The 144179-nt window shown below is 42.0% G+C and overlaps 2 protein-coding genes and 1 long non-coding RNA gene across 3 annotated transcripts; 2 read left to right on the forward strand and 1 right to left on the reverse strand.

Moving 5' to 3' along the window:
- Positions 1 to 2567: 2567 nt before the first annotated feature.
- mosmoa (modulator of smoothened a) lies at positions 2568 to 39805 on the forward strand. The gene is made up of 3 exons (XM_063018983.1): positions 2568 to 3238; positions 29757 to 29969; positions 38515 to 39805. The coding sequence occupies exons 1-3, from the start codon at positions 3133 to 3135 to the stop codon at positions 38697 to 38699; spliced, it is 504 nt and encodes a 167-aa protein (XP_062875053.1). The 5' UTR covers positions 2568 to 3132; the 3' UTR covers positions 38700 to 39805.
- LOC134300331 (beta-1,4 N-acetylgalactosaminyltransferase 2-like) lies at positions 38849 to 115314 on the forward strand. The gene is made up of 12 exons (XM_062985052.1): positions 38849 to 39018; positions 48173 to 48278; positions 55990 to 56267; positions 98128 to 98256; positions 100126 to 100229; positions 100353 to 100390; positions 103084 to 103264; positions 106757 to 106843; positions 111260 to 111441; positions 111524 to 111667; positions 111775 to 112003; positions 115133 to 115314. Exons 1-12 carry the CDS (start codon positions 38849 to 38851, stop codon positions 115312 to 115314), a joined length of 1830 nt encoding a protein of 609 aa, XP_062841122.1.
- Positions 115315 to 132796: 17482 nt separating this feature from the next.
- On the reverse strand, positions 132797 to 134181 carry LOC134300143 (uncharacterized). Its single transcript, XR_010007312.1, has 3 exons — positions 133976 to 134181; positions 133242 to 133375; positions 132797 to 133082 (listed from the first exon to the last, which is right to left on the reverse strand). It is a non-coding gene; the product is annotated as an uncharacterized LOC134300143 (long non-coding RNA).
- Between the last annotated feature and the right edge of the window lie 9998 nt (positions 134182 to 144179).

The following is a 144179-nucleotide window of genomic DNA, read 5'->3' on the forward strand; positions in this document are numbered from 1 at the left end:
CACCTCCTGTTACTGCCTGTGTGGAGTTTAGTATGTTGTCTTCAGGTGTTTTCAGGTGGTAATTACAACACATGCCTGTATGTGAGTTGCCATTAAGGTGTAAGTGTCTTGTGGACCTTGAGTAAACAGTTCCCGTCTTAGCACCTAGTTCTAAGAGTCTAAATCTACTCTGATTCAAACCATAGTACTTCCGTTATAAACAACAGATCTACAGACAAACAAAAGCCATTCAATGTGGCATCATGTGCTGCATTTTGAGAACTTCTAGTCTGCTTCACATTGCTAGACAGGTTCTATCTGAGTGGTGTTTAGATTTAACAGGTCTGGCAGTAATCACGTCTGGGGTGTGGCTAATAAATTCAAACACATTTGAATTTGGTTAAGTGGTTGATTTAGTAGCTAAGCGAGCAATAATCCCTTTTTAAATGATTTTAGGTAGATTGGAGAAGCACTGTACATGTGGTGTGGCTATCAAATAACATAGCATGGCAAATTTCCAGATCTGCAGTGCGGCCTTGCTGAATACGCAGGCTTAAAGTTCCTGCTGTAATATTATCTCTTTTTGTGGTTCTGCTCATGCAGGATTGAAATATTCTACATAAAGCTTGAAGTGGATGGTAGAGCAGTACAACTGAGTAGATGTTTCTAGTTGCCACTGTTGGGCCCCTGAGCAAAGCCCTTAACGCTTAATGGCTTGAATTGTATTTCCTATTGTAAACACTTGTATTGTAAAAACACAGTGTATGTAAAGTGATATATGAAGGAACTTGCCTTGCCTTACATAATTGGAAGTCGCTTTGGATAAATCAAGCTCACCACTTGTGGTGTTTAACAATTGGCCTTTAGTGTCTGTCAGTGACAAATAATACAGTCATGGGAAAAAGATAGTACAGTCTTCCCTTGATATATTGTGGGGATTGGAGGCATGAAAAGCAAATAACTTCAGGCCCCCAACCCTAATAATATACTAATCATAATTTACTTAATAATTCCAATCACGTGCCCAGCCTAGCACACCAGTGCCGAGATTCTGAACTCCTCGGTTCGAAACTCAGCGTTGCCACCAGGCGCCATCTAGTGCGCACGATTGGCAGTGCCTGCAGCAGACACGGTTCTGCTAAGGCGGGATGACCGGACTATATGGGTGGGGTCTTCAAAAACGCTGTGTAAGGACCCGTATTGGCAGATAGAGAGGCGCCTGTGCAGAGTGCATAGGTGAAAAAGGGTTTCGCTAAGGACTGTGTGCAGGTCGGAGGAGGCGTGAGCAGCAATATACCCACCTCGACTGCAATCAGGGATCCCCCAGCAGCAGAAGACAAACTGACTACACTAAATTGGAAGAAAATGCATACATAAAAAATTATAATAATCATATTTAACACACAAAACAATAGTAGTACTTACAGTATTTCCAACTGCACACATATTTTAGGGGTCAGAAATACCAATTATGTGTTTTTTTACCAACTTCTATCAACATAACAAATAAAATTATTTTAATCTGTAGTCAGTTTCTCCCCAAATTAAACCATCATTAATAAATGATTACACTCTTAAAGAGAATAATTAGCAGACAGTGTTCTGGCGGCACGGTGGGTAGCACTGTCGCCTCACAGCAAGAAGGTCCTGGGTTCGATCCCCAGGCAGGGCGGTCTGGGTCCTTTCTGTGTGAAGTTTGCATGTTCTCCCCGTGTCTGTGTGGGTTTCCTCCCACAGTCAACAAAAACATGCAGTCAGGTTAATTGGAGACACTGAATTGCCGCCCCGTCCAGGGTGTTAATGTGTGCCTTGCGCCCATTGAAAAGCTGGGAAGAGCACCACCCCTAATTGGATAAGCGGTTAAGTGAGTGTGAGTGTTGTGCTGGTATGAGTGGATAAGCCACAGCAGCGCTGCTGGAGTTTTGAAACACTGCTGGTCTAGGAATAGTCCACCAACCAAAAACATTCAGCCAACAGCGCCCTGTGGGCAGCGTCCTATGACCACTGACCGACTCAAACAGCAGTAATAGATGAGCGATCGTCTCTGACTTTACATCTACAAGGTGGACCAATTAGGTAGGAGTGGACAGTGAGTGGACACGGTGTTTAAAAACTCCAGCAGCGCTGCTGTGTCTGATCCACTCATACCAGCACAACACACACTAACACACCACCACCATGTCAGTGTCACTGCAGTGCTGAGAATGATCCACCACCTAAATAATACCTGCTCTGTAGTGGTCCTGTGGGGGTCCTGACCATTGAAGAACAGGGTGAAAGCATGCTAACAAAGCATGCAGAAAAACAGATGGACTACAGTCAGTAATTGTAGAACTACAAAGTGCTCCTATATGGTAAGTGGAGCTGATAAAATGGACAGTGAGCGTGAGCGTAGAAACAAGAAGGTGGTTTCGGGACATCTCGCGAGACTACTTCTAAACGAGACGTTACCGAGCCAGCGTGCGTCTGACGTCACAGTGTGCGTGGGGCTGTTTTGCCCCTCGATGTCATCAGAGAACAGGATCGGGAGCGTTTCTCAGCTCTGCGCGTTTTCCCCTTAAAAACGCGTTTGCACCGAATGGAGAGTCGCGACACGAACACTGCGGGTTTCAATGCTACAGGAGCGCGGCTGGTTTTGGTGCAGATGCGCTTCCAGCAGAGGGAGAAGGAGGAGGAGGAGGGTGAATAGAGAGCAGCAGCGGCAGAAGGAGGAGGAGGAGGAGGATGGCGCTCCGCTCACATAACGGAAACAAGCGAGATCAGCAAACCGATTTCGGTCGCCCGTGTTGATTTAAACAGCACGATATATTGTACGGATATACACGGTGAATCGATCGCCTTTTAATCACTGCTTCACATGGCTGATCGGCCTTCGAGCTCCTTTAGGCCCGGCTGGAGGCTGGAGGGGTAGCGTGCTAAGCTAAAGCCGCTGTGCTAGGCGCAGGGTTCGGATGCACCCAGTGCTTTGTGCCGCTTTCTAGCAGGTTCCGAGATGTAAACGTGCCTCCTTATGATCGTGGCGCAAAAAGCAGCCCGTGTTTGACTTTGTTTTTTTTTTGTTGCGGCGATCTGGAGTTGAACCACCGTTCTGAATTACTCAACAGCGGTGCGCACTTTCCGGACTGATCGACCTTATTCTCGACCCGAACTGAGATGGATAAACTGACCATCATATCAGGGTGTCTCTTTCTGGCTGCAGATATATTTGCCATAGCCAGCGTTGCAAATCCGGACTGGATCAACACAGGCGAGTCAGCAGGTAAGAGCTTGAAATTGTGCCTGTACTGTACAAGCCTGTTCTCATTAATCAAGGTACTAAGACAGCAAGACCCTTTAGGAGGTCAGTCTTTAGATTTTTCATTATCCCTTTCACCAAATCTGGTGTGATGTTACATTTGTCAACAAGATCGATCAGTATTAGTTTAATAAACTACCAGGAACTGAAAAAAAAAACATTAAGGATCGAATTTGGATTCAGTTAACATACACTATATTGCCAAAAGTATTCACTCACACATCCAAATCATTGCATTCAGGTGTTCCAATCACTTCCATGGTCACAGGTGTATAAAACCAAGCACCTAGGCATGCAGACTGCTTCTACAAACATTAGTGAAAGAATGGGTCGCTCTCAGGAGCTCAGTGGTACCGTGACAGGATGCCACCTGTGCAACAAGTCCAGTCGTGAAATTTCCTCACTACTAGTCAAGTCAACTTTATTTATATAGCGCTCTTTACAATAGACATTGTCTTAAAGCAACTTTACAAAATCCAGGACCAACAGATACAAAAACCCCTGTTGAGCAAGCCGAGGGCGACTGTGGCAAGGAAAAACTCCCTGAAAATTACAGGAAGAAACCTTGAGAGGAACCAGACTCAGCAGGGCCCATCCTTCTTGGGTGGTCTGGAGGATACTTTAAATAAATACACGATTTACACAAAGCATACAAACACAGAATTAAATGATCTAAAAGTTATAACTGGTAATAAATAGATAAATAAATAATAATAGAGTTGTTATTCGCTCTAGTCTTCAATAAAGTCTGTAGTGAGTTCTTGTCATTCACTACTAAGTATTCCGGGGGTGCTGCTAAATATTCCGGGGGTGCTGGATCCTATGCCAGCTTATCAATGGGCGCAAGGCACACTAACACCCTGGACGGGGCGCCAGTCCATCGCAGGGCAGACCCACACACACACACACACACATTCACTCTCCAGTCTCCGATTAACCTGACCATGTTTTCCCCGAGAGAAGAGAACCCGGACCACCCCGCTTGGGGATCGAACCCAGGACCTTCTTGCTGTGGGGTGACAGCGCTACCCACCGATCCACCGTGCCGCCCCTGCTAAATGCTGTAAATGTAAATGTCTGTCATCTGCGAAGAGAACTGCCACTCACTGGATGTTTTTTTGTATTCCACACCAGTATGAGTAAATTCTAAGCTGTTTGATAGGTCATGCTGTTGCTGCCACATGACTGACTGATGCATAAGCAAGTGTATCTAATAACATGACTGATGTGTGCATATCATTCTGGCTGGGAAAATTGTTTTATTTGATTTGACACAGCCTCCAATCACTTCCATGGTCACAGGTGTTTAAAACCAAGCACCTAGGCATGCAGACTGCTTCTACAAACATTAGTGAAAGAATGGGTCGCTCTCAGGAGCTCGGCGAATTCCACTGAGCGTGGTACCGTGACAGTATGCCACCTGTGCAACAAGTCCAGTCGTGAAATTTCCTCGCTACTAAATATTCCACAGTCAACCGTCAGTGCTATTATAACAAAGTGAAGGTCAGTACTCTATGCAGGCCAGTCAAGTTCTTCCACACCAAACTCGCTCATCCATGTCTTTATGGACCTTGCTTTGTGCACTGGTGCGCAGTCATGTTGGAACAGGAAGGGGCCATCCCCAAACTGTTCCCACAAAGTTGGGAGCATGAAATTGTCCAAAATCTCTTGGTATGCTGAAGCATTAAGAGTTCCTTTCACTGGAACTAGGGGGTCGAGCCCAACTCCTGAAAAACAACCCCACACCATAATCCCCCCTCCACCAAACTTACACTCGGCACAATGCAGTCAGACAAGTACCGTTCTCCTGGCAACCGCCAAACCCAGACTCGTCCGTCGGATTGCCAGACGGAGAAGCGTGATTCGTCACTCCAGAGAACACGTCTCCACTGCTCTAGAGTCCAGTGGCGGCGTGCTTTACACCATTGTGCTCGGTGATGTAAGGCTTGGATGCAGCTGCTCGGCCATGGAAACCCATTCCATGAAGCTCTCTACACACTGTTCTTGAGCTAATCTGAAGGCCACGTGAAGTTTGGAGGTCTGTAGCGATCGACTCTGCAGAAACTTGGCGACCTCTGCGCACTATGCGCCTCAGCATCTGCTGACCCCGTTCTGTCGTTTTACGTGGCCTACAACTTTGTGGCTGAGTTGCTGTCGTTCCCAACTGTGGATTATTTAGTCGCGAGGAAATTTCACGACTGGACTTGTTGCACAGGTGGCATCTTATCACGGTACCACGCTGGAATTCACTGAGCTCCTGAGTGCGACCCATTCTTTCACTAATGTTTGTAGAAGCAGTCTGCATGCCTAGGTGCTTGGTTTTATACACCTGTGGCCATGGAAGTGATTGGAGCGTCTGAATTGAATGATTTGGATGTGTGAGTGAATACTTTTGGCAATATAGTGTATGTCAAGACTAGTGCACTAAAATAAAACAATTTTCCCAGCCAGAATGATATGCACACATCAGTCATGTTATTAGATACACTTGCTTATGCATCAGTCAGTCATGTGGCAGCAACAGCATGACCTATCAAACAGCTTAGAATTTACTCATACTGGTGTGGAATACAAAAAACATCCAGTGAGTGGCAGTTCTGTTCACAGAAATGCCTTGTTGATGACAGACATTTACAGCATTTAGCAGGGGCGGCACGGTGGATCGATCCCCAAGCGGGGTGGTCCGGGTTCTCTTCTCTCAGGAAAACATGCAGTCAGGTTAATCGGAGACTGGAGAGTGAATGTGTGTGTATGTGTGTCTGCCCTGCGATGGACTGGCGCCCCGTCCAGGGTGTTACTGTGTGCCTTGCGCCCATAGATAAGCTGGCATAGGATCCATCGCGTGGAGGCCGGGTGCGTGTGCGTCGCTTACCCGGGGAACACATGGCACCAGGATGCACTATGGGAAGAAGGCAAGCCGGTGGAGGCAGTGTGATGCTTTGGGCAATGTTCTACTGGAAAACCTTGTGTCCTGCTATCCATGTGGATGTTACTTTGACACGTACCACCTACCTAAGCGTTGTTGCAGACCATGTACGCTTTCATGGAAACGGTATTCCCTGATGGCTGTGGCCTCTCTCAGCAGGATAAAGCGCCCTGCCACAAAGCAAAAATGCTTCAGGAATGGTTTGAGGAGCACAACGACGAGTTTGAGGTGCCTCCAAATTCCCCAGATCTCAATCCAATCAAGCATCTGTGGGATGTGCTGGACAAGCAAGTCTTATCCATGGAGGCCCCACCTCGCAACTTAAAGAAGTTAAAGGATCTGCTGGTAACATCTTGGTGCCAGATACCACAGCACACCTTCAGGGGTCTGGCGGAGTCCATGCCTCGACGGGTCAGGGCTGTTTTGGCAGCAAAACAAACAAACAAACATGGATTTGCATCTTTTAAAGTTCTCAAGTAGATGGTTTGTATAAAGAGGACTTGGTGTATACAGAAGCCATCATCTTTGTACCTCATGTAGTGCCCAAAGATAGGTTAGGAAACCATTTGGGATTCGGTTTACTTCCCCTGACTGAAACGATTAGTGACTAGTGAGTCATGGCTTAGACACCTCCACATGCCCATGCTGTTTCATTTTAAATAGGATGCTTTGAGGGAAAAATGGTCTAAAAGTTTAGTCTGATGCATCTATGCTAATGTGTACTAGGCCTCAGAATGCTAATATTAGCATTATTATACTGCTGGGATCTTGAAACTGTGACACGCTGTGAAACGGCTGGGAAAGGATTTAACACGTATATAACAAACATCAAACGGCACCTCAAAGGTCCATTGTTCTTTGTGTTATTGTGGTTCTTTTCGCCCTAAGGTAGTGCATATCTGCAAGGGAAGACATTCCTTAGTGGTTTTATTAGTCATTGTACTATGTAAATGTGAAGTCGGTGTCAGGAAACCATTGACGTCTTACAGCAGGGGTGTACTATTTTCTCCCAATTTAGTGTAGTCAATTTGTCTTCCGCTGCTGGGGGATCCCTGATTGCAGTCGGGGTGGGTATATTACCGCTCACGCCTCCTCCGACCCGTGCGCAGCCCTTCGCGGGACCCCTTTTCACCTATGCACTCGGCCAGTCAGGGTCCCCACACACGTAGTCCGGTCATCCCGCCCTAGCAGTACCGTGTCTGCTGCAGCCACTGCCAATTATGCCCGCTAGATGGCAGACTCGACTCTGACTCATTTCAAATGACTCGGACTTGACTCATGATTCGCACATAAATGACTCATGAACAGCAAGAGTCCCTAGCATCAGCATGTGTTAACATCAGTTATGTGTGACAATTATATATATACACACACAGTGGTACCTCGGTATACGTCCGCTTTGGAATAAGTCCAACTTGGTATACGTCCTGTTTGGACGCGAAAAATTTTGCTTGGTATACGACCTTTGTTTGGAATACGACTCGCGTGCTAGAACTTGTATGGGTCAAAATGAGTGTTGCTAGGCAACATGAGGGCGAATATAACATTCGCAAACTATTACACTATTTCTTGGACGAAACACCCGCTTAATGATTAGGATTACTGTTTATATTAATCTGGACATTTCCATGTATAGTACATGACTTAAATAGTGTTCAACCAAGTTTGTACTTTTTCTTTTCAGTGGCGTATTAATATGGAATGATGTGAGGTGGTCACAGGTGTGCGTATATCGGGGATTTAACAACGGCTTTGAACGCAGCTCAGCCAATCAGATTTTAGGACCGGAACTATCCGTTTTATAAATTATCTTATACAACCCCATCAATGTATAATACGCCAATAACAATACGATTTTTTTCATGGGAACGGATTAATCATTTTTCCTTTATTTCTTATGGGAAAAATTCGTTTGGTATACGTCCTGTTTTGTATAAGTCCAAGGATCTGGAACGGATTAAGGACGTATACCGAGGTACTAGGGCTGGGTATCGCCACCAATTTCCTGGATCGATTCGATTCCGATTCACCAGGTCCCGATTCGATTCGATCTTCGATTTTCGATTCGATTTTCGATCCAATTTCGATTCAACACATTTAGGCATATTTGAGTTACATTAACAGGTTTTGTTTAAATATGTACAGATGTTCAGAGAACGAATGTGATAATTGTACAAAGAACACTCATTATTAAAAATATTTGTGTATTTTGTTTACATAAATAATTAATCCAAAACAGAAAACAGTAACATTCAACAGCCAGGTGTATGTTTACATTACATTTACAATGTTGTAGCATGTCAGACAAATGAAATAATAATAAAAAATGAATGTTACTGTTTTCTTCCATTTGTCTGACATGCTACAACATTGTAAATGTAATGTAAACATACACCTGGCTGTTGTACAGCTTATGCCAAGTTTACCCTACACGACACTCAGATTAACACGTGGTCACTGTAATGTTCACACTACACGACTGATCGGCGATGGGGAGTTTTACACTACACCATCCATCACCAGGGGGAATCACAGGCGAGCTTCTCTGGTCTCCAAAACTACGTTTTGTCACGAAAACACACGTGAGAAGTGATGAAAGGTTTAATGATACCACGTCCAAACATGCACATCAACAAGTAGCGAGCAATCAAAGTTTGTGCGCTGATGAAATAAATGAATCTGAGTGGATTTGGCAACACGAGCAGCATGGATCGTTCTGTAGTGAGTTGGAGGTTAATAAATATTTTGTTTTGTAGAGAACGATCTCGCGTGTGCTGATGTATTCTGATAGAAACTATATTGCGCTCCACCACCTGTTTCCAACCTCTCCCCTGTGTTTCCCCTCGCTGTTTCTCACATTGATTGAGAGCCGAGTTTTGATCGCAGAGCGAACACCGAGTTCCTCCCGAATCCAGAGCCGAGCGAAAATCAGTGCAAAAAGTTGTGTAGTGGTCATAACTTGAGCTTCTGCCATGCTAAACTGATGTGCAGGTCAGATCTCGTTGCATGAAAAAACAGTGGCTGGTCACGCGAAATTAAAGGGGGTAACAATAGTAATAGATTTCCGTGTGCACCGTAAAAAGGGGCGTATTTAAAAAATCGATCTCGCATTTATATGAATCGATATCGGATCGTTCAAATAAAGATCGATTAAAATCGAAAAATCGATTTTATAAAACCCACCCCTACGAGGTACCACAGTATATATATATATATGTATATATACTGCTATATATATATACTGTATATATATATATACTGTATATATATATAATAATTATTATTATTATAAATATTCTGCTCTCTAATAACGCTCCGGCCGTCTTAACCCGCAACGCACGCAATGGGTAAATGTTACAGCCAGCTTCCAGTGTAGTGATGAAGCGTCGCTCCCTACTCCCTACACAGTTTGAAGTTCACTCCATTTGAACATTTTCGTTACCTTTGGATTGGAATCCCACTTAAAATGGTGGAATACCCTACATAGTGCACTTCACAGGAACAACTGGGGTGAATGGAACGCTCCTACAGAATTGGCACAAATGGTTGAAAGAACCAATCAGACCTTCTGATTTTAATTTTTAGTAAGAAATGCTGTTATTTGCATGTATTTAGTTTGCAGCGTCACACAGATGATGTCAATGAAACGCTTGATTGGCTTTCTAACGAGTTTCTAAACATTTGGAGGTTTTTAATTATAAGCACATTTACAAAATAAGGGATTCTATTCCTAATGGGACACACGGTTATAAATTTAATAGCATCTGGAAGAACATAAGCTAAGGTAAGCAGTGGTTATGATTTTTTTTGCTGTGTTTGGGATTTTGCCCGCTGTGCTGTGATTTATCATGCACTTTTGTTTTGCAATGAAAACAAAATGTATCAGTTTAAGCTTTTAACTGGAACCTTCATTTTACAGAAATTACATTCATTTAGACAATGACTAGGAAAGTAAAGGCACTAAGTAAAATGGCAAAATACAGTCGCTAATCTGTTGTTGTTTTTTTTTATCTGAACTTAAATATTGTTTGTTTATTTCTACACTACATTTCCAACACATGTTTTGTGTATATTATATTGACTCGTGACTTGACTTGGACTCGTATTTTGTAACTTGGCACCCAGCCGACCGGTGGCATCGCTGAGTTCCGAACCGAGGAGTTCAGAATCTCGGCGCTGGTGCGCTAGTGAAATATCCCACTGCGCCTGGAGTCGGCATGTTTATTCAAAAACTGGGGAACATTATTGTAGGTGTAACGTTAATGTTTTGAGTTTGGGGGGGGGGCATTTTAGATTTGTTTCATACTATAACAGCACCCAGAGTTCAAACAGTCCAGGCAGTCTTTTAATAGCGGGCCAACTTGAGTTTTATTTCTGAAATACCTTGCGAGTGGTAATGGACCACAGTTTGGACATCCCTGTTTTTCAGTGTTCTTGCGCTGTGAGATGTGAGTATGAGAACAGTCTGAAACAAGTGTCAGAAAGCCTAGAGACAGAAGTGATGTAATGGTAGTAACAGTAGTAAAGAACGGAAATGCACCTTATATATTATACATTGTGGTAGCCTAGTGAGTAGAGCTTTGGGCTATCAACTCAAAGGTTAAGAGTTCGAATGCTAGCTCTGCTATGCAGCCACTGTTGGGCCCTTGAACAAGGCCCTCAACCCTGTCTGCTCCAGGGGCACCTTATGATAGCTGACCCTTCGCTCTGACCCCAGCTTCCAAACAAGCTGGGATATGCGAAGAAGGAATTTCGTTGTACTGTACACGTGTATATGTATATGACAAATAAAGGCGTTCTATTCTATTAAATAAAATTAAATAATAAGGTGACTTAATGTGGCAAAACCACAAACTACCCCAGATTTTTCTCAAACCTTTATTGATCGTCCAGTGTTAAAACTCGCGAGATTAAATCTCCACTGACCCGGCGTCCTCACAAACAAAATAGGCCGTGTTTGAGGTAGGGAAGGCTGGACTGGGTCCCTTCTCGCTGTTGCTATTATATGCCATCCACCTGCACAACTGAAGGGGGGGGGGGGGTGTCACATAGAGCTTAGCGTGACTCTCTGAACACGATACAGCTCTGTGTGGGAACCCAACACTGGCAGGAAATAAGAAAGTGCGGCAGATTGGATATGTATCTTAGGGGGCGTGTGGTGATCCAGCTCTCCGTGATCAGATCAGTGGTTGTGCTAACAGCAAAGGATTCACAATAGGGAATTGGAAATGTCTTAAATAGGAGATGAATTTGGAATGAATAGTGATTAATTCCAAATTAACAATGAACAGCTATTTTGTGCGGTAATAAGTCGTCAAAGTGCGAATATGAGACGAATCTGCATTTGTGTAAAATAATCGTCAGATTCACTCTGATAGCGTCCACATGTATCTGTGTTTAGCTGGATTTTCCTCACTGTTTCACTTTTAAACTTGTGTTACAGCTCAAGGTTCTTAGAAATTGTAAGAATCAGCTTTTTATTTTAGTGTTTTTTTATATTGTATTTGCGTTATTATTAGGGATGTCCCGATCGCGTTTTTTTTGTTCCCGATCATTAATTTTGATCCCGATCCGATACCGAGTCTCAAACCGATACCTGTATTTTCTAGATATTGTCTAGATAAGAACTAGATAATAATGCTCACACAGTGCACACTTCAAGTACATTACAGTTATTCAGAATAATCCAGTGTATTTGTTTAACAGCTGAATAGCTCTGCAGTGCTGTAGGAAAAAAATTGCCTGCATCCAAGCTATTGCTTAATGTTCTTTTATTTTTACAAAATAAAAGTAAACAAGCTTAGTGCAGCATTGCAGTAGTAAAACTAGAACACTCAAAATGAAGTGAAGGTTCTTTTTGAGGAAAATCAGCATCTCTGCCGTGTTAGCGGACAGCCGGTTCCTCTTCTCATCATATAATAATAAACTCGCTGTATTCGACTGAGTGTTTATTTTTTAGGTGCCGTATCAAATTGGTAGTAATTGTAGACCGTTTGGTTAAATGATATCTGGTTTGTTTCTTATGAGCCACCGTACTTGTATGCGTGTTGTAACTGTAACAGACTTTTCTGTGGTTGTATTGTGACAATGGTTTGATGGACGTTTCTACGCGAAGTGAGTGTGTTTTGACCCTTTGGGGCTTCCATAGTGCATGGAATAGCGCGCTTGGCTAACGCGATGACTCCAGCTGTCCGCTATTCGGTACCATAACAGAAGAAGTTAATAAAGTGTTATGCTCCTGAGAATTTGTGAATATACCGTGTATTTATTTCTTTATTAAGCGAGTGCATCACTACGACGCTCGGTTACATAACTAAGCCAATCAGAGCGCTTGATACTGAGATGTCGTTCAGTCTTGTAACACGTGAACTCGTAAAAGCTGTATGTTATGGTCCTGAAGTTTTCATACTCTGATTAAAAGTTATCGTTTTGTAAACCGGTGTGATCCTTGACTCACACACCATATAAACAGTAAAATTCTACAGTAATGAACGCAGCTCTGCTCCTACCGCCTCGTGAAACGCTCGCATTGCAGACATTACACTTCACTGTTGGACTTGTTTCACTTTCCAGTTTAAAGTATTTCCACACAGCGGGCATGCTGACGTAAAACGAAGGATCGGGCTTTAGGATCGGCCTTAGTGAAGCCGATACCGATCAGTTAAAAAATGCCTTGATCGGTGTATACGTGTCAAAAACAACCCCATTATTTTACATAAGCCGAAAGTCCACGGGACCATGGCACACATTAACAGCAAGGGATTCACAATAGGGAATTGGAAATGACTAAAATAGATTAAGTGGGGGAAATAATAATAGTAATAATAAACAACTTACTTTGTTTTAAGGCTGTGTTTTCATGTTTTCTTTATATCGAGTTGAAAATGGACCTCCTGCCGCCATATAAAAGGCAGTTGTAGCCTAGTGGTTAAGGTACTGGACTAGTAATCGATAGGTCGCTGTCAGGTTGCCACTGTTGGGCCCTTGAGCAAGGCCCTTAACCCTCAATTGCTTAGACAGTATACAGTCACAGTTCTGTTAGTCACTTTGGATAAAAGCATCTTCTAAATGCCGAAAATGTAAATGTAAATATAAAAAAAAAACTGTCCCCCTGACTTATGGACATTTTGTCCCTTTGGGGGTTCACAATTGATGGTACAGTTACGTTCCCCATAACTTACTCTCAGTACACTTTATTTCTTACTTTCAGTTCAGCAAACCTTAAATGCGCTCCGATAGCAGTAGTCAAAGCAATGCACCATGCTGGGCTTAAAGCACTTATCGGGGTTGTGTATATCTGCTGGTATTATTACCACCTGGAAACACAGCAGGAGGTGGTAAAATGCATAAAGGAGTCAAAACAGCACCAGAAATTCCTCCTCTGCTGTGCATTTACCTTTGTTAGGGTGGCTCGGTGGCTCAGTGGTTAGCACTGTCACCTCACAGCAAGAAGGTCATGGGTTCGATTCCCAGGTGGTGTGGTCCAGGTCCTTTCTGTGTGGAGTTTGCATGTTCTCCCCGTGTCTGTGTGGGTTTCCTCCAGGAGCTCTGGTTTCCTCCCACAGTCCAATGGCGTTGCAAGTGAGGTGAATTGGAGAAACAAAATTGTCCATGACTGTTTATACATGAAACGAATTGCACCATTATTTGTTTAGAAACGAACTGAGACCCACCTGCTTTTTTAAAATGTTCTTTTCTTTATGCATTTTATCCCCCTTTTCTCCCTTTTTAGCGCATCCAATTGCCCCATTGCGTCATGCTTCCTCTCCATCAGTGCGGATCCCTGCTCAGATTGAGGAGAACGAAGCTAACCCGCGACCCCTCCGACACTTGGGCAGCAGCCGTATGCATCTCATCACCTACACTTTGACGAGTGCGGTGCAGCCTAGCTGTGTGTATGGAGGGACACGCCCTAAGAGCGCTCTTTTCTCATCTCTGTGCAGGCGCCATCAATCAGCCAGCAGAGGTCGTAATTGCACCAGTCATGAAAGAGAGACCCCCATCCGGCTTAGTCCCGCCCATATAAACAACAGGCCGATCGTTGTCCATGTGGCCGCTCAGCCTCAGCCGGCAAGGCAGAGCTGAGATTCGATACGATGTATGCGAGATCCAAGCGCTGGTTCCAGCGTGTGTTTTTACCGCTGCGCCACCTGAGCGGCCGAGACCCACCTGCTTAAGTGCTCTCGGTTTGCTTATTTGGTGCGCACCAGTAATGAGCAGAGCAGACGCACCAGGGTTCGTTTTAATTGAACCAAACCTGATGAGTAAACACAACACTATAATGAATTTTGTACAGGTAAATTCAGCAAAGCTACACCTATACGGTGGTAGGGTAGCTTGTAACTCAACGTCCCCTAAACTCAAAATCTTTGAAACTCAACGCCCTTTGTCGAGAAATTTGTACCCTTAAACTCAACGTTTCCCTGTGCGGTAAAACATCGTCAAAGTGCGCATATGAGACGAATCTGCATTTGTGTGGAATAACTGTCAGATTCACTCTGAAAGCTCCACATGCATCTGCGTTTAGCTGGATTTTCCTCACTGTTTCACTTTTAAACTTGTGTTACAGCTCGAGGTTCTGAAAAATTGTAAGAATCAGCTTTTTATTTCAGCGTTTTTATATTATATTTGTGTTATTTTCAGTGTATACGTGTCAAAAACAACCTCATTATTTTACATTTGCCGGGACCATGGAACACATTAACAGGTTTCCCATACATCCTTATGGGAAACAATACCTTGGGGGGGGGGTCTTCAATGCTGTGTATGAGCCCTGGTTAGTAACCCAGGGTGTCTGTACAGAAGTGGAGGAACATGTAGATCAGTGTGTGACCGAAGTATGGCCAAATAGGAGGGTGTAGTGGACTGGACATGCTTTTGGGGGGGGCATGTATCTGCTCTCAATCAATGTGTGAAACAGCGAGGGGAAACACAGGGGAGAGGTTGTAAACAGGTGGTTCAGGGGCGTAATATAGTTTCTATCAGAATACATCAGCACACACACAAGTTTTGCAGTATTTCTGACCTGATCGTTCTCTACAAAACAAAATATTTATTAACCTTCAACTTACTACAGAATGATCCATGCTGCTCGTGTTGCCAAATCCACTCAGATTCATTTATTTTTTCTCCTTGATTTTACGCTACACATCAGCGCACAAACTTTGATCTCTCGCTACTTGTTGATGTGTATTTTGGACGTGGTATCATTAAACCTTTCATCACTTCTCACGTTTGTTTTCGTGACAAAACGTAGTTTTGGAGACCAGAGGAGCTCGCCTGTGATTCCAGTTGGTGATAGATGGTGTAGTGTAAAACCCCCCATCGCCTATGAGTCGTGTGGTGTGAACATTACAGCGACCCGGCAAATCAGAAAGTCGTGTAGTGTAAACTTGGCATAAGCTGTGCAACAGCCAGGTGTATGTTTACATTACATTTACAATGTTGTAGTGGGTCAGACATATAAAATAATAATAAAAAAATGAATGTTACTGTTTTCTATTTTGTTTTTTATTTTTTAAATTTTTACCCCTTTTTTCTCCCCTTTTTAGCGCATCCAATTGTTCAATTAGCATCGTGCTTCCTCTCTGTCTATGCCGAACCCTGCCCTGACGGAGGTGATTGAAGCTAACCCGTATCCCCTCCGAAACACGAGCAGCAGCCAGATGCATCTTTGCCACCCACACATTGACGAGTCTGGCGCCACCTAGCGTTGCATGCGGAGAGACACACCCTAAGGGCACCCTCTCCCATCTCTGTGTAAGCGCCTCCAATCAGCCGGCAGAGAACGCAATCGCATTCTGACAGAGAGAGACCCACATCCGGTTCTTTGTCCCACCCCCCCACATGAGCAACCGGCCAATCGTTGCCCATATAGCCACTCAGCTTCGAACCGGTAAAGCAAGGCTGGATTCGATACCACGTTCTCAGAATCCAGCCCTGGTTGCAGCGCGTTTCTTTTTACCGCTGCGCCACCTGAGCGGCCTGTTTTCTATTTTGGATTAGATATTTATGTAAACAAAATACACAAATATTTTTAATAATGAGTGTTCTTTGTACAATTATCACATTCGTTCTCTGAACATCTTTACATATTTAAACAAAACCTGTTAATGTAACTCAAATATGCCTAACTGTGTTGAATCGAAATCGAATTGAATCGAATCGGGACCTTGTGAATCGAATCGAATCGATCCAGGAAATTAATGGCGCTACCCAGCCCTAGTATCTGGTCAGTTTTTTCTTCAGAGAAGCACTCGAATCAGCTCGACAGATCACACAACAGAGACGTTCACGCTCACTCCCCGACTAAGAGTTCTCTCTCTCAACCTAAGGGACAAAAGACGTGTTGGTGGTCGTGACATTTTCAAAACAACGGCCCCTCCCAGTCTTTCATGAGCAGTGGCACTCGTAGTGAGTAGGGTGATTAATACGCTCCCCCCAGCCTGCTGTATGCCACTTATTCACATTACAAGGGGGTTGATTGTGTACGGTACAGTAAGAGAGAGTTCGTTCTGTAAGGGTTTTAAAGAAGCAATAAGCGCTGTACTTTAGCTGTACTGGGTAAGCTATAGGTTGTATATATACAGTATGTATGTATCATATATATATATACTATATAGCCAATACAAAATGATAAATTGCTCCTCAAGCTACATACTACTGACACTTAACACCTTCAGGTTTACTACCATCGAACTACACCATGATAGTCCCGTGGGTAGCATACACTGATCAGCCAGAACCTTAAAACCACCTCCTTGTTTCTACACTCACTGTCCATTTTATCAGCCCCATTTACCATATAGAAGCACTTTGTAGTTCTACAATTACTGACTGTAGTCCATCTGTTTCTCTGCATGCTTTGTTAGCCCCCTTTCATGCTGTTCTTCCACTACAGAGCAGGTATTATTTAGGTTGTGGATCATTCTCAGCACTGCAGTGACACTGACACTGACACAGAAATGCTGATGGAGTTTTTAAACACCTCACTGTCACTGCCTGACTGAAAATAGTCCACCAATCAAAAATATCCAGCCAACAGCACCCCGTGGGCAGCGTCCTGTGACCACTGATGAAGGTCTAGAAGATGACCAACTCGAACAGCAGCAATAGATGAGCGATCGTCTCTGACTTTACATCTACAAGGTGGACCAACTAGGTAGGAGTGTCTAATAAAGTGGACAGTGAGTGGACACGGTATTTTAAAAACTCCAGCAGCGCTGCTGTGTCTGATCCACTCATATCAGCACAACACACACTAACACACCACCACCATGTCAGTGTCACTGCAGTGCTGAGAATCATCCACCACCTAAATAATACCTGCTCTGTAGTGGTCCTGTGGGGGTCCTGACCATTGAAGAACAGCATAGAAGCAGGCTAAAAAAGTATGTAGAGAAATAGATGGACTACAGTCAGTAATTGTAGAACTACAAAGTGCTTCTATATGGTAAGTGGAGCTGATGGACAGTATGTGTAGAAACAAGGAGGTGGTTTTAATGTTATGGCTGATCAGGCGGATACTGTGGGTATTAGCTGGTGGTCATAATGATGTGACTCGACTGTGTATCTCAAATGCTGGCTGTACATTAAATGACCAAACATTATGTAGATGTTTGACCATGAGTATGTGGACATCTTATTCCACAACCATAGGCATAGGCATAATATTGCAGCACCACTCTAACAGTTGTGTCTCTAGCGGTTAAGGTACTGGACTAGTAAGCAGAACGTTGCTGGTTCAAACCTCACCACTGCCAGATTGCCACTGTTGGGCCCTTGAGCAAGGCCCTTAACCCTCAATTGCTTAGACTACATGTTGTAAACAACAGTGGGACCAGATTGCCAACATTTTTATTAATTAAGCATATTTCATTTTGCAAATTTAGCAGTAAATAAAGTACATCAAACAATTATTTTTTTTACCCACAGGAGACATATTTCATTAGTCTAACTGACCACACACACACGCAGGTTTAATGTTATCCATTTCAGTCTGAAAAAACCTTAAAAAGAGCCTTACAGTGAAGATAAACCGGAGCAGAACGCGCACGTGTGTTTGTTTGTGTGTGTGTGTGTGTTTGTGTGTGTGTTTGTGTGTGTTTGTGTGTGTGTTTGTGTGTGTGTTTGTGTGTGTGTTGGTGTGTGTGGTGTGTGTGTGTGGTGTGTGTGTTTGTGCCTTTAAGAGAAATGATCTGTTCACTGTATCGCTTAAAGTGATTAAGGAGTCGATTCATTTTTCGTGAAGCGTAAGTTTCTCTTCTCAGTTATCTCTCCGTGTTTACTGTTATTAATTAATGTCGTGGTTTTAAATAAACACCAACTAATACAGAACATTTTGTTTGACTCTCTTACATTAAAAAGCTTCATTAAACTGCTATTACCACAGATCTGTAACCGAGTCAGACTCGTTCCGTCTAAGCAGCTAAAAGTTTTCTGATCCTAAAAGTTCAGCAGATGATCCTGAACTAACGAATTTGGTAATGAATAAACTTTTGCCTCTGATTGGCTCTGTAACGTTTTCTGTTCTCATCTACATCACAAGTAAGAACCGCTCACGATTTACCAAAGTGAACCAGGAGTTTATATAACGTGCTGATAGAATCGACTCAGATGTGACCGGGTTGAATTATCTTTTTAAAGTAAATATTACAATCAGCAAAATTACATCGTATGTATGATGCACAACGTTAATCATGTTATTTTAGGTCATGAAGAGCTTTCACGATGGTTTCTGTACGATTGTTGACGAATTTTGATGCGATGGTTTGTGCTATGTAGCTCAAAGTCTGGATCAATCCACTGAGCTGTTAACTTAACGTGATCTTTTATATATCACACGATCGAATCGGCTACATTTAGGAAATATCGGCCGATCGCCGATAGCATATTTTGATAAAAAATCGGCCGATACCGATTCATAGCCGATCTATCGTTCCATCTCTAGTGTCCACATACTTTTGGCCATAGAGCGTTCCCCGGCTCTGCTTTCCCGTCACTGGAAAAATCCTCCGTCCGTCCCTCGATTATGTGTGCTTTTAACACCTAGGCTAATTCACCGTCCGATGTGTTTCTCAATTAAATAAAAATGTATTGCAGCGGCAAGCACTCAGCCTCCAATTTCCGCCCACCAGGGTGCACATAGGTTCCCTGACTCATCCCTCTGCTGCTTCCTCTCTCCGACTCTGCTCACCCAGCACTAATGAGGGAATAGCACTGCACAGGAAGTGCTTCCAGACATCTAACAGGCAGTGTGTGTGTGCACAGAGTTTTTATCTGTCATGGAGCTTATTTCGTCTCATGTCTGGGGTGCTGGCTTGCTTTTATGATGGTCGCCTACCGCACACACTTTTATGTACGTTGACGGCATTATCTAGAGCAGCGGTCCCTCTTTTTTGCACCACGGATCGGTTTCATATAAGATATAATTTCACGGACCGACGGGGCAGGAGGAATTAAATGAGAAGAATTATAGAATGGAAAAGACGTTGCTCCCACCTAGTGGTGATTGGAGGCAATAACACCTGCAGAGTATTGGGGATTGTCATAAATGACCCGCGGCCTGCTGCCAGTCTGCGGCCCGGTGGTTGGAGACCGCTGATCTAGAGTGACTTACAGTTGTACTTTATGATTTCCTCTGCAAACATTTCCTTTTTGTTTTATTTTAATTGGTGCATCTTTACTAGCTGTTCAAACAAAACTGTGGAAGTTTATTTGACCGTCTGGATGCTAGTTCAGGGAAGACCTTTGATGCTTGTCTTCCTTGAGTCCTGGACTTGTGGCTCTAGAGTTATGTTGATAAATGCTTTATGCTGGGTCTGGTTTTTGAATGTGTACAGCTACAAGAAGCCAGTGAGGAGAGCGCAGCAGACGTGTAGCTCTGTTTTAAATCATCTAGGAGGAATTTAAACTAGTCAGTGACACTGACATGGTGGTGGTGGTGGTGGTTAGTGTGTGTTGTGCTAGTATGAGTGGATAAGACAGAGTTTTTAAACACCTCACTGTCACTGCTGGACTGAGAATAGTCCACCAACCAAAAATATCCAGCCAACAGCGCCCTGTGTGCAGCGTCCTGGGACCACTGATGAAGGTCTTAAAGATGACCGACTCAAACAGCAGCAATAGATGAGCGATCGTCCCTGACATTCTGAGTTCACGATTCGATTTTCTCACGATTTTTTCTAAAGTGTAAACAGTGCAAAACAATGCACATTTTCTTGTACATTTTTAAGCAAAAAAAAAAACTTCAGTCCCCTGCAATTTAAAGGTAATTACCAAGAACAGAGTACTTTACTGCAGGGGTCTCAAACTCGCGGCCCGCGGGCCAATTGCGGCCCGCAGGCCGATATTTTGTGGCCCCCGACTTAACGTCAAAGTTCATTGTTAGTGCGGCCCGCGCGGTTTTCTCACACGCACCTATTTTGCCGAGTCGTTGCGCAACTCATTATTTTTTCACTTAGCAACGTATTAGCAACGTCACTTGGCTGAAACGTGATTCAGAGCGACACCAAGTGGAAGGAAAATATATCCTGTCAGCCAGTGCAAGAGATAGAGGACAGAAAGGTGTGATCGCAAAAGAAAACAAATTTACCAAGAACAATTTAATCAAAAAGAGCAAGAATTTAAAATGTATAAAACAGACAATGCACTTGATATTAAGAATTAAGAGAGGTGAAGTAACATGGACACCAGAGTTAGCTCAGTGGCAGAGAGATTTGGTAGAGCAGAAGGATGTGTAGGATGTAAACAAAAAGAATAAAATCTAGATCACTTTATTTATGAATGTGAAATGTATAAACACCTGAGAGATAAATTTAATAATGATAAGAAAAACGAATTGCTCAAAAAAGCTATGAACAATGATAAAATTTTCTAATTCCTCTCAGAATATATAGAAAGTTCTTTCTGAATAATATCCCAAACACTCAGGTATTGGGCAGAGGTGGAAAGAGTACTAAAATATTGTACTCAAGTAAAAGTACTACTACTTTAAATAATTTTTACTGAAATACGAGTAAAATTACTAGTCTAAAAACCTACTCAAGTAAAAAAGTAACTAATTTAAAATGTACTCAGAGTAAACGTTACTTCGTTACTTGTGTTAGTAAAAAAAAATTCTTAACAGCAAGGGGGGTCTCTCCTGTGTAATGCAAACAGGACAAGTGGATATAAATCTCACAATAGTTGTTTTTAATTGAAATATAATAGAAAAAACATGTTGATAGAACATTTAAAGCATTTAGGAATGTAATGTGTTATTTTAGTACAGACCATCCCATAAAACATTTTCAAACTGTATGACCACAGAAGTTGGCATTAATTGTGGATTCTATAGAGCAGCCTTCTTTTCATCACCAACAAATACCAAACAACATCCTACTGCAGATCTCATAACTCAAAACAAGTCACGGTTACAGGTGTTGTGACTTTCACTAAATGACCCAAAGAAAACCTTCAAGATGTAAGACAATTCTGGGAATAATGGATCTTTGAAGGTAGCTGGATCTTTAGGTTTCTGGCAGCAAAGAGTAGGTAAAAGAAGCCTATGTTCTGAAGAATTGTTCATGTTCTGAACTGTTATTAATAAAGATTGAGAAGTTTGGATCAATTGTACTTTTGTTTGGAATACCTGAAACCCTTTTTTTGTGGAATACTTGATGCGGCCCAGCCGCTCCTGGACTCTACCTCCAGCGGCCCCCAGATAAATTGAGTTTGAGACCCCTGCTTTACTGTAACCTAACAGGTTTACCAACTTTAAACTTAAATTAAAAATCAAAGTAATCAAACATGCTCATTGAGCTGAGCTGAGTCTTTAAACAGATTTTTTGTTGTTGTTTATACTAATTTATTACCAAATTACATGTATAATCATAGTACGGAAACGGCACTGACAAGGGTCATGAACGACTTACTTCTGGCAGTCGACTCTGGTCTAGTGAACATACTCATTCTCCTTGATCTTACTGCTGCTTTCGACACAGTCTGCCATGATACTCTGCTGCATAGGTTGGAGACCTGGACTGGTATAACTGATATGGCAATAGCATGGCTTCGATCCTATCTCACCTGTAGGCAACAGTTTGTCTCGATAGGCGGTTTTAGGTCTGATGTCCTCTCTCTCTCTTCTGGTGTCCCCCAGGGCTCGGTTCTTGGCCCTCTTCTTTTTATCATTTATCTACTCCCACTTGGTGACATCATTCGACAGCATGGACTACAGTTTCACTGCTATGCAGATGACACTCAGATTTACATCTGCACTAAGCCCTCTGACTCTCTGCCCCCTGACTTGTTGGTCAGTTGTCTGGCCGATATCAACAGCTGGATGACCAAAAATGTTCTTAAACTAAACAGCAGTAAATCTGAAGCCATTCTCATTGCTTCTCCTTCCATTCTGAAGAAAATTGCTCACCCCACGCTATCTATCCCAGGTTTTATCACATCCTCAGTGACTCAGGTTCGCAACCTTGGTGTGATTCTGGACTCTACACTTTCCCTGGAGGCTCACATCAATAACATCACAAAAATAGCTTTTTTTCACCTAAAGAACATTGCCAGGTTGCGTCCTTCTCTCACTGACCCTGTGGCTGAAACCCTTATTCATGCATTTATTACCTCTCGACTGGATTACTGCAACTCTGTGCTGGTTGGGCTTCCTTCCAGCAGCTTAAAAAAACTCCAGTATGTCCAGAATTCAGCAGCTAGACTTCTTACTCACACTAAACCCTGGGAACACATAACCCCTATACTGCAAAACCTTCACTGGCTCCCTGTTCATTACCGAGTACAATACAAAATTCTACTCTTGGTTTATGAATCTCTGCACGGTCTGGCCCCCAGTTATCTTTCTGCCCTGCTCACTCCATACTGTCCTGCACGTTCACTCCGGTCTGCTAATGCCCATTTACTGTCTGTTCCATCAACCAGACTTCGCTCATTTGGTGAAAGAGCGTTTAGTGCGGCAGGTCCTAAATTATGGAACTCTTTGCCACTTTCCCTCCGCACGAGCTCATCACTATCTGTTTTTAAGAAGCACTTAAAAACTCATCTTTATAGGACTGCGTTCCATAGTTTATAGTTTTTATCTTCACCTCTGTACTCTTTTTATTCCTGGTCTCTTAATCTTTTTATTTTCTTATCTTTAAAGTTATTATTTTATTTTTTTCCTTTTATACTTGATTCTCTGGCTTGTTGTGCTGTTCTGTGTTCCCTGTATTAATCTGTTATAATGTACCTTATTGGTTGTCATTTGTTTTGTTTTTGCTCATATTTGAATTGTGTCCTTGGGTGACCTGAAAGGCGCTTATAAATAAAATTCTATTATTATTATAATTATTATTATAATGAAATACTAATGTAAAAAACATTTTATTAAATGTTTATTATTTAAATGGCTTTATTTATATACTTAACGTGGAACAGAGTGCCACAACAATAAATTATAAAATACAAAAAAAGACCCATCTCAATTAGACAAAAAGGTCTGATTGTGTAATTTATTTGTAAATTTGCATCTACAGTGGAACAACACATCAACAAAGCATCACTCAACAAAATATAAATGAAAATGTGCAAAACAAAAAGCAGCATCCAGGTGACAGTATTTGTAAGTATTTAGTGAAGATTGGCATTCAGAAAAACCAAGGAGCTCATCTTTAAGGGCTTGATCTTGTTTCTCCTTTCTGTTATGATCTGCCCTGTTTTAGAAAAGATTCTCTCTGAGGGGACAGATGTTGCTACAGTACACAGTGACATGTATAAGATGTGGGTAGACTGAACACTTGGTCTCCCACCAGCTCAGTGGGTCTGAACTGTTTCCTGTCACTCATTTTCCTCACCTTTCCAGCGTGTAATGTCTGGCTATGTAAAGCGCTCTGTAAAACTTTTTTCTGTAAAACTACGCTCTGTAAATCCTGCTCAAAAACCCGGAAAAAACACGAATCGGCTCCCAATGAGGAGCCGGATCCCGTCGTTTACTCTAAGAGCCAGATTGTTCGCGACTGACCCATCACTAATAAATTACAGAACGCACATGCAATCGCGAAGATGTCCACGATGCACATCGCTACATTTTTGCGAATGCATCGTTACACCCCTATCTATTAGACATCCACTCATACCAGCACAACACACACGAACACACCACCACCATGTCAGTGTCACTGCAGTGCTACGAATGATCCACCACAGGGTGAAAGCAGGCTAAAAAAGCATGTAGAGAAACAGATGGACTACAGTCAGCAATTGTAGAACTACAAAGTGCTTCTATATGGTAAGTGGAGCTGATAAAATGGACAGTGTGTGTAGAAACAAGGAGGTGGTTTTAATATTATGGCTGATCGGTGTATGTTTTGTGTAGATTATATTGACTCGTGACTTTAAAGGGTAAATAAAAAGTACAGTAATGTTAACAGTTGTAGTTTAAATGTAATATTATTATTATTAAACCCCCAGCCTCAGTACTTGGCGGACCATTCTTTAGCTTTGATAAACGCTAATAAGCAATTTTGCTCAGTGCTAACAAGCTTCTGACACCTCTTTGGTGGAATCGTCACCCATTCAAGTTCAATGAGGTTTGCTCGTTGAGGCTTTCATGCTGCTAACGACCCTTAATTTGCCTCAGCTGTGATGTCTTATATAAACACACACATGCAGACACACACACAATATTGTGTTGGTCCCTCTTTTGCTGCCAAAACAACCCTGACCCGTCGCGGCATGGACTCCACTCGACCCCTGAAGGTGTGCTGTGGTATCTGGTACCAAGATGTCAGCAGCAGATCCTTTAACTCCTGTAAGTTGTGACGTGGGGCCTCCATGAATCAGACTTGTTTGTCCGGCACATCCCAGGCCACCTTCTTCCATTGCTCCGTGCTCCTGTGCCCATTGTTGGTTCTTTCGGCAGTGGACAGGGGTCAGCACGGGCACCCTGACTGGTCTGCGGCAATGCAGCACCATACGCAACAAACTGTGATGCACTGTGTATTCTGACACCTTTCTATCAGAACCAGCATTAACTTCTTCAGCAATCTGAGCTACAGTAGCTCGTCTGTTGGATCATGCGTGGGCGCCCATGACCCTGTCGCCGGTTTATCACTGTTCCTTCCTTGGACCACTTTCGATAGATACTGACCACTGCAGACTGGGAACACCCCACAAGAGCTGCAGTTATGGAGATGCTCTGACCCAGTCGTCTAGCCATCACAATTTCAAACACATCAATTTTGAGGATAAAATGTTCACTTGCTGCCTAATATATGCCACCCACTAACGGGTGCCGTGATGAGGAGATAATCAGTGTTTTTCTATTCACCTGTCAGTGGCCAGAATGCTGACTTTGCCTGGTAGGGGGTGCCAACCGGTAGCAGAGCTGTGATTCGAACTTAAACAGTTCAGAATCCCAGGCCTGGTGTGCTAGTGAAATTGACCGCTGTGCCACAGGGGCACCGATTTTTATGTTATTATTAGGGCTGTCGAAGTTAACGCGATAATAACGCATTAACGCGATTTCAATTTAACGCGATTAAAAAAAATAGTGCCGTTAACGCAAATTCTAGTTCATGTTGAGACTTGACTGGTAGAACAAACGTTTTAATGTCGGACTTGCCACCGTTTTTCATTTGCGGTTTGTTATCATAATGTAACCGAGCGTTGTAGGGATGCACTTTCTTAATAAAGAAATAAATACATAATAAATAAATATATATATTCACAAGTTGTCGGGAGCAGAACACTTTTTTTTTACTTATTCTGTTAAGGTACCAAATACCGGAAAGCTGAGTCAAGCACGTTAGTCCATGAACTATGGAAGCCCAAAAGGGTCAAAACACACTCACTTCGTGTAGAAACGTCCATCAAACCATTGTTACAATACAACCACAGAAAAGTCTGTTACAATAACTACGCCTTATCCCACCTAAAGCAACGCTGATCTACAATGTTTGCTGATGGAGAAATTTTAACCTACAATCTGACATTTACTGCCTAGTATGTGAGTAAATAAATCTCCCTTACAGTTTTCTCTTGTCCCAGCAGTTTTTAACATAAGTACATATAGCATAAAATGTGTTCACCATTTTAATTGTAACATTTCACTTAAAAATCCTTGTTTTCTATAACATTTACACAGATTTTTTTTTTATGCGATTAATCGCGATTAACTATATGAAATTCTGAGATTAATCGCGATTAAAATTTTTAATCGTTTGACAGCCCTAGTTATTATTTATGTTTTAACGTATTTATGTTCAAACTGCAAACTCTCAGTTTAAAAACCAAACCATATTCATAGCCAGTGCTTGTAGTGTTCCATCCAAATCAAACACTTCTCTGTGTACATTTTATCTAAACGAATACTTGAATAAGAACTAATAGCCTGTTTGTAAACATAGCCAACGTGTGGGAAGCTCTGACCGGTGCAGATAACCCTACGACCTCTCTCTCATCTCTTAATGTGTCTCACAGCACATTTCTACCCTCTCTGTTGTCGAGCACTGCTGGGAAATAAGATGCAACGTTCCGGCTTTATTTATCCAGATGTGAAGCCGCAACAGACCGAACTGAGTTTCGTGTGCGTGTTGGCGGTTAGAGCTTGCTCGTCTGGAAGTGCACCGTGGCATGCCAGCTGTGTGGAAGGCAGGAATTCGAGTGTAGTTGTGAAGCAGCGGGGGCAGGAACGGAGGGAGCCGAGGGGCAGTGTTTACAGGATGCAGACGCATGTCTTTATCGAGCTCGTTAAATCCATTCCTCTCGGTGAAACGAGGCACCGTTTGCCGTCATCAAACTCATGAACCTACAGGAACCTCTGTAGGGCTGGCATGGGAACCGCCATGTCGAAACTGTAGGTGCCCGCCCTATCGTCCTGAGATAATGAGGCAAGCTGTCATTTGCAGGGATCTGATCTTTTGTTGGGAAGGATGGCATCCATCTATTGAACACCAGACGCCAACCCATTAAGGGTGTCTGCATGTCCTAGGCATTGTTTTGCCCACTTACATTGCACAAGCCGAGTAGGTACACATAGCTGGTTTTATCTCTCTGAAGCTGAGGAAGCACATGCTAGCCTCGCCTCCTGGAATGGCAACTTCGACAGACACTTTTGTTATATCCTTAGTCGTATCCAATTACCTAGTTGCATCTCCTCTACTATTGCAGACCTCTGCCCTGACCGTACCCAAAACGCCCCCTCCGACACGTGTGCAGTAGCCTACCGCTCCTTTCCTACCTGCACAAGGCAGGTTCACACAGGAATCGGTATCGCGGCCGGAGTCACGCACTGCTCTTTGTTATTCCCCATCTCTGTGCAGGTGCCGCTGACCTACACCTGCCCACCATCAGACATAGCGAATAATGTCTGCATAGGCGTCCACTCGGTTGATAGTACCATACTTCGCTCGATTCACACATGAGGCCAGTCTCGCTCATGGAGAGTCACGCACTGATCACGGTGTTCCTCCACTAACTACTAACCAGGGTCCTTATACAGTCATAGACCCCACCCCCCTTTTTTTTTTTTTGTCTGGTCTTTTACCCCACCCTGCAGACTAGCATCAAGTAATCACTCTACTAGGGCTGCAACTAACGATTATTTTAGTAGTCGACTAATCTGACGATTATTTTTTTCGACTAGTCGGCGATTATTTATGTCATACCCTCCATCTCTGCCTTAACGTAACAAAACTCTTGTTATTTTATTTAAGTTCCAATATCAAATTAAAATAATGACCCATGAAACATGAATATGAAACTTAAGCTTGATAGTTTAATTAAATATATTTGAAACATTAATACACAATTCAATGAAATAAGAAAGCTTTGGACAGCATTAGAAACTGTTATGTTTCAGAAGTTATCACTCTGGAAGTCAAAAACATTTATAACGTGAATGCTTTCTGTGAGGACCTCAGCCATCTGAGGGGTGCATGAATCTCTTCTCATCCACACTCCATTGCTTAGTGCTATTAATAGAAAGAGCAAAAGAGAAAGCTGTATTCATTATCACAAACTGAAGGCTATGTATCATAGTTTATTACAAATAGTGTACTGGCTATGCCAACTAAACCATAACAGGTTAAATATCTTAACTGAATTATCTGCTGAGCTAACTAGCTATCATTAAGTGAAGGAGGCTTATTATTTAGAATGAATGCTCTCATTAACGAGAGCAAAAAATATGGAAGACGAGATAGGGTAACGTTAGGCTATAATGTTAAGTTATATAACGTTACTTATATAAATTACTGATTAACTATTGCACTTAATGCGTTAGCTAGCTGACAAAACTGAAAAATAGCGATCTCTTAGGAAGATTGAGGGCAGTGATAGCTCAGTGGTTAAGGTACTGGACTAGTAAACAGAAGGTTGCCGGTTCAAGCCCCGCCACCACCAAGTTGCCACTGTTGGGTCCCTGAGCAAGGCCCTTAACCCTCAATTGCTCATTGTGTAAGTCGCTTTGGATAAAAGCGTCTGCTAAATGCTGAAAATGTAAAAATTTCCGACAAGTACTCTAGCAAACATTTAACAAACATTAACTACGTTGGTTAAAGCACAAAGCGGTGTAAAAACTTACCGGAATAACGCTGGTCGTCACGGCTGCAGGGTGCTCGCGTTTCACCGTAGTGCTGGCGTGAAACCATAACTCTGCTCTGCAGTGTCTGCGTTCAGCTCGTTTCTTTGAGTTATTTTGGCTGAAATGCTCCTGAAATACTTCAGAAAGTTTCGGTCTCTCTATCTTTGCCTCTCTGTCTTCATAAACTCCCCGCCGCGCCACGGAAGCGATGCTGCGCCCCCTGCAGTCCCTTTAGTGCGTTGCAATACTAACGACGCGCCGACAATGAAATTCCACGTCGACAAATTTTTATAGTCGACGTTATCGAATATGTCGACTGATCGTTGCAGCCCTACACTCTACTCGGCTTTGATTTTGTCCTCTTGTGACTGGGGGGGGGTGGATGGAGGTCTTAAGATCTGCTTCTAACAATATAGACTACAATTCCCATGCTCCCACGGACTGTCACGTGACTAGCACATGTCCCCGGTCGGCCAATCCTGATCGCGCTCATCGGCTCCGGAGTTTTGATTCAGCTCGGCTGTGTTTGATTCAGTGACTCTTATTTGAACTCTGTTCGTGTGTCTCATTTTGTCGATCGTGTTTGCGCTCCTTATTTACCGTGTATAATCCTTGTTGTCTTCCGTTTACTGTTTTAGTTTTCGCTGGTTTTGTACACTGTTTTTGCCCTTTTGATATTAAACTTTCCTTGATATATATTCCGCGAGCGTCTGGTCAGTTTCTGCCTCGTGATATGTTGGTATTTTAATTAAAATATAAAGTATGTAAACAATCACGGTTGTCACATTTCTAACCGGGCGAAAACGTTCATGCGAATGGAAAATCTGTCAGACTGTTTTGTCTCGAAGGTGTCTTTTCTGAGGCTGTGTTTCAAATCACATAATCAGTGCCTAAGTGCCCTATACAAACATAGTTTGTTTGTATTTAAAAACACAGATGACTCTGTAAATTGGCAGTGCTTGATGGTCCTTGTGCTGTGTTCCTTGCAGGTGCGCTGACTGTGGGTTTGGTAAGGCAGTGTCAGACCATTCACGGAAGAGACAGGACCTGCATCCCGCCTCGGTTGCCGCCCGAGTGGGTCACTACGCTCTTCTTCATCATCATGGGCATCATCTCCCTCACGGTCACCTGCGGCCTGCTGGTGGCGTCGCACTGGCGCAGGGAAGCCACGAAGTACGCGCGGTGGATCGCCTTTACGGGAAGTAAGTGTGTCGGCTGAGATTGTGTGTTTTTATTCGTGTACAATTGTGTTAGCTATAATTGAGGACTAAATTACAAACTACAGACATTTGGGCTCTGTTGTGTAGCGGCAGCATGCAAATGTCATGTCGGACAGGCGTCTCTTCCACCAGTCAGATGGGTTACAAGGCGTATGAAGATACCCCCCACACATAGTCCGGTCGACCCCCGTGCAGATACGGTGGCCAATTAGTATCTGCTGCATGCACTGGCAATTATGCCCGCCAGATGGCGCCCAGCCGACCGGTGTCAGCGGCGAGTTTCGGAATCTCGGCCCTGGTGTGCTAGCGGAATATCCCGCTGCACCACCTGGGTGACTGTCATGTGCTTTCCTAACCTACATACCTTTTGACAGTGGGCAGAAGTTACCGTGGGCACTTTGACTGGCCTGGGCGAGCCAAAAAAATGGGTCGCGGAGAAAAATTATAGTAAATAAATACACTTGTACAGGAACAGCTGTGCTATCGCTTGTGGAGGCTTTATGTTACATTTTGTAAACCACAGTGGGACCAGATTGTACAGAGCATAATGAGTAAGAGGCATTGTTTGTGTTGCCTGGGTCACATAAATCATGGACTGGCAGCTCCATAAACAAGGGTTCGATGCAGTGTGTTGTGACACATTCACCTCATTACTCGTATTAAAATGATCCGCAGTTTAGGCCCTTCTGTTGGTCCCTACTAGACGCCTTCATGTCCCTTGCATCGATGAGTCTTGGCTGCCCAGTAGCCTGTCGGCGGTTCTTGGTTAGTCCCTCACCATGGCTGACTGAACATGTTTAAGCCCTTCTGTTGGTCCCTACTAGACGCCTTCATGTCCCTGGCATCGATGAGTCTTGGCTGCCCAGTAGCCTGTCGGCGGTTCTTGGTTAGTCCCTCACCATGGCTGACTGAACATGTTTCAGAGATACTTTAACCCAGTCATTTAGCCCAGCGGTTCTCAACCCTTATTTCTCTTAGACCCCCCCCTGCTTCCTCACCTGGGTTTGCTTCATTGGGATCTACTTCTTCAACTGAATCAGAAACATTTGTAGTCACCAATCGTTGACCGTTGCACTTTTAAGGTGGACGTATCACCTCACAGACCCAAACTAGAGCTGCGCCTGGAATCGCATACTTACAGAGTATGTACTCGATTGGCAATAGTATGCACTACTCGGCCGGTAAAAAAGTACATACTTCCAGTACAGAAGTGTGCAGTATGCACACAACACCGCTACGTACTACATCCGCCATCTTACCAACGTCAAGTGATGACGTGGGACGTGATGACGTAATATCACCACAGTTACAGACTCATTACAAACTCCACTCGCCAAAATTTTGGACATTTATCGTTTTTTTGTTATTTATTCGTCTTTAAACATTTTTATTTTATTTATCTTACTTACACTTGTAAACAGAGGACTCCGTTTCCCGCTATCTTTCTTGTTTTTTATTCCTCTTCGAACGCCTACGCAGCTCCAGTTGCATTATGGGATACATTAGCGGACCGCTTGCATACTCAAACTTGGCTTAACAAGAAGTAGGTCATCCGGGTATTTCTCACGTACCTCTTTGTGTATATTATGTATTCGGACATACTAACCGCTCTCGCGTACTCATTTCGCGTACTATTGTGTATGGAAGTATGCGATTCCGGACGCAGCTTAGGCTTTAGGTAGTTTACTCTAATCCTGCCAATTACACATCACAATTACTAAATGAGTGTTCTAAATACCAAAGGGAAAGACAAATATTCTCCATAACCGGAACAATGAAGGACATTTTTAACCTTGGAAAAACAGAAAAACTTTTAAACTTCATTACAAACACTAAATTAGGAATACACATATAATATCAGAGATTATACAACAGTTAGTTCCGACCTTACAATCTGATTGGTTGAGAAGCGTTCTTACCGTGCTGATATTGGTGATAACAGCACGGCCTTTTCACACCACAACTGTATTACTCCGCTGACGCGTTGCCATTAACGACAAGCTTCATGCACACAAACGCGCACGCAGGCGACAGACTTTTTTCCCGATCACGTTTTAAATCCGTTATCCGATATACAATCTGGCGCACCGTGTAGGGAACATAACCAATTGTCTAATTCACTATCTAGTGCACTATGTAGGGAACATAGTGAGCTGATACACAATCTAGTGCACTATGTAGGGAACATTAATGTGTTTGTAATGCGAACAGTTAGCTTAATAGCCCAGTTAGCAGCTCCTAAAAGTTCTGTTATCACCCGTATCCTTTGGTGTGTGCGAGAGGTTTTTTATTTCTTTTTTTTCCCTTCGGAGGTTCTTGCCTTTTTCTTCTTCTTCTTGTTGTTCTTACCTCCCTGAAATGAGTTTTTGCAACTTGGGATGTCTGCTTTGTAGTGTTAAACTTTATATTCGTTGTGGAACTACTTTTTGGCAGAAGGTATTGTCAATATTAAAGCATATTTATAATGAAATTCAGGGCTTCTTTTATTTATTTTCTTTCTTTATTTTGTAAAAACTGTTAAATAAAAGCAATAGAACATTTGAGGTCGTGTGTTATCGCGAATAACATCATGTTATGGCGATAACACACGACCTCTCGTGTTCTATTGCTTAATTACGTAACATACAAAGCACCCACATACAGTGTATCACAAAAGTGAGTACACCCCTCACATTTCTGCAAATATTTCATTATATCTTTTCATGGGACAACACTATAGACATGAAACTTGGATATAACTTAGAGTAGTCAGTGTACAGCTTGTATAGCAGTGTAGATTTACTGTCTTCTGAAAATAACTCAACACACAGCCATTAATGTCTAAATAGCTGGCAACATAAGTGAGTACACCCCACAGTGAACATGTCCAAATTGTGCCCAAATGTGTCGTTGTCCCTCCCTGGTGTCATGTGTCAAGGTCCCAGGTGTAAATGGGGAGCAGGGCTGTTAAATTTGGTGTTTTGGGTACAATTCTCTCATACTGGCCACTGGATATTCAACATGGCACCTCATGGCAAAGAACTCTTTGAGGATGTGAGAAATAGAATTGTTGCTCTCCACAAAGATGGCCTGGGCTATAAGAAGATTGCTAACACCCTGAAACTGAGCTACAGCATGGTGGCCAAGGTCATACAGCGGTTTTCCAGGACAGGTTCCACTCGGAACAGGCTTCGCCAGGGTCGACCAAAGAAGTTGAGTCCACGTGTTCAGCGTCATATCCAGAGGTTGGCTTTAAAAAATAGACACATGAGTGCTGCCAGCATTGCTGCAGAGGTTGAAGACGTGGGAGGTCAGCCTGTCAGTGCTCAGACCATACGCCGCACACTGCATCAACTCGGTCTGCATGGTCGTCATCCCAGAAGGAAGCTGACGCACAAGAAAGCCCGCAAACAGTTTGCTGAAGACAAGCAGTCCAAGAACATGGATTACTGGAATGCCCTGTGCTCTGACGAGACCAAGATAAACTTGTTTGGCTCAGATGGTGTCCAGCATGTGTGGCGGCGCCCTGGTGAGAAGTACCAAGACAACTGTATCTTGCCTACAGTCAAGCATGGTGGTGGTAGCATCATGGTCTTGGGCTGCATGAGTGTTGCTGGCACTGGGGAGCTGCAGTTCATTGAGGGAAACATGAATTCCAACATGTACTGTGACATTCTGAAACAGAGCATGATCCCCTCCCTTCGAAAACTGGGCCTCATGGCAGTTTTCCAACAGGATAACGACCCCAAACACAACCTCCAAGATGACAACTGCCTTGCTGAGGAAGCTGAAGGTAAAGGTGATGGACTAAACCCAATTGAGCACCTGTGGCGCATCCTCAAGTGGAAGGTGGAGGAGTTCAAGGTGTCTAACATCCACCAGCTCCGTGATGTCATCATGGAGGAGTGGAAGAGGATTCCAGTAGCAACCTGTGCAGCTCTGGTGAATTCCATGCCCAGGAGGGTTAAGGCAGTGCTGGATAATAATGGTGGTCACACAAAATATTGACACTTTGGGCACAATTTGGACATGTTCACTGTGGGGTGTACTCACTTATGTTGCCAGCCATTTAGACATTAATGGCTGTGTGTTGAGTTATTTTCAGAAGACAGTAAATCTACACTGCTATACAAGCTGTACACTGACTACTCTAAGTTATATCCAAGTTTCATGTCTATAGTGTTGTCCCATGAAAAGATATAATGAAATATTTGCAGAAATGTGAGGGGTGTACTCACTTTTGTGTTACACTGTAAACCTTTCCTGCCGTGAATATAACTCACAAGAGTAAACACGGTGTTAAAAGATAGATAGATAGATAGATAGATAGATAGATAGATAGATAGATAGATAGATAGATAGATAGATAGATAGATAGATAGATAGATAGTTTACTCTTCTTAATCAAGAGGAGCAACAGGATCTCCCCTCTAGGCTCACTGAGGCCCCCTAGTGGGCCCCGACCCCTGGTTAAAAACCACTGATTTAGCCCTTTTGGGCAAGGCAGGAAACACCCTGGACAGGTCGCCAGTCCATCACAGGGCAAACACCCACACCTAGGGCAATGTATTATCTCCAATAACCTGACTGCATGTCTTTGGACTGTTGGAGGAAACCGGAGCACCCGGAGGAAACCCATGTGGACACGAGGAGAACACAGAAAGGAATCAACCCAGGACCTTTCTTGCTGTGAGGCGACAGTGCTACGCACTGCCCACGTTCACAACACAGCCACAGAAACGGATCTGCTTTTCACCAGGCCACCGTGCCACTTGGCAATCATTCCATGCTGCTGAGCTACGGTCTGCTCTCTGCAGGAGGAAAATCTGCTTAGTAAAAACACGTTTACCTGCTCTAGTTATATAACCACAAATAACACTATGTGTAAACTAATCAGGACAGGGTGCTTTTTCAATGCATTACGCACTGATCAGCCATAACATTAAAACCATCTCCCAGCTCCACTTACCATACAGGAGCACTTTGTAGTTCTACAATTACTTACTGTAGTCCATCTGTTTCTCTACATACCTTTTTAACCTGCTTTCACCCTGTTCTTCAATGGTCAGGACCCCCACAGGACCAGCACAGAGTAGGTATTATTTAGGTGTTGGATCATTCTCAGCACTGCAGTGACACTGACATGGTGGTGGTGTGTTAGTTTGTGTTGTGCTGATATGAGTGAATAAGACAGCAATGCTGCTGGAGTTTTTAAATACCATGTCCACTCACTGTCCACTCTATTAGACACTCCTACCTAGTTGGTCCACCTTGTAGATGTAAAGTCGGAGACGATCGCTCATCTATTGCCGCTGTTTGAGTCGGTCATCTTCTAGACCTTCATCAGTGGGCACAGGACGCTGCCCACGGGGTGCTGTTGGCTGGATATTTTTGGTTGGTGGACTATTCTCAGTCCAGCAGTGACAGTGTGGTGTTTAAAAAGAATGCTGAGAATGATCCACCACCCAAATACTACCTGCTCTGTAGTGGTCCTTCGGGGGTCCTGACCATTGAAGAACAGCATGCAACGGGGCTAACAAAGCATGCAGAGAAACAGATGGACAACAGTCAGTAATTGTAGAACCACAAAGTGCTTCTATATGATAAGTGGAGCTGATAAAATGGACAGTGCGTGCAAAAACAAGGAGGTGGTTTTAATGTTATGGCTGATCGGTGTATGTTAGCCCACCGGGCTCATCTAATCTAAAATCATCTCATCTAAAATCAGAACAGCAGCACGACCTTCTCTGCTACAGGAAACTGCTTGTATGCTTTCTGGTAAAAGTGTGACCTCCCTACTTCTCCTCCTCCTCCTCTTTGTTATCCTGTGTCTGAATCGAGCGGATAGGCTGGAATGCGTGATTCAACACTCCTTTGACAGGATGCTGTTCTGATTGCCTTTGAGTTATTTTAAGCAAATCTGTTACTGCTTCTGTGTGTGTGTGTGTGTGTGTGTGTGTGTGTGTGTGTGTGTGTGTGTGTGTGTGTGTGTGTGTGTGTGTGTGTGTGTGTGTGTGTTGTACCTTCGCCAAGGCTGACATGCTTAATTGTGGCTTAACGGTATTTTAAAAAGAAATAATTATACTAGAGATGGGGCGATCGATCGACTTTAAATCGATATCGGCCGATTTTCAATCAAAATATGCTATCGACGATCGGACGATATTTCCCAAATGTAGCCGATCCGATCACTTGATATATAAAGATCATGTTAAGCTTAACAGCTCAGTGAATTGATCCAGACTTTGCGCTACAAAACACCAACCATCACATCACCATTCATCAACCATCATACAGAAACCATCATGAAAGCTCTTCACGACCTAAAATAACAGAATTAACGTTGTGCATCATACATACGATGCAATTTTGCTGACTGAAATATTTACTTTAAAAAGATAATACAACCCGGTCACATCTGAGCCGATTCTATCAGCACATTATTCAAACTCGTGTTCAGTTTGGTAACTCGTAAGTGGTTCTTGCTTTTGATGTAAATGAGAACAGAAACGTTACAGAGCCAATCAGAGGCAAAAGTTTATTCATTACCAAATTCGTTAGTTCAGGATCATCTGCTAAACTTTTAGGGTAATCAGAACTTTTAGCTCCACAGACGGAACGAGTCTGACTCGGTGACCGCTCTGTGGTAATAGCGGTTTAATGAAGCTTTTTAATGTAAGAAAGTCACACACAATGTTCTGTAGTAGCTGGTGTTTATTTAAAACCACAGCATTTATTAATAACAGTAAAAACGGAGAGAGAAACTAACGCGTCACATTCGACTCCTGAATCAGAATCATTTAAAGCGACACTGAACAAAGCGTTTTTTTAAAGAAACACACACACGCTGTTGCTTTCGGTTTATCTTCACTGTGAGGCCCCCCCCCCCCCCCCCATCGAAATCGACTATCGGCCGATTGCCCTGAAAGGAGATCGGAGATCGCAATCGATGCCAAAAAACCCGATCGGTCCATCTCTAAATTATACCCTTAATGAGGATTAGGATTATACACTACAAGCTCCAGTCTCAAAACACAGCCCTAATTCTTAATCCGCACTAAAAGCTTTTAGTCCTGCCTGAGATTAGCTGTCATGTTTATTCACTGCAGTGAGATGGTCAGGTCAGCAACATGCCTACAAAAATCCTAATAATTTACTGATATACAACCCCATATCAGAAAAAGTTGGGACAGCATGGAAAATGCACATAATAAAAAAAAACACAGTTTCTTACATTTACTTTGACTTTCATTTCATTGCAGACAGTCTGAACCTGAGATATTTCATGTTTTATCTGCTCAACTTCATTTCATTTATTAATAAACATCCATTCCTGCATTTCAGTTGGGACAGTAAAGCATTTACCACTTTGTTACCGAGGAGACCAAGTGATTTCGTGTTTCAGGTTTTATTTTGTCTCATTCTTCTTGCGAACACGTCTTAAGATGTGCAACAGTACGGGGTCGTCGTTGTAGCATTTTTCGTTTCGGAATTCTCCACACATTATCTATTGTGCACAGGTCAGGACTGCGGGCAGGCCGGTCCAGTACATGTACCCTCTTCTTCCGCAGCCATGGCTTTGTAATGTGTGCAGCATGTTGAAAAATGCATGGACGTCCCCGGAAAAGATGACGTCTTGAAGGCAGCATGTTGCTCTAAGATCTCAGTGTACTTTTCTGCATTAATGCTGCCATCACAGACGTGTAAATGACCTTTGCCAAGGGCACTGACACGACCTCATATCATGACAGATCCTGGCTTTTGGACTTGTTGCTGATAACAGTCTGGATGGTCCAGAGCACACGATGTCCATTTTTTCCAAAAAGACCAGGAATGCTGATTCATATGACCACAATACACGTTTCCACTGTGTGATGGTCCATCCTAGATGCTTCCGAGCCCAGAGAAGTCGACGCCACTTCTGGACATGGTTAACGTAAGGCTTCTTTTTGCACAGTAAAGTTTGAAGTGGCGTTTGTGCATGTAACTCCGTATTGTAGTGCTTGATAAAGGTTTGCCAAAGTAATTTTTGGTCCATGTGGTTATATCAGCTATTGTTGAGTGGTGGTTCTTGATGCGGTGCTGTCTAAGGGATGGAAGATCACGGGCGTTCAGCTTAAGCTTGCGCCCTTGGCCTTTACGCACTGAAATTCCTCCTGATTTCTTGAATCGTTTAATGATATTATGCACTGTAGAGGGAGAAATATGCAAATCCATTTCAATAATTTTCTCACACATTTGTTGACAAACTGGAGATCCTCTGACCATCTTTGCTCATCAAAGACTCAGCCTTTCCTGGATGCTGCTTTTGTCCCAAACCATGATTACAATCACCTGTTTAGAATCACATCATTATTTAGTCTTTTCACCTCATTACTAGCCCTAAATTGCCCCCGTCCCAACTTTTTTTGGAATGTGTTGCAGGCCTGAAATGCAGGAATGGATGTTTATTAACAAATGAAATGAAGCTGAGCAGACAAAACATGAAATATCATTATTGCATTTTCAATTCTAGCATTCTAACCTATTTTTCCACCTCTTTCTGCAGTGATCCTGTTCTGCATGGCGGCGCTCATCTTCCCAATCGGATTCTACATCAACGAAGTGGGCGGCCAACCCTACAAGCTGCCCAACAACACCGTGGTGGGCTCGTCCTACGTGCTCTTCGTCCTCTCCATCTTCTTCACAATAGTGGGGCTGCTGTTCGCGGGGAAGGTCTGCCTGCCCGGCTGAGGCGCTGCCTCCGAGGTCAGCCGGGGGACTCCGTGACCTCGTGTTATTTTTGTTTTGTTTGTTTGTTTTGATTTCAAAGAGGAACAGGAACGCAGGCGGACCATCGGAATCGGGGTGGAGAGACGCCAGATAACCAAGGGACTCGCGAAATGACGGGTCGGAATCGGCCCGAGCTTATCGTCTTTACGTTGCACTTCGGAAAGTCCGTCCGGATACGAGCTGGAAATGCTCTTCGCTCCTCGAGAACTGCTGGGATGTTTATGGAATCCATGCTTTGTTTCGTCCTGTACGGATTCTTCCGCTCCTTCACTCCAGCCTTGTAAAGCTACGTCGGGAATCTGCACGAGGCGATCGGCGGCACCCAAGTGCCACTTCGAGTCCCCGTTGAACCAATGAGACTGCATACTGCATACTGCATACAAACACACATTTTGATAGAAACACTACAGAAGCACTAGGACTGCCGGTCAGGACCCTGTGAGGCCGTGCCTCACTCGTGCTTACTCGTCGTCCAGGAAACCTGTCGCGCGCGCATCTATGGATCTCGTGATCATTAAGGTGGACTGTCAACCTGCCCTGATGAGCCAATCAGGCTTCATCGGGTCAGTCTCGAAGCCGGAAAGAAAGTGAATGCATCTTTGCGATCTTTACCTTTGTTCTGATTCGTTTGGTGACTTTTCGTTAACGTGCCATGATTCTTTTCGTTGTCTCAGACTCTGTTCCAGGGAGCACTTGCAGTATAGCCACCGCTGATGTACAAAAAAAGAGACCTCCTTACCTCACTGTTTTTGTACTTCGAGTTTCGAGTTTCTTTGCTAACCATGACCTTTTCGTTCCCTGTAAGTTATATCTCGCCCCGGTCAGAGACATTCCCTAAAAAAAATGCTGTGATCGTTCGTGGAGAATTATTTATCTGACACTGAATAACAAGCGAGCGGACGAGCCGGACGACGTGTTCGGTTCTCGTTTCGTCCGAATCCGTTCGGAATTTAAACCGTTGTTTTCGATTTTCATGCCATGTATATTTCCAAACCAAATCTGTATTGTTTGAATTGTTTGATGGTGGATGTCTGAAATGAAGGGTAAAGTTCTTTCCAGAAAACGTTGCTCTTTATTGGTCTTGACGCCTCTGTTTGAAACCACTCGCTCGTTGCTAAGCCTCGATTCCATTCAAATCACTTTAAAGTACCCCTGAACTTAATAGTGCATTCAAAAATGTAGATTTTCCCAATATTTTCTCAATAGTTTGATTAGCTTGGCATTTTTTTTATTATTATTTCTTTTCTTTATGCATTTTCTCCCCCTTTTTTGCGTCACGCTTCCTCTCCACCAATGCCGATCCCTGCTCTGATTGAGGAGGACGAAGCTAACCCACGCCCCCTTTGACACGTGGGCAGCGTGCCGTATGCATCTCATCACCTACACTTTGACGTGTGCGGTGCAGTGCAGCTCAGCGTTGTGTACGGAGAGACGCACCCTGAGAGCACTCTTTTCTCATCTGTGCAGGCGCCATCGATCAGCCAGCAGAGGTCGTAAATGCACCAGTCATGAGAGAGAGACCCGCCCATATCTGAACAAGAGGCCGATCGTTGTTCATGTGGCCGCTTAGCCTTAGGCGGCAGGCAGAGCTGAGATTCGATACATTTACATTTACATTTTCGGCATTTAACAGACGCCTTTATCTAAAGCGACTTACATTACAGTTACATTATACAGTCTGAGCAACTGAGGGTTAAGGGCCTTGCTCAAGGGCCCAACAGCAGCAACCTGGCACTGGTGGGGCTTGAACCAGCAACCTTTGGATTACTAGTCCTGTGCCTTAACCACTAGGCTACGGCTTGCCCTCAGGGTGTATTCGAGATCCCAGCTCTGGTTCCAGCGTGTGTTTTTACCGCTGCGCCACCTGAGCGGCCCTAGCCTGGCATTTTTAATCCCCCTTCACACAGCAGACAGATCCTAGACACGGTGCTCTTGCAAGAGCCTCCCTAGAGGACGCTGCTTACCATACACCTCCTTTTGCACATGCTACAGGTGACTGGAATTGACTGATTAACCCCTAAATAAGTGGGTAGCACTGTCGCCTCACAGCAAGAAGGTCCTGGGTTCGATCCCCAGGTGGGGCGGCCCGGGTCCTTTCTGTGCGGAGTTCGCATGTTCTCCCCATGTCTGCGTGGGTTTCCTCCGGGTGCTCTGGTTTCCTTCCACAGTCCAAAAACATGCAGCCAGGCTAATTGGACACACTGAATTGTCCTATAGGTACCTAGCTGCTAGGTTGCATTAACCAGTGCACTGTAGTGCCGGTCCCAAGGCCGGATAAATAGGGAGGGTTGTGTCACTAAGGGCATCCGGCGTAAAAACTGTACCAAATCAATAATGCGGATCAGGATCCGCCGGCGACCCCTAACGGGAGCAGCCGAGGGAATAGAGAGTGCATCTGGTCATCAGGTGGCTTGTGTCATTGTTGTTTTAATATAAATTAAAAAGGATAACACACTAGCACACCAGAGCACACATCTCAAACTCTTACGTTGGGTGCCTGCACAGACATTGATTGGATCATCCGTCGGGTTGGATGCCGGAGGCGATTCCTCATAACTGATCCAATTACGACCTCTGCTGGCAGACCGATGGTGCCTGCACATAGACGGGGGATAGTGGGGATTAGTGCGTGACTTTCAGTACACAATACGAAAGCCAATGTATGCATACACTGTATGCCATAACATTTAAACCACCTCCTTGTTTCTACACTCACTGTTCATTTTATCAGCTCCATTTACCATATTGAAGCACTTTATAGTTCTACAATTACTGACTGTAGTCCATCTATTTCTCTACATACCTTTTTAACTTGCTTTCACCCTGTTCTTTAATGGTCAGGACTCTTGCAGGACCACGACAGAGTAGGTATTATGTAGGTGGTGGATCATTCCCAGCACTGCAGTGACACTGACATGGGTGGTGGTGTGTTAGTGTGTGTTGTGCTGGTATGAGTGGATCAGACACAGCAATGCTGATGGAGTTTTAAACACCTCACTGTCACTGCTGGACTGAGAATAGTCCACCAACCAAAAATATCCAGCCAACAGCGCCCAGTGACCACTGATAAAGGTCTAGAAGATGACCAACTCAAACAGCAGCAATAGATGAGCGATCGTCTCTGACTTTACATCTACAAGGTGGACCAACTAGGTAGGAGTGTCTAATAGAGTGGACAGTGAGTGGACACTGTATTTAAAAACTCCAGCAGCGCTGCTGTGTCTGATAGACTCATACCAGCACAACACACACTAACACACCACCACCATGTCAGTGAATGATCCACCACCCAGATAATACCTGCTCTGTAGTGGTCCTGTGAGGGTCCTGACCATTAAAGAACAGCATGAAAGGGGGCTTACAAAGCATGCAGAGAGACAGATGGACTACAGTCAGTAATTGTAGAACTACAAAGTGCTCCTATGTGTATATGCCTATTTTTTACCAATGGGACCAGTCCTCTGCTGTGTTGATTTTCTCCCCTAATGTAGTCGTGTCCAGTTACCCTGGTTGCGTTACGCTTCATCTCTACCAATACAACCCTCTACTGCTGACTGAGGAGCTTCGCAACTGACCTAACACACACCCCCTCCGACACGTGTGCAGTACCGACTGCCTCTTTTCACCTGCACGAGGTGAGTTCATATGCGGATCAGCCTTGTGCACGGAGAGCCACACCCTGATCAGCATTATTCCTCAATCAGCAAGCAGAAGTCGTAACTGCACCAGTTATGAGGAACCCTGGTCCGCTGGAAGTCCCAGCTCTGGTGTGCTAGCGGATTTTACCGCTGCGCCACCTGAGCGGCAATTACAAACGCAACACAAACTAAATTTAATTACTGGTCATCCCACCCTCATCAGCAACAACTCTGACTAAATGCCACAGATGACTGAAGATCAGTTTTCCATGTTTTTTGTGAAGGGGCACCACATAATATTAAGCACTCGTATTTAGGGGGCACCACAGCGAATCATTCTGGTCCACAGTCCTGATTTGGCCAGTTTTTTTTTTTTTTTAATGGGTGGAGGCTCGTATGTTGGGTTCGATGCTAAACGGGATTCCTCATAACTGATGCAATTACGACCTCTGCTGGCTGATGGATGGTGCCTGCACAGAGACGGGGGATAATGGGGATCAGTGCGTGACTCTCCATACACGATACTGAATCCTTTGTGAACGCTCCTCGTAAAGCTACCTTTCCTTATTGTATCCGGGCTTGGGAACGGCACTAGGAGTGCACGCTCCGGTTCGACCACCCCCTCCCCACACATAGCCCGGATCTCACTGGTAGTGGGCTAGCGTGTTTTACCGCTGAGCTACCCAACTCCGTTACAACTCACTTATTACTGTCATTCATCTCTGAGCACTGCTTTCAACTGAGGAATTGAGGCATGAAGTTTCCTGTGTTTGAAAAAAGCAGCTCTCACTGTGGTTAGCTGTAGTCCCAGAGCCTGATACATTTTGCTAACGTTCTCTCACCTGTTCCAGATTCTGCACCAGTCAAGCAAGTCTTGCTTTAGTGTTTAATCAGAACGTTTATGTTGTGTATTAATTATTTAAAAATGAATTCGATCAGTTTAGGGGTACTTTAACAGCTGCCTTTACATTTTTTACATTTAATTACGCCACTTCTTCTTAAAGGTTGTAGTTTTTCTGAAGCTTTGCATTTTTAAACAGTATTTGGCCTTTCATTCACTTTAAAGCCAGGTATAGGAAATCAAAGTCTGCTGAATTAAACTAGTTTTAACTATGAACTGATTTATATATTAGGAATTATTTGACAAATGCTAATTCAGGAGGAAGGAAAGAAACTCTGTAAATCTTGTTTCTCCTGCTTTGGATATAGGGGGAAAAAAATCATTTATGGACAAAATAGTAAAATTAAAATACATAAGGGGTATGGAATAGTTATTTATGTTTACAAACGGTGAAAACTAAAATGTATTAAAACAGTATTATCTATGAAAAGGATATTAGCATTCCTTGTGCACTGTTACTGTTAACAGATCCATATTACTGGCAAGACAAGTGTTTTTCTTCTGCTTCAATATTTCACTGTATTAAATAAAAGAAATGAAAAAGCTTTACTGACTTTCTACAGTGTTTCTCATATACAGCACACTGATCAGCCATAACATTAAAACCACCTCCTTGTTTCTACACTCACTGACCGTGTTATCAGCTTCACAGGACCACCACAGAGCAGGTATTATTCAGGTGGTGGATCATTCTGAGCACTGCAGTGCCACTGACATGGTGGTGGTGTGTTAGTGTGTGTTGTGCTGGTATGAGTGGATCAGACACAGCAGCGCTGCTGGAGTTTTTAAAAACCATGTCCACTCACTGTCCACTCTATTAGACACTCCCACCTTATCCTACCTAGCTCATCTATTGCTGCTGTTTGAGTTGGTCATCTTCTAGATCTGCATCAGTGGTCACAGGACGCTGCCCATGGGGCGCTGTTGGCTGGATATTTTTGGTTGGTGGGCTATTCTCAGTCCAGCAGGGACAGTGAGGTGTTTAAAAACTCCAGCAGCGCTGCTGTATCTGATCCACTCATACCAGCACAACACACTGCTGGTTGAATGCCAGCTGGTTGCTTGGTCGCAGCACATCGCTGCCGTTCTGAACCTAGGGTAAGAAGCCAAATTTGGGCGGCACGGTGGCTAAGTGGGTAGCACTGTCGCCTCACAGCAAGAAGGTCCTGGGTTCGATCCCCAGGTGGGGCGGTCCGGGGCCTTTCTGTGTGGAGTTTGCATGTTCTCCCCATGTCTGCGTGGGGTTACTCCGGGTGCTCCTGTTACCTCCCACAGTCCAAAGACATGCAAGTGAGGTGAATTGGAGACACTAAATTGTCCATGACTGTGTTTGATATAACCTTGTGAACTGATGAACAAGTAACTAACCATTTCTGTCATGAATGTAACCAAAGTGTAAAACATGACGTTAAAATCCTAATAAACAAACAAACAAGATGCCAAATTTGCAGGCATCATAAAGGGCGTATACAGCTACTCCATGCAATTTTTTAACTGGAGCCCCACATGGTTCTGTACTTGGTCCAATTCTTTTTTTTTTTTTTTTTTTTTTTTTTTTTTTTTTTTTTTTTTTTTTTTTGCTTTTCTACACTTTTAACCTAACCAGAACTGATGTGGGTTTAATGCCTGGTGTAAGCTTAATACAAAAGTTTTGGGAATTATGTCAAAATATGTGCCAATGACACATTTGTCCCAACCTTTATCAGTTTGATAAAGTTGGGAACTAGGGTTTGATACTGTCTTTAATAAAGAACCATGGTACACTGAGGAATTACAGTGGAGTGCTGGAGACTATGCCAGCTTTTCAATGGGCACAAGGCACACAGTAACACCCTGGATTGGAGCGCCAGTCCATCGCAGGGCAGACACACACACACACACACACATTCACCTATAGGGCAATTCAGTGTCTCCAATTAACCTGACTGCACGTTTTTGGACTGTGGGAGGAAACCCACGCAGACACGGGGAGAACATGCAAACTCCGCACAGAAAGGACCCGGACCGCCCCGCCCCGTGTGGATCGAACCCAGGATCTTTTTGCTGTGAGGCGACAGTGCTACCCACCCATCAGGAAGAGACGAATTAGTCAAAAGCAACTACTCTTGTATCAAGGAAGAATGGGAATGAATGTCACTTGCAAGACTGCACCAGTTAGTGTCCTCAGTGTGTATTAATGGGAAAGTAAGCAATAAATGTAACACACTGGTAAATATGTCTCAGACTTTCCAGAAATGACGTGTGTACATTTTAAAGAAAAGGGGCAAATACTTTTTCCACTGCACTGTAATTTCTTTATTTGTACGATTTACATGAAACATTTATTTATACACGCTGTACCTTTTTTTCTGATCCTTAGCAGCCATGTGATCACCTTTTTAAAACGATCATCTCTTGTTTATGATGTACGGTGTTTACTTTGAATTATCATTCGCTGCTGTGTGGGTGAGTGTGAGAACAATTTGTGCTTGCATTAGTCAGCAAGAAGCCTCATGGGACAGGACCGGTACAGTCAGAACTGTTTTGCTATTCTCTGCTGCATGTGGGAAAAGATGCTGCTTTGCTTTTCTTTGTTGGGGAACGTTGCCAAAAAAAAGAAAGCAAAAAAAAAACAGGAAAAATAAACCTCAAGAGCATGCATTTCTGTCTTCTAACAAAATATGAAAGCTATTTCATAGGAAGAATTAACACAAGCATACCATATTATTACAACCCCAAATCAGAAAAAGTGTTCCTTACATTTACTTTGACTTTTATTTTATTGCAGACAGTTTAAACCCAAGATATTTCATGTTTTGTCTGCTTAACGTCATTTCACTTGTTAATATACATCCATTCCTGCATTCAGGCCTGCAACACATTCCAAAATAAGTTGGTATCCAAAAGCAGCATCCCGAAAAGGCTGAGTCTCTGATGAGTAAAGATGATCAGAGGATCTCCAGTTTGTCAACAAATGTGTGAGAAAATTATTAAAATGTTTAAAAACGATGAACCTCAATGAACGATTGGAAGGGATTTGCATATTTCTCCCTCTACAGTGCATGATATCATTAAACCATTCAAGGAATCGGGAGGAATTTCAGTGCGTAAAGGCCAAGAGCGCAAGCTTAAGCTGAACGCCTGTGATCTTTGATCTCTCAGATGGCACTGCATCAAGAACCGCCACTCAACAATAGCTGATATAACCACATGGGTGAGGGATTACTTTGGCAAACCTTTATCAAGCACTACAATACAGAGTTACATGCACAAATACCACTTAAAACGTTACTGTGCAAAAAAAAAGCCTTATGTTAACCATGTCCAGAAGCGGCGTCGACTTCTCTGGGCTCTGAGGCATCTAGGATGGACCATCACACAGTGGAAATGTGTATTGTGGTCAGATGAATCAGCATTCCAGGTCTTTTTTGGAAAAAATGGACGTTGTGTGGACCATCCAGACTGTTATCAGGAACAAGTCCAAATGCCAGGCTCTGTCATGGTATGGGGTCGTGTCAGTGCCCTTGCCAAAGGTAATTTACACTTCTGTGATGGCAGCATTAATGCAGAAAAAGTACTTTGAGATCTCAGAGCAACATGTGCTGCCTTCAAGACGTCATCTTTTCACTGACGTCCATGCACTTTTCAACAAGGCAATGCAAAACCACATGCTGCACACATTACAAAGGCATGGCTGCGGACGAAGAGGATACGGGTCTTGGTCTGGCCTGCCTGCAGTCCTGATCTGTCCCCAGTAGAGAATGTGTGGAGAATATTGAAACAAAAAATGCAACGACGACAACCCCGTACTGTTTCACATCTTAAGACGTGTTTGCAGGAATGGGGCAAAATAAAAGCTGAAACACTTTAACTGTATGGTTTCAATGAACCTGTGCCCACTGTATCCTCAGATCCCTGCTTGGCATCCAGTGTTTTACTCTGCCGAAATTCAAGTTATCATTTCACCTGGTTTATATCAATGTCTTGCTTTTTCTAGACTGTGGTAAAGTCCTGAGTGGGTTCTTTATTCTGCTGTGTACTCGACACGCCACACAGCTCTCAGCTTATACTGACTCATTTTCAAAACTCTGATTTGATCTAAAAATAGATAAAGCAATTGGCGCTGCCAGGAACAAGGGCCGAAACGATTTCATTTCACATCATGCACTGTTTTATTTTTAAAACATTCTAAACGTTTCTTTTTTTGACAGGCTACGACAGCAGTGCTCTGACACAAGTAGGAAAGGCTGTAATGAGCTTCATCTAAAGTGGATCTGAGAGCAGCCTGAAACAAACACTGGTGTGCGCCCAGTAGTGGTGAATGGTTGTTGTTTCGGTAACCCACATTATTTCTTGTTATGCCGGTCTGTTCTGGCAAAAAAAAAATACTAATTTTAGGAAATGTATGTCTGAGCTGAGCCGAAAGAGCAGGATGCTTTTGACCAGAAACTCTTGACCTAATTGGTTAAATACAGCCTTTGTGTGCAGTCAGAAGATAAAATGACATCAAATGACAGACTAAATAGTGCCGCTACCCCAATACCAGATGAAACACTATTCCAAAAGATAAATCTTTATACTACTCTTTGGTTTATTAGCATTTTTGGGTGGCAGCTGTCTTAATGAATGCCATTTTTGTCCAGTCACTTTATGATGGAAGTTTATAAGCCAAGTGTAAGTCTGATCTGCAACCAATTTGGATTAATGGGGAGTGTGTGGAGAGGGTTCCCAGCTTCGAGTTCCTGGGGGTGCATATGGAGCTCTAACACCTCGGCGGTAGTGAAGAGGGCCCAACAGCGCCTCCACTCTCTGAAGATCCTCAGGAGGCTCAACCTGAAGAAAGAACTGCTGACTGTTTTCTACCGCTGCTCCGTGGAGAGTGTGCTGACTTACTGCATCTCTGTGTGGTTCTCCAGCTGCACCACGGCACACAAGAAGGCGATACAGAGGGTCATCAACACCGCCCAGAAAATCATCGGGCACCCTCTCCCATACCTAAAGGAACTCTACAGCACCCGCTGTGTCAGGAGGGCACACAGAATTAAAAAAGACAGTACACACCCAGGGTACCGGATGTTCGAACTGCTGCCCTCTGGTAGACGTTACAGGCAAATTAAAACAAGGACAAATAGACTGAGAGACAGTTTTTACAACATAGCCATAGCTCTGTTAAACACAAACATGTGACACATCATGTGCCATTTCAATGGGTCTAGTGCAATTTAATATTTCACTTTTAATGGGCCAAGGTGCAATGTGCAACTTCTAATTTACATTAAAAAATTTCAATGGGACATGTGCAATGGGACATGTGCAATCGCTTCTGTTTTGTTTGAGTGTTGATTTGTATTTGACTCGGACTTGTTTCAAATGACTCAGACTCGACTCGTGACTCGCAAAAAATGACTTGTGGACAACAAAAGTCAGCAACATTAGTTACGTGTGACAATATATATACTGTATATATACTGTATGTATATATACTGTATATATATATATATATATATATATATATATATATATATATATATATATTGTAACACGTAATATATATATATATATACATATACTGTATATATATATACAGTGTATCACAAAAGTGAGTACACCCCTCACATTTCTGCAAATATTTTATTATATCTTTTCATGGGACAACACTATAGAAATAAAACTTGGATATAACTTAGAGTAGTCAGTGTACAACTTGTATAGCAGTGTAGATTTACTGTCTTCTGAAAATAACTCAACACACAGCCATTAATGTCAAAATGGCTGGCAACACAAGTGAGTACACCCCACAGTGAACATGTCCAAATTGTGCCCAAAGTGTCAATATTTTGTGTGACCACCATTATTATCCAGCACTGCCTTAACCCTCCTGGGCATGGAATTCACCAGAGCTGCACAGGTTGCTACTGGAATCCTCTTCCACTCCTTCATGATGACATCACGGAGCTGGTGGATGTTAGACACCTTGAACTCCTCCACCTTCCACTTGAGGATGCGCCACAGGTGCTCAATTGGGTTTAGTCCATCACCTTTACCTTCAGCTTCCTCAGCAAGGCAGTTGTCATCTTGGAGGTTGTGTTTGGGGTCGTTATCCTGTTGGAAAACTGCCATGAGGCCCAGTTTTCGAAGGGAGGGGATCATGCTCTGTTTCAGAATGTCACAGTACATGTTGGAATTCATGTTTCCCTCAATGAACCGCAGCTCCCCAGTGCCAGCAACACTCATGCAGCCCAAGACCATGATGCTACCACCACCATGCTTGACTGTAGGCAAGATACAGTTGTCTTGGTACTTCTCACCAGGGCGCCGCCACACATGCTGGACACCATCTGAGCCAAACAAGTTTATCTTGGTCTCGTCAGACCACAGGGCATTCCAGTAATCCATGTTCTTGGACTGCTTGTCTTCAGCAAACTGTTTGCGGGCTTTCTTGTGCGTCAGCTTCCTTCTGGGATGACGACCATGCAGACCGAGTTGATGCAGTGTGCGGCGTATGGTCTGAGCACTGACAGGCTGACCTCCCACGTCTTCAACCTCTGCAGCAATGCTGGCAGCACTCATGTGTCTATTTTTTAAAGCCAACCTCTGGATATGACGCCGAACACGTGGACTCAACTTCTTTGGTTGACCCTGGCGAAGCCTGTTTCGAGTGGAACCTGTCCTGGAAAACCGCTGTATGACCTTGGCCACTATGCTGTAGCTCAGTTTCAGGGTGTTAGCAATCTTCTTATAGCCCAGGCCATCTTTGTGGAGAGCAACAATTCTATTTCTCACATCCTCAGAGAGTTCTTTGCCATGAGGTGCCATGTTGAATATCCAGTGGCCAGTATGAGAGAATTGTACCCAAAACACCAAATTTAACAGCCCTGCTCCCCATTTACACCTGGGATCTTGATACATGACACCAGGGAGGGACAACGACACATTTGGGCACAATTTGGACATGTTCACTGTGGGGTGTACTCACTTATGTTGCCAGCTATTTAGACATTAATGGCTGTGTGTTGAGTTATTTTCAGAAGACAGTAAATCTACACTGCTATACAAGTTGTACACTGACTACTCTAAGTTATATCCAAGTTTCATGTCTATAGTGTTGTCCCATGAAAAGATATAATGAAATATTTGCAGAAATGTGAGGGGTGTACTCACTTTTGTGATACACTGTATATATATACTGTATATATATATAGTATATATTTATATAATCCAACATCATTCTGATCATGTCATTTTCTGCTCTCTAATAACGCTCCGGCCGTCTTAACCCACAACGCACGCAATGGGTAAATGTTCCAGCCAGCTTCCGGCGTAGTGATGAAGCGTCGCTCCCTACTTAAAATGGTGGAATACGTAGTGCACTTCACAGTAACAGATAATGTGAATGGAACGCGCCTACAGAATTGGCGCTAATGCTTTTAAGAACCACTTTCTGAACCACTCAGACCTTCTGATTTTAATTTTTAGTAAGAAATGCTGTTATCTGCTTGTATTTAGTTTGCAGCGTCACACAGATGATGTGTCAATGAAACGCTTGATTGGCTTTCTAACGAGTTTGTGTTTTACTTCACAACCGGGAAAAGTTTGGAGGTTTTTAATTATAAGCACATTTACAAAATAACGGATTATATTCCTAATGGGACACGCAGTTATATATTTATCATCTGGAACAACATAAGTTAAGGTAAGCAGTATTATGAATATTTTGCTGTATTTGGGATTTTGGCCGCTGTGCAGTAATTTGCAATGAAAACAAAACGTCCGTTTAAGCTTTTAACTGGTACCTAGGAAAGTAAAGGCACTAAGTAAAACGGCTAAATACAGTCGCTAATCTGTTGTTTTTTATCTGAACTTACATATTATTTGTTTATTTCTACGCTACATTTCCAATATATGTTTTGTGTATATTATATTGACTTGTGACTTGACTCGGACTCGTATTTTGTGACTTGTGAACATCTCTGGTGTGTGTGTGTGTGTGTGTGCGTGCGTGCGTGTGTGTGTGTGAAAGAGAGTATGTGTGTGTGGGTCATAAAAGGAAGACAATGTTTTGAATGACAAGCAAACCTATACATCAATATGTAGCTATATAAATAAATGCACACATGCATGCATGCACACACACACAGAAACACACACAGACAAACACATGTAATACATACAGTAAAGTCCATCCATCCATCTAATGTTAGCTAGCTTGGTTAGCTAGCTAGTTTCGCAAACTATAAAATAGGCAAATTTGATGATAGATGATAAGAAACACATACTCCTTCACACAATATACATGAATGACACACACACACACACACACACACACACACACAGAGTACATACAGTAATGTTAGCTAGCTTAGTTAGCTAGCTAGTGTTAATTTGTTGATACATGATAATTAGATATACTCTTTCACACAGTAGTCATGAATGACACACACACACACACACACACACACACACTCATTTCTGAGGTAAAAATGAAGATAACACTTACATGTACCAGTTTGTTTATTAGGATTTTAACGTCATGTTTTACACTTAGGTTACATTCATGACAGGAACGGTAGTTACTCATTACACAAGATTCATCACTTCTCAAGGTTATACTGAACACAGTCATGGACAATTTAGTATCTCCAATTCACCTCACTTGCATGTCTTTGGACTGTGGGAGGAAACCCATGCAGACACGGGGAGAACATGCAAACTCCACACAGAAAGGACCCGGACCGCCCCACCTGGGGATCGAACCCAGGACCTTCTTGCTGTGAGGCAACAGTTCTACCCACTTAGCCACCGTGCCGCCCTACACGTATCAGATCTTGCTGTGTAAATTAATCTTCTTAAGGGGTGACACTTATGATATAGTCTGTGTGGTCCACAAAATACACTATATTGCCAAAAGTATTCACTCACACATCCAAATCATTGAATTCAGGTGTTCCAATCACTTCCATGGCCACAGGTGTATAAAACCAAGCACCTAGGCATGCAGACTGCTTCTACAAACATTTGTGAAAGAATGGGTCGCTCTCAGGAGCTCAGTGAATTCCAGCGTGGTACCGTGACAGGATGCCACCTGTGCAACAAGTCCAGTTGTGAAATTTCCTCGCTACTAAATATTCCACAGTCGACTGTCAGTGGTATTATAACAAAGTGGAAGTGATTGGGAACGACAGCAACTCAGCCACAAAGTGGTAGCCACGTGAAATGACAGAGCGGGGTCAGCGGATGCTGAGGCACATAGTGCGCAGAGGTCACCGATTTTCTGCAGAGTCAGTCGCTACAGACCTCCAAACTTCATGTGGCTTTCAGATTAGCTCAAGAACAGTGTGTAGAGAGCTTCATGGAATGGGTTTCAATGGCCGAGCAGCTGCATCCGAGCCTTACATCACCAAGCGCAATGAAAAGCGTCGGATGCGGTGGTGTAAAGCACGCCGCCACTGGACTCTAGAGCAGTGGAGACGTGTTCTCTGGAGTGACGGATCACACTTCTTCGTCTGGCAATCTGATGGACGAGTCTGGGTTTGGCGGTTGCCAGGAGAACGGTACTTGTCTGACTGCATTGTGCCAAGTGTAAAGTGTGGTGGAGGGGGGATTATAGTGTGGGGTTGTTTTTCAGGAGTTGGGCTCGGCCCCTTAATTCCAGTGAAAGGAACTCTTAATGCTTCAGCATACCAAGAGATTTTGGACAATTTCATGCTCTCAACTTTGTGGGAACAGTTTGGGGATGGCCCCTTCCTGTTCCAACATGACTGCACACCAGTGCACAAAGCAAGCTCCATAAAGACATGGATGAGCGAGTTTGGTGTGGAAGAACTTGACTGGCCTGCACAGAGTCCTGAATTAGAGCGGCGACTGTGAGCCAGACATGCTCATCCGACATCAGTGTCTGACCTCACAAATGCGCTTCTGGAAGAATGGTCAAAAATTCCCATAAACACACTCCTAAACCTTGTGGAAAGCCTTCCCAAAAGAGTTGAAGCTGTTATAGCTGCAAAGGGTGGGCCGACATCATATTAAACCCTATGGATTAAGAATGGGACGTCACTCAAGTTCATCTGCGTGTGAAGGCAGACGAGTGAATACTTTTGGCAGTATAGTGTATCTCTTCCTGACAGTCACAGTTTATAAGAATCAGGGGTTCCCATGAAATTGTATACGAAATGAATGAATGCATTTTTGACCCACCTATGGAAGCTTGGGGTAGTACGAATTTTGTAAAATGTATAAAAGGTAAGTGTAAAAAAGTGGCATGAGGAATAGTTGGAATATGAAATGATGACTTTTCATTATAAAGATATTACAAGAAAACAACCTCACCGGGTCATTTTTGACCCACTTATGCACTTATACTTCATTAGTTGTCTAGTATTGAAAGAATGATGTTAACCCAGTTGCCCCTAGGTGGGACTAAATGTTGTGCTGCTGATAAGATGGGAAGACATTGGAAGACATTGTAACTGAACCTTTCATAACAGTACAGCTTTATTTCAGAAATGAGACTTATAAGATTTATAGGATTTAAGTGTAACATTTAGGTTTAAAGAAGACGTAAATGCATCATAAAAGAAAGATTGCAGCCCAATTCTGCCATCTGCTGCTTAACATCTGCATTGGGCAACAAGATTAAGTTTCACAATGATCTACCATACGACCCAAAGCATGTTGACATTCTCCTATTATTGACTTTAGGTATACACTGCTCAGCCATAGCATCAAAACCACCTCCTTGTTTCTACACACATTGTCCATTTTATCAGCTCTACTTACCATATAGAAGCACTTTGTAATTCTTCAATTACTGACTGTGGTCAATCTGTTTCTCTGCATGCTTTTTGCAGGACCACTACAGAGCAGGTATTATTTAGGTGGTGGATCATTCTCAGCACTGCAGGAACACTGACATGGTGGTGGTGTGTTAGTGTGTGTTGTGCTGGTATGAGTGGATCAGACACAGCAATGCCGATTGAGCTTTTAAACACCTCACTGTCACTGCTGGCTTAAGAATAGTCCACCAACCAAAAATAACCAGCCAACAGCGCCCGTGGGCAGCGTCCTGTGACCACTGATGGAGGTCTAGAGGATGACCGACTCAAACAGCAGCAATAGATGAGCGATCGTCTCTGACTTTACATCTACAAGGTGGACCAACTAGGTAGGAGTGTCTAATAGAGTGGACAGTGAGTGAACACGATATTTAAAAACTCCAGCAGTGCTGCTGTGTCTGAGTCACTCATACCAGCACAACACACACTAACACACCACCACCATGTCAGTGTAACTGCAGTGCTGAGAATGATCCACCACCCAAATAATACCTGCTCTGTGGTGGTCCTGAGGGGGTCCTGACCATTGAAGAACAGGGTGAAAGGGGGCTAACAAAGCATGCAGAGAAACAGATGGACTACAGTCAGTAATTGTAGAACTAAAAATTGTTTCTATATGGTAAGTGGAGCTGATAAAATGGACAGTAAGTGTAGAAACAAGGAGGTGGTTTAAAATGCAGTAATTTTTTCTAAAGAGGGCTTTGGGGCACTTGAGATAGGTCTGACTGGCAGAGCCGGTTCACCTGAAACTGCGCTGGTGTAAATAAGTGGGTGGGGTTAACTAATAGCAGATATTTTTCTAGCCAAATTAAGCATATAGCTCAGCAAGTTTAGGCAGTCAGAAAGCAGAGTTTGTGCTTCACCGGACGCGTTCAAGTTGAGTTTACTCATGGCTAAAATAAACTGTGGCGCTTCTAGCTGCAGGACCCTCGTCATGACCGGTCAACTTTGATCATCGCAGCGTAACTCCGCAGCGAAACGGGCCAAACTTCTAGGGCGAATGCTGTCAGGTACAGCAGGTGTAGTATGAGTCGATGAGTCGATTCTGTTACAGGACTCGGATAAAATGAGTCGACTGTGTGCCTTGTGCCCATTGAAAAGCTGGGATAGGCTCCAGCACCAACCCTACATATTTCTCTACATACTTTTTTTTAACCTGCTTTCACCCTGTTCTTCAATGGTCAGGACCCCCACAGGACCACCAGAGCAGGTATAATTTAGGTGGTGGATCATTCCCAGCACTGCAGTGACATAGTGGTGGTGTGTTAGTGTGTGTTGTGCTGGTATGAGTGGATCAGACAGCAGCGCTGCTGGAGTTTTTAAATACAGTGTCCACTCACTGTCTACTCTATTAGACACTCCTACCTAGTTGGTCCACCTTGTAGATGTAAAGTCAGAGACGATCGCTCATCTATTGCTGCTGCTTGAGTTGGTCGTCTTCTAGACCTTCATCAGTGGTTACAGGACCCTGCCCACGGGGCGCTGTTGGCTGGATATTTTTGGTTGGTGGACTATTCTCAGTCCAGCAGGGACAGTGAGGTGTTTATAAAACTCCATCAGCATTGCTGTGTCTTCTCCACTCATACCAGCACAACACACACTAACACGCCATCACCATGTCAGTGTCACTGCAGTGCTGAGAATGATCCACCACCCAAATAATACCTGCTCTGTGGTGGTCCTGGGAGAGTCCTGACCATTGAAGAACAGCATGAAAGGGGGCTAACAAAGCATGCAGAGAAACAGATGGACTACAGTCAGTAATTGTAGAACTACAAAGTGCTCTTATATGGTAAGTGGAGTTGATAAAATGGACAGTGTGTGTAGAAACCAGGAGGTGGTTTTAATGTTATGGCTGATCAGTGTATATGCATTCAACATTTTATACGTTTTGTTTCCAGATTGATCCATCAGTATTCAAAAGTCACGAGATGGTTCTGAGCCTGGCGTTTGCCCTCTCCTTCCTCCAGCGCATGAATATGAAGTTGGTGGTTGTGATAGGAACTCCTGCTGAACTGGTCAATGATGACGGTGCACCAGTTTCCTCTGACTGCCAGACTCTGCTGGTGAAGCATTGCCAAGATCTTGCTGAGGCCTTGCAGAACAGCTCTGCTTGTGTTGTTCCTTTCTTTAGTTCTGATGTAATGCTGCAACTTCAGGAGTCTGAGCATGGCAGCAGGTTAGTCAAAATGTCCACAAATGACCTTTTTTAATTCATTTTTTAAGTGCACTAGATAGTGTATTACATAATTAATTATGTTCCATACGTAGTTCACTTGATAGTGAATTAGTCAATTGGTTTATGTTCCCCACACAGTGCACTAGATTGTATATCAGATCACAGATTTATGTTCCCTACATAGTGCACTAGATAGTGTATTAGATAAAGCATTCATGTTCACTACATAGTGCACTAGAAAGTATAACTAGATGATGATTTGTGTTCCTTACATAGTGCACTAGATAATGTATTACATAATTAATTCCCTACATAGTGCACCAAATTGTATATCAGATAACGGATTTATGTTCCCTACGTAGTGCACTAGACAGTATATTAGACAATTGATTTATGTTCCCTACACAGTGCGCTAGATTGTATATCAGATAACGGATTTAATACGCGATCGGGGAAAAAAAGTCTGTCGCCTGCGTGCGCGTTTGTGTCGCTCTTGGCCGCTCGTTCTAGATTCCGGGAGATTTTATCTGACTTGCGGGGCATCAGGGAGCCGCTATGTATATGCGGGAGACTCCCGGAACTTCCGGGAGACTTGGGATGTCTGCTGTTGGGCCCTCAAGCAAGACCCTTAACCCTGTCTGCTCCAGGGGTGCCAGCTTCCAAACATGTTGGGATATTCGGAAAAAGAATTTCACTCTACTGTACACGTGTATATGTAAATATGACAAATAAAGGCATCGAAACATCCGAAGTTTTTTACAATTCAATTTAATATATTTTATTTTATTTATGCATTTTCTCCCAATTTAGCATAGTCAATTTGTCTTCCACTGCTAAGGGATCCCTGATTGCAGTCGAGGAGGGTACATTGCTCCTCACGCCTCCTCCGACCCGCACGCAGCCCTTAGCGTAACCCTTTTTCACCCATGCGCTCTGCACAGGCGTCTCTCTATCTGCTAATCAGGGTCCTTACACAGCGTTTCAAGACACCACACACATAGTCCGGTCATCCCGCCCTAGCAGAAATGTGTCAGCTGCAGGCACTGCCAATTATGCCTGCTAGATGGTGCCCAGCTGGCCGGTGGCAATGCCGAGTTTCGAACAGAGGAGTTCAGAATCTCTGCGCTGGTGTGTTAGCGGAATATCCCGCTGCGCCACCTGGGCGCCCCTGATTAAGTCAATTTTAATCAACAAGCACAGGTACGTAGTTTGCAAGTAGTGTGTAGCTATATTTGTTATCTAATAGAGTTGATTTAATTTGTGTGTGTGTGTATGTGTGTGTGTCAGGTGCTGAGTACAGTATCCTTGCCGAGCGATCTGCCGGCGTTATCTTCGGCTGATTGGCTGTGCGTGCCAGAGCGCAGACGGGTCAGAGCCATTGCTCAGCTCCTCAGTCAGCTCCCTCCTGAAAGCTGAGCCGTAGTTACATCAGCCAACACGCTGCTGACTGAACTGTTTAGTCATAAGGGTGAGAAACGTACACACACACACACACACACACACACACACCGCATATGCTCTGTTTGGAGTCTGAAGCATGATTGACGTGCCATTTAGCAGCTCAGTCATTTGCGATCTCAGCTGTGCCATTAGCCGGTCAGGCTTATGCACGGACATGATTGGCTAATGCGACTGTGCCAAGTCTTATATGCTGTGGCGACCTCTAAATATGGAACCACTTCAGCTCACCAGTTCTGCTAGGAAAATGAAACACTGAGGAAACAACTGATCCAAAGTTTGGTCAACACGTCATGGAGAAACCAGAAAGTGAGGCATGTACAGACAAAAATGAAAATCTGTTCCCAGACGTTCAAGCCCCCAACTCTTATGCATTTTTTTTGCCCTATTTCTCCCAATTTAGCATAGCCAATCCGCTACTGGGGACCCCAATCGCGTCCAAGGAGGGTGTATATTCGCCTGACACACACTCCCTCCGTTGTGTGCGCTGCCCACCAATCCCTTCTTATTCACCCATACTTTGGTGGATTTGCGTGTGAGATCGGCTTTGCATACGGAGAGCCACGCCCTGACTTCTGGATTTTTGCACCACGGGCCTGTTTCATATAAGGTATGATTTCAGGGACCGACGGGGCGGGAGGATTTAAAATAGAATTATAGTACTATAGAATGGAAAATCTGTGTGAATTCTGAGCAGAATACCGTTTCTATGAAAGGGTGTACATGGTCTGCAGCAATGCTTAGGTAGGTGGTACATGTCAAAGTAACATCCACATAGATGGCAGGACCCAAGGTTAGCCAGCAGAACATTGCCCAATCAGTGTTAGTTACTTCACCTGTCAGTGGTCATAATGTTATGCCTGGTCGGTGTATATATGTGTGTGTGTTTCTTAAACCTTTCCCACCCTGGACTGTGGATTGCATTAGACCACATATGAGTATTTAATAGATAAATGTAGGTTATTCGTGGTTCGCAAATTTTGCCAAACAACTGAACATTCTGTAAGAGTGTGTATGGTGCTCATATGTTGTTCTAAAATCTCAATTGAATGGATGTACAGTATATTAACAAATGAACCAGTCAAAACATAAAATATTTTGGGTCTATACTTTTTCCATTGAAATATGTCAAAGTAAATTAAAATTATTATTATTATGATTTGCATTTTCCATACTGTCCCAGTAATGTAATGGTAGCACAGTTTTACTAGGACTCTGGATCAGGGTATTTCTTATGTTTGACCAGTTTAATGTTTTATAAATTATAAAGTTGCTAGATCTATAATTATTATAATTTTTAGGTAATAATTATATCAGAATGAAGGTTTACAAGTTTTGTAATGGACCTTTTATCTTAAGCTGGTGCTGCTGGTCACTGAGGACCATATGTTTACGTTCACGGCATTTATCCACAGCGACTTTCAATTGTTACTATGCAGCCACTGTTGGGCCCCTGAGCAAGGCTCCTAACCCTCTCTGAACCACAGCTTCCAAACAAGCTGGGATATGCGAAGAAAGAATTTCATTGTACTGTATATGTGTATATGTACATACGTATGACAAATAAAGACATTCTATTCTATTGAATACAGTCATTTACTCACTTTCTAAACCGCTTATCCTAATTAGGGTCATGAAAAGGATGGGGGGATTGGAGCCTTTCCCATAAACACACTCATCTGTGAACAATTTTATATCTCTAATAAACCTGACTGCATGTCTTTGGACTGTGGGAGAAAACTTCAGCTTCCGGAGGAAACCCACACGGACACAGCTCCACCTGGGAATCAAACCAAGGACCTTATTGCTGTCAGGCGACAGTGCTTTCACCGAGCCACTGTGCCACCTGTTTCTGTATACAAGTCAAGCAGTTTAGGGTTAAGTCAACAAATCATAAAGTCCTGACATTTATGTACGTTACTCTGACACATACCTTTCTAAACATTGTCGTAACCAAGTACGCCCATCATGGTGACGGTATACAGTAACTTTTCTGGATTTGAATCAGTCCTGTTCCCGACAGTGTCTCGCTTACCGCTTGCTAGCTAGCCTATGTATTACGTCCTTCACCTATTTGTACATAATAAAATGCTTATAAAAGTCTATACAAATATAAAATTGTAATCTTACGTTGTAAAGTAGAACAGCTGGCATATGGAGACTGAGTGGCGAGGCAGGATGAATTACTGACTGAAGGAAGGTGAAGATTATTATTTCTCGGACGTAATTGTCAGCGTCATCGGCACAGCACTCTTCACATGGTGTTCATAATTGTGCTCATGGTGGATTTATTCATGTCATAGGTACACGCCACGTCAACAATCTTTTCACCTAGTTCCACTCTTTCTGTTATTTTCATTTAAGTGTCCGTTGTTATTGCTCAGTAACACAACCACTTGACAAAGCAACACTTAATAACAAAGCTCTGCTCGCCAGTAAGCGCCAGAGATGCGAACTGAACCACCGTTCTGCTGTTCAATTTGCAATACTCCCATCATTTTTATTTTGGTTATTTAAATACTTTTAATTATTTGCAAATGCAGGTTCACATGTTACAAATGCAGGACTTACTGTTACAATGGTATTGCAGCATATTGCAGTACGCCTGCCATGACAAAGAGTTCAAGGTGTTGATTGGCCTCCAAATTTCTTATATATTTCTGACTGCAATTACTGCAATTACTGACTGTAGTCCATCTGTTTCTCTGCATGCTTTGTTAGCCCCCTTTCATGCTGTTCTTCAATGGTCAGGACTCTCACAGGACCACCACAGAGCAGGTATTATTTAGGTGTTGGATCGTTCTCAGCACTGCAGTGACACTGACATGGTGGTGGTGTGTTAGTGTGTGTTGTGCTGGTATGAGTGGATCAGACACAGCAGCGCTGCTGGAGTTTTTAAATACCGTGTCCACTCACTGTCCACTCTATTAGAAACTCCTACCTGGTTGGTCCACCTTGTAGATGTAAAGTCAGAGACAATCGCTCATCTATTGCTGCTGTTTCAGTTGGTCATCTTCTAGACCTTCATCAGTGGTCACCGGACGCTGCCCAAGGGGCGCTGTTGGCTGGATATTGGTTGGTGGACTATTCCTAGTCCAGCAGTGACAGTGAGGTGTTTAAAAACTCCATCAGCGCTGCTGTGTCTGATCCACTCATACTAGCACAACACACACTAACACACCACCACCATGTCACTGTCACTGCAGTGCTGAGAATGAGCCACCACCCAAATAATACCTGCTCTGTAGTGGTCCTGGGAGAATCCTGACCATTGAAGAACAGCATGAAAGGGGGCTAACAAAGCATGCAGAGAAACAGATGGTCTACAGTCAGTAATTGTAGAACTACAAAGTGCTTCTATATGGTAAGTGGAGCTGATAAAATGGACAGTGTGTGTAGAAACAAGGAGGTGGTTTTAATGTTATGGCTGATCAGTGTATATAGTTTATTCCTATTAGGAATTAAAAAGATGAGGGAGTTCCATGAGGGAATTATTAAACCTCAAACGATTTACCTCAAACGATTTCAATTCAATTCAATTCAACTTTATTGTCATTATACAATACAGGGTTGTACAGTATAACGAAACACTGTCAGGCTACATCTCCAGTGCAGACAACGAAAGACAATAGTGCAAAGACAATGGGGAGGGGATGGGGGAAGTTACCAAAAAAAAAAAAAAAACATACATAAGGTGCATAGACAAGGTGCAATGCAGCTTGTCATGATACTCTCCACAGTGGATCTGTAAAAGTTACAGAGAAGCTGCTGTGGCAGGTTGACTCTCCTCAGTCTTCGAAGAAAGTGGAGACGTTGTTGTGCCTTTTTGATGACATGTGATGTGTTGAGTGACCAGGTGAGATCCTCAGCTAGGTGGACGCCAAGGAACTTGAAGCTGCTCACTCTTTCCACCGTTGTCCCCTCGATGCTCAGTGGTGTGTGCACTCTACTCCCCCGTCTGAAGTCGATGACCATCTCCTTGGTCTTGCTAACATTGAGGGAGAGGTTGTTAGCAGTGCTCCACTCTGTGAGCATCCTCACTTCCTCCCTGTACAGCCTCTCATCATCGTTGGTGATTCTGCCGATTATTGTGATGTCGTCGGCAAACTTGATGATGGTGTTGGAGCTGTGTGATCTGGCTCACTTTTTCTTAAATTTTAGGACACTTTAGGGCAGTGGTGGGCTAACTAAAAATTGTCCTAAACACCACATTCAATTCACCTTTTTTCCTGCAGTACCCTGAGTTTCAGTTAATTCCACTAGATGGCGCACTCCAAACACTACCGACCTTCCTTTGCTAAAGCAAACTGGATACGCTGGCAAAAATTGGTAATCAAAAAGGGTCAACACTTGTTCCCACTGAATTTAAATAAGGTAGTTAGATAATCTTTGCCTCCTAGATAATAAGTTTACATGTTATTTACATTAGTTAATCCCCCTTATCTGCTACTGGACCGACCAGTTTGTCAAATTTTAAAACCCAGTGTGGCCCTTGAGCCAAAACTTTCAGCCACCCATGCTTTAGGGCAGAGATGGGCAAACTTTTCGGCTCAAGGGCCACACTAGGTTTTAAACATTGACCGATGGGCCGGGTGGGTGCGGGGTGGGGGTTTGTAACTAATATAAATTCACATTCAAACCTTTATTTTCGAGATTAAAGGATGAATTTTTGAATATAAATGAAACGCCAGACTTATCTCAATATGTGCACGTTTACACATGCGTGAATGTGATTTTTTAATGTTTGTACTTGATGTATCGCCGTCTAAACAAAACCAATTCAGCGTTTAAAGCAGCACTTTCGACATTCACTATATTGCCAAAAGTATTCGCTCATCTGCCTTGAACACGCATATGTACTTGAGTGACGTCCCATTCTTAATCCATAGGGTTTAATATGATGTCGGCCCATTCTTTGCAGCTATAACCAGCTAGAGCCATTCTTTCACTAATGTTTGTAGAAGCAGTCTGTATGCCTAGGTGCTTGGTTTTATACACCTGTGGCCATGGAAGTGATTGGAACACCTGAATTCAATGATTTGGATGGGTGAGTGAATACTTTTGGCAATATAGTGTTAAGTTAATGGTTTATGTGTGACGTTTTAAACCAGCCAAGTGGGTAGATCAAGCTGGCGTGATAGGCGACTCTAGTGGGGTAGTAGGGCTCAGTGCGATGGCAAATGTGACGAATGAATATCTGTGCGTAGACCAGATAGACTCGGCTTTAGCAAAGGTCGGTAGCGTTTGGCGTGTGCCATCTAGTGGAATAAACTGAAACGCAGGGTACTGCAGGAAAAAGTTGAAATTAATGCGGTTTAAGGACAATTTTGTAAATACTCAGCGGGCCATATTAAACCACTCCTCCACTCCTGACCGAGGAGAGACATGCCAACACACGCCCCCTCTGACACGTGCAGTAGCCGACCACTTCTTTTTCACCTGCATGAGATGGGTTCATATGGAGATTATTTCTTGGAGGCACCATCAATCAGCCAGCAGAGGTGGTAACTGCAGGAGTTATGAGGATTCCGCTCCGGCATTCCACAGCTGAGACGCAAACTCGTGAGCTCAAAATTTCAGCTCTGGCGTGCTAGTGTGGGTTTTTTTTTTTTGCCAAGTTCACACTACACGACTTTCCAAGTTGTCAGATTGCTGTACAGCTCACACTACACAGCTTTTAAGTGGTTGTGTATTCCACACTACACGACCGATCGGCGATAGGGGATTACACACTACATGATCTATCACCGGGAGCATTCGCAGACGAGTCTGTCTGGCCTCCCAAACTACATTTTGTCACGAAAACACGCAAGAATTGACGAGGGTGTTTAAAGATACCAAAAATGCACATCAACAATAAACGTGTGATCAAAGTGGTTTGTGCGCTGATGTGCAGCGTAAAAGCAAGTAGGAAAAATAAATGAATCCGAATGGATTGGGCTGCGCGACCAGCAGGAATCATCTGTTCTGCAGTGAGTTGGAGGTTAATCAGTATTTTTTGCTATGCAGCATGGGTATTATGGTTTGGCGTGGATGATAAGATCACAAATACTGTAAAGCTTGTGTGTGTGCTGATGTATTCTGATAGAAACTATATTATGCCCCTGTCCCACATTTTTACACTCCTCCCCCTGGTTTCCCCTCAGCCCGTATCTGGCGTTCTCACTGGCTGTAGTTCGACACAGCACTCGCTGCCACTCGCAACCTTCTCGCAACAGCTTTCACACTACAGGATTTTGAGTCGGCAACTGGTCCAGATATTTAACATGCTAGATATTTTTCTCGAGCCACTCGGATCAAGTTGTTGAACAATTCACACATAGTGATCGAGAGCCAAGTTTCGATCCCCGAGTTGCATCTTGCATCTGAGCTGCCACATCTAGCGGCGACCAGTCGGCGAGCGAAAATCAGGGCAAAAATCGTGTAGTGTGAACTAGGCTTTGGCGCTGTTCCACCCGACCAGCCGTTAAAGCATTTTAACTGGGCACATTAGAAGTTCACAGCCTGTTTCACAATCAGATACAGGGTAGGTTTTTGCAATTAAAATCAAGCCTCATCTCTTGGTGCAAAAATGTAGTTGAACTGGTTTTGGTGAACTCCATCTTGTTAATATAGGTGTGAATAAACCGCCTTCATGCCGCCTTTATGTGTAATTACTTTATGCCAGTGTGTCAACACTGACATTGATTACTTTGAATTAAATTTTCTCTAGGCTAAGGATTCAGTTTTGAACCTATGAGGATTCTTCAAAAAGTTTCCGCACTTTTTAAAACTCTTATTTATTAAGAATTTAAAAAACAAATTCACTGTTCTACATAGTCACCTTCCGATGCATTTTTTTTCCAGCGTCGTACAAACTTTTTAATGCCATCAGCAAAAAATGCACCGCTGCTTTCACATCATCACATGAAAATTTTCTTCCCCTTAAAGCTTCTTTTAGCGGTTCCAAAAAGGTGGAAATCAGATGCCGCTAAATCCGGACTAAAAGCGACTCTCGTTTACATTTTCGACATTTAGCAGACGCTTTTATCCAAACGGGACATGAACCATTATGCATCCCCAACTGCCACAGAGTACTGCAGAAAATCCCTCTATAGCAGTGGTCCCCAACCACCGGGCCGCATACTGGTACCGGTCCGTGGGTCATTTATTAATTAATTATTAATAATTAGAGATTGCTACATCAGCAATGAAAACACTAATTTTTTACTGGTGTTATTGTCTCCAATCACCACTAGGTGGGAGCAGCATCTCATTGCAGCGGAAAAAGCTCATTTGTGAGTAGTATAGTTATTCTATTTTAAATCCCCCCTGCTCCCACTTCCCAGCCCAACAGTGGCAACCTGGCAGTGGTGGGGCTTGAACCGGCACCCTTCTGGTTACTAGTCTAGTACCTTAACCACTAAGCTACAGCTGCCCAAAGTATGTGGACACTGATTTACATCCAAAGTGACTTACAGTACTGTGATTGTATATTGTCTAAGCAATTGAGGATTAAGGGTCCAATACTGGACTAGTAATCCAGAGGTCGCTGGTTCAAGCCCCACCACTGCCAAGTTGCCATTGTTTGGACCTTGAACCAGCGACCTCTGGATTACTAGTCCAGTATTGTAACCACTAGGCTACAACTGCCAGGCTACAACTACTCTCTCTTAGTCTCTCAGACACGACCAATTACTACTCCTCCCGCCCTCACCGGTTGGGGACCGCTGCTCTACAGGAAACTAGAATGTGGGAAGATCTCACTGGCCATCTTTCCCTGCTGTTAGCTCGTCAAGTGTCCTAAACTTAACACCTCAGTATCGGATGATACCGAAAAAGGGCACTGGCAAGCAGGGTGCCAGACCTAAAGCTATACACAGTTTACCATTGTCACAGTCATTACACACGGCCGTGTTAGCCCCCTGCTCTCCGGTCTGTGTTACGGTAGTACGGTCAGCTCATGCTGGCACCATGGATGCCAGAGAACTACTGCCATTGAAGATAGCATCTTACAGAGGACATCTCCAGTATTACCACAGCCCACAGTCTTGATGTTTACAGAGGACGCTCAGAGCATAGTGGCTAGTGGTCCTCAGTGAAAACTATCCCAGCCAAGCGCTCTACTAATGGGGGAGACATGAATACCAAAGCTATGCTAATGTACTGCCTACCAAGTGCTACAGTTTACTGACAATCACATGTTGGAGCACATACATTTCAAAAGAAGCAATCTATGCCCTTATAGAGCGACTTCAACGGACTCTGGAAGACATTTGGACTTTGAACTTGCAAACTATGCTCAATGGGCCGCTCCCGGCTAATGGTGTCAATGCATCTTTTACGTCTGAACACTTGTCTCAACAAGTATTTTCGTTCCGCACCAACCATCTGCTCACCATGGCTATGTGCCAAAATGCAAAAACTGCCATGGCACCTAAGAACGATTTAGAATCATTGCATCAGTCTGATTGTGGGCAATCTCTTGCCACATGCTGTCTCGCAACATGCTCATTACAGACAAAACACTTCATGCCTAAAGACTTGCTACCCACATCTGTATTTCCCCTCTGTAACCACAGCTAACAGAAAAAATGGAAGAACTTGCGTGAGAAAGAACTAAACCACACACACTACATCAACCACGTTCATTTTCAGGAAGCACAAATCACCACATGCAGCAGAGTTTGTTATTGCCTATTTACTAAACTGCCTTGGCCTGGAATACATCTGTCCGTGATGATCACCACCGCCTTGTTTCTACACTCACTGTCCATTTTATCAGCTCCACTTACCATTTAGAAGCACTTTGTAGTTCCACAATTACTGACTGTAGTCCATCTGTTTCTCTGCATACTTTTTTAGCCTGCTTTCACCCTGTTCTTCAATGGTCAGGACCCCCACAGAGCTGGTATAATTTAGGTGGTGGATCATTCTCAGCACTGCAGTGACACTGACATGGTGGTGGTGTGTTAGTGAGTGGATCAGACACAGCAGCGCTCCTGGAGTTTTTAAATACCGTGTTCACTCACTGTCCACTTTATTAGACACTCCTACCTAGTTGGTCCACCTTGTAGATGTAAAGTCAGAGACGATCTTATCACTCATCTATTGCTGCTGTTTGAGTTGGTCATCTTCTAGACCTTCATCAGTGGTCACAGGATGCTGCCTATGGGGCGCTGTTGGCTGGATATATTTGATTGGTGGACTATTCTCAGTCCAGCAGTGACAGTGAGGTGTTTACAAACTCCATCAGAATTGCTGTGTCTTATCCACTCATACCAGCACAACAAACACTAACACACCACCACCATGTCAGTGTCACTGCAGTGCTGAGAATGAGAACCACCCAAATAATACCTGCTCTGTAGTGGTCCTGTGGGGGCCCTGACCATTGAAGAACAGCATGAAAGGGGGCTAACAAAGCATGCAGAGAAACAGATGGACTACAGTCAGTAATTGTAGAGCTACAAAGTGCTCCTATATGGTAAGTGGAGCTGATAAAACAGCCTTGTTTACTCCCTCTGTGTTCAGGTTCTGAGACTGTGGCTAATACGTATTTTTAGAGAAAATGGAACAAATGGCGTGCACAAGAATGAAACCACTGTAACATCAATACAACCATATCCAGCTTCTCTCCCTTCAGAAAGCATGCAGTACAGTAAGCAGTGTGTTGGGTAATCAGAGTTTGATATCACCAGGGTCCCCACTGTAGTTGTAATGATGTTAATAATAGCTTGCAAAACAAGCTGGTTTCAGTGGTACCTTTAATCTACCATAAAGCTTTACTCTAAAGCTGTTGTTTGTTTAGCAACAATTGGTTTGAAGCCTACTAACAAGATTATACGGTAACTAGCTCTTCTAAAATCTGTTATAGTCAATGATTTTATTACTTCCCATGAGCTAGACTTCTTGTATTTGACCTAGTTGGAAAACCACAGCATTGCACCTTTCTCATAGAATCTACCCTTCATAGAAACACACACAAATTCACTGAGCCAGTAGGCTGACTGACACCACGTGTCAGCTGAAAAAGCACACTTTGACACGTAAGTTTTAAATATACACCGATCAGGCATAACATTATGACCACCTTCCTAATATTGTGGTCCCCCTTTTGCTGCCAAAACACTCTAAGTTGTGAGGTGGGGCCTCTATAGATTGGACTTGTTTGTCCAGCACGTCCCACAGATGCTCGATTGGATTGAGATCTGGGGAATTTGGAGGCCAAGTCAACACCTCAAACTCGTCGTTGTGCTCCTCAAACCATTCCTGAACCATTTCTGCTTTGTGGCAGGGCGCATTATCCTGCTGAAAGAGGCCACACCCATCAGGGAATACCGTTTCCATGAAAGGGTGTACATGGTCTGCAACAATGCTTAGGTAGGTGGTACGTGTCAAAGTAACGTCCACATGGATGGCAGGACCCAAGGTTTCCCAGCAGAACATTGCCCAAAGCATCACACCGCCTCCGCCGGCTTGCCTTCTTCCCATAGTGCCTCCTGGTGCCATGTGTTCCCCAGGTAAGCGATGCACACGCACCCGGCCATCCACGTGATGTAAAAGAAAACGTGATTCATCAGACCAGGCCACCTTCTTCCATTGCTCCGTGGTCCAGTTTTGATGCTCACGTGCCCATTGTTGGTGCTTTCGGCAGTGGACATGGGTCAGCATGGGCACCCTAACTGGTCTGCGGCTATGCAGCCCCATACCCAACAAACTGCGATGCACTGTGTATTCTGACACCTTTCTATCAGAACCAGCATTAACTTCTTCACCAATCTGAGCTACAGTAGCTCGTCTGTTGGATCGGACCACACGGGTCAGTCTTCACTCACCACGTGCATCCATGAGTCTTGGCCGCCCATGACCCTGTCGCCGGCTTACCACTGTTTCTTCCTTGGACCACTTTTGATAGATATGGACCACTGCAGAACGGGAACACCCCACAAGAGCTGCAGTTTTGGAGATGCTCTTACCCAGTCGTCTAGCCATCACAATTTGGCCCTTGTCAAACTCGCTTAAATGCTTATGCTTGCCCATTTTTCCTGATCATCTTTGATCTCTGCAGCACCAACAGACTTGCTCATGCCCGGAACACGTTTGTATATGCAACATAAAGACTCGTGCAGACACAGGTAAGCTTTGCCTTTTTCTGTTTTATCCTACCAGCTCACCACAGGCAATCAAACTCGAACGCTTTTCTAAATAACAAACGTAAATCATGACTTGTCAGCTTGGAGAGATTCAGGCGGTTCAGGTACTGTATTTGTCACTGAAAAACACACATGGGGGAGTAGCAGATGTGGAATACACTGCAAGTGTGCCCACTTACTGATTAATCTTCTCCTATTTCTCTCTTTGTCTGCTGTTACGTTTGAAACCAAACCACACCCTACCTGTCTATTTAAACATGAACATAAAACCAGGCATTTATTACTGTCTGACCTTTACACTTCCCTGTAAGTCAAAGACCATGCTTACTAAAATGTTCCTGTACTGTAGGTTCTTTTAACCACTGCGGTTGCTCATTTGATTTCAGGCAAATGAGAAGGGTGTTTTTTAATGCTTTGTGTTTGTCGAAAACGAATCGTCTGCTCAAGATTATAGGAATAACTAAAATATCTATTAGCAGTCGGGGTTGAATTTCAATGGTTTTACACACACTGCATTGAGGTAAGGTAATGCCCAGGTTGATTCTAATTTTGTTGATATACATTTTAATGTTCTGCAATTGGTTCTGCGTTTGACCAGTTTTGCATTGGTTCTGGGAGTGACGTTGAGTTTAAAAGGAGTTGAGTTTCAAGGTATTTTTCCCCATAAGGATGTATGGGAAACCTGTTAATGCATTCCATGGTTCAGTGCTACTGCATATACACTGATCAGCCATAACATTAAAACACACTGTCCATTTTATCAGCTCCACTTACCATATAAGAGTATGTTCTCTACATACTTTGTTAGCCTGCTTTCACCCTGTTCTTCAATGGTCAGGACCCCCACAGGACCATCACAGAGCAGGTATTATTTGGGTGGTGCATGATTCTCAGCACTGCACTGACAATGACAAGGTGGTGGTGTGTTAGTGTGTGTTGTGCTGGTATGAGTGGATAAGACACAGCAATGCTGATGGAGTTTTTAAACACCTCACTGTCACTGCTGGACTGAGAATAGTCCACCAACCAAAAATATCCAGCCAACAGCACCCCATGGGCAGCGTCCTGTGACCACTGATGAAGGTCTAGATGATGACCAACTCAAACAGCAGCAATAGATGAGCGATCGTCTCTGACTTTACATCTACAAGGTGGACAAACTAGGTAGGAGTGTCTAATGGAGTGGACAGTAAGTGGACACAGTGTTTAAAAACTCCAGCAGTGCTGCTGTGACTTATCCACTCATACCAGCACAACACACACTAACACACCACCACCATGAGAATGATCCACCACCTAAATAATACCTGCTCTGTGGTGGTCCTGACCATTGAAGAACAGGGTGAAAGCAGGTTAAAAAGGTATGTAGAGAAACAGATGGACTACAGTCAGTAATTGTAGAACTACAAAGTGTTTCTATATGGTAAGTAGAGCTGATAAAATGGACAGTGTCTGAAGAAACAATGAGGTGGTTTTAATTTTATGGCTGATCGGTGTAATTTAGGCTAATGTAAAATAATGGGGTTGTTTTTGACACTTATACACTGACAATAACACAAATATAAAACAGTTAAAAATTCATCAAAAATACAATAAAAACCGGCACTTTACCCTTACTTCTTTATCGTTTCCTTATGCTTCTTAATTAGTGGAGAGAAGAAATATGCAGTAATAATTAAGAAAGGTTAATACATAATTAACCTTAATACATGAAGTTACATTATTTTTTTTAAACAATAAGCGTTTAGACTCTCTCGGAAAAGCTGATTCTTACAATGTCTCAGAACCCCAAGCTATAACACAAGTCTTAAAGTAAAACAGGAGAAAAATCCAGCTGAACACAGATCCAATTAGATATGAGTAGGATGGCCTGGTGGCATGGTGGGTAGCACTGTTGCCTCCTGGGTTCGATTCCCAGATAGAGCAGTCCAGGTCCTTTCTGTGTGTGTATGGCATGTTCTTCCCATGTCTGTTTGGGTTTCCTCCCACAGTTCAAAGACGTGTTAAGTAACCTGGAGATACAAAATTCCCAGTGACTGTGTTTGACATTGAATTGAACTTGAACTGATAAATCATGTGTAACATGTCCTGTCATGAATGGTAGCAAAGTGTACAACATGATGTATAAATTCTTATAAATAAATAGATATGAGTGCCGAAGTCATGGTGGTTTGGTGGGTAGCACTGTGGCCTCACAGCAAGAAGGTCCCGGGTCCCCTCTGTGTTTAGTTTGCATGTTCTCCCCGTGTCTGTGTGTGTTTCCTCCGGAAGCTCCGGGTTCCTCCCACAGTCCAAAAACATGCAGTCAGGTTAATTGGAGACACTGAATTGCACTATAGGTGAATGGGTGTGTGTTTGCCCTGCAATTGACTGGCACCCCAACCAGGGTGTTACTTTGTGCCTTGTGCCCATTGAAAAGCTGGGATATGCTCCAGCACCCGGTTTTCTGGTCTTTCTGGTCTGGTCATTATTTGGGGCAGTAGGTCAAATTTGATATACAGTAGTACCTTGTAACTCAACGTCCCCTAAACTCAAAATCTTTGAAACTCAACGTCCCGTTCGTGAGTTGGTGGATCAAACACAACTGCACTGATGGAGTTTTTAAACACCTCACTGTCCCTGCTGGACTGAGAATAGTCCACCAACCAAAAATATATCCAGCCAACAGCGCCCCGTTTGCAGCGTCCTGTGACCACTGATGAAGGTCTAGAAGATGACCAACTCAAACAGCAGCAATAAATGAGTGATCATCTCTGACTTTACATCTACAAGGTGGACCAAATAAGTAGGAGTGTCTAATAGAGTGGACAGTGAGTGGACACGGTGTTTAAAAACTCCAGCAGCGCTGCTGTGTTTGATCCACTCATACAGGGTGAAAGCAGGGTGAAAGCAGGCTTAAAAGGTATGTAGAGAAACAGATAAACTACAGTCAGTAATTGTAGAACTACAAAGTGCTTCTATATGGTGAGTGGAGCTGATAAAATGGACAGTGAGTGTAGAAACAATGAGGTGTTTTTAATGTTATGGCTGATCAATGTATATCTGTGTTCTGCTGGATTTTTGTTTTGTTTCACTTTTAAACTTGTGTTACAGTTCTGAGAAATTGTAAGAATCAGCTTTTCTAAGAGAGAGTCCAAAACATAATGTAACCTAATGTTTTATAAGAACGACATAGTAACACTAAACCTTTCTTAATTATTACTGCGTATTTGTTCTCTCCACTAATTAAGAAGCATAAGGAAACAATAAAGAAGTACAGGTAAAGTGCAGGTTTTATTGTATTTCTGATTTATTTAACTGTTTTTAATGATATTTTAGTGTTTTTATATTATATTTGTGTTATTTTTAGTGTATGTGTCAAAAACAACCCCATTATTTTACATTAGTCTAAAATATATGCAGTTGCACGGGACCATGGAACGCATTAACAGGCTTCCCATATATCCTTATGGGAAAAAATGCCTTAAAACTCATTGCCTTTTAAACTAAACGCCACTCCCAGAACCAATTGACGTTAAGTTTCAAGGTACCATGAGAAAAGTTTAGCTGTCGCACAGATTTAGCTGACAGAGATTTGCTCTACAGCAGTACTTGCACAAACATGCATGCATGGGGCAAATGTTATCTGTGACTACATCACAGAGGTATGTAAAACTAAACAAGCCAAATGCATTTTGAAAAGAAGTGTAGTAGAGTAGTTAAGGAAAAAAATACTACTTTTTGGCCACAATCCTCAAAAGTATGTTTTAGAAACAATGAGTAGCGTAAAACTTTGGAGTTCTGTGGTAGCCAGTGGTGCAGGAAACATTGTACAGGTACGAAGATGAAAGAGATTTGAAAAGCAAATGTGACAGTCAGCCATGACTTCAATAACAGGAGAATTATAGATAGAGAAAATAATTTAAACTAGAAGTCAAGTCAAGTCAACTTCATTTATATAGCACTTTTTACAATAGACATTGTCTCAAAGCAACTCTACAAAATCCAGGACCAACAGATACAAAACCCCCTGTTGAGCAAGCCGAGGGCGACTGTGGCAAGGAAACACTCCCTGAAAATTACAGGAAGAAACCTTGAGAGGAACCAGACTCAGCAGGGCCCATCCTTCTTGGGTGGCCTGGAGGATACTTTAAATAAGTAGGATTTACACAAATCCCAAATTTAATGGTCAGGACCACCACAGGACCACTACAGAGCAGGTATTATTTAGGTGGATCATTCTCAGTACTGCAGTGACACTGACGTGGTGGTGGTGTGTTAGTGTGTGTTGTGCTGGTATGAGTGGATCAGATACAGCAGCGCTGCTGGAGTTTTTAAACACCGTGTCCACTCACTGTCCACTCTATTAGACACACCTACCTAGTTGGTCCACCTTGTAGATGTAAAGTCAGAGACGATCGCTCATCTATTGCTGCTGTTTGAGTTGGTCATCTGGATATATTTTTGGTTGGTGGACTATTCTCAGTCCAGCAGTGACAGTGAGGTGTTTAGAAACTCCATCAGCATTGCTGTGTCTTATCTTCTCATACAAGCACAACACACACTAACACACCACCACCATGTCAGTGTCACTGCACAACAGGACTACAATTACTGAATTGCAGAACTACAAAAGTCTTCTATATGGTAAATTGAGCTAATAAATTAGACAATGTGTGTAAAAACAAGGAGGTGGTTTTAATGTTATGGCTGATCGGTGTATAATAATAAATTTTTTAATAACATTTTCACTTTGTCATGGTTAATTAAGTGTAGTTTGAAAGTGAAACATTTTAAATCCTTGTCATAGTGGAAAATTGTACCCTGGAACATTTGTCATTTCTATATTGTGGGTGATAAGTGTGTGGTGATTATTACGTTTATGTATAATAACTCTTGACATATTTACTGATGCATTTATAACCAGTGGTATCCTGAATACTTCAGTGACATATTTGTATGTATGATGTATGATGCAATGTCAATGATGCACATTAAAAATAATGATCTGTGTGTTTACACTAATGTACATTTATTTAATTTAAGAGTCATCCTAGTACCAGCAAGTGAAATATAATTTTTTTATTTTATTTTAGGCTTAGTAGCTATTAATTTCAGCTTTTAATTTATTACGTCTAGATTTATTATCCTGTCTATGTTATCTGTTTTATGTTGTTTCTAGGCTCATAAAAACCTATTTTATGTCAGCAAATGTTATATAGCATGCTTTACTGGTTTGGTCAGGTTGTGTAGGGGTGTGTATAGAAGAGCTGATAGTGAAACTTACCCAAGGCTGTGAATTTGCAAGGGACAGCCCTGGTTGTGTTCATTTTTACATAATAAAAAGAAAACTGTAAGATCTTGCTGTGGAGCAGCTCTGGGATAATGGTGTTAAAGGCAGAACTGAACAATTGACTACACCAATCAGGCATAACATTATGACCACCTCCTTGTTTCTACAATCACTGTCCATTTGATCAGCTCCACTTACCATATAGAAGCACTTTGTAGTTCAACAATTACTGACTGTAGTCCATCAGTTTCTCTACATACTTTTTTTTAGCCTGCTTTCACCCTGTTCTTCAATGGTCAGAACCCCCACAGGACACATTATTTGGGTCACGGGTCATTGCAGTGACAATGACATGGTGGTGGTGTGTTAGTGTGTGTTGTGTTGGTATGAGTGGATCAGACACAGCAGCGCTGATGGAGTTTTTAAATACTGTGTCCACTCACTGTCCACTCTATTGGACACTCCTACCTAGTTGGTCCACCTTGTAGATGTAAAGTCAGAGACGATCGCTCATCTATTGCTGCTGTTTGAGTTGGTCATCATCTAGACCCTCATGGTGCTGCCCACAGGGTGCTGTTGGCTGGATATTGTTGGTTGGTGGATTGTTCTCAGCCCAGCAGTGACAGTGATGTTTAAAAACTCCAGCAGCGCTGCTGTGTCTGATCCACTCATACCAGCACAACACACACTAACACACCACCACCATGTCAGTGTCACTGCAGTGCTGAGAAGGATCCACCACCCAAATAATACCTGCTCAGTGGGGGCCCTGACCATTGAAGAAATAATTGTAGAATTATAAAGTGCTTCTATATGGTAAGTGGAGCTGAAAAAAGGGACAGTGAGTGTAGAAGCAAGGAGGTGGTTTTAATGTTATGGTTGATCGGTGTATGTAGGATGTTGCAGGGTCTGTGGATCAATCTAACTTGTTACTCCTACATTTCACTGTCAGTAGAGCCTAAATAATCATGTTGCTTCTCCACAGTCCCTTGTCGATTATTTATAATACTGGGTTTGTAAGCTTTAATTTTTGCCAGGAAGAAGATACAAACGTGACCATAGCCTAGTCAGAATTTGGTTTATGGGTACAGGCTAAAAAGGCATCTTTAAAAATAGAGACATTTACATTTTCGGCATTTAGCAGACGCTCTTATCCAGAGCGACTTACAGAAGTGCTCCCATAGTAGACATTACCTTACTCTAGTTTAAGTAAACAGCAGTCCAAGAGTATAAATCTGCTGAAGCCCTGTTAGAACCAAAGTTTAGTGAATGCTTAGTAAAAAGGTGGGTTTTTAATCGTCTTTTGAAGACAGTAAGAGACTCAGATGTTTGGACAGACAAGTGAAGCTCGTTCCACCACTTGGGTGCAAGTACACAAAAGAGCCTTGATGCTGGTCTATCTCGAATGTTGGGTAGAGAATCAAGTTGAGCGAGATTAGTGGCTCGGAGGTTCATGGTACAGAGGGGGGTTTTATTAGACCTCGTAGCTTGGGGCTGGTCCATTTTTGGCTTTGTAGGCGAGCATCAGTGTTGTAAACTGAATGCGTGCAGCTACAGGAAGCCGGTGAAGAGAACGCAGCAGTGTGGTGATGTGGCGGTGGCAGAGACATTGTGGTGTGCTGTTTTCCAGTGTAAGACAAGTGATAACCACAGCTAACTGCAGTTTTAAAGATAATCTAGGGTTAGGGTAAACCCGAACCCTAACCCCTAAGTATTACGAGTTTAGGGATTCTCAGAACCCCTATCTGCAGAACAACCACGTGAAGTGAGTACAGCTAAACATACATACATATATACATTGATCAGCCATAACATTAAAACCACCTTTTTGTTTCTACCCTCACTGTCCATTCGATCAGCTCCACTTATCATATAGAAGCACCTTGTAGTTCTACAATTACTGACTGTAGTCCACCTGTTTCTCTACATACCTTTTTAGCCTGCTTTCACCCTGTTCTTCAATGGTCAGGACCTCCACAGGACCACCACAGAGCAGGTATTATTTAGGTGGTGGATCATTCTCAGCACTGCAGTGACACTGACATGGTGGTGGTGTGTTAGTGTGTGTTGTGCTGGTATGTGTGAATCAGACACAGCAGCGCTGCTGGAGTTTTTAAACACCGTGTCCACTCACTGTCCACTCTATTATACACTCCTAGCTGCTCGGCCATGGAAACCCATTCCATGAAGCTCTCTACGCACTGTTCTTGAGCTAATCTGACAGCCACATGAAGTTTGGAGGTCTGTAGCGATCGACTCTGCAGAAAGTTGGTGACCTCTGAGCACTATGCGCCTCAGCATCCGCTGACCCCACTCTGTCATTTTACGTGGCCTGTCGTTCCCAATCACTTCCACTTTGCTATAATAGCACTGACAGTCGACTGTGGAATATTTAGTAGTGAGGAAATTTCACGACTGGACTTGTTGCACAGGTGGCATCCTATCACGGTACCACACTGGAATTCACTGAGCTCCTGGGAGCGACCCATTCTTACACTAATGTTCGTAGAAGCAGTCTGCATGCCTAGGTGCTTGGTTTTATACACCACTTGAATTCAATGATTCGGATGGGTGAGTGAATACTTTTGGCAATATAGTTTATAAATTCATAGCTGGACCACCAATAACCAACATTATCTAAACATTATCATTATCAAAAATCTGACTAGGAGACAAAGAGGCTTGTTTAATTTAACTCACAATTCACACACAAATTAAATTGGCAGGTATGAAGGATTTATTAGCTTAGAATTCACTTAATATTAAAATATTATTTTTGGAATATCTTATGCCCTCCCTGAGGGCGTAAAGAACCATGTGTGTCTTTTTCTGTGTGTCTGTCATTCTAGATAAAAGTCTAATCTGGTCTTTGCCAAGGTTAAAGATGGCCCAGTCATAACAAAATGTTAGTTTTGGCTCTTTAAGGTCAGTTGCAGTAAAAGCACATCCACAAGTAGCTACCCTGATAAGATGATGGTCCACGTGTAACATAATCATGTCATGCCTCTTGTCAGCGACACATAGACAAAACTTGTGATTGTTAACACCTGTCATGTCAATGTTTTTTGCCCACACTAATGCCATACAATACACAGAAGTGACACTAAATATAAATAACACTGAGTACACAATTCATAAAAAAACACTGAGACAGATGAGGAGACCAGAAGTCTAGATGTGTATCAGGTGCAAGCCTAGTAAACAGTAAACAGACTTGAAATTCGGAAAGCGGACATACGTTGTGTTACATTGTGCAAGAGGTCCACAGGGCAAAACCACTTATCAGGTTTAAGAGGGCAGTTAACATCTGAAATATTATACACTGATCAGCCATAACATTAAAACCACCTCCTGGTTTCTACACTCACTGTCCATTTCATCAGCTCCACTTACCACATAAGAGCACTTTGTAGTTCTACAATAGTCCATCTATTTCTCTGCACGCTTTGTTAGCCTGCTTTCACCCAGTTCTTCAATGGTCAGGACCCCCACAGGACCACTACAGTGTAAATATTATTTGGGTGGTGGATCATTCTCAGCACTGCAGTGACACTAACATGATGGTGGTGTGATGGTGAGTGGATTAGACACAGCAGCACTGATGGAGTTTTTAAACACCTCACTGTCCCTGCTGGATTGAGAATAGTCCACCAACCAAAAATATCCAACCAACAGCGCCCCGTGGGCAGCATCCTGTGACCATGTGTTCTCTGGAGTGACGAATCACGCTTCTCCGTCTGGCAATCTGATGGACGAGTCTGGGTTTGGTGGTTGCCAGGAGAACGGTACTTGTCTGACTGCATTGTGTCAAGTGTAAAGTTTGGTGGGGGGGGGATTATGGTGTGGGGTTGTTTTTCAGGAGTTGGGCTCGGCCCCTTAGTTCCAGTGAAAGCATATCAAGAGATTTTGGACAATTTCATGCTCCCAACTTTGTGGGAACAGTTTGGGGATGGCCCCTTCCTGTTCCAACATGACTGCACACCAGTGCACAAAGAAAGGTCCATAAAGACATGGATGAGCGAGTTTGGTGTGGAAGAACTTGATTGGTCCTGACCTCAACCTGATAAAACACCTTTGGGATGAATTAGAGTGGAGCCTGTGAGCCAGGCCTGCTCGTCCAACATCAGTGTCTGACCTCACAAATGCGCTTCTGGAAGAATGGTCAAAAATTCCCATAAACACATTATGGTGATGGTAATGGCTATGAAAAAAGAATGCAGGAGAGCTGAACGTAAGTGGAGGAAAACTAAACTTCAAATCCACTATGGTCTCTATAAGCAAAGCCTTTGTAGTTTTAACTCAGAGTTATGCAGGGCTAGACAGCTGCACTTCTCTAAGATCATTAACAGGAACATCAACAACACCCGCACTCTATTCAACGTGGTCGACAAGCTTACAAATCCTTCAAAACAGATCACGCCAGAACTTCTGTCCACAGAGAAATGTAATGAGTTTGCTCATTTCTTCTGTGAAAAAATCAAAACTATTAGACTGACCATTAACTCCACTCAGTCAAACAATAAAACCATGCTGCCCCTACAGACACCTAAAAATAACATGACTATTATGTCACAATTTAATACAATAGACCAAAAAACTCTGGAGAAAACAGTTCAGCATCTTAAATCATCGACATGTTGTCTCGACATGCTGCCATCTGAATTTTTTAAAACTATTTTTAACTCTGTAAAAACTGATTTGCAACAAATAGTTAATGGCTCACTATCATCAGGCGTTTTCCCAAAATCACTTAAAACAGCTGCCATTAAACCACTCCTAAAAAAGAGAACTCTGGATGCGTCTGTGTTAAACAACTACAGGCCGATCTCAAATCTTCCTTTCACAGCTAAGATCATTGAGAAAGTTGTCTACAATCAAGTCAGCAGTTTTTTGAATTCCAGTGGTTCTTTTGACAAATTTCAGTCAGGCTTTCGAGCTCACCACAGCACTGAAACGGCTCTCATAAAAGTGTTAAATGATCTACGGCTGAATAGTGACTCAGGTAAAATATCAGTTCTGGTTTTACTGGATCTTAGTGCAGCCTTCGACACTGTAGATCACAGAATACTGCTGGACAGGTTGGAAAACTGGGTTGGACTTTCCGGAACAGTCCTTAATTGGTTCAGGTCTTACTTAAAAGACCGCAGTTACTTTGTCACTATTGGCAGCTATGAATCTGACAATGGCTATGACATGTGGAATCCCCCAGGGATCAGTTCTCGGACCTCTCCTGTTCAATCTTTATATGCTGCCATTAGGCCAAATGCTACAGGCTAACAACATTGATTACCATAGTTATGCAGATGACACACAGATATATCTGGCTCTCTCACCAGATGATTACAGCCCAATAGATTCACTGTGTCAGTGTTTAGAGGACATCAATAACTGGATGAGCCAGAATTTTTTACAGTTAAATAAGGACAAAACAGAGATTGTCGTGTTTGGCAACAAAGAAAAGAGGTCTAGTGTCATTGAACACCTCAGTTCCCGGGCTCTAAAAACCAAAGACCAAGTCCGAAATCTTGGCGTTCTAATAGACTCAGATCTTACATTCACCAGCCATATTAAAACCATCACCAAAACAGCCTTCTACCATCTTAGAAATATAGCCAAAATCAAGGGTCTAGTGTGCCAACAAGACCTAGAGAAGCTGATCCATGCTTTTATCTCCAGTAGGGTGGACTATTGTAATGGTCTCTTAACTGGACTTCCCAAAAAGACCATTAAACAGTTACAGCTCATTCAGAACGCTGCTGCAAGAGTTTTAACCAAGACAAAGAGAACTGAGCACATCACTCCAGTTCTAAAATCTCTACACTGGCTTCCGGTTAGTTACAGAATAGAATTTAAGGTGCTGCTACTGGTCTATAAATCTTTGAATTGCCACTGTGTATGAAAGGTGCTATACAAATAAACTTGCCTTGCCTTGCCTAAACCCTATGGATTAAGAATGTCACTCAAGTTCATATGCGTGTGAAGGCAGACGAGCGAATACATTTGGCAAAATAGTGTAGAGAGACCGGTTTCAAATGACAGTAAAACCTTCTTTCTAGGGCAGCATGGTGGTGCAGTGGGTCATAGTGAAAATAGCCTAGGTTTGTTTTCCTGGCCTGGCAACCAGGGTCCTCTCCCTGTGTCCACATGGGTTTCCTATGAGTGTTCTGGTTTCAAGACATGCAGTCAGGCTAATCTAAGCTACTAAAATGTGTGTGTGTGAGAGTGTGTGTGTCCAGGGTGTTTCCTGCCCTTTGACTAATTAATCAGACCTAACGCAACCTTTTTTTCCCAATTTTCCTCCCAATCTAGTCGTATCCAATTACCCGATTACATTACACTTCCTCTCGACTGATGCTGACCTCCACTCCTGATTGGTTCATATGCGGATCAGCTTTGTGTTCCTCGACTCTGTGCAGGCGCCATCAATCAGCCAGAGGTCGTAACTGCATCAGTTATGAGGTCCCGGCTCCGGCTCCCAATCGTTGTTCATGTAGCCGCCCAGCCTGCCGGATGGCAGAGCTGAGTTTCCAACCAACGTGTTTAAAATGTCAGCTCTGGTGTGCTAGCATGTATTACCTACCACGACCTTGACTTGAATAAAGTACCGATAAAACAGACGATGAATGGCCGGTCAGGTGGCGCAGCGGTAAAAACACATGCTGGAACCAGAGCTGGATCTCGAATACATCGTATTCGAGATCCCAGCTCCCAACCGGCTACATGAACAACGATTGGCGTGCTGTTCAGATAGGGGTGGGATATTAAAAAGCCGAATAAGGTGTCCCTCATAACTAATGCAATTACGACCTCTGGCTAACTGATGGCGCCTGCAGAGAGATGGGAAAAGAGTGCTGTCTCTCCGTACACAGTGCTGATCTGCATTGCACTCGTCAAAGTATAGGTGACAAGATGCATACGGCTACTGCCAACGTGTCGGGGGGGGGCGTGGGTTAGCTTAGTTCTCCTCAATCAGAGCAAGGATCGGCATTGATGGAGAGGAAGCATGACGCAATCGGGCTATTGGACACGCTAAAAGGGAGAAAAAGGGGAGAAAATGCATTAAAAAAAATATATATATACACTGGTGCTGGTCATAAAATTAGAATATCATGAAAAAGTTAATTTATTTCATTAATTCCATTCAAAAAGTGAAACTTGTATATTATATTTATTCATTAATTCATTACACACAGACTGATATATTTCAGATGTTTATTTCTTTTAATGTTGATGATTATAACTGACAACTAATGAAACCCCCAAATTCAGTATCTCAGAAAATTTAAATATTACTTAAGACCAATACAAAAAAAGGATTTTTTGAAATGTTGGCCAACCGAAAAGTATGAAAATGAAAAGTATGAGCATGTACAGCACTCAATACTTAGTTGGGGCTCCGTTTGCCTGGATTACTGCAGCAATGCGGCGTGGCATGGAGTCCATCAGTCTGTGGCACTGCTCAGGTGTTATGAGAGCCCAGGTTGCTCTGATAGTGGCCTTCAGCTCTTCTGAATTGTTGGGTCTGTCGTATCGCATCTTCCTCTACACAATACCCCATAGATTTTCTATGGGGTTAAGGTCAGGCGAGTTTGCTGGCCAATTAAGAACAGGGATACCATGGTCCTTAAACCAGGTACTGGTAGCTTTGGCACTGTGTGCAGGTGCCAAGTCCTGTTGGAAAATGAAATCTGCATTTCCATAAAGTTGGTCAGCAGCAGGAAGCATGAAGTGCTCTAAAACTTCCTGGTAGACGGCTGCATTGACCTTGGACCTCAGAAAACACAGTGAACCAACACCAGCAGATGACATGGCACTCCAAACCATCACTGACTGTGGAAACTTTACACTGGACCTCAAGCAACGTGGATTCTGTGCCCCTCCTCTCTTCCTCCAGACTCTGGGACCTTGATTTCCAAAGGTAATGCAAAATTTACTTTCATCAGGGAACATAACTTTGGACCACTCAGCAGTCCTTTTTGTCTTTAGCCCAGGTGAGACGCTACTGACGCTGTCTCTTGTTCAAGAGTGGCTTGACACAAGGAATGCGACAGCTGAAACCCATGTCTTGCATACGTCTGTGCGTGGTGGTTCTTGAAGCACTGACTCCAGCTGCAGTCCACTCTTTGTGAATCTCCCCCACATTTTTGAATAGGTTTTGTTTTACAATCCTCTCCAGGGTGCGGTTATCCCTATTGCTTGTACACTTTTTTCTACCACATCTTTTCCTTCCTTTCGCCTCTCTATTAATGTGCTTGTACACAGAGCTCTGTGAACAGCCAGCCTCTTTAGCAATGACCTTTTGTGTCTTGCCCTCCTTGTGCAAGGTGTCAATGGTCGTCTTTTGGACAACTGTCAAGTCAGCAGTCTTCCCCATGATTGTGTAGCCTACAGAACTAGACTGAGAGACCATTTAAAGGCCTTTGCAGGTGTTTTGAGTTAATTAGCTGATTAGCGTGTGGCACCAGGTGTCTTCAATATTGTACCTTGTCACAATATTCTAATTTTCTGAGATACTGAATTTGGGGTTTTCATTAGTTGTCAGTTATAATCATCAACATTAAAAGAAATAAACATTTGAAATATATCAGTCTGTGTGTAATGAATGAATATAATATACAAGTTTCACTTTTTGAATGGATTTACTGAAATAAATCAACTTTTTCATGATATTCTAATTTTATGACCAGCACCAGTATATAAAGACGCTGAATGAATATATAAAGACGCTGAATGAATATCTTCTCTCTAAATGGGTAGGCTTTGTTATCGCTAACTTTATGACAAGTTCCACCCACGGTGCCAGCTGATTTTGTTCTGGTAAAGATTTATTTAGGAAAACGTCCAGTATGCAGAATTACCAGTCATTTTTGCTGACGCTAATGTGTCTGTCGGTAATGGCTGCTTGGTTGGGTGTTAAGTTGTTATGTAATGTGACGGCCCAATGTCTTCATATTCTTCTGAAGTGCACACAAAGCCTGTGTAATTATGTTTGTAAAAGGAATTTGCATTTTCTCAAGAACTGGGCTATTACTGTATGTTTAGTTGATAACCTTCACTGTGCTGTTTTCTGGTTGCGTTTCTATGGCACAACTTTCATCTTCATTGTTGTATCTTTATTTTTGCAGTGCTTTAGGAGAGGACACTTAACTAGGCTGGGTTTTTTCAGATTAGGGCAGGGCAGTCAGAGGGCAGAAGGCTTATGAGACAAAAGCATCTGATACTACGTACATTGTTTGCTTTGTTGCTAGGTATTTTACAAAAATGCAGATTTTTTTAAAAATACGTAGCTACAGGTACACCAATCAACCATAACATTAAAACTACCTCCTTGTTTCTACACTCAGTGTCCATTTTATCAGCTCCACTTACCATATAGAAGCACAATTACTGAGTGTATTCAATCTATTTCTTTGCATGCTTTTTTAGCCATCTTTCATGCTGTTCTTCAATGGTCAGGACCCACACAGGACCACCACAGAGCCGGTATTATTTGGGTAGTGGATCATTCTCAGCACTGCAGTGACACTGACATGGTGCTGGTATGAGTGGATTAAGCACAGCAGCGCCGCTGGAGTTTTTAAATACCGTGTCCACTCACTGTCCACTCTATTAGACACTCCTACCTAGTTGGTCCACCTTGTAGATGTAAAGTCAGAGACGATCACTCATCTATTGCTGCTGTTTGAGTTGGTCATCTTTTAGACCTTCATCAGTGGTCACAGGACGCTGCCCACGGGTTGGTGGACTATTCTCAGTCCAGCAGGGACAGTGTGGTGTTTAAAAACTTCAGCAGCGCTGCTGTGTCTTATCCACTCATACCAGCACAACACTTACTAAGCCACCACCACCATGTCAGTGTCACTGCAGTGCTGAGAATGACCCACCACCCAAATAATAGAATAATAGAAGAACAGCATGAAACAGATGGACTACAGTCAGTAATTGTAGAACTACAAATTGCTTCTATATGGTAATCGGAGCTGATAAAAGGGACAGTGAGTGTAGAAACAAGGAGGTGGTTTTAATATTATGGCTGATCGGTGTATGTTTAGGTAATAAAGCATCCAGGACAGACATACCAAAAACCCTTGTTGAACAAGCCTAGGGCAACAGTGACAAGGAAGAACTACAAATTACAAGAAGCAATCTTGAGAGGAACCAGACTATTTAAAATATTTAAACTAGTGAAAAGAACAGAAACAGTTTAAGCTCTTTATTGTTGTTGGCACGGCAGTTTCAAACTTGCAGGCTTCAACCTCGAGTGGATGAACAGGTTCTCATCAGAAACACCTCGGGATAAAAGAGAATCCATAGTTAAAGTTAAAGTGAGTCATTAAGAGTAAAATTATGCAAGTCATGCAAAAAAAAAACATGAGACTCTGACACCCTTAATTATTAAAGCATGACTAGCTCTGGTGCCAGTATGTCCACTGTAGGTGCTTTTGACGGTGGATGTGAGTTAGCATGGGCTGCTTGACTGGCCTGCAGCTATGCAGCCCACTACACAGAAGGCTGATGCGCTGTGTATTGTGACACTGTCACCTCATGACTAGAAGTACAATTATCTGCAACTTGATCTGCAGATGCCCTTTTGTGGTCTGTACCAAATGCCAAAGCTTTTATGTCATCTGGCCTGAATGAGTCTTGAGCTACCCAACAAACAGTCGGCGGTTTGCGACTGTTGGGCTGCTTTGAGCACTCCTTGCTGTTTCTGATATACTTCAACCCAGTATTCTGGCCTTTAGACAAAAAAACTACCATCAGCCCAACATTTAATACAGTTGGGACAGCATGGAAAATGCAAATAATAATAAAGCACAGAATTTCTTATATGTACTTACATTTGACAGTATATATGAGATATTTCATGTTTTGTCTGCTCTTAATTTCTTTTATTAATAAACATCCATTCCTGCATTTTATCCCTGAAACACATTCCAAAAAAAGTTGGGACAGTAAAGCATTTCCCACTTTGTAATGTTGCCATTCCTTTTCACCACACTTAAAAGACGTTTTGACACAGAGGAGACCAAGTGATTTAGTGTTTCAGCTTTTATTTTGTTCCATTCTTCCTGCAAACACGTCTTAAGATGTGCAACAGTCTCTACACATTCTCTATTGGGGACAGGTCAGGACAGCAGGCAGGCCAGTCCAGTACCCGTACCCTCTTCTTCCGCAGCCATGTCTTTGTAATGTGTGCAGCATGTTGTTTTGCATTGTCTTGTTGAAAAATGCATGGACGTCCCTGGAAAAGACGACGTCTTGAAGGCAGCACATGTTGCTCTAAGATCTCAATGTACTTTTCTGCATTAATGATGCCATCACAGAAGCGTTAATGACCTTTGCCAAGGGCACTGACACAGCCCCATACCATGACACACCCTGGATTTTGACTTTTGCTGATAACAGTCTGGATGGTCCTTTTCGTCTTTGATCCGGAGCACACGGCGCACACAATGCTGACTCATCTGACCACAATACACGTTCCATCCTAAACATGGTCCATCCTAGATGCCTCCAAGCCCAGAGAAGTCGATGCCGCTTCTGGACATGGTTAACATAAGGGTTCTTTTTTGCACAGTAAAGTTTTAAGTGGCATTTGTGCATGTAACTCTTTATTGTAGTGCTTGACAAAGGTTTGCCAAAGTAATCCCTCACCCATGTGGTTATATCAGCTATTGTTGAGTGGCGGTTCTTGATGTAGTGCCGTCTGAGGGATTGAAGATCACGGGTGTTCAGCTTAAGCTTGCTTCCTTTGCATTTACGCACTAAAATTCCTCCCGATTCCTTGAATGGTTTAATGATATTATGCACTGTAGAGGGAGAAATATGCAAATCCCTTCCAATCTTTCTTTGAGGTTCATTGCTTTTAAACATTTCAATCATTTTCTCACACATTTGTTGGCAAACTGGAGATCCTCTGATCATCTTTGCTCATCAAGGACTCAGCCTTTCCTGGATGCTGCTTTTGTACCAAATCATGATTACAATCACCTGTTTGGAATCACATCATTTTTTAGTTTTTTCACCTCATTACTAGCCCTAAATTGCCCCAGTCCCAACTTTTTTTGGAATGTGTTGCATTTTTATTTTATGATTTGGGGTTGTATATCTATGACCATGACATGCACAATTGTTATGAAATAGGTCTTGTCATGCACACTGTTTGGGCTGTTTGTGTAATTCTTAATAGTTGCATAACCAGCAACAAAAACAACAATTAATGTTATGTGTATGTGTAAAGGTGCAACCGCAGACAGTCCCGGACCTCATGGAACAGGAACCCTGTGATTCTAGGTCTCTAAGATGCTTTATATTACATATATAGGAATTGAAAGGAGAGGTTACTAGCATGTCAGTTTTATTTTAGATGACCCTGTAGGTATTTCTTAAAACAATGTCTCAGTTCCTAGTTCCAACTCGGCGCTCCACCCGTCAGAGGGTGAAAATTTCCAGCAAGCTGAAACAAGTCGTGCTTGAAGTGAATAACACTGATTATCTCTTCATCACGGCATCTGTTAGTGGGTGGGATTGCACCGATCAGCCATAACATTAAAACCACCTCCTTGTTTCTACACTCATTGTTCATTTTATTAGCTCCACTTACCATATACAGTATAAGCACTTTGTAGTTCTACAATTACTGACTGTAGTCCATCTGTTTCTCTGCATGCTTTGTTAACCCCCTTTTATGCTGTTCTTCAATGGTCAGAACCCTCACAGGACCACCACAGAGCAGGTATTATTTAGGTGGTGGAGTTTTTAGCTGCTGGAGTTTTTAAATATCGTGTTCACTCACTGTCCACTCTATTAGACACTCCTACCTAGTTGGTCCACCTTATAGATGTAAAGTCAGAGACGATTGCTCATCTGTTGCTGCTGTTTGAGTTGGTCATCTTTTAGACCTTCATCAGTGGTCACAGGACGCTGTTGGCTGGATATTTTTGGTTGGTGGACTATTCTCAGTCCAGCAGTGACAGTGAGGTGTTTAAAAACTCCATCAGCATTGCTGTGTCTTATCCACTCATACCGGCACAACACACACTAACACACCACCACCATGTCAGTGTCACTGCAGTGCTAAAAATGTCCTGCTTTGTAGTGGTCCTGGGAGAGTCCTGCGACAGGGTCATGGGCGACCAAGGCTTATTGATGCACGTGGGGAGCAATGGCTGGCCCGTGTGGTCCGATCCAACAGACGAGCTACTGTAGCTCAAATTGCTGAAGAAGTTAATGCTGGTTCTGATAGAAAGGTGTCAGAATACACAGTGCATCACAGATTGTTGCATATTGCAGCAGAGAAAACATAGCCGCATAACAACCTTGTATATGACAATGCACTTTTGCTTTGTCAAGGCACTGACAATATTTTAATACTTGGTTATCTATTTAATTTGATATCATGCACTCAGAGATAAATATAATTATAGCAGGCACAAGTGAATGCAGGGTGTGTTCTTACCGTTCTTACCGTTAATCTATAATATATAGATTAACTGTATATATACAGTCTCACTTTTGCTGCCAAAACAGGCCTGACCTGTTGAGGCATGGACTCCACTAGACCCCTGAAGGTGTGCTGTGGTATCTGGCACCAAGATGTTAGCAGCAGATTCTTTAACTCCTAAGTTGTGAGGTGGGGCCTCCATGGATCGGACTAGTTTGCCCAGCACATGAACAAGGGCTGTTTTGGCAGCAAAAGGGGGACCAACACAATATTAGGATCGGTGTATATTTAACCCTTATATTTAACTTTTGACAGTGACTTTAGTGTCTTGTTCTTTGGAGTCCTAAAGACCTCAGTGTTGTGTGTGTGTGTGTGTAATAAAATTACAATTTACCCAAAGAGAGATAGAGAAAGGAGATTTTGTAAAGGGTTTTGTGTGTGTGAGAGAGAGGGAATATATAGTGGTACCTTGTAACTTAACGTCCCCTAAACTCAAAATCTTTGAAACTCAACACCATTCGTCAAGAAATTTGTACCCCTAAACTCAACGTGTGTGTGACTGCTGCTTTGTTCAGCGCTTGGCTTGAGCGGTTGGTATAATGTCATCAAAGTGCGAATACGAGACCGCACCTTCAAATTCACTCTGAAAGGTGTTTCACTTTTAAACTTGTGTTACAGCTCGAGGTTCTGAGAAATTGTAAGTCAGCTTTTCTGAGAAAGTTTAAAAAACATAATTTTATAAAGCTTAATGTGACTAAATGTATTAAAAGAATGACATAGGAACACTAAACCTATCTTAATTATTACTGCTCATTAGTTCTCTCTACTAATTAAGAAGCATAAGGAAAAAATAAAGAAGTAAAGAGCAGGTTTTATTGTATGTTTTATTGATTTTTACTGTTTTTAATTGTATTTCAGTGTTTTTCTATTATATTTGTGTAATTTTAGTGCATACGTGTCAAAAACAAGCCCATTATTTTACATAGCCTAAAATATATGCAGTTCCATGGGACCATGAAACGCATTAACAGGTTTCCCATTCATCCCAACACCTTTTAAAGTCAACGCCACTCCTAGAACAGTTTTAAGTTACTACTGTATTGTAGTATAGTGTTATACTGTTATAATATATTTTACTATTGTTGTTTTTACTAGCATTGGTGGTAGGTAGTGCTGTTGTTATTTTTATTCTATGGTTTGTATACCGTATAATTTTTTTTCATTAAGACTTTGGCAGTACAACAATAAATACCTGTCATGCCAGTAAAACACCATTGCATTGAATTGAATTAGGAGAGAGAGAGAGAGAGAGAGAGATAGAGAGAGAGAGAGAGAGAGAGAGAGAGAGCTGTGCCCTCAACACCAGACAGAAACCCAAAACATAAAAACACATAAAAATCGATTGTCTTTAATCATATCAATATTCTAACTAGACTCAGACCCCAAACAGAACACATTTTACTTTGTGCTCTACAAATATGCAAAAAAGGAATGTAAATTTATATTACAATTATACACACAAATATGCAAAAAGCAGAAGGGGGAAGTGCTTACTACACAAAACTGTATGTACATATGCATGAACTGGTGGTTTTATTTAAATGAAGGGAGCAAGACATGTTGCTGGAGGAACCTTCTTTGAGACCTTTTTGTCCGAGAACTTGTCTGTTATGTATGTGTAGTTAGGAAGGTGTCACTTCTTGATGGATGTACTTTTTGAGTTGCAGCACTGGGTTTCTAACTTTCTTTTTTACTGATCAGGATTTTGGGTTGTACCTGGATCTCACTGTGGATTGCGTAAAAGAACTGTAAAGACAAATTTAGGTGAGTCTTTATTGGCTTTAAAATATACATTAATATACAATAATTACTTTTATTTAAAATTAATTACAGATTAGATTTTTTTTGTTATAAGGAAAAAAAAGGCTTATGGTATTTATATAGTGAAATTAATAAAGGTAGAGGATCTGTTAGCTTTAACTTTCTTAACTAGTGTACATCAACAGTCCTTGTTTGGCTTTGTTAAATGTAAAATGTTGACAAGACATGTAATTAGACACCAGTTTGACAGCTTAGAATAGAAGTGCTTTGTTCAAGATCCTGTCTGTTATGTTTGTGTAGTTAGGTGTTGCTTCTTGATAGTGGTGCTTTTTAAATTGCAGCACTGAATTTCTAACATTTTTATTTTATCTTTGTTAATCAGGATTGTGGCTTATACAAACATATTTCTCTTTTCTCACTGTGGATTGCAAGAAGGAACTGAAAAGACACACTCAGGTGAGTCTTTAATGGCTTTAAAAAAGTAATTGTAAATCATTTGATTTCACCATTTGAATTTTTTTTTATTATAAGGAAAAAATATATACAATATTATATACACTGATCAGCCATAACATTAAAACCACCTCACATCTCACAATTTATCAGCTCCACTTACCATATAGAAGCACTTTGTAGTTCTACAATTACTGACTGTAGTCCATCTGTTTCTCTGCATGCTTTGTTAGCCCCCTTTCATGCTGTTCTTCAATGGTCAGATCTCTCCCAGGACCACTACAGAGCAGATATTATTTAGGTGGTGGATCATTCTCAGCACTGCACTGACAGTGACATGGTGGTGGTGTGTTAGTGTGTGTTATGCTGGTATGAGTGGATCAGACACAGCAGCGCTGCTGGAGTTTTTAATTACAGTGTCCTACCTAGTTGGTCCACCTTGTAGATGTAAAGTCAGAGACGATCGCTCATCTATTGCTGCTGTTTGAGTCGGTCATCTTTTAGACCTTCATCAGTGGTCACAGGACGTTGCCTACGGGGCATTGTTGGATGGATATTTTTGGTTGGTGGACTATTCTCAGTCCAGCACTGACAGTGAGGTGTTTAAAAACTCCATCAGCGCTGCTGTGTCTGATCCACTCATACCAGCACAACACACACTAACACCACCACCACCATGTCAGTGTCACTGCAGTGCTGAGAATGATCCACCACCTAAATAATACCTGCTCTGTGGTGGTTGTGGGAAAGTGCTGACCATTGAAGAAAAGGGTAAAAGCAGATGTGTGTTTAGGTATTTAAAACAATTTAGAGTGTTGTGCGGACAGGTAGTCATTAGCGCTATTTTAGTCCTCTACTTCTACTGTATAAATAACAGACTCTAGTGTCTCACTGCCACACCTCAGCTGATGCTAAAAGCTTGTTTCACCCGTCTTTCACAACCCCACTGACATCTAAGAACATGTTTTTTTATTTATTTCACAACCTGAGTAATCTTATACGACTGCGGGCACGCCTTTGGATTTAAAACATTACAGTGCTGAGAGCAAAGTGAGGTGTCTGTATCAGCTAGTATAGACCAATCATTCTGAATTAACATTACTTAGACTAGCATGAAGTTGACTCATGACCTAGACTTTTTGAAAGAACGGGAACAGATGAGCGTCATGTAGTGCCCCCTGAGGAATGCAGTTTATGACGTTTGCTATGAATCACCCAGAACCTTACATTAAGAGAGCAAAAAAGAGTACTGACTGCTTAGATTAAGTGTTCTTATGCAAGAAAGTTACGGTATGCCGAAGAGTAAAATGTAGACGTACCGGTACGGCGTAGTGGTGGCTCACTGTGACATGCCTTAAGTTAGGACAGTGTAAAAAACCTGGTAATATACACTGATAAGCCATAACATTAAAACCACCTCCTGGTTTCTACACACACTGTCCATTTTAACAGCTCCACTTACCATATAGAAGCCCTTTGTAGTCCATCTGTTTTTCTACATACTTTTTTAGACTGCTTTCACCCTGTCCTTTAAGGGTCAGGAACCCCCACAGGCCCACCACTGAGCAGGTATTATTTAGGTGGTGGATCATTCTCATCACTGCAGTGACACTGACATGATGGTGGTGTGTTAGTGTGTGTTGTGCTGGTCTGAGTTTTTAAATACCGTGTCCACTCACTGTCCACTCTATTAGACACTCCTACCTAGTTGGTCCACCTTGTAGATGTAAAGTCAGAGACGATCGCTCATCTATTGCTGCTGTTTGAATTGGTCATCTTCTAGACCTTCATCAGTGGTCACAGGACGCTGCCCACGGGGTGCTGTTGGCTGGATATTTTTGGTTGGTGGACTATTCTTAGTCCAGCAGTGACAGTGAGGTGTTTAAAACTCCATCAGCATTTCTGTGTCCTACCCACTTATAACAGCACAACACACACTAACACACCACCACCATGTCAGTGTCATTGCAGTGCTGAGAATGACCCACCACCCAAATAATACCTGCTCTGTAGTGGTCCTGACCATTGAAGAACAGCATGAAAAGGGGGCTTACAAAGCATGCAGAAAAACAGATGGACTACAGTCAGTAATTGTAGAACTACAAAGTGCTTCTATATGGTAAGTGGAGCTGATAAAATGGACAGTGAGTGTAGAAACAAGGAGGTGGTTTTAATGTTATGGCTGATCAGTGTATATTAACAAATAAAATAAAGTTAACCCAACAAAACATGCAACATCTTGGTTTCATACCCACTTTCTTAACCACTTATCCAATTAGGGTTGTAGTGGGTGCTGGGGAGCCTACCCACAAGATGCAATTCTTATTTAAAATCTAACAGTTTTATCTTGAATGCTACTAATCAATGATAACCTATCTTCTATATAATATCAGATCAGTACACCACCAACTATTTATCATAGTGGTATGCAAGTTGGAACACAAAAATCTCTGGGGCAAAATATATTAGGTCACGTAAACAGAAATGTGTTACTATTCCTGTTAGTTTATGCAAAATATGACGACCATATTACAGTTATCACAGTAATGATCAAACAATCCAACAATGTTCTATGTTGGATCACAAAATCATAAAAACAAAGATTTACAGGATTCAAATACTAATATACAGTGTATCACAAAAGTGAGTACACTCCTCACATTTCTGCAAATATTTCATTATATCTTTTCATGGGACAACACTATAGACATGAAACTTGGATATAACTTAGAGTAGTCAGTGTACAGCTTGTATAGCAGTGTAGATTTACTGTCTTCTGAAAATAACTCAACACACAGCCATTAATGTCTAAATAGCTGGCAACATAAGTGAGTACACCCCACAGTGAACATGTCCAAATTGTGTCCAAATTGTGCCCAAATGTGTCGTTGTCCCTCCCTGGTGTCATGTGTCAAGGTCCCAGGTGTAAATGGGGAGCAGGGCTGTTAAATTTGGTGTTTTGGGTAGAATTCTCTCATACTGGCCACTGGATATTCAACATGGCACCTCATGGCAAAGAACTCTCTGAGGATGTGAGAAATAGAATTGTTGCTCTCCACAAAGATGGCCTAGGCTATAAGAAGATTGCTAACACCCTGAAACTGAGCTACAGTATGGTGGCCAAGGTCATACAGCAGTTTTCCAGGACAGGTTCCACTCGGAACAGGCTTCGCCAGGGTCGACCAAAGAAGTTGAGTCCACGTGTTCGGCGTCATATCCAGAGGTTGGCTTTAAAAAATAGACACATGAGTGCTGCCAGCATTGCTGCAGAGGTTGAAGACGTGGGAGGTCAGCCTGTCAGTGCTCAGACCATACGCCGCACACTGCATCAACTCGGTCTGCATGGTCGTCATCCCAGAAGGAAGCTGACGCACAAGAAAGCCCACAAACAGTTTGCTGAAGACAAGCAGTCCAAGAACATGGATTACTGGAATGCCCTGTGGTCTGACGAGACCAAGATAAACTTGTTTGGCTCAGATGGTGTCCAGCATGTGTGGTGGCGCCCTGGTGAGAAGTACCAAGACAACTGTATCTTGACTACAGTCAAGCATGGTGGTGGTAGCATCATGGTCTTGGGCTGCATGAGTGTTGCTGGCACTGGGGAGCTGCAGTTCATTGAGGGAAACATGAATTCCAACATGTACTGTGACATTCTGAAACAGAGCATGATCCCCTCCCTTCGAAAACTGGGCCTCATGGCAGTTTTCCAACAGGATACCGACCCCAAACACAACCTCCAAGATGACAACTGCCTTGCTGAGGAAGCTGAAGGTAAAGGTGATGGACTAAACCCAATTGAGCACCTGTGGCGCATCCTCAAGTGGAAGGTGGAGGAGTTCAAGGTGTCTAACATCCACCAGCTCCGTGATGTCATCATGGAGGAGTGGAAGAGGATTCCAGTAGCAACCTGTGCAGCTCTGGTGAATTCCATGCCCAGGAGGGTTAAGGCAGTGCTGGATAATAATGGTGGTCACACAAAATATTGACACTTTGGGCACAATTTGGACATGTTCACTGTGGGGTGTACTCACTTATGTTGCCAGCCATTTAGACATTAATGGCTGTGTTGAGTTATTTTCAGAAGACAGTAAATCTACACTGCTATACAAGTTGTACACTGACTACTCTAAGTTATATCCAAGTTTTATTTCTATAGTGTTGTCCCATGAAAAGATATAATAAAATATTTGCAGAAATGTGAGGGGTGTACTCACTTTTGTGATACACTGTACATATATCAGCCATAACATTAAAACCACCTTCTTGTTTCTACACTCACTGTCCATTTTATCAGCTCCACTTACCATATAGAAGCACTTTGTAGTTCTACAATTACTGACTGTAGTCCATATGTTTCTCTACATACCCTTTAGCCTGCTTTCACCCTGTTCTTTAATGGTCAGGACCCTCACAGAGCAGGTATTATTTAGGTTGTGGGTGAATCTCAGCACTGCAGTAACACTGACGTGTGTGTTAGTGGCAACACTGGTGGTGTGTTAGTGTGTGTTGTGCTGGTGTGGTCTCTGACTTTACATCTACAAGGTGGACCAACTAGGTAGGAGTGTCTAATAGAGTGGACAGTGAGTGGACACGGTATTTAAAAACTCCATCAGCACAACACACACTATCACACCACCACCATGTCAGTTTCACTGCAGTGCTGAAAATGATCCATAACCTAAATAATACCTGTTCTGTAATGGGTCCTGACCATTAAAGAACAGAGTAAAAGAAGGCTAAAAAAGTATGTAAAGCAACAGATGGACTACAGTCGGATCATCAGACTAGTGCATTATTCTGCATCCGAGTGAATTAGTGCTTGGATCAGTGTGTTAATAAAGCATTGCAAAGTCACACAAACTAATGCGGCTCTTTGTCTGAAAACTTTATCCTGCAGGTTAAACTTTTCATCATGTCCAAACGGCTAGTACTAATCCTGGCTGTGCTGTTGATCATCAGCATTATATACTTTTTCATCAAACCGACCACGCTTTCCACCAGGTACTGGCATACTTCACATTTTTAAACCAAGCATTGTAATCATTTATTCTGTGGTGTCATTATGTTCACCAACATTTGTGTTTTCTTTTAAACAGTTTGTGCCCTCCGTATCAGGACAGTAAAGATACTGGAACTAGCCCAAAATTAAAAGCAAAGTAAGTGACCATTGATTTACTAAACGTTATTATTGATACATATTAAATGGTTTATTTAATTTAATGCAAACTCAATTTAAATGTTGTAGGTACAGCTGAAGCTTAAAAAGTAGGACTTAAGGGTGTAAAAATGTATTTTTTCCTGTTAAAAATGACATATTTTACTATAATGTTGACTATTAATAATACTTACTGATGATAAAAAGTTTATAGGCTAAATATTCCTGTCAGAATAATGGTTTAGCTAATACTTGTTATGTGATTTGCATTTTATAGATAGATAGATAGATAGATAGATAGATAGATAGATAGATAGATAGATAGATAGATAGATAGATAGATAGATAGATAGATAGATAGATAGATGTGTTGTGTTTCCCCTACAATTAAAGCATTTGGTGGCTCGGTAGGTAGCACTGTCGCCTGACAGCAGGAGGGTCCCGAGTTCGCTCCCCAAGCGGAGCGGTGTGGGTCCCTTCTGTGTGGAGTTTGTATGTTCTCCCAGTGTCTGTGTTGGTTTCCTCCCACAGTCCAAATTTCCAAAGTTAATTGGAGACCTATAGGTGAATGGGTGTGTGTGTACGAGTCAATATAATAAACACAAAACGAGTCGAGTCACGAGTCTTTAGGCTAGAGTCCGAGTTAAGTCACGAGTCTTTAGGCTACAGTCCGAGTCAAGTCACGAGTCTTTAGGCTATAGTCCAAGTCGAGTCACGAGTCAATATAATAGACACAAAAAATATGTTGGAAATGTAGAGTAGAAATAAATGAACAATATGTAAGTTCAGATAAACAACAACAGAGCGTCATTGCGACTGTATTTTGCCGTTTTACTTAGTGCCTTTACTTTCCTAGGTACCAGTTATAAGCTTAAACGGACGTTTTGTTTTCATTGCAAATTACAACACAGTAGCCAAAAGCCAAAACACAGCAAAAAATCCATAACCACTGCTTACCTAAGCTTATGTTCTTCCAGATGCTATTCAATTTATAAGCGTGTGTCCCATCAGGAATAGAATTCGTTATTTTGTAAATGTGCTTATAATTAAAAACCTCCAAACTTTTCCCGGTTGTGAAGTAAAACACACGTTAGAACTCGATAGAAAGCCAATCAAGCATTTCATTGACACATTATCTGTGTGGCACAAACTGAATAAATGCAAATAACAGCATTTCTTACTAAAAATTTAAATCAGAAGGTCTGATTGGCTCAGAAAGCGTTTTTTTTTCAGTCATTAGCGCCAATTCTGTAGGAGCGTTCCATTATTTTAAGTGACTTTCATATTCAAAGTAGGGAGTAGGGAGTGACGCTTCATCACTACGCCAGAAGCTGGCTGGAACATTTACCCATTGTGTGCGTTGCGGGTTAAGACGGCCGGAACATTATTAGAGAGCTGAGAATGACACGATCTGAATGTCAGATGTATATATACGTACTGTATATACGTATATATGTATATATACAGTGGTGTTAAAAAAAATAGCAGTGATTTTAAAAAAGCAAATAAAGCACAAAATCATTATAATAACTCTTATTTCCATAAATGCAAATGCACTGAAAATACTAGACTTTCAATTCTAAATCAAAACATTAACAACATTTAGCCAGTTTGTGTTAATCCTTTACAGAAAGTTAAAAAAAATTAATATTAGGCTGTTAAAAAAAATAGCAGTGCCAGCATTTTTCTTTAAAAATTAAAAAAAAAATCTATTATCTATAAACTGAAATTTTTTTTTAAGTTTTACTTTACCTTAAATTACTGAACCAATCGACCAACCTCTGGCACCTCTGAACAGGTATTCCAGTCCAGGATGATTAGACTACATTCCACAGTTCTTCTGCAATTTTGGGTTTTGTCTCAAAAAAACATGTTTCAGATATCAGCCCACAAGTTCTCTATGGGATTGAAGTCAGAGGATTGGGCTGGCCAATCTATTTCCTCAATCTTGTTTGTCTGTAATCAAGATGTTTTGGGTCATTGTCATGTTAAAACATCAATTTTAAGGACATTTCTTCTTCGACATAGAGCAACATGATCTCCTCAAGTATTCTGATATATTTAAATTGATCCATGATCCGTCGTATGCCATAAATAGGCGTAACGCCATGGTATGAAAAACATCCCATTATCATCATTTTGTACCACCATGCTTTACTACCTTTACAGTGTACTTTGGCTTGAATTCAGTGCTCGGGGGTTGCCTTCACCAGTCCACAAAATGTTGAGCCATTTCTTTTTGGACCAGTCAATGTGTTCCTTGGCAAATTTGAACCCATTCAGGACGTGTCTTTTTCTTAACAACGGGACCTTGCAAGGAGTTCTTGCTGGTAAATTGGCTTCACTTAATCATCTTCTGTACTCACTGCTAACTTCAGATGTTCCTTGATCTTTCTGGAGGTGATCATTGGCTGAGTATTTGCCATTTTGGCTATTCTTCGATCCTTTCGAACAGTTGTTCCACTCTTCCTTCTGCGTCTTTCAGGTTTTAGTTGTCACTTCAAGGCATTTGAGATCATTTTAGCTGAGCAGCCTATCATTTGCTGCACTTCTCTGTATGTTTTTTCCCTCTACAATCAACTTTTTAATCAAAGTACGCTGTTCATCAGAACAATGTCTGGAACAACCCATTTTACCCAGTATTTCAGAGGGAAATGCGCTATGACCAACCTGTGCAACATTTGCCACCCTCCTACCTTAAATAAAGGCCAAAATTTACACCCGTTCTTCTGCAGAATTAATTACTTCACCAATTGAACTCCTCACTGGTATTATTTTGAACAACGCCCTTTCAATCAATGCTTCGATTACTCAGAATGAGCGGCATGCATGTTCTAATTGTTGGGTTTGTTTTGTTTTCATTACTCTACTACACTCAAGTACATTTTTTGCTATGTAGAAATAGCATTTCTACTAAAAACAGTGATTTATCAGGTTAATGGTGATGGACTGCTATTTTTTTTAACACCACTGTATATATAATTGTCACACGTAACTGTTTTTTGCGAGTCACGAGTCGAGTTCTGTTACCTGTTCTGACACTTCTGATGTAAGAACGTATTGACCAAGGCCTACAAGGTACACGCAGTTTAAAGAGTGCTCTGTTTTTTTCTCTTCAGAATATTCATAAACGTCAGTCGTCCCTCGTGTACCTGTTCAGCTGCTGAGCTGGCACGTCTATTGCCAAAGGACAGTCTGAGTATAATAGAGAATCATCGGACTGAAGAATACAGACAGCACCAGATCAGGTTTGGCCGGTTTTGTCATTCATTCATTTGATGCTTTTCATCTTTTCAGGCTCACTAACTTTCTGAAACCAGATAAGACCCTGTACAGGGTTTGTCCCTTTCAAAAAAATACAGACTGCTTTATCAAATGAATATTAAGATTTGAATAAGATGGATTAGAATCACAACAGAAACCATGGCATTGATGCTAATCAGGGTCTGATCTATAGCTTCACTACAGGCTTTCCTCTTACCAAGAACTGTGTAGTATCTTTCACTCGGGTACCAATGCAATCAATGCAAGTTAAATTACGACTATTTACATTAACATCAAGTAGATGTTAAATACAACCCCAAATCAGAAAAAGTTGGAACAGCATGGAAAATGAAAATAATAAAAAAACACAGTTTCTTACATTTACTTTGACTTTTATTTCATTGCAGACAGTTTAAACTCAAGATATTTCATGTTTTATCTGCTCAACTTCATTTCATTTATTAATAAACATCCATTCCTGCATTTCAGGCCTGCAACACATTCCAAAAAAAAAAGTTGGGACGGGGGCAATTTAGGGCTAGTAATGAGGTGAAAAAACTAAATAATGATGTGATTTCAAACAGGTGACTGTAATCATGGTTTGGTACAAAAGCAGCATCCAGGAAAGGCTGGTCTTGGATGAGCAAAGATGACCAGAGGATCTCCAGTTTGTCAACAATTGCATGAGAAAATGATTGAAATGTTTGAAAACAATGAACCTCAAAGAAAGATTGGAAGGGATTTGAATATTTCTTCCTCTACAGTGCATAATATCATTAAACTATTCAAGTAATCAGGAGGAATTTCAGCTGAACGTCCGTGATCTTTGATCCCTCAGACGGCACTGCATCAAGAACCGCCATTCAACAATAGCTGATATAACCACATGGGCGAGGGATTACGTTGGCAAACCTTTGTCAAGCACTACAATACAGAGTTAGATGCACAAATGCCACTTAAAACTCTACTGTGCAAAAAAAGAAGCCTTATGTTAACCATGTCCAGAAGCGGCGTCGACTTCTCTGGGCTTGGAGGCATCTAGGATGGACCATCACACTTTGGAAACATGTATTGTGGTCAGATGAATCAGCACACCAGGTCTTTTTTGGAACAAAGGGACACCGTGTGCTCCGGACCAAAGACGAAAAGGACCATCCAGACTGTCATCAGCAACAAGTCAAAAAGCCCTTGTGTCAGTGCCCTTGGCAAAGGTCATTTACACTTCTGTGATGGCAGCATTAATGCAGAAAAGTCCATTGAGATCTTAGAGCAACATGTGCTGCCTTCAAGACGTCATCTTTTCCAGGGATGTCCATGCATTTTTCAACATGCTGCACACATTACAAAGGCATGGCTGCAGAAGAAGAGGGTATGGGTACTGGACTGGCCTGCCTGCAGTCTTGACCTGTCCTTAATAGAGAATTTTGAAAGGGAAAATGCGACAACAACGACCCCGTACTGTTGCACTTGTTAAGACGTGTTTGCAGGAAGAATGGGACAAAATAAAAGCTGAAACACTAAATCACCTGGTCTCCTCAAATCCAAAACGTCTTTTAAGTGTGGTGAAAAGGAATGGCAACATTACAAAGTGGTAAATGCTTTACCGTCCCAACGTTTTTTGGAATGTTGCAGACCTGAAATGTAGGAATGGATGTTTATCAATAAATGAAATGAAGTTGAGCAGACAAAACATGAAATATCTCAGGTTCATTCTGAATGTAAGAAACTGTGTTTTTTTTTAATTATTTGCTTTTTCCATGCCGTCCCAACTTTTTCTGATTTGGGGTTGTATATGGTAGGCTGTAAAAACCTCTGATATGTTTATCATTTAAAAAATCTTGAATCATTATTAGGATGAAGAGAAGTAACACGATTATTCTCGCTCAACCCAACTCTCCTCTTCAATATCCCATGCATGGAGTGACAGTGATACCCATGAGGAAAAGTGAGATACCAGGTATGCTATTAATAGTCGACAATATACCGTGTATTTATCAGTGTACAGTGTATTTCTATTCAGTAAAATGTCAGGCTACAAGTATTGTGATATCAAGTTACGGTACATTGTATATTGTTACAGGTTTAGCATTACATACATCACGGAAAGGTCCTTACAAGGTACATAACAGTTAATAACATGATTACTTGGCACATAGCAAATTTAAGATACTATCAGTGGTGAAGGGCTTTACTTTTGGCTTGTTCTTTCTTATATCTTATGTCTAGTACTATTTTAGTCTTGTTGCTGGCTTCTGTATTTGACTGGAATAATGGTTTTTGCTCTAGGGACATTTACAAGTGCTTATCGAGCTGGATTCGGTTGATGCATCTGTTACATTATTAAAACAAACACTCATATCTAGCCTAATCCTGGTTTTAAAAGCATTGACACCTTTTGACACCAAAAGACTTACTCTGTCTAGACTTTAATACATAAAACCCTTGAGCAAAGCACTTTATTCCATGTTTAAATTTGTTCTAACTTGGTGGCCTTAAAAACATTCGTTCTTTATTGCAACATGCTTCATGGCTACACGTACCATGAAAAAATATTTGCTCTGTCTTGATTTCCTTTATCTTTGCATATTTGTCACAAAGATCCTCCTACGAAATGTTGTATTTATTATTTATTTAAAAGAAAGATTATAAAACACTTATATCACCCATGTGAATTATCTTCCCTACTTAATAAATGGTTGTGCCACCTTTCCATAACTATAAATCTGTCCTTCACCTCACTGTGAAGAACATTCGGCTCGCTTTTTATACAATAATTTCAATAAGCTGTTTTTATTCTACGTATATATGTTTTTGTTTTTCGGGTGGCGCAGCGGTAAAACACGCTATCACACCAGGGCTGACATTTCAAACTCGTCGGCTAAATGAACAACGATTGGCTGTTGTTCATACAGGGTGGGAAGCCGGATAGGGAGCTCATAAATGATGCAATCACGGCCTCTGCTGGCTGATTGATGCCGCCCGCACAGAGCCGAGGGATAACGCGTTGATCAGGGTGTGGCTCTCCGTACACAGAGCTGATCCACATATGAACTCGGCTTGTGCAGGTGAAAAGATGCAGTCGGCTACTGCACACGTCGTGTGTCAGTCTCGCTCTTCTCAATCAGCAGTGGAGATCAGCATCAGTAGAGAGAATGCGTTAATGCAATCGGCTAATTGTATATGACTAGACTGGGAAGAAAATTGGGAAAAATGCAAAAAAAAAATCTAAACAAAGTGTAATAAATGCAAAAATAGAGGAAATCAGATAGAGGCATGCTTTATCAAATTATTGCTTTAAATTATTACTTTACGCTGCTTTAAGAAAAACTCATAACCCTTTGTAAGTTTTAAAAAATACAACTTGTGAACCTTTAGGAATTATATGGTGTCCTGTCTAACTACTGGTCTGGTTTCTTGGCAGTAATGTTTGAATAAATCACATTATTAAAAAAACACAATAATTATTTACTGTCCAGGCTGGCAAAGTTTTGTAGACCCCTTTACAATGGGAAAGCCATGCTTATTCTACTTACATGTAGCACGGTCAAAGAAATGAGCAAAGACTCAGCTGAGGAAAGACCATGTTGATCAGAGATCGGGAGTAAATAGGGCTTTGACAAAGCCTATAGCGCAAACGGCGGCACGATTTAGGAAAGAGAGGGCTAAGAAAGGTGGAGGTCAGTTATCTGCAACAGGCCTTACTGTGGAAGAGGAAGCAACACTGGGAATACTAGGCCCAAACAGTGACTGAAGGGACATCTGGGGGAGTAGATGTATGTTTAAAGGCCCCATCTACCCATCTACCCCACCTCAGCCTACATCCCCTGTGCAATCTTCACTTTGCAGCAGTCCTGGGTCATCTCCTAAGCCTTTCTCTTCACAGTCCAGTCAAATGGCTCCGCCTGATCAACAGGACATGGCCAAGCAGCTTTCAATGGCAGTGTTATAGCTAACCAGTGCCATCTATTTTTTTTCCCAGTTATACTGCCCTCTAAACAAGCATTTAATTAATTTTATTTAGATGTGTACATCAATTAAATTATTTTTTCAAGTGAATAAAATTATTTAAACATTGAAATACAACATTGCATATTTTTATAGTCAAAATTGAATGAATGAATGACCCGAAGGGTTTCGGGAAACACTCGTAAATTTAAGAATGTTCTTAAGTACAACGTTACGAAGTACTTAGCGTTATAAATGTTTTGGAAAACGCACCCCTGTTCTATTCTTAATCATTTTTGTGATTCCCCCGTCCCTTTTCTGTCATCGTTTTTAGTACCCAGGGCTTCAGGGAGAAGCATCAGTCTGTGATTTATGGTCAGTTCATTGGTGGACTGAGTAGCTCATGTTGCTGGCTGTAGTTGCAGTTTCACCTAGTTGACTTGTTTCAGTAATTCAATCGGATTTTCTCAACTGTTTCCAATTGTGTTTGTCTTCTTATTTCAATTGTTATAAGCCCGTTCCTTTCTGTGACTGTTGGACTGCTGGTTAGCATGGTGTAGGTATCATTCCAGATGCTGCTCATGCTTGAAATTTCCGAATATGCCTACAATTCTCCTCACCATTGTGCAAGTCTTATACGCAATCATAATTGTTGTGTTATTGATGTTCTCCCGATGATTAAATACAAAAGTCCATATACTTTTTTTAGCCTGGACATTTATCTCATGCATCTGCCTGTTATCTATTATTAGTTGGATTGTTAGTAAGATCAAACCACCAGATAATTCCAAAGCAGTTCACATCATTATTTCCCTAACAGAATCCCCAAACCTAATAAATCTTATATTTGTGCGCTGTGCTACAAGGTTACTCTAAAAGTGCAGCTTGGCGTGCTGTCTGTGGACAACAACGTGGCTGAAGCAGTTGTTGAAGGGCAGAACCAGGGCACCTTAAACATCTCCTCCACCCGACTGGCCATTATTAATTATTTGCTAAACAAAGTGACCTACACCACCAGTCACTACCACGTCAAGGCAACCGACATGGGTAAGTTCCTACTAAACACACAGACAAAACCAAAGTATTCTAAATCTGATTAGCTTCTGTCAGCGCAAGCTAGGACATGCAACAGCAGGTAACACCAAGAAGCAATAGCTAAGCAGTTAAAGGTTGTTTTTTTTTTTTTTCCTACTCATACAGCACTTTTTTTTTTACTTGTATGGAATGGAAACCAATGTAAATATACTTACATGATTAGCTAGCTCACAAAGGTGGTGTTTTGAATAAATTTGTTTAATAATTAGGCTGTATCTACCCAGTTACAGTTTACACATCAAATGCTAAAAGTACAATCTTGTTTTTTTGTAATGTAAAACAACAAGTAACAAAATTATTGTAGGTATATAAGCCTTCAATAACTTAACCCTTAATATAACTATAAGCTATATAAGAAATGCATGTTAAATGAGCTTTTCAGGCCGCTCGCGTGGTGCAGCGCTAAAACACGCTAGCTAAAACACCAGTGCTGACATATCAAACTCGTCGGTTCAAAACGGTTCGAAACTCAGCACTGCCATTCGGCAATTGGCTTGTTCTTACAGGGAGGGAAGAGCCATATAGGGACCTCATAACTGATGCAATTACGACCTTTGCTGGCTGAGTCGAGGAAGAATGCGATCAGGGTGTGGCTCTCCGTGCACAAGGCTGATCGCATATAAACTCGCCTCGTGCAGGTGAAAAGATGCAGTCGGCTACTGCACGCGTGTCGGAGGGTCCTCAATCGGGGTGGGGGTCAGCACCAGAAGAGGAAGCATAACGCAATTGGGTAAAATTTGGACACGCTAAAAGATTGAGAGAAAAAGGGAAAATGCATTAAAAAATGAGCTTTTCAGTTAATTCTGAAGTAGCAGAATGTATATTTAAACAAACTCCAAGAGCCAAGACAGGCTGGATATGTGACATCGAGCTAGGGTTGGGCGGTATGACGATATTACCGTATACCGCGGTATTCAAAAATGGTGACGGTATTTTTTAAATGTGATGCGCCGAATTTCTGCTTCAGGTTTACCTTGAAAACTGAGACTTTAGGACATGCGTGTGACATGTAAAGTAGCGTTCTCGTTAACCACTCAAATGTTTGGACTTTTAATTATTTTAACATTACTTTACATCACCGTCATCGCAACATGAACATTTACATACATATTTTTTGTTACGGTATAGAACTTAATTCTGGATTACAGGCATAACTAATCGTACACGTTCATACACTTTTAAGAAATATCTGTAACTATAAACTAAGCAGTTAACTTTTGAAATATATTGAAGTGTTTAGCCTGCTATTATTCTGTTTTGTGTGGGCAGAGAGAGATTACAATGCCAAAATGTTATGTGTTAATGTTTGTGTTAAAGTGTAATTGATACACGTGCATTTATACTTATGCGTATTTATTATAGATCAGATAAGATAAGCAATGTTTGACGTTCAGATTGTTAAATCTTTTTATAATAAAACATTGAAATATTGTAATTACACTCAAGTGTGTACACTGTAAAGTTTGTCCGCGACACAACCCGCCCCACACCCAATCCCTCCCCGCCAATCCCCCCCCCCCCCCGCCGCGGTAATACCGTATACCGCGGTATTTCCTGAAGACGGTATGACGGTATGAAAATCGGCAATATCGCCCAACCCTACATCGAGCATAAGATAAGATCTTTTAAGATCTTGCCACAACATCTCAATAGGTCTGAAGTCAGGACTTTGACTCAGCCACTCCAAAAATCTTTGTTTCTTTTGAGCCATTTAGTGGTGGACCTGCTTGCTTGCTTCATTGTCATCGTCTTGCTGCATTGTTCCATCCTACAAAAGCAAAGCAACCCCAGACCATCATACCAACAGTCAAGAATGGTGGTAGTAGTGTGATAGTCTTATGATGGGATGTGAAGTTAGCTCTACGCCACATGTAACAGGAAAAACATGTTTGACTAGTTTGACTCATTGGTCAGCTTAGGGCTTATAGAGCTTTTGTGTTCTTTTCAATAGTGATCTGTGCGTTGTAGCTCTACCTTAAATTCCAAGTGTCTTCCTTATTGTGCAATTGTGCAAAAGTAAGACCTGCAGTTCTCAGGGTTCTTTGGTGACCTTCTGGATAAGCCGTTCATGCATCATTGGCCACTCCTAGGGAGGTTCACCATTGTTTCAATTCAAGTTTTTACTATTTGTGGACAATGGCTCTCACAGTGGTTTGCTGGACTACCAAAGCCTTAGCAATGGATTTTGAAAACCTTTCTAGGCTTCTCGCTTCGAATGACTTTGTTTTGCAGCTGTATTCGCATCTTTAGAACATGGCATCATGTGCTGCTTGTTGGGAACTAGCAGTCTAACCTGCTGCACATTACCATACAGGTTCTATTTAAGTGATGCTTAGATTCAGCAGGTCTGGCAGTAATCATGTCAACTGAATTTTGGTTACATCACTGATGTAGTAGCTAAGGAAGCAATTACTTTTTCACATAAGATTAGGGAGGGTGATATAAAAATTTAAAATTGGATTATACACTGATCAGCCATAACATTAAAACCTTCTCCTTGTTTCAACACTCACTGTCCATTTAATCAGCTCCACTTACCATATAGAAGCACTTTGTAGTTCTACAATTACTGACTGTAGTCCATCTATTTCCTTACATACTTTTTTTAACCTGCTTTCACCCTGTTCTTCAATGGTCAGGACCCTCACAGGACCACTACAGAGCAGGTATTATTTAGGTGGTGGATCATTCTCAGCACTGTGTGTTAGTGTTTGTTGTGCTGGTCTGAGTGGATCAGACACAGCAGCGCTGCTGAAGTTTTTAAATACCGTGTCCACTCACTGTCCACTCTATTAGACACTCCGACCTACTTGGTCCACCTAGTAGATGTAAACTCAGAGACGATCGCTCATCTGTTGCTGCTGTTTGAGTTGGTCATCTTCTAGACTTTCATCAGTGGTCACAGGACGCTGCCCACGGGGCGCTGTTGGCTGGATAGTTTTGGATGGTGGACTTATTCTCAGTCCAGCAGTGACAGTGAGGTGTTTAAAAACTCCATCAGCGCTGCTGTGTCTGATCCACTCATACCAGCACAACACACACTAACACACCACCACCATGTCAGTGTCACTGCAGTGCTGAGAATGATCCACCACGCAAATAATACCTACTCTTTGGTGGTCCTGTGGGGGTCCTGACCATTGAAGAACAGGGTGAAAGCATGCTAAAAAAGCATGCAGAGAAACAGATGGACTACAGTCAGTAATTGTATAGCTACAAAGTCCTTCTATATGGTAAGTTGAGCTGATAAAATGGACAGTGAGTGTAGAAACAAGGAGGTGGTTTTAATGTTATGCCTCATCAATGTATTTACAAAATATGTTAGTCATTCTCATTCCAAGTCATTTATTTGTAATTTCTACGTACATTCAAGTATTAATGTACATCTGTGTGTGTGTGTGTGTGTGTGTGTGTGTGTCTGTGTGTGTGTGCGTCCTTCTCTAGTCTACTACACCTTTGACGATTACACAGCACTATTTCCCATTATGATCCAACGGCCGAAAGTACCTGTCCTCAGCGATCCCGGAAATGGTGAGAAGCCTTTGTCTTTTTCTGTTCTCTATAACAGTCCACACTATAAACAAAGCATGTCAACCATATGTTTAGTATGTTCACACGGTTTCGTATTGTGTTTCGTGGAGCTGTTATGAACATAGTGACATCAAGACAGGTGCAGTTGTATTGTTGTTCAACATGTCCTAAAGCTGTGATTGTACTTACTCTATTAAAGACATTTAAAAGTAAAAAAACAAAACACATGTATTTCAATTCGATTGTTTGTATTTTTTTAAATATACAGTTTAAAAGGTATGGAAGAGCTGAACAGGCTTAGTGCCTGCAAAGCAAAAGCAGAACAAGCTAGATATGACAGCTCGGGAGCAACTCGGCGTTCGCTCGGGGATCGAAACTCGGCTCTCGATCATTGTGTGAACTGTTCAACGACTCGATCCGAGCGACTCAAGAAAAATATTTAGCATGTGAAATATCTGGACCAGTCGACGAGTCAAAATCCCGCGAGCAGGTTGCAATTGGCAGCGAGTGCTATGTCGAACTACAGCCAATGAGAAGGCAAGACACGGGTGAGGGGAAAGCCGGGGGAGAAGTGTAAAAACATGGGACAGGGGCATAATATAGTTTATATCAGAATACATCCGCACACACACAAGCTTTACTGTATTTACAGTATTACAGAGGTTCTTAACTTATACCGATCGTACACAGATCAGCCATAACATTAAAACCACCTCCTTGTTTCTATACACATTATCTATTTTATCAGCTCCACTTACCATATAGGAGCACTTTGTAGTTCTACAATTACTGACTGTATTCCATCTGTTTCTCTGCATGCTTTGTTAGCCCCCTTTCATGCTGTTCTTCAATGGTCAAGACTCTCCCAGGACCACCACAGAGCAGATATTATTTGGGTGGTGGATCAGTCTCAGCACTGCAGTGACACTGACATGGTGGCGGTGTGTTAGTGTGTGTTGTGCTGGTATGAGTGGATTAGACACAGCAGCGCTGCTGGAGTTTTTAAACACCTCACTGTCACTGCTGTCCACCAACCAAAAATATCAGGCCAACAGCACCCTGTGACCACTGATGAAGGTCTAGAAGATGACCAACTCAAACAGCAGCAATAGATGAGCGATCGTCTCTGACTTTACATCTACAAGGTGGACCAACTATGTAGGAGTGTCTAATAGAGTGGACAGTGAGTGGACACGGTATTTAAAAACTCCAGTAGTGCTGCTGTGTCTGATCCACTCATACCAGCACAACACACACTAACACACCACCACCATGTCAGTGTCACTGCAGTGCTAAGAATGATCCACCACCTAAATAATACCTGCTCTGTGGTGGCCTTATGGAGGTCCTGACCATTAAAGAACAACATGAAAGGGGGCTAATAAAGCATGCAGAGAAACAGATGGACTACAAAGTGCTTCTATGTGGTAAGTGGAGCTGATAAAATGGACAATGTGTGTAGAAACAAGGAGGTGGTTTTAATGTTACTGCTGATCAGTGTATAAATCCATGAAAAGATTAGAGTAAGTGTTTTCTGTAACTCTAATCCTGGTCAGGGTGATGGAAGGTCCAGCAGGACAACACATGCTTACATACTGTATGTCTTTGTCATAAATTGTGGCTATTCCTCCACCACGACCGCTAAGACGTGGCTTATGTTCATAACTGTAACCCGGAGGAGATGCTTCATTTAAACCTAGATACTCATCAGGTCTAGCCCAGGTCTCAGTTAAACAAAGTGCACTAAGACTATTATCTGTAATTATTTCATTTACAATTACTGTTTTGCATGCAAGTGACCTGATGTTTAGAAGTCCTAACTTTAGTTTAGCCCTACTATGGTTTTCATGATGCTCATTTAGATTAATTTTAATGAAGTTATTATGACATACTTTTTGATATTGTTTTGGCTTACACCTGCCACGGTAAACAGACACAGTCTCAGTGGTTTGTGACCTAAGGATTCCGGGTGACGTCCGATGGCGACTCGCAGACAGTCGGTTAGGCCTGTTTGTCTGCTGCCTGGTCTTGGCTCTGGATAGTCATTTAACACTATCTGCCGCTACACTAACGCGGTGGTAAAGCCTGTCACCTATGCTGCAAGAAATGCGAGCAGCACCCTCCCATGTGGGGTGGACACCATCCCGCTTCAAAAGACCAGGCCTTCCCTCAAAAGTGGACCAGTTATCTACAAAATCAATGCAGTTTTCTGCACCATTTAGACATCCAGCGGTTCAGCGACAACAACCTGCTGTAGGTTTCGCCACTGGGTCGAATCGGTAAGGGGCCAGAGCACAATACTGCCTCGGACATCGACCTAGCTAACTCACACACCTCTTTAACATTATTCTTAGTAACCTCAGACTGCCGTAAACGAACATCATTAGTGCCGACGTGGATAACAATCTTCGAAAATCTACGATTAGCATTAGCCAGCACTTTCAGATTTGCTCTGATGTCAGGCGCCCTGGCCCCCGGAATACAGGTGACTATGGTTGCTGGTGTCACTATGGGGGTCGCAATACGCACGTGTCGGAGCTGAGAATCTCCTATAACCAGAGCACTTACTGTACATTAACAGGCTTCTCAGCGGGTGGCTCACTGAGTGGGGAAAACCTGTTGGACACGTGCAACTGAGATGGTCGGTGCTTTGCCCTACGACTATGTCGCCAAAACGTCACCCAGTCGCCCCGCTGTGAGGGCCCCAGAGTCTGGGGTTCTGTACCTGAACTGCTGGCATTCGGGACTGCTACAGCTGAATCTAAGCCCTCACTAGTAGTAGTCTGTTCTAACGCCCGAATGCGCCCTTCTAACACTGAGATCTTCTCCGTCAGACTAACAACTAATCTACACTTATCACATATAAAGTTATCACTAAACACGGAGAAGGAATAACTGAACATGTTGCACTCGGAACAGGGATATAAAGCTCCTGCTGGGGCCATTATAATAAAGAAAGTTACTTAGCTTTAGAAGATGAGTTGAAGTTGATGTTTATGTTGGTTTCACCGGCGCTTCTGCTGGTAGTCACAGAAAAACGGCTTTAATTCCGGACGAAACAGGCGATGATGAGCTGGAATGTAAAACCAACAACCAAACAACACAAACACGCTTCGTTCGGGCAAAACGGCTGTAATTCTAAAGGAAAACGGTGTTTATGTGCTGGTGTACAAAATAAATAAACAGAACGCGGTTCCTACGGACAGAAAACGGTTATAACTCTCCACAAAACAAAGATGTTTAAGCGCTGAACTACAAAAACAACCAAACACAAACGCGCTTTGTTTCCGACAAAACGGCTGTAATTCTAAAGGAAAACGGTGTTTATGTGCTGGTGTACAAAATAAATAAACAGAACGTGGTTCCTACGAACAGAAAACGGCTTTAACTCTCCACAAAGCAAATATGTTTAAGCGCTAAAATACAAAACACAACCAAACACAAACGTGCTTCGTGCGGACAGAAAGCGGTTTTAATTCTGGATGAATAAGATGTTTATTCGCTGAATTACAAAACAAACAAACTAAAACCGGCTTCGTTTGGATGCCGGTAGCAGAAGTTTTCACAAGCACGGATTCTAGCTGTTTCTACAAAGCATTAAAAGATAATCATTTGATAGTTTGGTATATGGAATTAAAATGACTTATTAGAGTTTTTTTTTAAATATGCAAACGCTGTTAAAGAATTGCTTTTAATTAGTGGTTGTTTTTTTTTTACTCAAAATAAGAGTACGTAACCATTTAAAATCTTGTTTTTGACAGGGTGTTGGGTCAATTTAGTCAATACACTGCCAATGTTTAAATCTTAAGCTAAATTATTGTCAAAAATTAGAGAATTTTACAGAATTTACTCTGTAAATTAAGCTTCAGGACAGTCATAATTAATATGTAATAAACCTAAACATTCTTTAAGTTTTCTACTTACTAAGCACTTTAGAAACACCCATCTGGTACATTCATTCATTAATTATTCATTCATTATTTTATAATCTACACCTACCATACGAATGAGCTCTGTTTGTAGCTTATCTGTTGCCCTATACCTTTTGTCTATGCTTTAATTTTTATTTTTAAAGCATTTTTAAAATACTGGTAAAGCTTATAAGGATTTTGCCCTGCCACAAAGCAAAAATGCTTCAGGAATGGTTTTAGGAGCACAACAACGAGTTTGAGGTGCCTCCAAATTCCCCAGATCTCAATCCAATCAAGCATCTGTGGGATGTGCTGGACCAACAAGTCCGATCCATGGAGGCCCCACCTCACAACTTACAGGAGTTAAAGGATCTGCTGCTAACATCTTGGTGCCAGGGGGACCAACACAATATTAGGAAGGTGGTCATAACGTTATGCCTGATCGGTGTAGGTTTTGCCAAAGCAAGAAAAATCACTAAAAATACTTGCCCTTTTTTCTTTGTAGATGTCAACTCTCAGGTGACCATCGTCACCAAGACCTTCATAAGATACAGGGAGTTATACGTCCTTATTAACAGCATTCGTCGGTATTATCCAACTATTAAAATCATCATTGCTGATGACAGCTTTACGCCAGAAAAGGTGAACGGTACCAACATAGAGCAGTACATCATGCCCGGTGGTCAGGTATGTATTTTTTGCTTATTTCTCATTTTAATCAAGTTAAAGCTGTTTTATTTACTTATAAATCTGAATGATGGGTCCACAGGGCTGGTTCGCAGGCAGAAACTTGGGGATCTCACAGGTTACCACCAAGTACTTCCTCTGGGTGGATGATGACTTTGTATTCCAAAATTTTACCCGCATTGAGAGCTTTGTGGAGATTATGGAAGCACTTCCCGAGTTGGATGTGGTGAGCTATGCAGATCAGGCTCTAATAACTATGATCTTTATTTATTAATTAATTAATTTATTGGATAATTGGTTAAATTGATTATATCCTGCTCTGTGCTCGTACAGCTCGGCGGTGATGTTGGAGGAAATCAGTTTTACTTCACACTCGCTTATGAGGAAGGAGATGAGAATGAAGGTGGCTGTGCAAGTCGAAATCAGAACAGGTGGCACAGTCCAGTCCCTGGCTTTCCAAACTGCTACTTTGTAGACGGGGTCGTCAATTTCTTCCTGGCCCGGACCCATTCGGTGCAACAGGTTGGGTTTGACCCTTTCCTGAAAAGAGTGGCTCATACTGGTAAGTCTACTTCTAAACTTGAAATAATAGTGGGCAACCATTTACAATCTTGTTTTTGACAGGGTGTTGGATCAAGCCAAAATTAATATGTAATATACCTAAAAATGTACACTCACTAAGCACTTTATTAGGAACACCCATCTGGTACATCCATTCATTTATTATTCATTCACTATTTTATAAGCTACACCAACCATATACAGATACATCCCAACAACACTGCTGTGCATGCTACACTCATACCATAACAACACACACTACCATGTCATTAAGATGTACATGTACATATACACTGATCAGCCATGACATTAAAACCACCTCCTTGTTTCTACACACATTGTCCATGTTATCAGCTCCACTAACCACATAGAAGCACTTTGTAGTTCTACAATTACTGACTGTAGTTCATCTGTTTCTCTGCATGCTTTGTTAGCCCCCTTTCATGCCGTTCTTCAATGGTCAGGACCCCCACAGGACCGCTACAGAGCAGGTATTATTTGGGTGGTGGATCGTTCTGAGCACTGCAGTGACACTGACATGGTGGTGGTGTGTTAGTGTGTGTTGTGCTGGTATGAGTGGATCAGACACAGCAATGCTTACACTGCTGGACTGAGAATAGTCCACCAACCAAAATTATCCAGACAACGGCAGCCCATGGGCAGCGTCCTGTGACCAGTGATGAAGGACTAGAAGATGACCAACTCGAACAGCAGCAATAGATGAGCGATCGTCTCTGACTTTACGTCTACAAGGTGGACCAACTAGGTAGGAGTGTCTAATAGAGTGGACAGTGAGTGGACACGGGATTTAAAAACTCCAGCAGCGCTGCTGTGTCTGATCCACTCATACCAGCACAACACACACTAACACACCACCACCATGTCATTGTAAATGCAATGCTGAGAATGATCAAAGACCCAAATAATACCTTCTCTGTGGTGGTCCTGTGGGGGTCCTGACCATTGAAGAACAGGTTCCAAGCAGGTTAAAAAGTATGTAGAGAAACAGATGGACTACAGCCAGTAATTGTAGAACTACAACGTGCTTCTATATGGTAAGTTGATAAAATGGACAGTAAGTGTAGAAAGTGATGAGAATGGTGACCACCCAAACATCATCTAGTCAGTTGGGGGTTAAATGGGGGTTAATGAATGGGTATGCGGAGGGGGTGTTTAAAAGGTATAAAGCAACAGATGGGCTACAGTCAGTAATGGAAACTCACAAAATTAATCTAAAATAGCCAATTAACGTACAGACCAGAAAGGTGTTCCTAATAAAATGCTTGTTTGTGTACATCTTTGGATACACAGCAGCCTACCAAACTATATGGTCAAAAGTTTGCGGACACCCATCCTGATTGTATCCACTCGTTATCAATAGGTGTGGCCAAAGCACCTGAACTCAGTTTAATATGTAATATAAATTAAATGCATTCTATGTTGATACATTTTGGGAATGGCCCTTCAAGCTGTGGGTTATCAATTGAAAGGTTAAGGGTTCGAATCCTGGCTCTGCCATGATGCCAGTGTTGGGCCCTTGAGCAACCTGGGATATGTGTGAAAATCATTTCATTGTTCTGTACACGTGTAGACGTGTATATGACAAATAAAAGCTTCACACTTACCCATCCCATTTGCCTCTGGGCACAAATTGAGGTGCATAAAGATGTGTTTTGACATGAGTTTAAAGTGGAGGAATGCCCTGACATGAACTCCAATAAACGTCTTCGAAAGGAATTGGAACTTCAGAGGGAAGGGAAGTATGTCTATGGTTTTAGTCTAGCAAGAATGGTCATGTGATCACACAAATTTTGGTTGTATAGGGTAGTTTCCAATTTGTGGTTGTAAGAGCAGGTGGTAAGGACTGGAAAATAGATTCACAACAGAGCTGTTTCTAGACTAATCAGAAACTAGAGAAACTGAAGAAGTGTCATGCAAAAATGTGAGACAAAAAATAGGAAAACATTTCTATTGCCTGAGGTGGGTTTAAATACTGTCATGGACATAGACAGTTCTGCCAAGTACAATGGTCAAAGATCTAATCAGAGTTATACCAGAAGCTTGATGATCTCTACTCGTGCTGACCCCTGCCCCGATTAAGCAGAGCGATCTGACACACGCCCCTTCCGACACGTGTGCAGTAGCCGACTGCATCTTTTCACCTGCACGAGGCGAGTTCGTATGCGGATCAGCCTTGTGTAAGGAGAGCCACACCCTGATCAAAGCATTATTCGTCGACTCTGTACAGCCAGCAGAGCTCGTAATTGCATCAGTTATGAGGTCCCTATCTGGCTCTTCCCACCCTGTATGAACAACAGCCAATCGTTGTTCATGTAGCCGTCCAGCCCAGCCGGATGGCAGAGCTGAGTTTCGAACCGATGAGTTTGACATGTCAGCTCTGGTGTTCTAGGGTATTTTACCGCTGCATTTTTACATTTACATTTACAGCATTTAGCAGACGCCTTTATCCAAAGCGACTTACAGTACAGTTACAGTATACAGTCTGAGCAACTGCGAGTTAAGGGCCTTGCTCAAGGGCCCAACAGCAGCAACCTGGCAGTGGTGGGGCTTGAACCAGCGATCTTCTGATTACTAGTCCAGTACCCTAACCTAACTAGGCTACGGCTTGCCACCTGAGTGGCTGTAGATTTTTAAAAAACATACAACAAACCATAAAAGACCTTTAAAAGTGTCCCACCATTGTGAGATAAGGATTAGACTTAATTGTTTCTTGTTAATTAAAAATACTTGTTAATACTTGTTAAGGGTAATATGTCAGACTTACTGTTGTACTGCTGCATTAAATGAATTGGTATTTAAGTATTTGAGCGAGGCCGACAAGTACGACAGGGTCATGGGCGGCCAAGACTCATTAATGCATGTAAGGAGGGAAGGCTGGCCCGTGTGGTCCGATCCAACAGACGAGCTACTGTAGCTTAAATTGCTGAAGAAGTTAATGCTGGTTCTGATAGAAAGGTGTCAGAGCAAACACACACACAGGGCACACACTCCACCAGGGAATCGAACCCAGGACCTTCTTGCTATGCACTGAAATTCAGTTTTAATGAAATTATCCAATAATCTAAATTAGATGTACTGACCCCAGTCTTTACTTCTGTTTCTTCTTCAGAGTTCTTCATCGATGGGCTTGGGACGTTGCTGGTTGCTTCCTGCAAGGGACTCTCAATCAGCCACCAGAAGAGAGCTAACAGCAGTCTGTATAGTAAATACAGGACACAAAAGAAGTCAGCTGAAGTAGCGAAAGAGAAACATCACTACTTTAAGAACTATCTCAAGTGCATCAGATATTGAAGCAGCTTTTAGAAGGATCATTGTTTCCGTAAACCCTTTATGTGTGTATATATTGTTTGTGTATATATTGTATTTTTAAAAAAGGGAAAACAATTATTACCACCCCAGGTAAAGATGAGTAAAAGGGTTATAAGAAATTGCTGGAAATTCTTTACGAAGTGAAATATTAATGTTTTATTTCTACGTTTATTAGAGTCTATAGGAACTATAGGAAGCAGTATGGTGTCCTATTTTGCTGGGGTGTATATATATGAGGTGATACAGAGGTTTTGTAAGCACACCAGTGCTGGGATTCTGAACTTTGAAGCAGACAAGTGGCAAAATTGGAAAAAGACTGCACTACAAACAGGGTTGGGCCGCTCAGGTGGCGTAGCGGTAAAAACACACGCTGCAACCAGAGCTGGGTTCTCGAATACATCGTATCGAATCTCAGCTCTGCCTTGCCGGCTGAGGCCGGGTGGCTACATGAACAACTATTGGCCGGTTGTTCAGATGGGCGGGACTAAGCCGGATATGGGTCTCTCTCTGTGTAGGCGCCTACACAGAGATGAGGAAAGAGTGCTCTTGGGTTGTGTCTCTCCGTACACAACGCTAGGTGGCACAACACTCGTCAAAGTGTAAGTGATGAGATGAATACGGCTTGCTGCCCTCGTGTCGGAGGGGGCGTGGGTCAGCTTCGATCTCCTCGGTCAGCTTCGATCTCCTCGGTCAGAGCCCGTACAGAAGTGGAGAAATGCAGAAATCAGCACATGACTCTCCATGCGCAAGACTGGCCACACATATGAATCTGCTGAAGTAGTTGGAGTAGTAGTAGCGTCGGAGGGAGCGTGTCAGGCAAATATACCAAAAGTGTGGTGGACTATCTACAGTCCAAGGTTTCAATCAAGTTGAACTGTGACAAACTGAATGGGGACCCATGTACAGTGCAGAGGACAGTAAGAGAGGCGTAAAAGAATCCCTAAGGACGGTTGTTAAGCTCAGCAAGTCTCCAAAGCTGCTATCAGATGCCACTTCCATTGGTATTGGTATGGACTTGACTTATACCATACTGTATACCATTCCTTCTCAGCTGTTGTCTCAGGTTGTCCAACACCTTCAGAATGCTCTTCCGGACTACCTCAGAGTTTTTCAGACTCTAATCTATCTTGACAAATTTTGAATTCAGGGATTTTTAAAAATATGAAATGCTTTGTTAACTTATGTTGATGTTATATTTTTGGCTGTCTCTTTGCTCTTTTACTCTTTTGTATATGGTGCAGAGATAAGGTAGTCAAATAAAATCTGGATTTATGGTCGGTTTTATGGATGGATATCATTGCTTAATTAATTTATCCTGATCAGAGCCAGGGTGGGTGCAATTCACCGGGCGAAAAGTAGGAAACGCAGGGCACACACACACCTAGGGCAATTTTGTATCTTCAGTTAACCTGACTGGGCGGCACGGTGGCTAAGTGGGTAGCACTGTCACCTCACAGCAAGAAGGTCCTGGGTTCGATTCCCAGGCGGGGCGGTCCGGGTCCTTTCTGTGCGGAGTTTGCATGTTCTAACCGTGTCTCCGTGGGTTTCCTCCGGGAGCTCCGATTTCCTCCCATAGTCCAAAAACATTGGAGACACTGAATTGCCCTATAGGTGAATGTGTGTGTGTGTGTGTATGTATTTGTGTCTGCACTGGCGCCCCGTCCAGGGTATTACTGTGTGCCTTGCGCCCATTGAAAAGCTGGGATAGGCTACAGCAAACCCCCCACACACACACACACGCATGCGCGCGCGACCCTGATTGTATTAGCGGTTTAGACAGTGTGTGTGTGTGTGTGTGTGTGTGTGACAGAGAGAGAGAAAACCTGACTGCAAGTCTTTGGACTATGGGAAGAAAGTACAGGAAACCCGTGTGGGGACAGGGAGAACATGCAAACTCCACACAGATTGCTCCACATGGGAATCAAACCCAGGACCTTCTTGCTGTGAGAAGACAGTGTTACCCATCGGGCCACCCCTGTTCATTAACCGGCATATACACCGATCAGCCATAATATTAAAACCACCTCCTTGTTTCTACACTCACTGTCCATTTTATCAGCTCCACTTACCATATAGAAGCACTTTGTAGTTCTACAATTACTGACTGTAGTTCATCTGTTTCTCTGCATGCTTTGTTAGCCCCCTTTTACCCTGTTCTTCAATGGTCAGGACGCCCACAGGACCACCACAGAGCAGGTATTATTTGGGTGCTGGATCATTCTCAGCCCTGCAGTGACACAGACATGGTGGTGGTGTGTTAGTGTGTGTTGTGCTGGTATGAGTGGATCAGACACAGCAATGCTGATGGAGTTCTTTTAACCTCACTGTCACTGCTGGACTGAGAATAGTGCACCAACCAAATATATCCAGCCAACACTGCCCCATGGTATTTAAAAACTCCAGCAGCACTGCTGTATCTTATCCACTCATACCAGCACAACACACACTAACACACCACCACCATGTCAGTGTCACTGCAGTGCTGAGAATGATCCACCACCTAAATAATACCTGCTCCGTGGTGCTCTTCTATATGGTAAGTGGAGCTGATAAAATGGACAGTGAGTGTAGAAACAAGGAGGTGGTTTTAATGCAATGGCTGATCGTGTATACTGTATTTTGTTGGCTGTAAACAGAGTAGCAAGGACACTGCTTTAACTGACAAACTGAAAGGCTGCACACAATTTACTGTACAGTGTGTTTGAAATTGTAAATCTTTTTAATAGTTGATATCTTATTTCGAACACTTTGATATGCAGGGTGGTATTTGGGACACAGCAATACTTTACATGCACTCTGATGAACTCTTGATAGTTAATACTTTTTTCTCCTGCTCTCTACTGACACATTAACTCAATAATAACATAATAACATCTAAATGCTATTGGCCATAAGGTTTACATTTAAACCTGGGATCTCTGGTATTTTGCAGTTAAATTGGTCTATCATTAAGCTATAGCGCCATGAAAGATATTAAGGATTGTTATGACATAACTAAAGTTTGGTACAAAAAAACACAACTGAAACTCTGTCTACATACTAAAGTCCTGTCTATTTATACTCATATTTTCCTTTTGTTCACCACAGTAAATGTTTTTGCACCAGCTGCATTGCTGCTCATTACTGCAGTTCTACAACTTAGAAGTCAATGTCTTTACACTATTATTAGAGACCACGCTGTTCTCAACAAGTAATTAAAAATCTTGGATTTGTATTAAGGACCATGCTGTTCTCAACAAAAAATCTGACATCTAAGCTTTGTATTAGAGACTATGTAGTTCTACAACATTATTTCAACATCTACGCTTTGAATCACAATATATGCAGTTCTATTCTTCAACATCTAATCTTTAAATGAAGACATATTTGGTTTTCCTTTATCTTAGAAGGAGGTGTGAAAAAGGTATAGGTCCACATGTTCTGTGGACAATTTGCTTCACAGTGCAACATTTTGGAAAACACAGGTCCTGTTACAGCTGGTATGAAGGTAATACAGCATTCCACAGTAACGTGGTAGCCAGTAATTAAAAATTTTGGGAGGGGAAAAGCTACCTAACATTCCTGCCATATCAACAACTGATGGGAACACTGGCGGATTTTATCATTACGCAATGCTATGTTTATTTATCATTTTTACATTAGTATACTGGGGGCACATTTTAAGCATATCTATACACCGATCAACTCACTGTCAATTTTATCAGCTCCACTTACCATATATAAGCACTTTGTAGTTCTACAATTACTGACTGTAGTCCATCTGTTCCTCAGCATGCTTTGTTAGCCCCCTTTCATGCTGTTCTTCAAATGGTCAGGACCAACACAGAGCAGGTATTATTTGGGTCTTGGATCATTCTCAGCACTGCAGTGACACTGACATGGTGGTGGTGTGTTAGTGTGTGTCGTGCTGGTATGAGTGGATCAGACACAGCAGCGCTGCTGGAGTTTTTAAATACCGTGTCCACTCTATTAGTCACTCCTACCTAGTTGGTCCACCTTGTAGATGTAAAGTCAGAGACGATCGCTCTATTGCTGCGGTTTGAGTTGATCACTTCTAGATCTTCATCAGTGGTCACAGGACGCTGCCTACAGGGCGCTGTTAGCTAGATATTTTTGGTTGGTGGACTATTCTCTGTCCAGTAGTGACAGTGAGGTGTTTATAAACTGTCTGATCCACTCATACCAGCACAACACACACTAACACACCACCACCATGTCAGTGTCACTGCAGTGCTGAGAATCATCCACCACCCAAATAATACCTGCTCTGTGGTGGTCCTGACCATTGAAGAACAGGGTGAAAGTAGGCTAACAAAGCATGCAGAGAGACAGATGGACTACAGTCAGTAATTGTAGAACTACAAAGTGCTTCTATATGGTAAGTGGAGCTGATAAAATGGACAGTGGTTTTAATGTTATGGCTGATCGGTGTATATTGGCGAGCCATGTCCCCCCAATGGATATCATGATTATGGCCTTGTTCCACAGTAGAACATCAATCCAATGGGCAAACAAATGGTGCTGGTGATGGCCTGGACACCTGCCATCATTGACAGAACTATGAGTTTTGCTCAGTAGCAGAGAATATCAGGTCATCAGTCTGTGATTTGGCATTTAAACAATATAGAGTTATATGACAAGTCTAAAGAGTAAAGTTTTTAAACTAGTCAAAGTCTGGTCTTGAACTCTGAAACTGAAATGCTGTGGCATGACCTTAAATGAGCCGTTCATGCTCAACACCCTTTCATGTGGCTTAATTGAACAACATTGCAAAGAACAGTGGGGTGAAACTCCTCCACAGCAATGGAAAAAAATCCTATTTAACCCAGTTACTGGGTTTCGGTTCTTGCTGCTACAGGTGCCACACCAGTTTGTTTGTTTGTTTATTAGGATTTTAACGTCATGTTTTACACTTTTGGTTACATTCATGACAGGAACGGTAGTTACTCATTACACAAGGTTCATCACTTCTCAAGGTTATATCAAACACAGTCATGGACAATTTAGTATCTCCAATTCACCTCACTTGCATGTCTTTGGACTGTGGGAGGAAACCGGAGCACCCGGAGTAAACCCACGCGGACACGGGCAGAACATGCAAACCACACAGAAAGGACCCGGACTGCCCCACCTGGGGATCGAACCCAAGACCTTCTTGCTGTGAGGTGACAGTGCTACCCACTTAGCCACCGTGCCGCCCCCACCAGTTTGTATAGGTGTTGAATAACTCTTTACTACATAAAAGATTAAAGTTTCATTACTCTAAAAAGGGTGTGTCTTTAACATTGTTTTATACACCTTGTTTCTACACTCACTGTCCATTTTATCAGCTCCACTTACCATACAGGAGAACTTTGTAGTTCTACAATTACTGACTGTAGTCCATCGGTTTCTCTGCATGCTTTCTTAGCCCCCTTTCATGCTGTTCTTCAATGAATAATCAGGACTCTCCCAGGACCACTACAGAGCAGGTATTATTTGGGTGGTGGATCATTCTCAGCACTGCAATGACACTGACATGGTGGTGGTGTTAGTGTGTGTTGTGCTGGTATGAGTGGATCAGACACAGCAGCGCTTCTGGAGTTTTTAAACACCTCACTGTCACTGCTGGACTGAGAATAGTGCACCAACCAAAAATATCCAGCCAACAGCGCCCCGTGGGCAGCGTCCTTGGACCACTGATGAAGGTCTAGAAGATGACCAACTCAAACAGCAGCAATAGATGAGCGATCGTCTCTGACTTCACATCTACAAGGTGGACCAACTAGATAGGAGTGTCTAATACACTCACACCACCATGTCAGTGTCACTGCAGTGCTGAGAATGATCCACCACCTAAATAGTACCTGCTCTGTGGTGGTCCTGTGGGGGTCCTGACCATTGAAGAACAGGGTGAAAGCAGGCTAAAAAAGAATGCAGAGAAATAAATGGACTACAGTCAGTAATTGTAGAACTACAAAGTGCTTCTATATGGTAAGTGGAGCTGATAAAATGGACAGTGAGCGTAGAAACAAGAAGGTGGTTTCAATTTTATGGCTGATCTCTGTACGTAGAAATGCTTTTTAAAATGAGTGCAGGGGCACCAAAAAACAACAGGATTGATAAACATTGGTGTTGGAATGTAACCAATGCACTCAACAGTACACACCTAAAAATACAGGTTATGATCTGAAAGGAATTTACAGAAGTAGGTATGATCAGTACACTGCTTTTACCAGAATTAATGGCGTAATTGCCAAATCATTGTGTTCCCAGGAAACTATGCGTACACCAACTCCACCTTCTCATATCACATTGTTTTTTTTAAGGCAAGTCCAGACCAGGCATAACATTATGACCGCTGACAGGTGAAGTGAATAACACTGATTATCTCTTCATCACGGCATCTGTTAGTGTGCATTTATATCCTCAAAGCTGATGTGTTAGAAGCAGAAAAAATAGGTAAGCGTACGGATTTGAGCGAGTTTGACGAGGGCCAAGTTGTGATGGCTAGACGACTGGGTCGGAGCATCTCCAAAATTGCAGCTCTCTGAAAAAGGTCAGTATCTATCAAATCAAAAGTGGTCCAGGGAAGGAACAGTGGTAAACTGGCGACAGGGTCATGGGCAGCCAAGAATCATAGGCTGGCCCATGTGGGAATGTTATTTGAGGGTAACGTTCAAACAAATAAACCTTTGGAAAAAGTAAATTCTTATTGTTTTTTTAGTTTTAAATGACAGGAATATTAAAACATTGAGGCGATTGAACATTCAAATAACATTTATTCAGTTTTTTATAACAATAACTCTCTTTTGATTATTTTGTACCGTTATGGTACTCTGTTGCTTTAAGGTAACACAACCCTAAAATATTTCTTGAAGTGTTTTCTTTTTATTATTATGTTTTAATTAAATCTTAAAGTTTACCTTGTCTGTTAAATGACAAAAAAAAAACATTACGAACATTCCCACACATTCTCTATTGGGGACAGGTCAGGACTGCAGGCAGGCCAGTCCAGTACCCGTACCCTCTTCTTCCACAGCCATGCCTTTGTAATGTGTGCAGCATGTGGTTTTGCATCGTCTTGTTGAAAGATGCATGGACGTCCCTGGAAAAGATCTCAATGTACTTTTCTGTATTAATGCTGCCATCACAGACGTGTAAATGACCTTTGCCAAGGGCACTGACACAGCCCCATACCATGACAGACCATGACCTTTGGACTTGTTCCTGATGACAGTCTGCGTCCATTTTTTCCAAAAAAGACCTGGAACGCTGATTCATCTGACCACAATACATGTTTCCACTGTGTGATGGTCCATCCTAGATGCCTCAGAGCCCAGAGAAGTCGACGCCGCTTTTGGGCATGGTTAGATTCAAGATTCAAGAGTTTTATTGACATGTGCACAGAAAAACCAGCAGTTACACTGTACAATGAAATTCTATTCTAAGAATACTTTGTTCGTCCTCCAAACGTCAATATAAGTATTATACATAAAAACAAAAATTAACTAACACAATAAAAAACTTAGTATAAAAACTTTTTAAATATAAACTTAAACTATAAAAACTTTTATATACAATGAGTAAAAATAGAAATAAAAGTAAACTAAGGTAGTAAAAAAAAGGCACATAGCAGCAGTTGTTTAAGGTGCAGAAAAATTGTGCAATGTTTAAGAATATAGCAGCTTTTTAAGTTATTTTAAGTAACTTTTAAGTTGTTTAAATTGTTTTAAGGTGCAAATATGCATAGCAGCAGTCATTGGATATACAGTTGTGCATTGTATTATGAGGTTTAATGTTCATGAGGTAGGTTGTGTGTGTGATAGTCCATGTTTGTTCACAAGCCTGACTGCCTGTGGGTAGAAACTGTTGGTCAGTCTTGTTGTTCTGGCCTTAATGCTTCTAAAGCGTTTGCCTGATGGCAGAAGAGTGAAGAGGTTGTTTTGAGGGTGTGTGCTGTCCTTAATTATGTTGTGGGCTCTCCTGACCACCCTGGTCTGATAAATGTCCTGTAGAGCAGGGAAGGATGTTCCAGAAATTCTTTGTGCAGTTTTTATTACACGCTGGAGTGCCTTCCTGTCCTCTGCAGTGCAGTTTCCATACCAGACTGTGATGGAGCTGGTAAGGACACTTTCGACTGTGCATCTGTACAAGTTGCTGAGAATTTTGGTTGACATGCCAAATTTCCTTAGCCTTCTTAGAAAGTACAGTCTCTGTTGAGATTTCTTGATAATATGGCGTGTGTTGCAGGACCAGGTGAGATCCTCACTGATGTGCACACCCAGGAATTTGAAGGTTTTCACCTTCTCCACCACTGTTCCACCTATATACAGAGGTGTATGCTGTTCTCCTCTCCTCCTGGGGTCCACAATCAGTTCCTTTGTCTTGTTTATATTTAATAAAATGTTGTTTTTCTGACACCAGTCCACAAGATCTGCTACCTCCTTCCTGTACGCCGTCTCATCCTCCCCAGTAATAAGACCAATGACGGTGGTGTCATCAGCAAACTTAATAATGCTGGTGGTGTTACAGGAGGCCACACAGTCATATGTGAAGAGCGAGTACAGAAGAGGGCTCAGCACGCAGCCTTGAGGTGTCCAAATGTTTATGGTCTTTGTGCTGGATGTTCGAGTGCCAATCCTGACTGACCGAGATCGGTCAGATAGAAAATCTAGTATCCAGTTACAGAGGGTAGGTGTCAGTCCAAGGGTGTGGAGCTTTTCGGTGAGCCTGTGTGGGATGACTGTGCAGATTGCATCATCAGTGGATCTGTTTTGACGACGATAAGCAAACTGTAGGGGGTCCAATGTGTCCGCAATAGCTTTTTGGATACGAGTCATGACTATCCTTTCAAAGCACTTCATTACGATAGGTGTGAGCGCAATGGGACGATAGTCATTCAAGCAGGTTATTGTGTTTGTCTTTGGGAGTGGAACAATGGTGGTGGTCTTAAAGCAGGAAGGAACAGAGGCTTGCATAAGAGACAGGTTGAATATGTCTGCAAACACATCCGCCAACTCTGATGAACAAACCTGTAGTGCACGTCCGGGAATGCTGTCTGGACCAGATGCCTTCCTTGCGCACCACCATCACAGACACGATGAGTGATGCGTCCTGTGTGCTCTCTGTGGTTGGAACCTCTTGCAGTGGTTCGATGGTGAGGGCCTCAAAGCGCGCGTAGAACTCATTCAGCTCTTCTGTTAGTGATGGATCACTGGTTGTAATGTCTATGTTCCATAAGTCAGTTCCACCATGTCAGTGTTAACATAAGGCTTTTTTTGGGCACAGTAAAGTTTTAAGTAGCATTTGTGCATGTAACTCTGTATTGTAGTGCTTGATAAAGGTTTGCCAAAGTAATCCCTCATCCATGTGGTTATATCAGCTATTGTTGAGTTGCGGTTCTTGATGCAGTGCCGTCTGAGGGATCGAAGATCACCGGTGTTCCCGATTCCTTAAACTGTTTAATGATATTATGCACTGTAGAGGGAGAAATATGCAAATCCTTTTTCTGATCTGGGGTTGTACTTAGGAAATATTTTCAGTGTTTTCAATAGCAAACTTGATTCAATTTGTTAAATAAACAAATTTAGAAATCGATGCCTGCAACACACTCAAAAAAGCTGGGACAGAGACTGGTTCCACTGGTTCACATACCCTTTTGATTGTACTTTTCAGTCACCTGCTAAAAATACATGGTGCGTCATAAAGAGGAGAATCAGACAACACTGTCGACAGACTGTTATGCAGCTCAAGTCTTGTATAAAGCAATTACTACAGTATTTTCAGTTCCCAAATTATTAAAATGTATGGTGCAACATCATTTGGGAACTAAAAAAGTAATTGTTGCATTCTTGCTGTATAAAAGAATAAGAATAAGAGCTGATCAACAGTCTGTGGTTGACATTGTCTGATTCTCCTCACACACATGCAGTCTATGTTTACAAAGCCATGCAGAATAAGGCCTGGTACTGTCCTGGGAAAAGACGTCATCTTTATAGCAACACGTCTCTCAAGAATACCAAAATAAGCATCTGCATCAATGTTACCTTCACATACACTGATCAGCCAGAACATTAAAACCACATTATCAGCTCCACTTACCATATAGAAGCACTTTGTAGTTCTACAATTACTGAATGTAGTCCATCTGTTTCCTGTTCTTCAATGGTCAGGAGCCCCACAGGACCACCACGGAGCAGGTATTCTTTAGGTGGTGGATCATTCTCAGCACTGCAGTGACACTGACATGGTGGCGGTGTGTTAGTATGAGTGGATCAGTTTTAAAATGCTGTGTCCACTCACTGTCCACTCCTACCTAGTTGGTCCACCTTGTAGATGTAAAGTCAGAGACGATCGCTCATCTATTGCTGCTGTTTGAGTTGGTCATCTTTGAGATCTTCATCAGCGGTCACAGGACGCTGCCCACGGGGCGCTGTTGGCTGGATATTTTTGGTTGGTGGACTATTCTCAGTCCAGCAGCACTGCTGTGGCTTATCCACTCATACCAGCACAACACACACTAACACACCACCACCATGTCAGTGTCACTGCAGTGCCGAGAATGATCCACCACCCAAATAATACCCACTCTGTGGTGGTCCTGATTGGTGTATACGCACAGCACCCATGCCGTGAACACTGATGCACCCCCATGCCGTCACATATTCTGGTTTTCACACTTTTCATCAATAACAGTCTGAATGACTTGCCACCTTTCTCTTTGCATAAGACAGTTTCAGCTTGTATTTCTTGATACTACAGTGGACTGTGTGAAGTGAAAATTATTTCCCAAAGATAACAGTTAGAGCAGTTACTGTAGTAGCATAACAGTTTCTCAAACAATACCACCCGAGGACTCAATGGTCACACACATTCAGCAGCAGTATTCAACCTTTCAAACCATATTCAATCAAACATTTCAGTCTAATTCACCAATAACAGAACAATCAAAGTATTGTTGTATAAATAGACACAAAAAACATTTGAACAAAAAGTAACTGGAGCGTTCTTTTCAAACATTTGTCTTAATAATAGATTCAAATGGTCTATTCATTTTACAACAATTCACATTCCCTGCCTACCTTACAAAAAGGCCAAGTCAACACCTCAAACTCATCGTTGTGCTCCTCAAACCATTCCTGAACCATTCTTGCTTTGTGGCAGGGCGCATCATCCTGCTGAAAGAGGCCACAGCCATCAGGTAATACCGTTTCCATGAAAGGGTGTACATGGACTGCAACAATGCTTAGGTAGGTGGTACGTGTCAAAGTAACATCCACATGGATGGCAGGACCCAAGGTCTCCCAGCAGAACATTGCCCAAAGCATCGCACTTGACTTCTTCCCATGGTGCATCTTGGTGCCATGTGTTCTCCAGGTAAGCGACGCACACGCACCCTCCGTGGCCATCCACGTGATGTGAAAGGAAATGTGATTCATCAGACCAGGCCACCTTCTTCCACTGCTCCGTGGTCCAGTTCCTATGCACACGTGCCCCTTGTTGGCGCTTTCGGCGGTGGACAGGGTTCAGCATGGGCACCCTGAATGGTCTGTGGCTATGCATCCCCATACCCAACAAACCGTGATGCACTGTGTATTCTGACACCTTTCTATCAGAACCAGAATTAACGTCTTCAGCAATTTGAGCTACAGTAGCTCGTCTGTTGGATCGGACCACAGTGTCTGCAAAAGGAAACTACATTAAAAAGGAAGCTACAAAATTGAAGTACGTTCAATTCCCCTTTTTTCCTTTAGCCATATAGGGCCAGTCATATGTTAAGGTGTAGGAATACATGCCCGAGAGTCATGAATAAAAAGGTGGAGTACTTATTAAAGGATTATTTGGGAACTACAAAAAGTGTTCCACCCCAGACTGCACAATGATAGTGTGTCTAATTAGAAGAACTGAGTGGTTCCTGAATCACCCAGGTTAATGATTCGAATCTTCGTACTGAATCAGGAATCACGAGTCCGCTCCTCCCCTCCTGCTCTGCTGCGTTTTGTTGTGGTGCCATCACGTTATGTGGTTTGTTGTAGTACCGATGGTGCCGACATCGGTACATTGGTAGGCATTGCACTTTGCTTTGCAGATACAAAAATAGGAATAATTTTATGGAAATAACAGTGTAAACTAAATGTACGTAAAGTTCGGACGCACCTTACGCACTTTGCGCAAATGAATCAGAGCATGCGTAGTGAGGCTCTTATTCCTTGTGTTTTGGTGAATGAGTGCTCTTTTCTTTTGACTTTGTGCTTATACAGAATAGCATTGATTTTTTATTTTAAATAAGCAAGGACACAAATATTCGGTCTAGGGATGCATCAATACCATTTTTTCCCAACCGAGTACATGAATTTTTGTACTTGCCGATACCGATACCAATACCTATTTAGAATGATGGAGTTAATGAGTTGGAGGTTAATAAATATTTTTGCAATGTTGGTGTTTTGTTATGTCTTGTAGAGAACGATCAGGTCAGAAATACTGTAAAACGTGTGTGTGCCGGTGTATTCTGATATAAACTGTATTATCCCCCGTCCCACCTGTTTACACTCCTCTCCTGCGTTTCCCCTCACACCGTATCCTGCGTTCTCATTGGCTGTTCGACATGTCACTCACTGCCAGTCGCACATCTCAGATCAGATATCTGACACGCTAGAAAACTCGATCCGGCCGCCCAGCGCTCGGCGAGCCGGTCGGATCGAGTTGTTGGATAGTTCACACTTAGCGAACGCCGAGTTGCTCCCGAGCCGGCAAATCTAGCGCCGACCAGCCGCCGAGCGAAAATCAGGGCAAAGATCGTGTAGTGTGAACCAGGCATAACGCAGCAACGTGCACTAGGCACACGGTATCGGATGTTTAGTATCGGAGCCTCGTTTGCGAGTACGAGTTAATGAGCGCGGTATCGGTACTCATGCATCTCTAATTCGGTCACTATTAAAAATGTACCAATTTATTCACCCAGCAAACACAACTATGTGGTACGAGTTAGCCGTTTTGTGGTGATACGCCATGATGGTAACGTTGTGAGAAAGTAAAGCGCCCAGAAACAAGAAATCGAACCGCTTGAAACAACTGAATTTATTTACAACCATACTGAGAGCAGCTACTTACAAAAAATGTATGTATTACAAGAATACACATAAAGGTCATGAAAACTCATTCAAATTTAGCAATTTGATGATGCATTTACCTTAATTATTAAAAAGTATCGGTATTGGTATCGGTATCGGCGATACTGGACCTGTATTTACTTGGTATCGGATCGATACAAAATTTTGCAGTATCACAAACCACTACTGTATGGTCATTCTAAGTGGTAGTCTTTAATGTAGTGCCACCTAGGGGAGACATTTGCTTATATCGTAATTTTCTTTCATTTTCATCTTTTCGCACACTCCTGTGGTCACTAGCCATTTGTGCATTTTTGGGTCGTGAGAGATAATGCTGGTGCGTTTGAATGCCGCTTCTCCCCCCGGTGAAACTGTTTGAACGGAAACATTGCACGAAACATTTTACTGGATTTTATGCATTGGATTTGGGATCTTTTTTACTGTGCTTGTGCTGCTGATGCTTCTATGATGTGGAGCGGTGTATCCGGAGCAGTGAGAGTTAGCGGATTAACTGTTTTCTGTGTCCGCTGCTCTGTGTAACATCTGCTGTTGTGTCTAACTGTCAGTGTGGATGGTTTTGAATTGCTCCTTTGGCTGCTGGGATTCTCTGCAACTTTTCTGGTCTAGACAACGTCTCATCATGACGATGGAGCGCTCTTACAGTGAACTCTATGCTCTGGGACATTCACGGTATAAACCTCCAACATCTTTACTGCTCCACCGCGACCCTGGTATTTTGCAAAGGCCTAAATATTCCCACCGAGCCTCAGGTCGGACTTCTGTTTACCAACAGCATGCTAACAGCAACATTCCCTCACTCTGGTCACTGCAACGCCGTGAGGTTGCCAAGGTGATGCTAGGCTCCTCCCACCAGAAGTACAGAAATCTCATCTGCAGCAGCGTTCAAACCCCCTCAAAACATCTTTTCCAGCTGACTCAGAACTGTGCCACATGTTTGGTGTTTCCTATGTTTGTAAATGTGTATTTTATTTATTTCTTGCTTAGTAAATGTGTATTTTATTTATTTCTTGCTCAGTAAATGTGTATTTTATTTATTTATTGCTTAGTAAATGTGTATTTTATTTATTTCTTGCCTAGTAAATGTGTATTTTATTTATTTCTTGCTTAGTAAATGTGTATTTTATTTATTTCTTGCTTAGTAAATGTGTATTTTATTTATTTCTTGCTTAGTAAATGTGTATTTTATTTATTTCTTGCTTAGTAAATGTGTATTTTATTTATTTATTGCTTAGTAAATGTGTATTTTATTTATTTATTGCTTAGTAAATGTGTATTTTATTTATTTCTTGCTTAGTAAATGTGTATTTTATTTATTTATTGCTAAATGTGTATTTTATTTATTTCTTGCTTAGTAAATGTGTATTTTATTTATTTCTTGCTTAGTAAATGTGTATTTTATTTATTTCTTGCTTAGTAAATGTGTATTTTATTTATTTCTTGCTTAGTAAATGTGTATTTTATTTATTTCTTGCCTAGTAAATGTGTATTTTATTTATTTCTTGCTTAGTAAATGTGTATTTTATTTATTTATTGCTAAATGTGTATTTTTTTTTTTTTTGCTTAGTAAATGTGTATTTTATTTATTTTGCTTAGATTTTCTATATTCTTATTGTACAGTGTCCTTGGGTGTCATGAAAGGCGCTTTTCAAATAAAATAAATTATTATTATTTATACCCTTTCCTCTGTGCCAGTTTTTTAAGCTCGAATGGAATGCTGTTTTATTACCTATATCTAGGGCCCTACTTAATTCAAGGGGACCTCGTTTTTTTTTTTTTTAATCACAGATACACGAATTTTTAAAGAAAAGCGCCACATTTCACGGCAGTCATTATATAACACTCATTAGCTGAATTGCAGAATCAATGAAAGCTTCAGTACACAGCACAGCCTACCTTAATTGAGCCCTCTGTGTGTTTTGACACATCATCCTCTGCATCTACAGAATCGGATAGGAGTTTTCCAAACTTAGTTACCCGAGTCGTGTCCATCTTGAACATTTTGTCTAACCCATCTCTAGCGTCTTTAGAGTTTGCTGCGTTTATAAAATAAAAATAAAAATAAACCGTACACAAACTAGAGCTGAGTGGTTCCTGAATCACCCGGGTTAATGATTCGAATCTTCGTACTGAATCAGGAATCACGAGTCCGAGGTCTCAATTAACCCGGATTAAATGAGTCCTCTGATTGGCTGCTGCTAAATACACAAGGCGTGTGAGCAGGCTCACCACAAACACCGCAGACTCAGATGATTTGGCTGAACCGGCTTCACTCCAGTATGTGAATCTAAGTAATAAGTTAAATATTCCAATAAACAAGCAGTTAAACACACTGGTGTTCGTTATGTGGCTGATTTTATGCACATGCTATTATTATTATTAGTAGTAGTAGTAGTAGTAGTGGTGGTGGTGGTGGTGGTATAGATTAGTAATGCAGCATATTTTCTTGTAAGCAAAACAACAACAAAATATACTTTTATTATTATTAATATATTATTATTATTAAAATGCAAATGCTTACAGGCTACTTTAGGACTGTACCACTTAAGGAGTATCATAGTCCTTCCCCCATGGTAATTTATTGACTGTTTCTTTTGGTGCCACTGTGGCTGCCTGACTGGGTCAAGTTAACATGGCAATTTGTTGTTGACCATCCCCCTTGAACCCTTGACCCATTAATATACCCATCTGATTGGTAGGTGAGTCCACCACCCTCTCCCCCGTCCTTGTCCCTATCCCCCATGATCAAGATTCCACAAGATTCCATTCCAAAAAAGTGATAGATATGATAATAGAAATGTCTAAATTATTATTATTATTATTATTATTCCTGCAGTACCATATTAATCCTATGATATAATGGGGCAGGTCACACTTTGCAAGTGAAGCCCCACTCCTGCAAAAAAGAACACAAAATACAGTTTAAAATAATGTGGCTGAATGCTACTAGCAAAAGTGAGCTATCAAGTCTGCAATTAAGAGAGGGGATAGAACAGGGATAGTATGAGAGGCCGTGTAGGCCATAATTCTGAGATGAATTCTCTCACACACACTATCATACTCTCTCACACACACCATCATACTCTCTCACACACACCATCATACTCTCTCACACACACCATCATACTCTCTCACACACACCATCATACTCTCTCACACACACCATCATACTCTCTCACACACCATCATACTCTCTCACACACACCATCATACTCTCTCACACACACCATCATACTCTCTCACACACACTATCATACTCTCTCACACACACCATCATACTCTCTCACACACACCATCATACTCTCTCACACACCATCAAGGTGTTAAAAGGAGGCCAGGAAGGAGGACAGGAAGTCAGATTAGCTTACAGCTGTAAGAACAGAGCCTGCACATAAATTGGTCTACAAAAAACATTTAAATCTGGCAGCAGACCTTTTAACAATGACTACACTTTTGTTGAGCTTTGTTGAACTAGCCATGATATTTCTACTTTCTACCTTTTTTACAAGGTCACTTTGGTTTGTGGAAATAAATGGTAATGAGGAGGACATGTTTTACTATTTTTGTCCATCACAATGAGATGCATTTAGAACATTGAAAGGAAAACTGACAGCATGGGACATACCAGCATGATTCTGGAAATATTATTTTGTGAGCTTAATGGATAAACACTGACAACTTTTTACTTTCTTTTAATTAGCCCGCAGTTAGAAGGAGGTGACAGTCAATCAAGTTTGGGTGCACTGGAGGCACTTTATGCATGTTTTTGTTCCCTAAAAAATGTATAGGAAAACTCAAGATCAGTAGAAATTAGACATAGGGATATATTTTCTCCAAGAGTACCTCCAACAATCAGAACTGGTCATCCTACATAAACAAATTACCTTCGGTTTGTCTCTTGAAATTCGTTGCTAAAGAATAGCTGTATGCTTTGGAATCATCAGGAGGAAATTATACAGGCACAAATAGCAACTTCAAATTGGTTAACTGACGTGTGTGTGTGTGAGAGAGAGCATACAGCAATGTCTGCGACTTTGGCTGACATTGTTAATAAGATTCTTCAAATCACCCCAAATGCAGATGAAAGGTACGTGCTAGGAGGACTACAGTCTTGCAACATCAGAAAACAGTGCCGGCATGCGCTGCAGGTGCTGGACCCAAATGGACATGCCTTCCATCACGGGTGTGCAACTGGCCAAAGAATTTACAATGTTCAAATTCCAAATTAGTTATGGTTATTAGAGTTATTTGTGATAGTAATTAAAACGTCATAATGTATTTCTGATAAATGAAACAATGCAGTAATGTAAAAAAAAAACAAAAAAACAAAAAAAAAACGAGGACACCCCATATAATATTTAGATATTTATTATCAAGTTATGGACAGGTCAGGAAATCACTATTATACTGGTTAACAAAGATCTTGTCCCAAGCAAACAAATGTTTCTTATTTATTGTTGCATGCAGAAACCAAATATTTCAGAACAGTCTCAACAGCAAATAATCTGTCACTCAGGTGGATTAAGGTATCCTTAGCCCTTGTAGTCATACAATGACTGGTGTGGTACTTCTGTGGTCACTAGATGCTGTTGTCGTGTCAACCTCCACATCACTGTCCTCTAAATCTGTGGTGACAAACTAAAAACAAACAAAACAAACACACACACACAATGCATTTAGAAAATGTTGGGGGTTAGCCTATTGCCAAACCATGAAATCTAAATGCTACAAATTACTTATTATTATTAATAATATGCAATATAAACATACTGCTTACATTATTTTTAAATAACTTACCGTAAATGTGTCATTGTCTAATGTACACTGCCTTTGATGTAAATGTATTGTGAATCATGAAGCCATTTAGTTTCTGGCCCTCGTGCAACTTTGGTGAAACCAGTTTGTTTCCTCATGCCATCAAAAGTTCAATACTGAAATCACAAAAATTGAATTTAGTTTCAAAACCAGTCTATAGCAATTCACCCAATCAAATATTTAGAGAACAGTTACTCAAGAGAGCTTGGTCTCAATCTATAATGAATTACATTTTCTGTAATAAAAGAAAGATAACAAACTTTAATAGTACAAGTGACTAAGTTAGAATGAGCACTGAGACAGATTTTGAAATGTTAGACTGTAAGTCTGTAGCTTTCCATGTGCAGCAGCTTGTTTATGATTGTGTATACAAAATGAATCTATATTTTATTTTACTTATTAAGACCTACATAGGGAAGAGTCCAAAAGTTCCATGTAATTCAACTCGAATGTAGTGACACATTAATGTGGAGCAACTATAGCCATTAAAACGATAAAGTAATTTTATTTATTGTTCTTTAAGAAAGCTTCCAAAACAAAGTTTCTTATAAATGTGCTTTATGAGAACTCACTCACTTAGTTTGGCATTACTAGAACGTTTAAAACGTGTAATTTGCAGACGGTCCCTTACAAAGACGAATATTTATAAAATATCCCAATCTAAACCCGACTCTATCAGAAGCTAAATGAAGAGGTGAATGATGTAGTGAACTCACCTGTCCCTGACTCTGGAGCCTCTGCTCTCTGTGGTTGAGGCTGATATGGAGGTCAGCACCTGGCTGATGATTCGGATATAAAGCGTCACCGCATCTCTTCCTCCGCGGCTGCGTTTAGACTCCTGTCGGGCTGTCGGGTTTAAATCCACATTTCTGACATGGATGTGGCAGCGGTGGAAAAGTTTAAAATGTTAACAGGCCGATGATCCATTGATCCTCTCTCGGTCCACTATCCTCTCCTATCAGTAATAATGAGGAAGGCGGGACATGTCTGTGAAATCCCGCGTCTTCCACCAATCAGGTACTGAGAATTTAATATTACTTCCGTTTCAATCAAACTCGTTTCCGTATCAATCAAACTCTCTCACACACACTATCATACTCTCACACACACACCATCAAACTCTCTCACACATACAACTATTCTTATTCACATGCACTATCATTCTGTCTTACATTCACTATCATTCTGTTCCATAAACATGATTATTTGCATTCACATACACTATTTATTACGCTTACATATAATAATATTCTCTTACACATACAGTAGATCTTTGTTTTACATACAGTGTTAACGTCCCTTACACAGACTACCAAACTTACATACATATACTACTATTCTCTTTTACACAGATTATCATGAAAGCACATAATGCATGTTTAAGTAGCTATAGTTATATGTGCAAGAGAAAATAGTGCTGTGTGTATGAGAGTATAATAGTAAATAAAAAAAAGTGTGATTATAGTTGTAAGAGGGTATAGTAGTATATGTGACAGAGTATAGTAAACCATGTATGAGAGTATGATGGTGTGTGTGTGAGAGTATGATGGTGTGTGTGAGAGAATTCAACTTAGAATTATGGCCTACACGGCCTCTCATAGGATAGCATAGAACTGAGAACTGGTTGTCATAATATGACTGGCTGTTTCGAGCGTCTGCAACTACTGACATATAAGGAAACATGAGATAAAATTAATTAAATCTTTAACAGCCAACATCCTATGACTTTAAGGTTATTGGGTCTCCCTAAAATCCCAATATACACCTCTACATCAGGGGTAGCTTCAGCCAAATGCAAGTAATGCATGCTGTGAACACTAGTGCACCCTCCTACCATGGCATATTGGCTTTTGGACCTTTCACTGGATGGTCCTTTTTGTGTTTGGCATGGAAAACTCAATGTCTGTTTTTTTCTTGACAGCAAGATAAAATAATGAAACAGTGGAAAGTTGACACTGCATGAACTGCAGCTCTTAATACTGCCAAAGGTCGACTACATCCGATTACTCTGACCCTTCCAGATTGTTGGATGTTGCATGCATATATATTTATTGGATGTTGCATACATATACTGTATACTGTATATTGGATGTTGCATGCATATATATATATATATATATATATATATATATATATATATATATACTGTATATATACTGTATATAGACACCGATCAGGCATAACCTTTTGACCACCTTTCTAATATTGTGTTGGTCCCCCTTTAGCTGACCCGTTTAGGCATGGACTTCACTAGCCCCTAACTCTTTCGTTCATTGCTCTGTGGTCCAGTTCCGATGCTCACGTGCCCATTGTTGGTGCTTTCGGCGGTGGACAGGGGTCAGCATGGGCACCCTGAGTGGTATCCCATACGCAACAAACTGCATTGCACTGTGTATTCTGACACCTTTCTATCAGAACCAGCATTAACTTCTTCAGCAATTTGAGCTACAGTAGCTCGTCTGTTGGATCGGACCACACGGGCCAGCCTTCGCTCCCCACGTGCATCAATGAGCCTTGGTTGCCCATGACCCCGTCACCGGTTTACCACCGGTTCCTTCCTTAGACAAGTTTTGATAGATACTGACCACTGCAGACCGGGAACACCTCACAAGAGCTGCAGTTTCGAAGATCATCACAATTTAGCCCTCGTCAAACTCGCTCAAATCCTTATGCTTGTCCATTTTTCCTGCTTCTAACACATCATATATCCTACCCACTATATGTATATATATACATATACAGTGTATCACAAAAGTGAGTACACCCCTCACATTTCTGCAAATATTTCATTATATCTTTTCATGGGACAACACTATACACATGAAACTTGGATATAACTTAGAGTAGTCAGTGTACAGCTTGTATAGCAGTGTAGATTTACTGTCTTCTGAAAATAACTCAACACACAGCCATTAATGTCTAAATAGCTGGCAACATAAGTGAGTACACCCCACAGTGAACATGTCCAAATTGTGCCCAAATGTGTCGTTGTCCCTCTCTGGTGTCATGTGTCAAGGTCCCAGGTGTAAATGGGGAGCAGGGCTGTTAAATTTGGTGTTTTGGGTACAATTCTCTCATACTGGCCACTGGATATTCAACATGGCACCTCATGGCAAAGAACTCTCTGAGGATGTGAGAAATAGAATTGTTGCTCTCCACAAAGATGGCCTGGGCTATAAGAAGATTGCTAACACCCTGAAACTGAGCTACAGCATGGTGGCCAAGGTCATACAGCGGTATTCCAGGACAGGTTCCACTCGGAACAGGCTTCGCCAGGGTCGACCAAAGAAGTTGAGTCCACGTGTTCGGCGTCATATCCAGAGGTTGGCTTTAAAAAATAGACACATGAGTGCTGCCAGCATTGCTGCAGAGGTTGAAGACGTGGGAGGTCAGCCTGTCAGTGCTCAGACCATACGCCGCACACTGCATCAACTCGGTCTGCATGGTCGTCATCCCAGAAGGAAGCTGACGCACAAGAAAGCCCGCAAACAGTTTGCTGAAGACAAGCAGTCCAAGAACATGGATTACTGGAATGCCCTGTGGTCTGACGAGACCAAGATAAACTTGTTTGGCTCAGATGGTGTCCAGCATGTGTGGCGGCGCCCTGGTGAGAAGTACCAAGACAACTGTATCTTGCCTTCAGTCAAGCATGGTGGTGGTAGCATCATGGTCTTGGGCTGCATGAGTGTTGCTGGCACTGGGGAGCTGCAGTTCATTGAGGAAACATTAATTCAAACATGTACTGTGACATTCTGAAACAGAGCATGATCCCCTCCCTTCGAAAACTGGGCCTCATGGCAGTTTTCCAACAGGATAATGACCCCAAACACAACCTCCAAGATGACAACTGCCTTGCTGAGGAAGCTGAAGGTAAAGGTGATGGACTAAACCCAATTGAGCACCTGTGGCGCATCCTCAAGTGGAAGGTGGAGGAGTTCAAGGTGTCTAACATCCACCAGCTCCGTGATGTCATCATGGAGGAGTGGAAGAGGATTCCAGTAGCAACCTGTGCAGCTCTGGTGAATTCCATGCCCAGGAGGGTTAAGGCAGTGCTGGATAATAATGGTGGTCACACAAAATATTGACACTTTGGGCACAATCTGGACATGTTCACTGTGGGGTGTACTCACTTATGTTGCCAGCCATTTAGACATTAATGGCTGTGTGTTGAGTTATTTTCAGAAGACAGTAAATCTACACTGCTATACAAGTTGTACACTGACTACTCTAAGTTATATCCAAGTTTTATTTCTATAGTGTTGTCCCATGAAAAGATATAATAAAATATTTGCAGAAATGTGAGGGGTGTACTCACTTTTGTGATACACTGTATATTGTGGAAGCCAAACAGGAAATATATAGCAGACACTGATATATATGGAATGAAACTGATATACTATAGGGAATGAAACTCTATATATATGTAATGTATATATATCGTTTAATTATATATATAAAGATATATATATATATATATATATATATATATCTTTATTTATATAATTAAACGATATATATATATATATATATATATATATATATATATATATATATATATATATATATAATGAAACGATATATATAAAATGAAACTTAATATATATAAAATGAAACTAGAAATATATATAATGAAAACAGATATATATGGAATATACTGTATATCAATATTCATTCCATATATATTAAGTTTTATTTTATATATATCAGTTTTCATTCCATATATATTTGTTTTTATTCTATAAAATCTACATCAGTTTCATTATATATATAAATATATATATATATATATATACAGTACAGGCCAAAAGTTTGGACACACCTTCTCATTCCTGTGGTTTTTCTTAATTTTTTTTTAAAATTTTCTACATTATAGATTAATACTAAAGACATCCAAACTATGAAGGAACACATATGGAATTATGTAGTAAACAAAAAAGTGTTAAACAAACCAGAATATGTTTTATATTTTAGATTCTTCAAAGTAGCTATCTTTTGCTTTAATGACAGATTTGCACACTCTTTGAAATTCTCTCAACCAGCTTTATTAGGTTTCCACCTGGAATGGTTTTCAATGAATGTTTGTGCCTTGTCTAGAGTGAATTTTTGGAATTTGTTGCTTTTTTAATGTGTTTGAGACCATCAGTTGGGTTGTGCAGAGGTAGAGTTGGTAAAATATAAAACATATTCTGGTTTGTTTAACACTTTTTGGTTCACTACATAATTCTTCATAGTTTGGATGTCTTCAGTATTAATCTACAATGTAGAAAATAAAAATAATGAAGAAAAAACATTGAAGAGAAGGTGTGTCCAAACTTTTGGCTCGTGTGTCCAAACTTTTGGCCTGTACTGTATATATATATATATATATATATATATATGTGTATATATACAGTATATATATATATATACAGTATATATATATCGGTTTTTATTCTATATCAGTTTCATTCCAAATATATATATACAGTGTATCACAAAAGTGAGTACACCCCTCGAATATCCGCCAGCTCCGTGATGTCGTCATGGAGGAGTGGAAAAGCATTCCAGTGGCAACCTGTGAAGCTCTGGTAAACTCCATGCCCAGGAGAGTTAAGGCAGTTCTGGGAAATAATGGTGGCCACACAAAATATTGACACTTCAGGAACTTTCACTAAGGGGTGTACTCACTTTTGTTGCCGGTGGTTTAGACATTAATGGCTGTATATTGAGTTATTTTGAGGGAAGAATAAATTTACACTGTTATATAAGCTGCACACAGACTACTTTTCATTGTGTCAAAGTGTCATTTTGTCAGTGTTGTCCCATGAAAAGATATACTTAAATATCTGCAGAAATGTGAGGGGTGTACTCACTTTTGTGATACACTGTATACAGTGGGGGAAATACAGTGGGGTCAAAAAGTATTTAGTCAGCCACTGATTGTGCAAGTTCTCCTACTTAGAAAGATGAGCGAGGTCTGTAATTTTCATCATAGGTACACTTCAACTATGAGAGACAAAATGAGAAAAAAAAATCCAGGAAATCACATTGTAGGATTTTTAAAGAATTTATTCGTAAATTATGGTGGAAAATAAGTATTTGGTCAATAACAAACAAGCAAGATTTCTGGCTCTCACAGACCTGTAACTTCTTCTTTAAGAAGCTCTTCTGTCCTCCACTCGTTACCTGTATTAATGGCACCTGTTTGACCTCGTTATCTGTATAAAAGACACCTGTCCACAGCCTCAACAGTCAGACTCCAAACTCAACCATGGCCAAGACCAAAGAGCTGTCGAAGGACACCAGGAAGAAAATTGTAGACCTGCATCAGGCTGGGAAGAGTGAATCTACAATAGGCAAGCAGGTTGGTGTGAATAAATAAACTGTGGGAGCAATTGTAAGAAAATGGAAGACATACAAGACCATTGATAATCTCCCTTGGGGTCAAGATCTCATCCCGTGGGGTCAAAATGATCATGAGAACGGTGAGCAAAAATCCCAGAACTACACGGAGGGACCTGATGAATGACCTGCAGAGAGCTGGGACCAAAGTAACAAAGGCTACCATCAGTAACACACTACGCCGAGAGGGACTCAAATCCTGCAGTGCCAGGCGTGTCCCCCTGCTTAAGCCAGTACATGTCCAGGCCCGTCTGAAGTTTGCCAGAGAGCATATGGATGATCCAGAAGAGGATTGGGAGAATATCATGTGGTCAGATGAAACCAAAATGGAACTTTTTGGTAAAAACTCAACTCGTCGTGTTTGGAGGAACAAGAAAAACCCAAGAACACCATACCTACTGTGAAGCATGGGGGTGGAAACATCATGCTTTGGGGCTGTTTTTCTGCAAAGGGGACAGGACGACTGATCCGTGTTAAGGGAAGAATGAACGGGGACATGTATCGTGAGATTTTAAGCCAAAACCTCCTTCCATCAGTGAGAGCATTGAAGATGGAACGTGGCTGGGTCTTCCAGCATGACAATGATCCCAAACTCACCGCTCGGGCAACGAAGGAGTGGCTCCGTAAAAAGCATTTCAAGGTCCTGGAGTGGCCTAGCCAGTCTCCAGACCTCAACCCCATAGAAAATTTGTGCAGTCCGTGTTGCCCAGCGACAGCCTCAAAACATCATTGCTCTAGAGGAGATCTGCATGGTGGAATGGGCCAAAATACCAGCTACAGTGTGTGCAAACCTGGTGAAGACTTACAGGAAACGTTTGACCTCTGTCATTGCCAACAAAGGTTATGTTACAAAGTATTGAGTTGAAGTTTTGTTATTGACCAAATACTTATTTTCCACCATAATTTACAAATACATTCTTTAAAAATCCTACAATGTGATTTCCTGTATTTTTTTTCTCATTTTGTCTCTAATAGTTGAAGTGTACCTATGATGAAAGTGTACCTCTCATCTTTCTAAGTAGGAGAACCTGCACAATCAGTGGCTGACTAAATACTTTTTGGCCCCACTGTAAGTATTTGATTACCTGCTGATTTTGTAAGTTTGCCCCCTTACAAAGACTTGAACAGTCTATAATTTTTATGGAAGGTTTATTTTAACAGAGAGAGACAGAATATCAACAAAAAATCCAGAAAAAAAACATTTACAATTAATTTGTATTTAATTAAGGGAAATAAGTATTTGATCCCCTACCAACCAGCAAGAATTCTGACCCCCACAGACCGGTTATGTGCCCATGAGGCACACAAATTAGTCCTGTCCCTGTATAAAAGACTCCTGTCACAGAATCAGTTTCTTCCGTTCAAATCTCTCGACCACCATGGGCAAGACCAAAGAGCTATCAAAGGACGTCAGGGACAAGATTGTAGACCTGCACAAGGCTGGAATGGGCTACAAGACCATCAGCAAGAAGCTTGGTGAGAAAGAGACCACTGTTGGTGCGATAATTCGAAAATGGAAGAAATACAAGACCACAGTCAATCACCCTCACTCTGGAGCTCCATGCAAGATCTCACCTCGTGGGGTAGGAATGATTCTGAGAAAGGTGAGGTCAGCCCAGAATTACACGGAAGGAGCTTGTCAATGATATATATGCAACACACCAATTTATTAATTAATTAATTAAGAGGGATATGTTTGGTAATATGCAACAGTGTTTTTTTTTCATTTTTTTTTTCACTTTTATTTCATTCTAGTTTTGTTTTTATTTCTGGAGTTTTAAAAGAGGCAGCATTCGGACCCAAAAAGACATTGACCCACATACTATTTGTACTTGAGCTGGTAATGAAAACTTAAACTGTTGCATACCAATAAACTAAAGCCATAATTTGTCTATTTGGTTTAGTTGTAGGGTGCTCGGTATTCATCTAAAAATCTTATTCCAAAACCCCTGTTACTGAGCATGCTCATTCACTAGAGTGTGGGTGAAAGAGTGCAGCTCAATGAGAGCAAGCTGGTTTGGCCACGCATGTCCAACCCACCGCAACACACAATTAGTCTGCCTTGGTTGGGTGCAGCTTGGCTATGCATAGCAGTCCAAACGTTATTCTAATTAATGCTTTGGGAAAAATACCACGTCTGTGACTGCGATCGTGGGTGGGCAGGCAGTGTTGAAGCAGCAAAACATATGAGAACCAGCTAGCGTATACTGCTGAAAAATTAAGATTAAAGTCAAAATCCTGAGAACAGACTCAAAACCTGGACATGAGCATAAGTATATGGACATCTTATCATTTTGTCAGACAGATTTGAGAGTTCAAGGGTTTAGTGGAGATGAAGAAAAACATCATCCATAACATCTTTAAGCCAGCTGGATCCAGGCTCATGTAGGTGGGAGGGTCCACAGTGGCCGAACCTCTGATGTGATCTGATTATCCTCCCAGCATTTGCTTCCAACACATGGTTCTGGAACCATCTCTCTATTCTCTGTTTATTTTAAGTTGCTTTAATTAACATATAGTCTTTCACATTGTCTCCAGATACTGGATTGTCTGTTATTTAATCATCACATGGCTTTAAAATGAAACTGTTCCTGATTTCAGGCTTTAAGACCAAAAAAACAACCCTATTTTAAAGAGGTATGAAGATTTTCTATAGGCACTTATTAGGATTTTAACGTCATGTTTTACACTTTGGTTACATTCATGACAGGAACGGTAGTTACTCATTACACAAGGTTCATCAGTTCACAAGGTTATATCAAACACAGTCATGGACAATTTAGTGTCTCCAGTTCACCTCACTTGCATGTCTTTGGACTGTGGGAGAAAACCGGAGGACCCGGAGGAAACCCACGTGGACACGGGCCATGGGGAGAACATGCAAACTCCACACAGAAAGGACCCGGACCACCCCACCTGGGGATCGAACCCAGGACCTTCTTGCTGTGAGGCGACAGTGCTACCCACTTGGCCACCGTGCCGCCCGCACAATGGTTTGGCTCGCTGTGCAGCCCACTGGAGTTCCCCCTCCAAACTTATTAAAGCATGGCTTTGTGGACCCCACTGTTTGCACGAGGGTGGGATGGGGGGATCTTATGCTAAAAATAAAAAGAAGCCTCTCTCACATTGTTGCTGCTTAATTGGAAGCCAACAAGAAGGTCTTGGTTTTGATTCCCAAGTGGAGTGATCCAGGTCCTTTCTGTGTGGAGTTTGCATCCTCTCCCTGTGTCCAAGTAGGTTCCATCCCACAGTCCAAAGACATGCAGTCAGGTTAATTGACTATAATCAGGCTGGGTATGAGTCCATGTCCAGTCCATGGTGTTTCCTCCCTTTCGCCCAGTAAACATACTTGACACTGGTTAGCAAAGGGTGTGGCTCGAAACCTTAAACTTAATCATTTAGAGGGATGAACACATACTTCTGTTCTGTATGAATTGATACATATGGTAATACATTCATTGATACTTTAATACATATTAACATTGTACATAATACAATTAATACATTTATACATAATACACCAATATACTGTTTTATACATCATGCTCTTTACCCTGATCAGGATTGGGTGGGTCCAGCGCCACACAGGAATATAACATGGACAGATCTCCAATCCACCATTACACAATATACACTGATCAGCCATAACATTAAAACCACCTCCTTGTTTCTAATAATAATAATAATAATACATTTTATTTATATAGCGCTTTTCAAGATACTCAAAGACGCTTTACATAAGACAAATAATCAAAACAAATACGTACATACACCATACAAATCATAGTACAAAATCATACTGTTTCTACACTCACTGTTCATTTTATCAGCTCTACTTATCATATAAGAGCACTTTGTAGTTCTACAATAACTGACTGTAGTTCATCTGTTTCTGTGCATGCTTTGTTCGCCCCCTTACATGCTGTTCTTCAATGGTCAGGACCCCCACAGGATCACAACAGAGCAGGTATTATTTATGTGGTGGATGATTCTCAGCACTGCAGTAACACTGATGGTGGTTGTGTGTTAGTGTGTGTTGTGCTGATATGAGTGGATCAGACACAGCTGCGCTGATGGAGTTTTTAAATACCGTGTCCACTCACTGTCCACTCTATTAGACACTCCTACCTAGTTGGTCCACCTTGTAGATGTAAAGTCAGAGACGATCGCTCATCTATTGCTGCTGTTTGAGTTGGTCATCTTCTAGACCTTCATCAGTGGTCACAGGACGCTGCCCACGGGGCGCTCTTGGCTGGATATTTTTGGTTGGTGGACTATTCTCAGTCCAGCAGTGACAGTGAGGTTCAAAAACTCCATCAGCATTGCTGTGTCTTATCCACACTAACACACCACCATCATGTCAGTGTCACTGCAGTGCTGAGAATGATCCACCACCCAAATAATACCTGCCCTGTAGTGGTCCTGGGAGAGTCCTGATCATTAAAGAACAGCATGAAAGGGGGCTAACAAAGCATGCAGAGAAACAGATAGACTACAGTCAGTAATTGTAGAACTACAAAGTGCTTCGGTATGGTAAGT

This window comes from Trichomycterus rosablanca, chromosome 22, assembly GCF_030014385.1.
Source record: "Trichomycterus rosablanca isolate fTriRos1 chromosome 22, fTriRos1.hap1, whole genome shotgun sequence".
Lineage (NCBI taxonomy): Eukaryota > Metazoa > Chordata > Actinopteri > Siluriformes > Trichomycteridae > Trichomycterus > Trichomycterus rosablanca.

Excerpts from the sequence above, each read along its gene's own strand:
- mosmoa (XM_063018983.1), top strand. The coding sequence starts at position 3,133 with ATGGATAAACTGACCATCATATCAGGGTGTCTCTTTCTGGCTGCAGAT. Across the intron at positions 3,239-29,756 it reads CAACACAGGCGAGTCAGCAG|GTGCGCTGACTGTGGGTTTG; the intron begins GTAAGAGCTTGA and ends TGTTCCTTGCAG. Across the intron at positions 29,970-38,514 it reads GTGGATCGCCTTTACGGGAA|TGATCCTGTTCTGCATGGCG; the intron begins GTAAGTGTGTCG and ends CTCTTTCTGCAG.
- LOC134300331 (XM_062985052.1), top strand. The coding sequence starts at position 38,849 with ATGACGGGTCGGAATCGGCCCGAGCTTATCGTCTTTACGTTGCACTTC. Across the intron at positions 100,391-103,083 it reads CACGGAAAGGTCCTTACAAG|GTTACTCTAAAAGTGCAGCT; the intron begins GTACATAACAGT and ends CTGTGCTACAAG. Across the intron at positions 111,442-111,523 it reads ACATCATGCCCGGTGGTCAG|GGCTGGTTCGCAGGCAGAAA; the intron begins GTATGTATTTTT and ends ATGGGTCCACAG.